Source organism: Homalodisca vitripennis, chromosome 3, assembly GCF_021130785.1.
Source record: "Homalodisca vitripennis isolate AUS2020 chromosome 3, UT_GWSS_2.1, whole genome shotgun sequence".
In the NCBI taxonomy this organism is placed as follows: Eukaryota; Metazoa; Arthropoda; class Insecta; order Hemiptera; family Cicadellidae; genus Homalodisca; species Homalodisca vitripennis.
Window position 1 is genome coordinate 139,710,119 of NC_060209.1, and position 144,179 is coordinate 139,854,297.

The 144,179-nt window shown below is 31.9% G+C and overlaps 7 protein-coding genes across 7 annotated transcripts; 3 read left to right on the plus strand and 4 right to left on the minus strand.

Annotated features, from left to right (window-relative positions):
* Nucleotides 1-7,195: 7,195 nt before the first annotated feature.
* Nucleotides 7,196-13,588, minus strand: LOC124357568 (endocuticle structural glycoprotein SgAbd-3-like). Its single transcript, XM_046809484.1, has 3 exons — nt 13,497-13,588; nt 12,230-12,357; nt 7,196-7,807 (listed from the first exon to the last, which is right to left on the minus strand). Exons 1-3 carry the CDS (start codon nt 13,503-13,505, stop codon nt 7,540-7,542), a joined length of 405 nt encoding a protein of 134 aa, XP_046665440.1. The 5' UTR covers nt 13,506-13,588; the 3' UTR covers nt 7,196-7,539.
* Nucleotides 13,589-37,717: 24,129 nt separating this feature from the next.
* On the minus strand, nt 37,718-46,813 carry LOC124357569 (endocuticle structural glycoprotein SgAbd-4-like). Its single transcript, XM_046809485.1, is given in 4 exon segments — nt 37,718-38,089; nt 38,091-38,124; nt 41,726-41,844; nt 46,735-46,813. Coding segments are annotated over 4 exon segments (411 nt in total). The 5' UTR covers nt 46,744-46,813; the 3' UTR covers nt 37,718-37,840.
* Nucleotides 46,814-69,175: 22,362 nt separating this feature from the next.
* Nucleotides 69,176-75,283, minus strand: LOC124357570 (endocuticle structural glycoprotein SgAbd-3-like). The gene is made up of 3 exons (XM_046809486.1): nt 75,197-75,283; nt 72,613-72,803; nt 69,176-69,726 (listed from the first exon to the last, which is right to left on the minus strand). Exons 1-3 carry the CDS (start codon nt 75,206-75,208, stop codon nt 69,456-69,458), a joined length of 474 nt encoding a protein of 157 aa, XP_046665442.1. The 5' UTR covers nt 75,209-75,283; the 3' UTR covers nt 69,176-69,455.
* An 11,521-nt stretch (nt 75,284-86,804) lies between these two features.
* LOC124358740 (endocuticle structural glycoprotein SgAbd-2-like) lies at nt 86,805-90,571 on the plus strand. Its single transcript, XM_046811039.1, has 3 exons — nt 86,805-86,951; nt 88,030-88,166; nt 90,198-90,571. Exons 1-3 carry the CDS (start codon nt 86,940-86,942, stop codon nt 90,478-90,480), a joined length of 432 nt encoding a protein of 143 aa, XP_046666995.1. The 5' UTR covers nt 86,805-86,939; the 3' UTR covers nt 90,481-90,571.
* Nucleotides 90,572-95,557: 4,986 nt separating this feature from the next.
* Nucleotides 95,558-100,185, minus strand: LOC124357571 (endocuticle structural glycoprotein SgAbd-2-like). Its single transcript, XM_046809488.1, has 3 exons — nt 100,022-100,185; nt 98,427-98,563; nt 95,558-95,946 (listed from the first exon to the last, which is right to left on the minus strand). The coding sequence occupies exons 1-3, from the start codon at nt 100,031-100,033 to the stop codon at nt 95,664-95,666; spliced, it is 432 nt and encodes a 143-aa protein (XP_046665444.1). The 5' UTR covers nt 100,034-100,185; the 3' UTR covers nt 95,558-95,663.
* A 22,894-nt stretch (nt 100,186-123,079) lies between these two features.
* LOC124357572 (endocuticle structural glycoprotein SgAbd-2-like) lies at nt 123,080-127,134 on the plus strand. Its single transcript, XM_046809489.1, has 3 exons — nt 123,080-123,192; nt 124,763-125,118; nt 126,825-127,134. The coding sequence occupies exons 1-3, from the start codon at nt 123,181-123,183 to the stop codon at nt 127,036-127,038; spliced, it is 582 nt and encodes a 193-aa protein (XP_046665445.1). The 5' UTR covers nt 123,080-123,180; the 3' UTR covers nt 127,039-127,134.
* A 7,447-nt stretch (nt 127,135-134,581) lies between these two features.
* Nucleotides 134,582-143,118, plus strand: LOC124358376. Its single transcript, XM_046810677.1, has 3 exons — nt 134,582-134,701; nt 140,928-141,235; nt 142,840-143,118. The coding sequence occupies exons 1-3, from the start codon at nt 134,582-134,584 to the stop codon at nt 143,039-143,041; spliced, it is 630 nt and encodes a 209-aa protein (XP_046666633.1). The 3' UTR covers nt 143,042-143,118.
* The last annotated feature ends 1,061 nt before the right edge of the window (nt 143,119-144,179 follow it).

Genomic DNA, 144,179 nt, shown 5'->3' on the forward strand with positions numbered 1-144,179 from the left:
TACGCAAGATAAGATAATAATACGCAAGAACATATTAGCGAATATTTTAGAAGAAAATGTAACAATTTTTTTTTTAATTTCGTAGATACAACGAAAACGAAAACCACCTCACCTTTTTACTTATAAGACAAACTTCTAGGAATTTGACAGGAATAGATGTTATTCATACCAAACAACCTATTTCGATAACAGAGAATAATTTGTTACAAAATATTATAATTATTTTATATTACAAAAAAATACAATTTGGGTTCTTCCAAGAATGCCAAAAATTCTTGAGAAATACCATGAGATATTCTTAAAATAAAGTTAAATACTAAATATAATGTTTGTCTATGTATATTTGTGAAATACTGTAAGGAAAGAAATTTTTATATTAAAATATGTTTTCTTACAGAGATAATGGCGTTGTTGGAAATGTTTCATTGTAGATATGTTCAGTGTAGATTCTGAAACCTCACAATATATCTTTAATATTTCTATACCTTTTTTATTTCTTGAATATTTACTAATATTATATTATTATTTATTTATATATATATATATATATATATATATTGTATACGTCATGCAAAATTGCCATATAATGCCATATAAAGTCATATAAAAACAAAAATCCAATTCCAGTGGATTTATTTTAGTTCTATTTTAGTTGGGTATGTTATGAGTTTCGGTAAAGATCTGTATTGCTTTCGATAATTGTGAAACTGGGACATATATATTGCTGCAAAAAGTTCTTAATATACTGGGATTGACATACCGTTTTTCGACTCGAGATCTAGCATGATGAAATCTAGAAGCGTTGCCTCAACAAAAATTTCTCAACGATGTCTACATTTCCGAAATGTTGACCCTGCCAAAGTCCACTACAGGACCAGTCAGAGTCCGGACAGATGGTGAGTGGTTAATATCTACCAAACACGAATGATGCAATCTAGCGGGAGTGTGGCTCTGCCAGTTTACGCGTGAAACCCACGCAATAGGCGACCTATTCATCACCTTTCTCACCAAAATAGAAAATTAGATATAGATTTTATACAAAATGTGATTTCTATCCAATTCCAAAATGTGCTGGTAGCTCTACAAACACCTGGCACTACATGATTTAAATTTCAAATTACTTTTCATTTTTTTAGTTTTTGACAGTAAATCAACAACGTTTTACTCATGAGTGCTTGCTTGACATTAATTTATATCGTAAGATTATTTTTCATTACGTTATTTATCCTGTTTCGCTACGTATCTAAAATGTTGCACTTGCAAATGTGTCAATGTAAAAATAATAAAAATGTATGCTATAATTTTTTTCTACTAGTTGACAATTAGTTATCTATATGTTTCAGTGTGTATAGTAGAAATTGAAACGGTGTGAATAAATGTATAATTATTAATTTAATTATGTAACATATTTTACTATTTATTTTATAATGTAGTTATATTGTTATTACTTATAAACCAAAATTACATTAGACTAGAGAAAAGATAGACATATATTGGAAAAAATCTTTAACCTAAAAAATTTTAGTTTGTAATTATATTTATTTGCACAATAAATTTAAAGGTCTTGTAAAGACCCCATTTCTCCCTAAATAGATCAAAATAATGAAAAATTTCCAAAAAAGAGGAATTCTTTACCATAATTGTACATACCAATTACTGCATGCTTTAAATTATTACAACAACTGAAAATTTGATATTCATGCATTAACATATATTATTTGAAACTTTCGTTAATCGTATGTAAACTTGAGTAAAATTTTACCCCACCAAAGTGTGATTTTAATTTACCAACAACTCATTCATTAGCCCAAATACAATACAGGTTACCATCCACAGTTCCTGTTTTTAATACAACTCAATTTATCAATTACTACATCAAAGAGTAAATAGGATTATTTAGATTATCCTATTTAGATTAAAGTAAAAAGTGATAACAATAAGTAAAATAAACAAAATCGCCTATTATTACATACCTAGCCTAATGTTTCCATGAAATAAATCCTAGGATAAACATAGGAAAACAATTTGACTTCTCATCAATACAATATCTCTACAATTGCTTCAATAGATAAAACCTGTAGATAAAAAAAGAGGCTCCAATGAGCATATTACAGGTTTCATTAATAAAAAAATGTAACAAAAGAAAATTATTCTTCTTCAGGTATGAAATAATAATATTATTCTTCTGTTTTGGTTCCTCCCCTTAAACAAACTAAACTCTTTCATTCATTAAATTTGTCCTTTACCTTCTGTGCTACAACAGTTAGATTTATTGAACGCGTAGAGTTGACCTACTGGAGATCTAGGTAGCTGCGGCGGAACTGTGTCTGCACGTGTTGATGGCCTGGCCCCCAGCCTCCTGCGTCGTTAGCTCATGATCCTGCGCTTCATCTGGTCCAGTTGATCTTGATGCTGGATACGGAAGGTAGCACCTCCTGGGGTTGACTTAGCCAGCACCCTCCCGTCGTTGGTCCACACCACTGACAGCATCCTCCGCCTCACGAGCTCCCTGGCGCCGTTGAACAGCTGTCTGGTTTGTGTCGTCAAATGTTCATTTGATAAACACCTTCGAGTCCGATGGAAAAGAGGAATGGATGTCACTGGCAAACAGTCCCTTCCTCTCGCGTGCGGCACTCATCCACATCGCCTTAGTTGACCGCGAAACGAAAGATACAACAATAGATGGCGGCCGGGTGTCACTACTCCTGCCTTGAAGTCTATGTGCTACAGATATATCCGATCGCAGGAACTCCACCTTAATGACATCTGCAAGTCTGTGGAGTATGGAATATATATGTGATGTGCTCTCTTTTTGTGCGACAGGAATACCAGAAATTAAAATATTATTTTTCTTGTATGTTGCTGAAGATCCGCCAACTCAGCCCGCAATACATTCACCTCCCCCTTCAGGGACCGATTCTCTCCCTTCAATGCCACAATATCTCCACATGCTTCATCACATCTATTTTCCACGACATGTAACTTACTATTTAAGTTACCGATTTCTGTTGTAACCTTCATGATATCGCTCTGGAGTTGAGTAAGTTTCTCCCACGACTGATCCCATTTCTCGCTCGATTCCTTCCTAAAATCTGACACCTCGGCCCGGAAGGCAGCGATGGCTTGTAACACAGTTGACTGTCCGCCCTCGCCTGCTCTGCTGCTGGTAGACGACGTCTCAGACGCGCAAACTTCACACTTCCAATTTTTTGCGGGTTGCCTTCTTTCCTTGTTCGACGGTTAAACACTTCAGATGGTAAAGTTCTCCACACTCTGTACATTTTAAACCTTCTCTGCTAATTACAAAGTCCAGCTTACATTTTGAACATTTATCCGACATCGCACACATATATAAAAAACGCACTTAATTTATAATCCAATTAATGTTAATTATTATTTTTAATACAGTAAATAAATTTTTAAATGAGTTGTTTATGAATTAATACACGCTAAAACTTGGCACGACATGAGCACGAAAACGGCACGCTGGGGAAACGGCCAAAAACACGTTAATCGATAACGGCTCGGAGCTCTGATAAGCAGTCCGCTCCCATCGGCTGTCTGATAAGAACTGATAGTTATATAGACAATATAAAAATATATTTTAATAAATATTTAGTTGATGATTTTACTCAAAAAGGTACCATTGGCTTATATTATAAGATTTATTTTTTTGGACTAAAATGATATGCAAAATATTAAATAATATTGTTGTTTGAACTATTGTGAGGAAATTTACTGATGCTTAGCATTCTATAACTTAAGAATTACTTCAACTAAACAATTACTTTTTTCCTTAGGAAAAGAAGCTGGGTAAACCTCTCATTACACTTATTTCTAAAAGGGTCTTTGCGTTTGCATCCAAGGTGTTTCAAGGTTGGTAGCAGGAACCGAATTCTATCGAGATCCCATGAGGAGGAATAGTGGATCTGTTCCATTTACGCCACCTTGAAAGGCGGAGATACAATTTCTGTTCCGGCCTCTTCCAGTCAATGCAGTTTGCGGCAGGTTTTATGTCATCTTTAGGTTAGTAACACTAATGAAGTTCTGCCCACTGCAACAGTGATCTTTTCGCAGTAGATAAGACTTATCGAGTTACCCCTTTATTTTTACATTTGCGGTTTGTGATATGTCACCCCTGGTAATTCATAGAGTTGTCTAGATGTAAGTGACAATTAAGTTTTTACTTTACCATATAAACGTTCAAGGGAAATATATAAGCCAGCTAAAAGTGAAGCTTTTTTCGAGAAAATCAAGTTAATTAGGTACTACTGTTATAATTAAACAAGGTTACGTTTTCATAGAAGAGTGAGAGAAAAATATGTTCAATAATTTGATTATTATTAGAATTCTCTGTATTAACAGGCCATTAAAAAGTCTATATCTTACCTCATACCTTCCGTAAAAGATTGGTATGTAAAACTCTTACCTGGAAAATTAATATATATGTTTACTATCAAATATCACCCAGTGACGCAGTTTCATGTTTGAAAGTTTACATTCCCCAACTTCACCTCACGCACTATCTATATCCAGTAAGCACAACAAAAAATAATGCAACTCTGGATAATGCATTCTTGGAATAAGATACACATCAATAATTAATTGTCAACTCTTAGCATTTGTGCTTATTTTTATTTCACAGCAGAACACCCTTTACTTGAGGAACACTTGTATGCAGAAGCTAATAAATGTATATCCCCTTTGTATAACATTTATCTGTGGAAATTTAAGCCTTAATACATATTTTCTCCAAATCGCACCGAAGATCTTCAATAAGATCAATAATCTCTGAAATAATAAATTCTTTATAAGACGCTATCTATCTCACGACGTGTGATATACAACAGTTAGGGTTGTTGGAAGACAATTAGTTTGACGGAATCATGATCTCGTATATCTGATCAATCAAAATCATTAAGAAAAATCAACATTTCCTAATAAACTTCAGTTTATTTCTCATCTTTTCTTCTCCTTCCTGAATAGGAAACATACCCTCTAACCCTGACGGTCATATAACGTTAGATTAGTAGTCATATTATAATCACTGAGGTAATACTTTCCTCATACACATTTTTTACTACTCGAATCTGTAAGGTTCACGACAATTTGATTTTATTTTAGTATCGGGTGTTTTTGTGATTATTACAGTAGTATTGGACAAAAAAATGAATTAGAGAAACCACAGCCATTTAGGTAAGCACGTAAAATTATATTGATTGTTTAAAGAGACATTTACTGAGCTACTCTGTTCAGTCAATTTTAAACTTTAATCGTTATTGTTTGCAAGAAATCTGGTCTAGTCGTTCCCATCCGTCTTCCTATAGATTGTTGCTTTACCCTTTAAACTTATTTCTATCGTGTCAGGTTAAGTTTAAGAAATTATTTCACAGTTCTAACTTCTCCTGGGAAAATAATGAGAGTTTGTATTTATAGCTGTCTACTTTGCCTGAGAAAACGTGGCATCGTGATATCTAACAACCTGAATCTCTTTAGATTATATGCGCCATATAATTATTTACAAAGGTACTTCTCCATTTGATTGTGCAGTAAGCCGAAGATGCAGTCATTTTCTTTGTTATTGGGACCTAAACAGTGTAATTTTGTCGATTGTAATTTTGTGTAATTTTGTTTATTAATCCCACAGTTGTAATTTATTTCAAATTCCTACGCTTCTTTTCACATTAACCTTAACCTTTTTAAAAAATATTCTACTAAATATTACATTTTCGCACAGTATATTATTGTGATTTAATAAATAACTACACTTTTCACTGTTACAGTCTATTATTGCTATTTTACTGTTACCCATTTATCGTAATTTTTATTCTAGTGCAGTCAGTTGTTAAAAATACGTAATTATTTCCAATAAAGTGTGAGATCAGGGTTGAAACCACGGTGGCAGAGCAATTATGTTTGTTCATCGTTCGCTTTCATTAGTATAATATTAGATATTAATGCTAACAAAATTTATGATTATTAAAAGTTGTATGTGTCTGGTCTTCCGATCATATATTATTCTGGTTCTTTAGACACGTGTGACAGAAACAGTGAAGCACAAAGTAAATATGTACACATTAAATAAAGGTTCTGTGGTAGTATTCTTGTCAGACAAATCTAAGAGATATGGTGTCGATGTCTGGCGTTTTGTGCCATTTCCCTTTAGTATTAAAGTTAATTGATATTATTTCTGTATACTTACTAGCTGTACTTTCCTTTTAACTCTAGACTAATTGCAGTTACCAAGCCTTGTTTGAAGATAGTTGTTAAGTAAAAGCTCTCTTGTATTGATTAGTGCAAAAATGTGTTATTCTTGTTCAGAATACTCAGATAAGCATGCGGCACGTCCATGCATATTTATTTACAAAACATGTATTTGGTAGAATACTAAGCAATTAAAATCGTTTAGTTATGATCTTGCATTTTGGAAATATATAATTTTATATTTTCATATCTTACATGGGTTTTACAAAAGGAAAGATAAAGACCATATGACGTGTCATATATGTCAGTATTACTTATTTTCTTACATTCGTATTGAGTTTTGAGAAAACTTGTTGTCAACTTGTTCGAATTTGCAATCATGACCATGACAAAATCGAGGTCCTAAACATCACTTGACATGTTGCCAGTTTAATCCACTGGACTCAGCTCTCGTTTTGCTTATTTTAGTGAATATACAGCATCCTTATATCAGCTACCTCATTACACAACCTTTAGGGCACTATTACACTAGCCAGATTTGATTAATAAGTTTTTACATATATCAGTACTGTTTCCTTCACTTTTCCCATAATTTTCCTTAATTATGCTTAACGTTAAGTATTATAATTGTAAACATTAACTGCTTCAGCATTAGTTATTGTGCACATTTATAAAGATTTCAGAATGTAGATTACATTTAGAACGTTTCGCTAAATGAGCTTTTAGAAATTAATAATGTCATTGAATCTGTATTCACTACAAAACGATCAGTCAATAAAAAATTCAAATTTATATCAAAGCCAGTTTGTATCATTAATTATAAATTTGCCTCAGTGAATTTAACTTAGAAAACTATAAAACTATTTACTTATTACAGAAATAAGTATCATTGTAATATGAGTATAATTACAGCGTCACAACATAATATAGAAATCGTGCTTAAATAAAGAATTGTGAGTAAGTGGTAGTTTGGATGAAATAAAACCATGGATTCAAGTTAATATTATACAACTTTATATCTAAGGAAGCGCACATATAAATAACACTTTGGATACAATAAATATTGGTCAAAGACAAGCAATTTGTTGATATGTACCACTTACAGTATTATTATTATTATTTTAACCGTCACAAGTGTTAACAACCCTGAATTTGTTCACATTTTTCAATATAATTTAACGTAATGCATAATTTAATACACTTGATAGAAACCTTAAGAATATGAAGAGATCACAGCTTTTATGTTGATTGCAGGAATCACTCGAGCTCAGAAGAACTTGACGTTGTTCTTCTTCAGTTTATCACACGTTCTTCTCGAAACTCGACAGTTTCCTCTTAGTTGTATTTTTCCTCTTCCGGGTTTGGTGGCTTGGTGGCGAGGTAGGCCAGACTCCTGGCAATGGCATCAGGGATAGGAGGAGGGACAGGAAGGTGTTCGCCTGAGGGTTGGAAACCATTCTCGTCTGCGACGTAGGAAACGGAATAGCTTTTACCATCGTCACCCGTGTAAGAGTACGATCCCTGCGACACTTCCCCGGCGTCCGGACCTACTTGTTTCAGGGCTCCCTCTTGGATAGCGCGGGTTCCATCTCCACCTTCGAAGCTGAAACAGATATTCATTGAAATGGCATATTATATTAGAGATGTAATAAAACTGTAATTCAGAAATAATTGAAAATCATAAACTAGTGTGAAAAGTTTGATCAGTAATGAATTAAAATGTATAGGACAAATTATAACCTTATTTGTAGTATTATCAGGACCTTTTAAAAATATAAAAAAATTCAGAAAATAGATATACTCCGAAAAATAATTGAAGATAAGGAAATAACTTAAATTAAAAAATACACGTATTAAAAGATGTACAATAGTCAAGTACAAGTATATTTATGTAAATGTAGTGCATCCACAAAATATTTGAAAAGGGCAATAACGGAGTAGTAAAAGTAGTTTGTATTATTCAATTAATCTCCATGTGAAAATAAACTAAAAAAGTCCTATAAGCACTTATAATCAAAACATGTCATGTAGGACAAACAAAATTTAAATATTGTAGATAAAATTATAATTTTGCCATAAACTAAACAATTATCCCTATAATAAATGTGTTGAAAGGGGAATACAACGCGAAACAAGTCTATTGTAACTAGTGGGTAGTATCTTAGTCATTGTTTTAAAAATAACTTATTGGTTAATTTGTATTTCTAAATTAGGAAAATGTTCTTATTTCGTCGTTATATTTGTTCCAAAGAATGTTAACGGAGCTTTTATTTATAACTATAATTAGACGTAAATGAAAGGAATATTCATAAACCGAAGGTAATTACAAGGATTGTTGTTTCAAAAAACTGTTACTTTATATGCAAGAATTGTTTTCGTTGCCACTGTCAGAATATAGATTCTTAGCTCTAACTTGCCTCCATGATGCTAAGGGAATTAATTTCTGTACTTTTATTAAGTATATTCTTTATTATAATCAAGCAATACAATCTTTTTTCATGAAATATAATATAAAGAGGAGGAAGGATGCAAGCACATCAAACAAGCTCTCTGAGGTTTGGCCTCGACAGATATGTGGTTGTTTGTGAGCACATCTATGATTACATCCTATTGAGCAGTATAATAACCCAAATTATCTCTCAGGTAATGAAACCCAATGTCTAGTTCACTCACTATGATTACAAGTATATGGAAATTGTAAACAAGAATCAAGAGCTCACGCTGGAAACCCTCTGAAGTGCTCAAACTTCCTTATACTTAAGATTGGGTAGGTAAGTAATAGAAATGTCAGTGTTAAACTACTATAAAATTATTTGAAATAATAAACCCATATAACGGGAAATACAAATATCAGACCAAACGTAACTACAAAGTTCCCTCACTGTCAGAAAGACATCAAAACCATAAGACTTCCTCCATAAGCTGAAAAGATCCTGTGTAGTTGTTATTTTACAGTTTTCATATTTTCTTCACGAAACTTAACAGTTTCCTCTTTTCGTTGTTTTTTTTTCCTTTGTATCAGCCCCTCCCATCAACTGCCTCATTACACAACCTGTAGGATGTTAGTACACTAACTTTGCGGATCAGTACAGTGTTCTCCGATATTCTTTTCATTTATTAAGTGTGCATTAAGAAGGATCTGTAGCGTACATAAATATAAATAGGTCATCATCAAAACCTTAAACATAACTTAATTGTTCTATGAATTATCACCGTCAAAAGCTATTCTAGCACTAAAAGTTCTACAATTATAAATACAAAATGAACATTTGTGTTATTACATTGCTTGCAATGGTTTTATCAACAAGTTTTGTAAAATCTAAACTACTTGAGTTTTCTAATTAGCTATCAAAATCTATTGTCTGCAAAATCTTTCTTTAAGTTACTTAAACCCTGAGCTGCATCTTCAATCATTAGCTTAGGTAAAAACCATTTTGAAATAAAATCTCTAACCCTATAATTGTCATTCTTAAAACAACAACAAGGAAGCATTTCGCAAAAATTAAACATAATATATTTATTCAATTTAAAGTAGTGATTTTTGATAAAAGTCATTAAACAGCCAGACAGGCGGTAAACTAAGCAAGGAACAACTATACTTTCATTGAAACTTCCTGCTTTAATTTGACCAGACAAATCAAATGGTGACGTTTGACAGAGAAATCTGATACCACCCTTTATAAAACTGCATACTTTAAAAAGTAGAATATGCGTAACAATTATAATTTGTAGTTATTCATTTACGATTAATACAGTTTAGAGAAAAGTAGCCTAATGTGTTATACTATACTCAAAGTAGAGTTTTTATCTTGTATTCATTATTTATTACATGTTTCATACCTGAACCTCACCCAAAAAATATAACTATGCTTGCAATCCAACACGGCTAGTTTTAGAAAATGGCGAAATAAATCGAAAGCAGTAATTAGGATTTTAAAATACATAAGTACTGTTTATTACATGGCATTAATTATTTATATCATAGGCTTTCTTTTTTGGTGCATTCATGCACATCCCAACTGTTGTCGTCTGCTTTACACACGATTTTCACCACCAATTTATTTACTTTACTAACAGACTAGTGGCGAATTCGCATCCTAAACATTACTGCACTATAAATTATTGTTACGTATGAATAAATAAAAACACTTACAAACATTACAAAATATTAAAGCTGTATCATTTAAAAAAAATATTAAACTTCCTACGAGAACAAATACTAACATGACACTAAGTTGGTTTATCAACATTTATTATAATCTAACTATGATAGATGGTAGAAAAATTGCTTAGACTTTTATATAAATTTGGCAGTCGTCCTTCCGTCAATAAAGGGTTTTCAAATAACCCACCGTTCTCACGCTAGTCACACGTTGAGAGATATAATAAATGTAATTCCGGCCTGTACGCACTTCAAGAAAATTACCTACGATATAACACAATTTAAACATCTTGAAGAGTACAAACAGCAACAAAATAATTTAGTGAAATTATAGTTTATATGGTAAAGTATTCTTTTAATGTTATACAATTCTTAGCATGAATATCAGCTGATCTACGCTAATAATCGTCGTATAATATATTGATAACAGTTATTACAGGAATTTTGAATGTGAAAACTCACTCTTGTAAAACAATAAGAAAGCAGATAAGAATACCAGGTGAAGGTAGGTCTAAGAAGCCCTCTCTAACACAACCTGGCTACTAACGTCTTAAAGGTGACTTCCGAACCACTACCATTGGCCGGCAGGCGCACGGCTTGCTAGGACATGGTCGCTCAACTGTCACCCATACACGCAGGATTGAGGTTGAGTGGTAGAGAGGGCTTGATAGCCCTAACTCCGCCTCTTTAATAAAGGCATTTTTCATTTTCATTTCATTTTCAAGCAGCAGTCACGCTCGACGTTGCTGAATTTGGTTAGTAGCAAGCATTCATTAGTTAGATTTACTGAATGGTTAAGGATTATTGTTAATGTAATAAAATATTATGTTGTGTATAAGATTATTAATTGACTAATTTATTCGCTTATGCCTCTATGGGATAACAAACTAATATGATAAAAACAAAATCTGGGCGAATATGAGAAATATGCAGCACTACCTAGCCTTGAGTAAGCTAGGGATGTTGGACACCAGAAAAAAAAATATTTTAGAGCATTTTAATTTGTATGTTACATAAGACAAAGGTTATAATGAGACATAAATAGTACTTAAAAAGTTACATTCTGTGTAACACTATTAAACATAATAGTAATGTATAACTCTTACCAAACCAAGCTATAATGGATATTGATTTCAATATATTCAAAAAAGACAACTGTTAGTCTGTTAAGGTGAGGATGAAATGTACCACTAGGTTTATGTTACAGGTTTGTTCGAAATATGTTGTTTGTATGAATGTTGGAAAAACTCAAAATAATGGAAGAGAGTGGATATATTTAAAGGTCTACCTCTAAGTTAGTTACCCTCCGGAGTAATTTTTTGTTACTTTCAATTTTAATATAGATTAAATATAATAAACTAAAATCTATACCTCAATACATTACAATGCATGTGCCTCTTTGTAAAATGTTAAAATGTCATATAATTGTTCTGAAATTGAATACAAACTTATTTATTCTGCAATTTTCTTTTTGAAGCCATTGTTAAACTAATGTAAAGTTACTACCGCTCAGCCATATCCAATGGGGTGTACACGATGTTGTTCAAATATAAATGAATCTTCAAGGAAGTCTTATAGTTTAGTTCGTTCTCGTAATATCGTGCTGAAAGACTTGCAAACTGCCAGACAGACGGAAGTAAAATTTTCCAGCCCGTTAAAAGATGGGCTTCCCTAACACTCAGGCAATTATCAGTTATTAACTTCAGTAAATCTAAGCTAAATAAATGGCTTTTTGTAATTATTATTTATTTATAAATTTACAAGTGGTAAATAGAAGAATAACAAAACATTCTATTAAAGTAGTATTTCTTCTAACTAAACTAGAAATCACAACTCCACTCTAGACAGTTAAGCTGTACAAACCTATATTTGTACGAGCCATCAAAGCTGACATTGTTTTCCAGGGCGACAATGGGAATCTGCTGGTTCTTGGAGGGTGGGAGTTCTGCAGGGGCCGCGAGGGCGGTGGCGAACAGACAGGCGAGGATTACCTGTGGCAAACAAACTCAGACTTATATATGTATTTACTATCTCTGAATATAATTAAAATCTGTTTACATTTAGTATACTTTACAATAACATCAACGTGTGTAACTTTAAGACAACGCTTGTGTGAGTTACAGTAGAGAAATTTTGGGGCATTAGTCAACTCTTTATTATTTGGTAATTTTATTTTTAAATGATAATTTCCAATCAGGTGTAAGAATACAATGGTACTCTGTATTTGTTTTAGGAAAATGTACCTAAATAAATTATAACTGTATTGCAATATATAATTTTTTTAGTTTTAAGTAAAAATAAGACCAATCTAAATCGTTATATTTAAATTTAGGGTAGTAAATAAGTAGGCCTATATGTTAAATCTAGATTTCTAAAGAGTAATCTAGTCACATCCATAGTTTTTTTAGGTAATATGCAATGGAAAATTAAATTACATTAGTCTTAAGAACTAACTATAATAAGACGTCACATACACCCTGTTTAAAAGATAATAAATCTTAATTTATACCACACGATGAGAGGATTTGTTACTAAAATGGAATCCAAAGGGTCCAAAAGAATCATTATACTATAAACATTTAATCACTGAAAATATAATATATAAAGGTTGAAGACGGCATTCCAGTACCAATGAGGCAAATATATAGTTTACTGTCGTACAATTAAGCAAAATAGATATTTATTCACAAAATACAAGTACGTGAGTGTACTTTCACTAAATAGTGAGATATTGCTATTTTCTGTTTAAAATAGTAATAACATCATGATAAAAATAGAAAATAATGGGTAACTAGTTTATAATAATACAATATATGTACATGTTTAAAGGTAATTTATGATTGTAGAAACATTATATAAAGTATTGAAACTACTAAGCGGTAGTGTGTGTCTTCATAAGTGTATAGAAAGCTATATTCATTTAAAATATACGATTATTTTTATATATCTAATTTGTTATATACCATTTAACCAGTAGTACCTGAGAAACAGTTTAAGGTACCTGAGAAATACATTTATAAAATTAATGAGTTTTATAATTAAAAGCGATTATACTCTTATAGCGTGCTAACAGGTGTCTAGGCTAACGAAATGGCGGTTGACCTTTGGCCAAACCGGTCCAGGTACTCACGTGTCTCATGATGGCAGATGATCGGATGAATGGCGCCAATTTGAAGGTGACGGGTCTATATAGAGACCGCGCCCCCCACCCCGACACGCCCGCCGTGCTTTACTTTTAACCGCCCGGAGCAATCGGAGGATATCGGCCGACCGGGACGGGACGCCACGGGAGGGGTTACGTAAAGATCGGGTGTGGGAGTCACATGAGGTCTGGATCTGCAAATGTCATTCACTGTAGACCACTCGAAAGTCACGACTCTCTTTGTCATTCTTACATCAGCGAGGGAAACAGATCTTGAGGTGGCAACTTGGAGCATAATTTGATAAAACTACAAAGAAAATCCATTCTTTACATGTATTGATAATATTGAAAAGTAATGCCAACAATTATTAAAACGATATATTAATTATCTTACAGGGTAACTTGTTCTATAATATTAATTTTATATAAACTTTTAAACCTTTCTTACCAATTTTAAGTAACCCCATATTAATTTCTCTCTGAGAACTGAAAAATACGTTTTTAGTTTAAATAGTTTCAAATTCAATTTTTTATTAAATAATGGGCGAGTTTGTCTACGCTTACACATTTCTATCACCCAAATAAATTGGTGAATTCTATTGATTTTTCATGACACAATATTGAATTTATTAATTTACCATCTTTTTTGCTTCAAGCAGTAGTTAAAAAGTTGTGTGTTCCGTTTTATAATAAGTAGCTGTTTTTAAAAAAACGAACCAGGAGGCTCTAATCTCATCTGAATCCAATAACACATGATATTAACGGCAAGGTAAATAGACATTCATTTGGTTATAGAATATTGATGAATTATTATCCTAACAAAAACTAATTCAATACTGATTATAAATTGGTGATAATAAGAAATGAAAGCTTTATGGTCTATGTACATAAAATATTACTTAAAGTTGTTTGTTTACTAACTTATATACTAAAACTTAGATTTATCACATAAAAATGAACAAGCACAGATGACTATAACTCTTAGTTTACTTAAACCTATAATTAATGCTTGTGTACGCTTCTTGAAGAATAGCACAAACAAAAATTGCATTTGCACAGATATTTAAAAACTTTAAATAATTTTCAATATAAAAAACTCCATTTTAATCAAGAAATAACATAATGATAGTGGTGGAATCCTCATTGCGCTATAGACTGTTCTGGCCATTGGAGAAAATCGCATCGCCGGATCACTTTCCATCTCATTGCATCAATAATCCGAACTTCGTGACCTCTAAATAGGGCATCATCGTGCATCTTTAACTGGTCGGAAAGATGTCTCCGACCATTGCTAAGTCAGTGATGAGCAATAGAAACAAATAGCTAGCACTATAACTGTTTTTAACAGGCATGATCCTTAGGTTAACAAATTTAAAATCAAATATTGAGAGATTTCAAGCCGATAAAAATAACGTAATAAGATAATTAACACAAATAGTTTTATGCAATCCATGTGAAAATTACGAAAAATAACCTCATTGCTGCTTACTGAATCTAAGCTCGTTTGGTAGTCTCCACCCTCTGAAATCACCGTTTTCCATGTGCCCCACTCTAGTACTTTTGAACCAGGAACCCTTCAGCAGATTAAGCAATCCAACCTCTTGGGATTTCCAGCTCTTATACCAACTAGACAGTGACGCCATCTTAACTTCTGCGAACATCTCACCTCTCGAAGCTTTCAACCTGTAGTCTTATTTAATCTTTCACAGCCACGAAAACCTAGTCTCTGATCTAACCATTTCTAAATTAGGACCTCCTACCCTACTTTACCAACCAACTGAGCTCTAAGAGAAGTATTTAAATGAACTGGCTTCTGACATTTCTGTCTTCTAGGAGCTTTGAATTCAAGTCACTCTTAGCTACTTAAAGCACTTGGATTTATTAAATTCTAAAAATGTAGGAATCTCTATTGGAGGTTTATATAAAATCCCTCCTTATGGGAGGTACTGATCTACGTGAATATGAACAGGGGCTATGGAAGCTGTTATTCTCTGCAAACTCCTGTTCTATAGTTTATGGGCATATCCTTATGGGAGTTATCAGCCTCTCCCTAATAGTCTCTGGAGCCCTAATGGTATCATGAAACTTCTAGTCCATGTTTGAAGACCCATCAAATGTTTGCCTATACTACCAACCAATAAGATATTTATATTCGGTGCATAGTAATAAAAGAATTTTTAATTAGAAAATTTCATTCACTTTATGAAAGACATTACCTTTTTGTTTCGTGAAAACTTGGAAATAAATTGCTTACTACCAAAAGAAAAAGATTTGCGGCAAATTTCGGAAGTATTCAATACAATTCAATATGTATTTAATATGTTTTATGTTAAAAATATTATACACCATCTTGAAAAAATAATCCTTCCTCCTTTTACATACATTTGGTTCTTAATTGATCAAATGTAAATTAATAAAGTCATCGTAAATGCAAGAACAATTTTGAAATGTGGAAACAAATTATTTCTTTCAATTATCTAAGATTACTTGTTGCGTATGCTGAAAGATGCATAAAAAATTGTTTCAGTAAAACTTACACCTCTAGAACTTGACAAAGGAATATTTTCGAGCAAAGGTGCATCCAATTTTTATATTTGGAAGGCTCAAAGCAATTTTCTTCTTATTACATTCCGCGTGAGAGAGGTAAATTAACCTCTGCTTATGTGTTAAAAGTATTTGAAATGTGTTAAAATAAAAAATAAAAAAATATTTATAGCATTATACTTCCTATTTTTTCGTTCACTTAGGATAAGAGGACGAGGAAACGAAAATGGACCTTTGCACTGTTTTTAATGTGACCTGAGGATATTCAGGATGGGTAAGGATGGGGTAGATGCCGCCACCTATCAAGATTGCATAAGGAAGGATAGCAGGCTCTATATCATAGTCATGTCACCTTGAAAAATGGGGAGCTAGTTCCAACTAGCTTTGTTCCAGCTTCTTCCAGTCTAAGAAGATAGGGTCGACTGGGGAAGACAATACTCCCTTATAACTACCATTAACGTCAAGTATCTTCTTGAAATATTTCGACGCATCAGTTATGAGACTGGCCGCGTTAGCGTAAGAATTAAGAATACTTCCGCATTATTAGGGTTGACAAATATAAAACATTATGGGAGCCACACTAAATCCAATAGTGATCTTCCACAGCAGGCCTAATATAAACTTGTCGCCCACCCAATATCTTTAAATTTGGCCGTTAGTGATGTGAGCCGCCCTAGATATCATTATCCGGATTTTAGCGGAACATTGGTTTTAACCTTTTCCGATATAGGTTATATTGGCAGGTATATTTCAACCTAAATGGAATTCTCTTCTTATAATTTACTCATAACAGTGATTAATGTATATTACTATCTACTGAATTGCAATTACACAAAAGAACTACCTGACAAATATGCTTTCCACATGATCAACGGTCCTGCCTGGGCTATCGAAATCCACTACAAAGATTACACATATTGTTCAGTATGTATTGTACAACATTTAGTCTTATAGATAAAGACGTTGTAATTGTTTATATAAAGGCTTTAGAATTTTGTAATTTTAGAATCGATTATTTTAAAACATTATTTTTCCTATTTAAAAAGTGTTATAGAATTTCACAATTTTAACTTTTGTTCTCACATATAGGAGAAGGATGAAAAATAATATGAGACCAAAATTAGACTTCAAATGCCAGTGCAACACTTTTTATTTAAAATAAAAATCACGCTGTTAAAGATAATGTTTTGATTGAGAAACTTTAAAAATTTCGTTTGATACCATGCGCTATTAAATTGTGTAGCAATACGTTTGTTCTTAAAATGTAATCTGGTGTTATCAATAAAGCAGCCCCGAATTAAATATTGAAACAAACTATATTTCGCACTTATTTTCGCACAAATTACTTCAGCACTTTTCATATTTTTACGTTAAACCTTTCAGAAATATTGTTTAAAGTCACAGTTAGTTGGACGTTCAAAACGTAGCCTCATGTCAGCTTAACAATGTACATTAAGGAACTGGCAATAGATTATGTCATACGAAGTTAACATAGTTTTCATGAAATGAGTACACATGCACTTCAAAATCATTTCTCATTGTCTCTATGACATTTATAATGTAGATAATGAGTTGCAATTATTTAAGAAAATGTATAGCCTACGGCTGAAATAAAAATAATTTTATAATTAATGGACGTCACGCTCACATGATAAATGGATATGAAACCTGCCCCTCATACTTCTTTAGTATTCATCATAATCAGTAAAATACGAGTAGAAGTGATAATGAATTTTCGTGACTTTATTTACGGTTGGGCTTTAATAAAACGTCAACCTTGAGCTTTTTCTTTCAAAGTATCTTTATATTTAGCCCTTCTTATTTTATAAATTACAGGTGGCCTTCCTCGCCACAGACGTTAAATTAACATGTTCAGGTCATAACAGAGGGAGACGCGTGAGCAAGAACACGTTGTAAAGCGAGGTAATAGCAGACAGAGCTGTTGCTTTTTACCTGAGACGATCCTGTCTGACAGGTTAAAGAGGATGATATAGCCTGGAGCTTCTGCCCGTCCATCCTGTGCCAAGGCCATGGCCAGACCGCTCCTGGAGATGGGAAATATATGACAAAAAACGCAATTGCTTCAATCGTATTTTCATTGTACACTCCAAGGCCACCTCTATAACATTTCATCATATATTGCATCTCCAGTGGAGTTTTTATAAATTTACTACTATACTTTTAGTTTGTGGAAAATGTGAGAAAACTTATTTTATGTAGTACTCTACCCCTTTCTATTATTTTGCTTATTCTATATGTTTTTTTTATATTCTGTACTTTATTCTACCTCTCTTTATCTAGAAATATTAAAATAAGAGATGTTAATTGTGGGATATCTTATCTATTGTTTTAAAATATCCCAAATCTTCAGTTATCGTTATTCTTCTTTAAGTAATTAAGTATTCTTAAAATGCATTATTAAATATTATTCACATTCACCCAGTTTCCAATTTAGCAACTTTCTTAAATTATTGCTACAAGAGAGCATTTATGAAAAAAATAATACTTTGCACTGTTATTTATAATTTAAACGCGGTTGTATCAATCATAATTCTCTCTCCAGCAGTTTGAGAATGAGTTTTTTATTATTGAGTAAAAATCATTTTCTTATTTAACAAAAATGCATTATATTAACTTGTTTTGTTTGATTGTACTTCAGATTATTTTAGCCGGAAATTAGAGTTTTCTTTTTAAATGTATTTTAGTTACCGGTGGTAAAGTGATAACAATAATAAGATTATAAATAAAACTAATAAGTGACAAAACTATTATTTTGGTGTATAGCACATACGACTCTCCAAATATCCATTATGTACTAAAACCTCTTCCAAGATCTAACTAATTGGATATTTTGTGAGTAAAATAAAAATTGCAATTGAAATTATTTATTTATTTGCAAGTTTTTAAATTTTACTAAACAACATATTATCCATATAATACCGTAATTTAACTCAAAACATGTTTAAAATGGCTATGTGTTTCAATATGAATTTGTTTATATAAAGTACGACTCTAATACTTGTATCCCTTCCAATACTATCCGCAATCGGAGAGTCCTTAAAGCCATTCTTGTGAAAGTGATGTATTATTCATAGAGTTGGTCTAATCTACAGCAACATTACGGTAATTACTCAGTAACAAACAATTGCCGTATCCCTCGCAATCGGCTTCATCACACATTCACAGACTGTCGACCACAGAATGCCAGACTAAGGATAGACAGAAAGGATTGCATCACGTCCTTGTATCGGAGGTGGAGTTCAATGCCTAAGTCCTTTCACTACTAACATAAACACAGGCGTCTAACCTTTGGAACCTGTGTTTAGTCCGACTTATCTACAGAAGGGTTACTACCACAGCTTGGCAGACGCCGACAAGGTTATTCTGTTATTTCTAGAAACTAATTTAACTTTTGATTGATATTTACCAGGAAGACATTCTACATTCAATGTGCCTCCATGTCTGTTGTCATTGTCTATAATCCTCTTGTGACCTCGTAGAAAGTCGTCCTAGCGGCTCTTAATGATGACACAAATGATATAACTTAATGAAAGGAAAATACTATATTTCCAATGTTTCGCTTCATGTTATGTACTCTTTTCGTCAGGCAGCCAAAAAAACTAATCATGAATGCATAAAGATGCCTCGCCATTCACGATAGCATGCTTGCCGATGCCCCTGATGTATATCACAATATTCTGGGCTTGTCTCAAAAGACCGTAATAATGTTTCAGAGATACGGATTCCAAGAGGGTAACCGAACCCTTCGAGTTACGGATCCCAAAAGTGTCAAAGTAACATGTAAACAATAACATTATCTTTCTGGGCATAGTTTATCAAGATGATTTGAAATTCAGAAATCAATATTAATTATTAATTACCGTAAACAGTTCATTGGAAATTTTTGTTAAATGAAACGTCGGCGGATACAAACTTATACAAACTTACAAGGGTAGTTACGGAGGTGTGTTTAAGAGTTATTTCCAATGTCCGTATATTAACTCAAAGATTAATGGCTAGCCCATACTATTTTATGAATAAAAATTAGGATGTTCCACGTTTGATGTTTCGTATTGGAATTGGGAATGATCTTTATTATTCTATTATCTTCAGGATGACCTAAGAACAATATATATCCTCATCATGATCTGCGCCACAAGTAAAATAGTTTTTGGATCATATGCAGTGATAATGCGTTAAAGCAATGTGGAGATTTTTGTAATGATAAACGCGAGATTTTTTAGAGTTAATCTAACCTATGAATTTAATTATACATATTGTCACATAAAATCATCGTTGCTAATTGCTTTTATGTAAGTTTCATTGTTGCTGTGACAACTAAATTAATTTTGTGTCTCTTCAATGTTTTATTTCGGTTTTTTTTAATTTTTATCATATTGGTAAAAAATATGTAAAATACCAAAATTGAGTCTGTCTTGATCCTGTAAAACACCAAGTAATTGTTTGACTTTTTCGGATTTTTGGTATTTTTATTAGGCACAAACAACACAGGTTTGTTCTTGAGCTTTTTCAACAAAGGTATAAATAAATACTGAATAACATTTCATCAAGTTGTAAACAGTTATTTATGTTTTATTACAGGTATCCTATAACAAAATGGATAACAGTATTTACTAGATTAAGAGTCGACCACACGATCCATTTATTTGTAAGAACGGAAATATAAGCTACGAAACATTAAATGACGCGCACATGTTTGGCTATTTTTTATGGTAACTTGTAAAGTCAGATAAATTTTGAAGAATACTAGGTGTACTAGGATTTTTAATTTCTACTGATTAATGTTTACAGATCCTATTTTATTTCCGATGCTGATTATGTAATACATTTTTATCGTTTTTACGAAATGTCTAAGTGACGGTTCTTGGGGAAGCTTCCGCTGCCTTTTTGAACCAAGCGCAGTGAGGTGGAATAGGGTGTTGAAATAGAAATTATCTTCCTCAGGGATTTTTTAAAACTTTCGTCATCGAGTTAGAGATGGCAGATAATGCCTTTGCAAATTAATTAGTCACCTGAGGCTTAGTATGTGTATATACTCAGTTAAGTAGGTATTTTCCAGAGCAGAGATTGTTCCTCGCAAATCATGTAAACTGCATTATTTTAATGACTATGGATATAGTTTTTAATGAAACATGCACAGGTTTCTGACTGAAGTGTAGCTATCAAGTACTAACTTGCACGGTTACCATTGTGTTCCATGCAAACAGGTGGGGCCGTAACTGGGTCAGTCACATGAACATGAGCCTTTAGTCTCGACCGACTGGTTCACTTAATAACTCAGAGTCAGTTTAATGACTCATTGACTCACCATGCTAATCACTCTCACTCTCAACAGTAAGTGTAACACATCATCTGGCTTGAGCAACTCGCCACTCATTGTCATTCGCCTGGCAAAAATCTTTGGGAGGGGACTTCGACTATCCATTGTACTGGGAGTTAAAACTCGGTCAGGGTCTGACTAGCCTCCCTTCTTCATCATTGCAGGAGATTTAATGTTCATGGGTCTGAAGATTAACGATTATTAAGGCAAAGGTATGTAGGTCCGACTAATTTTATGAGTACTTCTCAAACCCTATTGTTTCGTCAAAACACCTGTTCTCAGATACATATAGTAAATTGTGAATGAAAACCACAGTTCAAGAGTTTGATACGATGCTCCATTTGTTTTAAGTTGCCATTTTTAATTCATACTAGTTTTAGGTCTAGCAAAAATCTATATATGGTTGCAAATTTTGAATTAAAACTAACATTTACCTCTGTTAAGTGCTACTCGTATATACCTTGTTATATTATTATATACTCTACCTTGTTATACCTACTCATAAAAATAATCAATTTAGTACATTAATGAAACAAAACTACACTTACTTTTAATTATATTAACAGGAGGGCGTGCGGTTTAATAATAAGATTGGCTAGCAAAGCCAACAATATTTTTGTAGAATTAAACACTCAACCTTTATTGGCTACAACCTTTAAAATCGACCTCTGTAGTCAAGTTCTATTACTATTAAAATTGACAATAAATAAACTTTGAAATATATCATGTGCGTTTTTTAAGGTTTTAAAGGTCTCAAAAGACATAATACGAATGAGACCTTAACTTAGAGTAAAAACATAAATAACAGAAAACACATTTCTTGTGCTTTCCCACCCCAAAATCGATGCATTAACCTGTCGCGTCATTGTTATTTTGCAGGGTTTATAAAAAAGTAATGGAATTCACATAAAAAAGCGTTTAGTAGTTTATAGGCCTAATATCTTTTCAGGCGTTAACCTACATATACCTACATATTAGGGGTTTAAGACAGCTTCATGTGATACTTGTTTATTTTATTATATCCAGAATGTGCTTAAACATAGAGGGTTTAAGTGGCTTAGTCACAAAAATTAAGCATTAACCAAAGAAGTGATTTATGGTCTTTTTACAGAACTATCCCGCATTTCTCAAAAACATTTGTGCAATGTAGACTGCAACATCTTTATAAATAAGTATGTTTGCTGTGGGTGAGTAATGTGTGCTGTGCTCAGTAGAACTGAATGCAGTGCGCCATTTGATGTCTAGTCGTTACTTGTACAAGAGTCGGGAGTCTTCTTTTAATGTTTATTACCACTTTCCCTTGCGCTACTAGTTTCTTATCGGTCTCGTGGTCATGCTTAGCCTTAGATGGAGTTTACCACCCACCTAGGGCTTTACTCTCGAGCAATGTGACTCTAAAGAAAGATCCACCCGACGCGTTAAAGAATAAACTAATGTTTATGTGGATAATTCATGTTATAGATTTGAACTCGAGTTATAACATGAGGAAACATGGCAGAAAAGACGCGTGCTTTAATTGAGAACTTCTTCCACAAAATAATCGAATATATTCAAATAATTGGCAGAGCATTAGCGAAGCCTACCAATCGAGGGGGTGGAACAATTCCATTTCTGTGTGTCAATCTGTCCGCACCATATCTGAAAAACGAACTGACTATTGCCCTAATTTGTGTATGAAGCTTTATTTTCATAAATACAAAACTGAAATTGATGCTTATCACTGTATGGTATTTCGCTGAGCTTTAGCGAATATTTTAAAATTGATCTTATAGTGACTTCAGCTTAATCTTGTGTTTTGCTATCCTCCTCAGCTCAACGCAACTTTTATAATTTGATCACTGTTTTGAAACCTGAACTAATGTACAAAAATGTAGTAAGATATTTTGAGGAATATCTGTACATTTTAAATGATGTATAAAATTGCATTTCTTCAAGGACATGAGATTTGGCTGAGCGTAATGGTACGCTCCACCACTCAGTTTGCTGACATTATTTCTCTTTCCATGCCGGTGGGATGTAAACATTTCTTTTCTATGTGATACTAAATCTCAGGGAAGGCTGTTATACGATAGGCGGTGTGGCCTGTCAAAATTTAAAGATATTGAGAAATGTATATATTTCGGTGAAAAAAGGTCAACATGATATGAAATGAAATATTTAATTATTTTAATAACATAAATGTGAAAGCTTATCAAGACTGATTTTTGAATATGTGTATTACTTAGATCAATACTTACTTAGATTTGTGTGTGTTTGTGTGTCTGTGTATGTGTGATTTGTGAGTGTGTATATGTGTGATTTGTGAGTGTGTATATGTGTTTTATGTGTGTATTTATTGGGGGATATTTATGCTCAGTTACACAAAATCCTGAGACCTTTAATAAATTACATACGAAAATAGCATAACTTTATTTTAAAATATAATTTATTATTAAATTATTATTCCAGAACTTTGAATTGCATGAGCAAAATACTAAATGTCGTAGTATACTGCAAATAGTTATGGCAGTAATACTGAATCCATTCAGTTTATTATGGATTCTTAATATTAGTTTTCGTTTGATACTTTTGGACGACATATTTTCAGTAGGTGAAGAAAAAAACGAATGGCAGGTTGAACACTAATATGATAACGAACCATTCGTTATGTTACTATAATTTGAGGATACAAACGAGTGACCCCATAACCATTGCACAGTTAAATTACAAAGCAACGCACCAGACTCATCTTACATTTTTATGGCAGCATACTACGAAGGGGCAGTGTGTTAATTTTAAACGACTGTACATACGATTCTGGTTAAGTATATACACATTTAAATAACTCTTAGAAAGAATTAAGGAAGAGGTTGATATAGCTAATAGAGATTGGATAGCAAGGGTATACAGTGCAGTATATCAGGTTTAGAGACACCCATGACGAAGTAATACTGAGGTTACAACAAAGTCAGTGAGCTGGATATCTGGAAAAAAAGGGAATCCATTTTCATCTGCAGGCAAGTCGCTCAACTGTAGCGAAGTTAAATTAATTTCCAGACGTAATCCTAATGCATAAAACCGGAAATAAGAGGCAGTCACTACTTTCTTATCCTCTGACCTCTTAAACAGTGAAAATGGAATAATATTTCTTTGAAATAACGGCGTTGTTTCTATTGATAAAAAGTATTTAAGGTAAGTAATTTAAAATTTTAAATTTGTTAAATTTGTTTAAATGTGTAATTTCTAATCATTTTTAAATCTGAAAATTCGGTCAAAAATTTCCCCTAGGACCTGTACTAAATTTAATTCTATTCACTGAAGGCTCCACTTCGGCAGCTCCGAGGACAAGTGGCAGTGAATTGTCTTTAAAAAGTCACTTCAGAAGAATAACGAGTCATGAGCGTATTCCTTTTATGATGATTATAGTAACACTTGAAGTGCGGTGCACCTAGGCAGTTGCTGAAGTGTATTCGTTGTGTTGCAGGAGTACGTTGGGCGTCGATTGGATGTACTGTTGTGCTGTCGTTGACAAGCTATTGCACGCAGTACGTGTTACTTGGAACCATCTTTTCATTTCTTAAGTCACTAAATCCACTCAGAATGAAATCCTTTGAAACGATTCAAGATTACTCTTTCACATATTTGTAAAAGAGCGTTTCGATCTTATTAGATATCTTCAGGTAAGTGTGGATCAAAGATACAGTGATCTATCATACGACACGGGTTTAAGATTGTAAAACGCAAAATAGTAGGGGAGTGTGAAGGCCAAGAAAATTTAAATATCTCGTATCTCTTTGATATATGCCTATTCCCATTTAAAACCATCGTGGGATCCATCTTATTACATGATTACTAAAAAGAATATCTTTATTGGAATTCATCTTTATTTTTCCTCCACACTGGCCTAAAATGAGTCAAGTGTTTACTGAAATTATAAGAGCTATTCTGTTATACATCACAGGGGTTTTCAGTAAAATTAAATTAATTTTATTATATCGTATAAAATTTATCACTCCCAACTTCAGGACCTTAAGTACTGATCCAACTTAAAAACTATTATTTTTTTTTTGCCAACTTAAGGCCATCTATTTGAATATGGATCAGGAGGTTGGGATATTTTATCACAAGAGTGTTTGTTATATCATTTAAAAAATGACATTGCGTATGAAGCCGCGAGTACATGCTAGTAGGGCTATATGACAAAATGCAAACATCGGCTTTGAAAACTGTCGTGAAGTAGTTAATGAGAAAATTTAAGAAAATATTTCGTCCACACTTTAACTTTAAGTAACACTTTGATAACTAAGTCAACTTAAAAACAACCTAGTTAGAAATTTTGATTTTTAACAAACTGATCTATGGTTTACTGTCTAATAATACTTCTTAAATTTTGAGATATGTTTTCATTACTTTAACTCAATACTTATCTTTGAAACCTTAGTTGCTATTCAGACTATAGTGCTACCTTTGGTTTATTTTAATGTCGCTATGCATATCCGAACTCAGTCATTCGTGGTCTCAATGAATTTACTACAAATCCAATATAGGTTTTAGGATAAATGTTGTTCTATTTGTTATACAATGGTTTAAAATGACAACATTTTGTATAACTTTTGAGTAGCACTAATTGTTATTGATTTTCAGTAGAGCACATACGGCATACAAAACATCACGGCTTCTTGCAAAGTTGCAGGACAGATGTATATTATAGAAACATTGTAAACGTAATTCTTTCGTCAATTTATTTATTCTTTCATCAATCTAAAATGAACGACACAATTATGAAAATTGGTTTTATTTCTTAGTTAAACAACGTAATATAAGCTCATTTGCGTATTTAAATGGCAATCCAATTTCTCCGGGATGTAAATATTCTACATATATGTCCTGATACATTTTCTTTGATTTCAAGTCTTCTTATTAAACTTAACGTTTACGTACTGTTGTTAAAAGTCACAAACATGCGTTTATTATAATTTATATTATGCGTAATTTTGTGTAGCTATTAAAAAAATAACTTTAAAAAATTCATACTATATATAATATTACATTACTTATTGCTTAACCAGGAGTGTATTATAAGAACAAGTAACTTACTAAAATGATTATGGTCTGATTTAACTTTCATTCAAATGGTGCTTGTGACAAAATTGTTTAATGCATTCTAATAAAATTCAATGTACATTTGTTTGTCTGTTTTGTTTTAAACAATATTGTCAAATTTTTATATTTATAAAGTGAAAACATAACAAAAGTAACAACACCTATTATTTCATCATTGTGGAAACAAGGAAAACAAATTTATTTATTCAGGATCACAAAGCTATTCACGAAACACTAAATGCAAATTTTATGACAACAAATTTTCGAGGTGTCATCGCATCCATTTCTCATAGATGATGTATACGATACTGATTAGGTATATAAATACTGATCATTCTAACTGGATCTAGGAAATATGATGACATAGCGAACATGAATTTGGAAGTAAGACCTTTACTGCATCACGTATTATCTTTACATATGGATGGCAACTGTCATAATGTAAGTACTGAAATGTGTTAATATTATTGATGTTCATTTAAGTTCTTAGTTTTCAATATCAATATCTATTGTTATATTGTTCCTTGGGGCAAAGCAGCAAACTTCAATTTTGCGTTGGAAATATAATTAATTTGAACTAGAATTCCAAAAGCGAAATTATATTTCAGTTTCATAGGTGTAATTAAGTTCAAAAATTATAATAATGCTTCAATATACTTCATAATATTACGTAATAAGTGCTTAATAAGACAGGATTATATATTTTTATATGGACATATCCCCACTGGCTTTAAATAGCGCAAACCTGTCCATTAACATCAGGAGGAGTTCAACAAAATATAATGGAAAGAAGATTGTACGTCATTGATGTTAATAAGACTATTTCACTCTCCTGCTTAAGGATTTATACAGACTTATTTTAATATAATTGTGCGTATAGCTCAAAAGCTTATTTAAAATACGTTAAAATTAAAACAAATATAACAAATAAATTTTTTTTATAATAAAAATTAGCGAACGAAGTAATAAATAATTAAATATATACTATAATATAAGATTAAATATATAATATAAGAGCAGTTGCCCGCGGCTTCACATGCAATTTCATGTTGAAAAACAGTACACTACATTCATGTATTCTTTTTCTATCACATTCTAAATACGCCTGAGATAATTGCTAGTCATTCCTTCGTGAACCTCTTGGGCGCATTATGAAGGTGTGTACCATATTACCTGCATATATCTTTCGTGGCTTTCATAGGTATTGATAAATTATGCAGTACAATTAATTTATATGGATGAATCTCGATAAACTGATTAGGTTATAAAGAATCAAATTCGGTCTGTTAAATTTAATTTTCTGTCTAAGATATTTCCAGTAATATTGTGGAGTTTTCCTTGTGCTCCGATGAAGAAAATGTATCAACGAAAATCAATTTCGATCATAAAGCGTCTTCTTTCGGCTCTTTTCATTAACCTTCGATCTAACCAAATCCGATTACCTTATATGCAAACATTCACGGCTTTGTACAATGAGGTGGTTCTTATAACAGCGTTTAATAGTATTTTCGTTCCATTAGATAGTTTATTGATCAATGATGCAATCTAAATTTAAAATTAGGTAATAACTTCTTCTATACAATCTGCATTACACTACTGATCAAGCTCTTTACATTATTAATTTTCTAAATTTTAATGTAAACAAATGTTTCTGCCTCTTTGATGAACTTCAACTGCAAGTATTGACCGCTGTTAAGTATCAGTTCAATTTGTATTACGTGTCGTAGCGCAGTCTGCAGGATATAGTGTTAAACATTCCAAAATCAACAACACTACTGAGAAATAAAAAATTAATTTAAACAAATTTTTCAGTGGACCAAATTGTAAATGTAAACCTTTCTCAAATCCCCTTCAACACACACAAAAAGTTTCGTCAAAATCGGCCCAGTCGTTTAGGAGGGGTTCAGTGACATACACACGCACACAAGAAATAAAGATATGATATACTGCATGTAATTTGTTTATTACACCATTTTGAATATTTTATTAATACTTTATCATATGTACTAATGGCGGGATTTCTTGTCCGAGTATAATTTAATTTATTTTTAAAATATGAGTGTAATGAATTTAAGTAAAATGATTTGGTGTGTTTTCGAATTCTAATTGACTTCTTATATATTTTTGAAAGATATGAATGGTTCAAACCTGTTCAAGTAACCATTACTGTCATGCAAAGTGCATGCAAATGGACGCAACAGTAAAAAGAAAATTCTATGTGATTTAGACATATTGTTTAGTTTTGGTAAAATACAGACTGTTTTACTCACATGTAATAGTAAATTGTTTGTAATGAAATAGGGAGGTATGCTTTTTATGTATAACAGTACAGACAGTTTATACGAAAAGCTAACGACTCAACTGTTGGCAAACTAGCAGATTCGCCGAGGGGTATGAGGTTGCCAGTGAAACACGCCCTCACCTCAGGCACTTGGGCCGTAAAGACGGTTATGATGGGCTTTGTTCAGACAATGTATGGTTCTCAAAAACCATAATCTACTGTTGCAGCAAGTGAAATAGGCTTGAGGTTAACGAGCACCCGTTACATCTGTCAGGTTACGAGAACTTGTTTTAATTTATAATTTATATAATGAAATGGCAATATGCGTCCTTTCAAGGATAACAAATCTGTGATAATCATTAAAAAATCTGTTATAATTGTAATATTCGTTAGGTAGGGGAATAAATGGAAAATATATAAGTTTACTTTCATTTACAGTTAAGTGGCAATCCACACCATTATGTAACGTAACAGGATTCGTTAAGTTTGCAAGCAAAATTTCAGACCTATACTTCATTTCACTCTCAAAATTTCCGGTCAAATAGATAGACAAAAACCATACAGAAAAATGATTTTAAATACCCCGGCAGACAACATAAAAATATGTTAGCTTTCTAAGTGTAGGATTCAGTGACGCTCAGCCAAAGTCAACGGTAGGACATGTAATATCAAAAAGGAATATTTATCTACTTAGACATCAAGTTTCATGCAAAATTTAAACTTAACAGATCATTTTTATCGAGATAAACTGCCACATGACACATTCACAGTTTGTTCTTTGAATTAGGTTCTATGGCACTGTTTAAATTATGAAATATCCGGTGAGGAAGGGAGAGTGCTGTCACGCAAGATTTCGCTGACATAAAATCTTATCACCAAATTTTAACAAGGACTTTCAATCTATTATTTTGTCTTTTTAATCTATGAATAATCGTACAAGTGATATTATGTCATCGTATATAAAAAATCTCATATGATTGTACTCAGCTTGCTTACAGATTAATTTATTCTGTTATTCTACCGTTCCCATTATGGTTAACCATAAGACTAATGTAGCAGTGAAGCTTCATGTAACATTTCAACCCTATGTGTCAGTTTGTTTTCTAGATATTATACGTACAGACAGCCAATACGCACGCAAACAGGAATGTAATTTTTCCATTCTCACGAGAGATAGAATCAATGATTTATATTGGCCAAGATCTGAAACATATTGAAGAAGCAACTATAAAATGCTATCACAGCGCGCGTGATTTATGCTCCATGAACTGGTTTCTTCGTTAATGATTATTGTTTCCCGTTGCTGATCTGGTGAGTCAACACATCGTACATCGTACAGACTTGAGGCTTTCAAGTTGCAGTAGAATTGCGTGGATTTTATAAAAAAAAGGCTGGAGCTCTCCCCTTCCACTCTAACCCCTGAAGAGACTCTACATTTTCCATTTTCCGCTTATATCTGTTAATCCTTCATATTTAAGTTCTCATTAACCTTAATGTTATCCAAACCTACTAACTTATTCTCTATTTTCAGTAAATATTTACAGTCTAAGACCCAAGGGCCATGTCACCAAGCACGCAAACTTGGTTTTCTTGAAATAGACAAAGGAATTTTCACTAAGAAGATAATAAATTGTCAGCTGCGATAATTCTGATGCAGATCTAAATGATATCGAAAGGGTTAAAAATATGAAACAATATTTTTCTCAGATTATATTTCTCATAGGTTGTTACACCGAACGTCAGGCACACAAATAATAGTTGTATCTTCATAAATTAGATGTAGAGACTGTAAGTTACCAATTTAAGAATTCTTATATACTGGGTGTCCCAAAATTACAGGACCAAACTTCACCAAATTGGTCAGGAAGTCAAACTGAACGAAAAATGTGAGATAATGTATAGTCCTATCTTGCTTCGTTTATCATAGATCGACCATTTTGTTTTTTACATACAATTAATTTTATTTTTAATACGGGTTTACCGATTTAGTTGAAACTTGGCGCAAATATTATAAACATGAACATAAGTTGTAAAAAAAATATTTTTTTTAAATCTTATGTGTATTTTCAAAATGGCGGCCATTAAAAACCGGTTGGGTTTCAAGTTATTTAGGTTTTAATATTTTAAATGTATAATTATCTGATGTTAGTTATAATATATTTGCATTGTCTGACAGTTTATTTTAAGAGGATCCAGTTAAGTAACATATCATCTGAAAATATCTATCATTTAATTTTTTTAACCATTTTGATACCATTTAAATTTGACCTCCACCAAAAATATCTCGACTTACTATCGATTTCTTTCTTAGGAGAAATTATTCTATAAGGAGTACAAATATGTGTTCCAAGTAGTGAAATTGAGAAATCGAGTTTATTCCTTATTGTCTGTATTTTAGTTCAGTGCACGTAAGATTGAAATTAGATTTAATTAATGTAACTCTGTTATTACTGAGAATAAGTTTGACTTTTTTTGGTCTAAAACCTTTATTAATTTTAAGTATAAAAATCAAAATAAAAAATGGCAGAATAAATAGAGTATGTCAATAAAATAGTTTAAAATCCAAATAATTCAATATTTACTGTATTTTTCAACAAGAGGGTGTGCTAAAAACCCCCCTCGCGGTCTCGCTTCCCTAAAAAAATCTAACCTTTCTAAAAAAATTCCATATAATGCATTTATTGTAGTCACTCATGAGCCACGGAACACGTTATAGGTTAAGCTTTGTGTGAAAAATCTAAATTCTATACCAACTTTAATTACTTTAATCAAAACTAATGCTTATTAAGTAAGCAACGTAATTCTCCATAGAGCCAATAATCTACAACTACACTATTTTTATTCTTAGTTTTGATCCCAAAGCCATTGTGTTCAGTGGTTCTTTCAATTGGTTCAGAAACTTTAGCTATTTAACAATCTACATCGGAAAAAGTTTCAAAGAAAAGTGTTGTCACAAACGTAATTAATCAGTAAAATTTTACGCCTTAAAGCAAACATTATAATATTGCCTTGATGTGTAAAAAACTTCAGGACTATCTATTAATTCAGAATAATTTTGTTCTTAGAAATTTGTAACACAAATTATTATATTGATATAATTGACACTCTATAACTTATATATTGCTATTGAAGTAAGAATGAATATATTCCAAAACTTGCGCCTTCGGTTTGTTGAAGCTGCTTACGTGCTAACATGCAGGAAACAGAAGACAAGGATTTGGTAGGCGTTTGCAAATGAGTAGAGCTTCATTGTAAGAAAAGAGCTATTTATTACACAAGTCAAACAAATAAAATCATTGTAGTTTATTTATTCTTATAATATGTTTGTTTATCAATGAACTATACGAATAGCTTTAATCTTTATCGGGAGCTATTTTTCGGATAACATTAACGTACTTATGGATATCGATTTTTAATACATTTATAAATATTTGGTATTGAGAAATCAATAGTAAATATGTAAAATTATAATAAATGCTACTTAGGAAATCTATATAACGTAGTAGAACGTTTTCTTAGTCCAATGCATGTTTAAGTTTTGTGCCAGGAAATCACAATAACATGTTTCATCACCAGTGTAGATGAGTACTTAAAACAATTAATGTGGTTAAACGATTGTATTTTTTAAAACCGCTTTATAATACCGTATTATTTCATGTATTGCATCTCCAGAATTGTATTATGAATAGTGAGTTACGAATAAATAGAACTAAGATGTTACTCGAAACAATCTGAACTGCCTTGAAAACAACGTTTTATGTTCAGATCTTCTCTCATATAAATTGCAAAAACATTCTATGTTGGGTAACCATCGTTCGTGGCATATACTATTTTGCATTTCTATGGAATCAATTACTGTTTTAATTACACACACACACACACACACACACACACACACACACACACACACACACACACACACACACACACACACACACATACACAAACACTCACACAGTAGCATTAATTAACTGTTTAGTTTAGTTTACAACGTTACAAATTATTCAATGCATCCATTTATTCTGGGTAGTACAATCTTAAGTTTCCTTCATTTTTTTCACTAAGAGAACGATAAAAATGGACTTCATGCTCCGGAAGCTATTTGTAAAAGTCTCTGAATATTCCAACCATAATAATATTATATGGTTCAGAATTTATTGCAATAAATTTATATTTGATTCCGCTCCTACACCACAGTATAAAAATAAAGCTAATAGGTTTCATTGCTATAACGGATTTCATTTGGTACATTTAACCTGCAACGAAATATTTATTGTTTTGGGTGATTTATTTGCAATAATATCATCAGGATCATCAATGGCAATCCCGGACTGAACTGAAATTTCTTTGTTGAGATAAATAGAAATGTTAGCAGCTAACCTATTGTAGGTGACATAATTGGCATATAAAAAACCCGTCGAGATATATATGTACTAATGACACACTTGACATTGTGACGCCATACCATTGTTTTCCAAGCCTTGATCATGGAACCTGATAATGATGTGTCATGTTGCTCTTATTGAAACTGACACTTGGCTAATTTTTAATTACTGGGAATCCTTTAATTGTGTAGAACAACGTGCTCTGCGTTCCTGTCCGATGTTACAATTCTCATTTGTCATGATTTTTTCTATCGATGACACAATATTGTTGATGGAGTAAAAACGTTTTAAGCAATAGTACTAGCTGGAAACAAGTTTATTACTGGAGTATTGTTTACTGTATTTCACAATTTATCAAACCAGACATACCAGATATTGTTATGATCCGGTATTTCGATAGGGGAATCTCTTTTTCATTCTACACAAGAAGTTGGCTGATCTAATAAAGTAGTTAAGAAAAATGTTGCAGGATAAATCCGGACAAGGATGTTGAAAGCACTTCAACGATATGGAAACTCAAATGAAAATGTATATAATAAGATACATATTACCTGTAAGCTTACCCGTTTGTCTTTATTATTTATTAATAATGTAAAGAGATCTCAATTAATCATTTCAATACCAGTTATTTTGCAAGTAACTGTTCTCTTATTCTCATAAACAATACATCAGGTCTAAATGCATATATATATATATATATATATATATATATATATATATATATATAATTTCAATTAACATTGAATCGCAAAAAGTACTTGCTCCGGGGTATAATATTGTGAATATTGGCACTGATTAAGTGAAGTGATTTCGTGTCACTATACGAAAACTATCGGGGTTAGATCTCATCTCAATGACTATCACTAAATCAAGTTTTTAATATCCGTTCGAAGATTTTAAAACACCTAAATATGTCCTTTTCTAAAGCAAAACGTTTTCTAGATGCAGGGAAACGGAGTGGAATAAGAACGTTTTCAGACAATGATCACTGACCTCATAAGCACACATGTAATGATTCTGACGACATCTTGGTTTGTATCAAGGGAAGACTCCATTTGAAGTTGGTGAATTTCGTTCAATGATCATCACTGACTTCTTGGTTGATTAGATACATCATTCCATCAATATTGTTTTAATATAATACATGAATTCTTAATTGTGCTATGGATCAGCGTGTTATCGATTTTTTTTGTAATTAATAATCCTCTCTGAACACTTGTGTTCTCAAAGAGAGTAAAGCCACAACTAACACCAAGTATCTAATAGCGTACTGAATTTAAAGAAATAAAACCTTTAATTGTTTTAAAATTATTTTGTATATCTAGTTATAGGACTCTGACGTATCTGAGAAATATATTTTATAATTTTTGAGGTATTATATTGCATTTAAAAATGCCTAATAACGTAATATAGTATTAAACTGCAGTAAGTTGTACTATATTTGAATGATACTATAATGAGACATAATGTGATACTTAAAAAAATAAATTTACAATAATGTATCTATGAATGGTTTCATTCCATCTGTATAAAACAATGAAATACGCGTTAGAAAAGTTTCATTGCGGCTATTGACTGGAACTCAATGCTCTTTTGCTAGATACTTGCATATCTGCAGTTACTTGCACAATGATAAGCCATGTTTATTTTCAGCAGACCTAAAAATATCTGTCCTGTGACTAGATATTTATTTACATTTCTATGAGAGTGTACACATTATTGGCCTTCTTTATGATGAGCTAAATGTTTTGGGATTACAAATCGAAAATTTTTTGTTATCCGAAGTTCTCACTCCTCAAGTAAAACTCATATAATTTATTTGTGTAATTAATAAGTTATAATTTATAACAATTAATATACAATTAATTATCCTATTTCAAAACCTATATTCAACTGATATCTATACATGTCAGTAATTAACATTAATAATACATGAGATATTGTGGTCATTATTTTGAACTGATCAGCGAAAATGTATTATATCCATGACAAATCCTATTAATAGGTTGCAGAATTGTCAGAAAATGAATTTAGAATGAGAAATTAGGATTTGATATAAGATTCTAATGTTACGTCTATCACTTTTAAGCAATAGAATTTGTCAATTCAATTTTTTATAATGGCAAGTAGTTTCTTTAAGTTTCTCATACTAAGGAATTAAAAGGTATAGCATAAATTTGAACACACACTCAATTATTGATCCTTTCAATTTCAACACTATTTTCTATTTATACTGTAAAACACCGTACTTATTCTTATATTGACTAGAGAAGAATTTGTCAATAACATTTTAATATATCAAATACAATAAACTGTATAGTAAACGCACGTTGACATCTTCCATAGAGCGAAATCCGTTAGGAAGAAAGAAACAATTTCATAACTTTCGGAACAGCTATTATTTGTGATATATAAGTAGAAATAGTCAGCATCTTCTTGAATGAAATATTGATTTTATTATGATCATATTGTTATTTAGGCCAGTCATTGTTGCTTTATGATCAGATTGTAAGTATAGATATAATCTATATGTTTACCCACTCACCACGCATTCTAAAGCTTTTGATCGTTTCACATGTTTTTACATTTCTGGGTTAGGTATTGCTGCGATAGTGGTTTCATTATCTTTTTTTCTTTGATATAAACAACGAGCACTATTGTAATACATAAACAATGCCGCCGTGTTAAAATTAAAGTACGGTTTTAAATTTATGGTAAAAAGCAAGACACGACATTATCAATCATACATATTTGTATTAGAAAGCGCTTCTACGTTCATATTATCTAACGGTGGCTGGAATAACTAATACATTTACATGAAAGCTTCGCACCAAAGAACTTTACAAGGTAACTCTAAAAACGTTCTTGTTTTCAACATCTTTGTGCGCTCCTTCAGTTCTTTTAATTACGCAGATTTAATATTGTTCCACAACGTTTTAAAATACCTTATAACATGTTATATTATGAATAAGAATAAACATTTGGTTTTAAAATTTGTGTAAGCAAATCTGATGTTTTCCACAAAGTATGGCTTGAAATAAACAATTAATATTACTTTTCAATGGTTTTTGCATGTTGAGGATAAAAAGGATGACTTTTAATATTTTAGAGAATTGGTCTCCAAGATGATGGATGTAATATACAGGGTGGCACAACAAGAACGCATGGACTTGAGTAGCACAGTATCAACGAAGTGGAGCTCTCAGTGCACATCGAGCATCAACTTTAGTTTGAAGTTTATTTTTGACGATGAAAGGATTGTGAAGGAAACAGGATTTTTCCGGACATTTGCCATAGTTCAGTGAAACAAAAAATCAGTAACACTACGTTTCGAGATCTGAAATCTGATCTCTTCTTCAGGTAAATAACTTAGGTTAGTCATCATCAATTTTAGATTAGATCGTCCAATTTTAATGTAAATGGTACTATATACCGTGCAACATCGTCTGTTTGCATGAGAACAATATTTAAAATCATATAAATAATATGAATCATATAAAAGCATTCTTAGAGTGTTAATGTCGAGCGTAATGGTTATGTATCTGATCGCAACACATGGGTAACACTCGTTTCCTGCAACAGGATCAGATACAGAAAGAATAAATCGACTGGTCGTCATCGAACAGCTCAAACACCACAAACTTTTAGTGTAAGAGTCTCAGTTCTTAACCGCTCAACTGGGCGGCGGGCTCCAACCTTACGGATATCACGTCAATCGCTACGTGAACTGTCATTTGAGTTGGAATAAAAGATGTAGCTTCAACCCACATGAGTAATGCATCTATGGAAGTCGTAGGAAAATGTTTCCTGATCACCAGATTTCACGTTAGCGATGTCCATTGACCTGCACGCACGCCAGGTCTTTAGCCGTGCTATTTCTCCTAATTGTATAGTTAGAAATTCAAAGATTACTTTCGTAAACCTCGTTCACTCGATGATTTGAAGGCTGCAATAGGCAAATAAACTGATATTGTATTACTGAACACTTTGAAAACAGTTAAGGAGAACTTTGAGGAGACGCTTTAAATCTGTATTAACGCTGAAGGACGCGATATTTCCTGTATTATTAAAACAATTTTAATTCTGAATGTTCACTTCTGAATTTTTTAAATTTTCTTATTGTCTAATTGTTTCTTATTGTCTTCAATTCTTATTTTCTAATTGTTTCGGTGTTTATAAAATATTTCTGTGATTAAAATCTTACTTATACAGTTTTAAAATACATGCTTTATTTTTGCTCCACCTTGTACATACTTGTACATTTATTGTAAACGTTAGATAGAAAAATTTGACTTTGATATCTGCATTAAAGCACTGACCAAGCACCGCATTCTTAATATTTGAAAAAAAGCAAATATTTTAATAAAAAGTATAGTTTTACTAAAACTGTTAATATTCTTCTCTGGATATTTCCCTGCTCTGTGTTCAAAAATGTTTCGCATAAAAGGTTGAAATAAGAAATGTTGTTACTATCACACTTACTCTGTGCTTTAAAGACTAAAATATATGTATAAGTATAAGTAGGGCCAGGTAAGATTTGTGAATTATCTCAATGATGGAACCAAAAGTAACAAAATATGATCATATAAAACTCTTTATTCTATAAAATGCGTTACAAAACATAAACCACACGTTTTAATTTTATTTGTACAAAAATAGGTTTATTTACAAACTATGGCAATATTTAGAAAGGACGAGATCAGCCGCTGGGTTGTGGGGTCGAGGGCTGTTTTGCGATGTATTCCAGGGCCTTCTGAATGGCCTCAGGGATTGGTGGTGGTGTTGGTAGATGGGCTCCCACTGGTACGAAACCTTTCTCATCGTCAGCCGTGTACACGAGCTCAATGAGGGTGCCGTCGTCAGCCTTGTACGAGTATTTGCCAGAAACCGCTATGACGTTCTGCTCCTCTGGCGAGGCGGGGTTGGCTGCCTGTTTGATCGTGCCCTCCTTCCGACACATTAATCTCGTTGCCGGTCTGATAGCTGTAAAATAAAATTTGTCAACGTAAACCCCAATAATTCATTTGTAATATTTACTGTGAAGTAGTTACAGTTTCCTTACAGTTCGATGGGCTTTTTTCTGGAGACATTATATAATTTTGTGAAATGAACCTAAGGAATGGAGGTAAATATTTTATTATTTTAAGTACTAAATTGTTTATTGTGATTGTTATATGTAAAGAAAATGAATGTGTAATGCTTCAAGATTTTAAATTACCATTCCTATATTTCAGTCTAGAACATTTGCCAAAACACCATAGCAGAAAATATTACGAGTTGTAACACAAAATTTGTTTGCTTTTGTACTTAAATTGTTAATATTGAATATATAACGACGTGAATAGTTGTTTCTGCAGTTACAATTATCTCATTTGATGATAGATTAAGAAGAATATGCCAAAAGAGAACACATGGAAAACATTAGTAATGATAAAAATGTTTGTTTTGTTATATCTTTTTTATAAAACGAATAATATATTTTTTTAAGCACGGACTCTTGTCTTTTAAAAATGATCTTTTCATATTAGTTGGAGTGAACAATATGTTGCAAACAAAATGTGACGAACAATTTTATTTCTGTAACTAAGCTGATGACGCTAAAAACGTAACGAACGAGGTTGAGAATGAAGTTTGTAAGATATATATATATATATATATATATATATATATATATATATATATATATATATATATATATTTATTTATTTATTTTGTATCTCTTTGTATAAAAGGCAAAGTTCTCACTCACCATTAATTCTCCAACTTTCCTATACTACAGAAAGTAGAAATTTTTCACAAGTATGACTCTAATATAAAAACTAAAGTATTTTAATAAAGGTCAAATAATTTTTGGGTATAATAAGGATTCCAGCCATTAAAAGAACTGTAGCTTGTTTTTTTCTTCTCTGTGTCCTAGGAAGATACAATTTAACACACAAACATATACACATGTCGTGTACTCACATCAGGCAAATAAAAGAACTGTTATGGCCATCAACCACGCATAGGGATTTAAATAGGGTCCAACCCTAGAAGAACTATAGTTTTTCAAACTTAACAGTGCAGTAAATGATGAAACTTGAGGCATATATAACATGTGATTCGTTAAAAATAAAAATCTAAAGCATTTTCATTAAGATCAAATACCCATAGGGGTTGAAATAGATTTACAATCCTATAAGAACTATAATTAATTTTTAAGTTCCCAAAATCCTACAACTATGAAAATCGACAGATATGTGCTGAAGCAGAAAAGAAAAGATTTATCATGCATATCTCCCATTCATATGGATTGAAATATGTTTTGCAAAACCTATCATAAATGTATTTTTTTTGTCTTTCCATTTTAATAGAAAAAAGCAGTATAAAAAGCTGTCCTTCATTATTTCAATAGACAACGAAAGAATGTTCATGAATACCAACCAACCATAATTGTTGAAATAGTGCAAGCCAAGGGTAAGTGCTAGTTATAAATAAATGTTTGCATTTAGCCTATTTACGAAACGTTTTTTGTTGGTACTGACACAAAAACTGCAAACTTTAGAAGTTAGGGTTTTAGTGAAGTTTCTTAGAGGGATATTTATTTAGAAAAGACAACTCCCTAATTCAAGTAGTAAACAGTACCGTTTGACATAACAGAGTATAAATTATACAACACCCAATAACGTGATGATGTAAGGACATTCACACGGAGCTTAATTGCTGTGGAAGAAGGATACGTAAATATTATACGCAACTTTAAATGAGGTTGGGAGACAAGGAGGCTCCGGATTTCAAATTATGCTTCTTCAAAAATATAAACTATACAAAGGATACATATCTGTTTAGTTTTTTAGCAAAGCCTTATAGAACAGTTGAAGTTTCAAAATATTTAAAGTAAAGTTCCATACAGTTTAAGTTACTTAAAGATTTTCCAACTTCTATAATAAACCTTCGGTAAACTATACTTAATTCTGTGTAAATAAACCTGTATATGTTCTTAATCATTATTGCTAAACCAACTAACGAAACTTAAGGGACTTATGTAAAACGTTTTATTAAACATTTATAAAAAATAGATCTAATTAAAATTTTTAATAAATCCTAGAAGACATAAATTCATTCATCTTTATTTGGTATAAAAACATGGACTATTAAAATAAAACTCGTCTTTTAACGGTAATTTCAATTCAACCAAGCGTTGAAATACGCTGAATGTATGTGTTTTAATTGTGAAAAATAATCTGGTCATGAAAAAATTACCAGTTTCCCAAAAATAGTTTAACGATGGGAAAACTTCAATTCTTTTTTAAGTCTTTGTAATATTACCTGAGATTATGATACGTTTGAAAGTAATAAGAAATGGTTTTTAAAGTTAACCTACCTTAAAATAAAATAGCTTCAATTCCAAAACCATGTGTTTTGTTTTAAGGTTCTTTCTTAGCTAACAGTACTTGTCTGGTTCCATGGATTATGCAATAAATAATGTATGAGTTAATTAAATATTATTATTATGAGTTATTAAATATATTAGTTTATTATACATTTTCAGTCTAACTTGAAAACCAACTTGTATAACTCCTGCAACACGTTTTGGAAGTTGAGGACCTTAAATTTAACCTCATAATAAGAGAAAAACCTTAAGATAAAACACATATTTCATAACTGCACATTAAGGATTCATCAGTGTTATATATAAATAAATAAATATATATATATATATATATATATATATATATATATATATATATAGCTGTGAATATTTACGTGAATATTTATATAGCTTAAGGTGAGTCATTCGTTATCAAAAATATCATAAATTGAGAATTTAGTTATCAAAATAACTTCTGTACTGTGGTACAGTTATTAAATTTTAACGATATAATGTAACCAATGTGCAGCGAAGTCGGCAGATAGCAAGCCGAACAAGGAACGCTTGTAAATACGTCGGGAAACGCATTAACAATTCAACGTAAATCGTGTTTGTTCGTAACCTTGAAACACAATGGCAATGCAACGCGTCTGCGTTGTGTATTCCTTCATTGGTTCAGACTTTACACACCAGAAGTTGCGCTATAGCCTGGACAGTACTATGGCTAAAGTTGGATAGTAATAGCAAATTCTCCATTTATCCAACTAAAATTAAAAAGAATATAATTTAAACATAAATTATAGATATAATAATATATCTTATTGCACTTCTGTATAAGATCACATTTCAAAATCCATCAGTTTATGTTTGTATTCTAAAATATTCCTTTCAATTTTAAATGTATTAAAATGCATGCAAAAGATTAAGTTGTGTGTTTTCTGTAGCGCTATTCTTATTTAAAAACATAATTCATTCAGGTTAAATTAAATTTTTAGACATTAAAAATACGAATATTTCATCTATACGAGTATTCACACAATATTTTTATAAATATTACAATATTGAATTTCCCAAAAATATAAGTATTATATTTCTTTCTTTACATAGTATTATTAACTGCTAGATTTTGTAATGTAAGTATTGTTTAAATACTTACGTTTAGCCAGTATTTTTTTTTTTTTTTTTTTTAAATAAGTCCATTAATGAATATAATGAAGGGAGAAATTTACTCACCTGTAGACGTAGCTTCCATCAGCCCTGAGCTCAGAGTTAGAGGAGATGATAGGGATGGGAGGGTTAGCCTGCTGGGGGGCACACTGGACTGCCACCAACCCACATATCAGGAGAATTGCCTGTAATAAAGTGATATGCCTTCACATAAGTTATAAATGTATTGACCGTATTTATATTACGTATTATCTAGGGCGTTTGTTAGATCCAAGCAATGCAATAGTACGAATTGTCCTATCCTAGGATGCATTTATGAAGTTATTAACTCTCATTTCCAAAACTGATAGTGAAATTAACGTCAGTTTTGGTTTTAAGCATGTCATTCATAAAGGGTTTTCATTAGTAAGCCTACGTTTTGATCTTAGATAGTCAACTATCTGTATCATCACACTATTTGGTGTTCTTTTAATTTAAGAAGACATGTACAACGATTGCTTTTAAGGAATAATGCAGCTTAAAATATTCAAACAATTAAAAATTTAGATGAAAGGAACTATGACAAGAAACGAGATTAGTGGAAATTTTTTTTTATATTTAAATATCTAAGATATACATATTATCATTTCCACGTAATCGGAATAAAGGTAGTGTCTTTAAAGGAGAGTTATATTAATGTTTTTAAGTTTATTATATATTCGTAACACATTCACAAATTTAAACCACCTTGAAACTATATAACATTTAAATTGTAAATGTTTAAATTATTTACTGAAAATTAGGTTTGAACTAATTGCGATCTATATGAACTATACGCTTATAATTGTGCATGAAGTTTCATTTCTTTATAGACTGAGCTCTATGCTAGTGCAAGTTCATACACGGGATTAGGTTGAGCGTCATTGATACTAATCACTCGGTAGACTGGCACAGCTTCTCTGTTGTCTGGCGGGCTTGTAACATATTCTATTTTGTACGGTTTTATGTCTGTCCACTAGATATTTTATGAATCAAACGAGCTATACACTTTAAACTTTACATGGAAGTATAGTGTGCGAGACGTGATTTGGCGTACTTGTAACTTGTAAATCGATTTACACTACGAAACATGTTATAATATATAGGTAATAGATATATTTAAAAATAATGCTATAGTTTTAGATAGAAGGAAACCAGTAAAGGCTCAACTTCATTATAAGTTTAGTGTTTACACCTGAAAAATTTTAATAATCGATAAGAAATCGTTGTAAAAACAACAATAAATTACATAAATATTATGTCCTTATTAGTCGTACTTATATATAAGCATACATTTAATTGCAGAACATAAAGTTTGCTCGTGCTGTTAAAATTACTCAACAAGTAAAAGTAATTTAATGTTGTATACTGCTTATTATTGCAGAAACTGTTGAATCATAAAGTAATAACCATATAGTGAAACCACTATCTTCCAGGAATTGCATATTTTAATAGTCTCCACTAGTTCAGATGGAATGTAGCTGACCAATAAAATGATGAAGTATCTCCGAAGTAAAGTTATGTGAGTATTGGTCAATAGAAAGTGCATTGATGACACCTACACTTAGCGTGTGTTTCCCAATACTCACAGATCTTGTGGGTGTAACTCTGTTTGGCCATATTGCAGCTTTACAACACCTTTAATGTAAGAGTTAAATTTTTCTTTTAATTACATTAAAACAAATTATGAAATTTAATCATTTATTGGCTTGCATATAAATTATGAGACAAATTAAGAAAGAAATGAGTTTTAAAAATGCCAAAGATAACATTAAAATGGTTTAATTAAAAAAAAAGACTTTTGTGAACATTTTACTTTAGCGTCAGAGTAAAGTTCTTCAACTGAAATGCCACACATTCAATTCCCGGGTATATAATAATATATAGATGGGTTAGGTGAGATTTGTTTAAAACACTCAATTAAATGATTTATAAATGCCTTGCAGGTATTAAAAAGAACAATATAATACAGTTTGTATCTATTAACTCCACAAAAATAGAGCTAATTTTAATTAAGATTAGGTTTAGGAATACTCAAGCAAACGTTTATGGTTCCTTTGACACAAGGAATCAATAGTCTCAAGATCAAATTTCACTGAATGCCTTTTTTTTAAACATCGCCATTAGTATCACTTATAAAAATTGACAGATTTTAGTTAAATTGTGTAAAAAATCCGTATTGCTGTATACAACTTTATATTTATATAATTTTTTATTCATATTTTGAAGAAAGTGAAATAATGAGAACCAATTAAATTTATTATATATCTACATGTAGCATGGTAAATAAGGACTGCAAAACTTGTAATCAGTGTGAAATTCAAAAATAATTTTAAAACGCCCAAAAATTGAATTTATATTTTAGTAATCTTTGCTATATCAGGATTATTATGGGTATGTGGAGTGATGTGTATATACAAGGATTAATGCAGAAAGTGGATGGGCATAAATACAGTGTTCTCTTAATAATTTTTACAGTATAACCATTATACGCAAAGAATGGTCAAATGTATGGTCAATACTAGCATGTCGGAGCATGTCCTTCATCTGTATCAAGAGCTATGAAGGATACCCATGTTGTATCTGTAATAATTCTACAGCCGTTCGTTAACTGAAGAGTTTTAAAACTAGATATGTTGGATTGAGTTTATGATTTTTATAATTGCTAATATTTGCATACATTTTATTGTAGATGAAGTATCTACACAATATAACACAAATGTTACGTGTATTTTCCTATAGAACATGAAACAAAATAACTGAGATGTAAAGTTTCATAAAAAGATGACCGTTCTATTCAAATCTTGTTACTGACAAATTGTAATTGTGTTTTATCTCTTGCAAGCACTTATCATCTCGTATACCTAACAAAATACAGTCTTGTATGATTGATAGTTAATAAGTAAAATTCTATTAACGGCCTTATAGGCTCAGTATTTTTGTTATAGTTTATTTTGAAAAAATAAAAATATTTGATATTTAATATTAGTGTTTTTATAAATCATTATGCTTTACAGCACGTATGATTGCCTATTTCCGAATAATCTTTAACTAGAAACAACATTACATATAGTTTAACATATTGTAAACAATTTAAACAATTGGTGTATCAAACAATTTTTGTTCCCAGAATTAATCATAAGTCAAATTTATAAAATAAAAAGCATTATTATTTGATTCTAATAAACCTCAATTGTTTACTAATTACATAATATTTATTATATGTTTTATTGTACATAAGTTTGTATCAACTAATGTAAGCTGTCGCTAAACATCAGTTCATATTGCTAATATGTTACTCAGAAATATAATTTTCGCTTTATAATCTATAGTTTAAGTAAACTTTTATTTTAATTATAATGTTTAAACAAATCTTTATCTGCCAAGTTTTTATATTAAATTTAAACTATTAACTTAGATTTTGTTTATTTTACATGAAATATGTATTGCTTGTAAATACAGAGACTACATAATGTAAGTCTCTAATATTTTAATCAGTTCATTATAATTAATAGTGATATTTTAATCGATTTTTAAATTTTAATTCAACCCTATTCTTTAATATATTATATTTGATTACAATAAATTATGTAGTACATGTACATCAAGTCATTATATTTATAATTCGTAAATATAAATATATTTACGAATTATTATAGTTTGAGGTCACACCTTGATCAGTAGATTATTAAGGACAATGAACCGATTGAACAGCCTTGAGATATGAATGGTAACAGAGGTATACCTTGGCATTATGGGAGGTCAAACTGAGATGTTATCAGCTGTTTGATTTAGTATTGACTAGTACCATTTCCGTCCACAAATCACTTTAATTGACAAAGATCATTGACGATAAATCTTTAAATTTTTAATTAAAAAAGGTTTTTTAAACCTTTGCACGGTTTATCTACAATTAATTCTAAACAGTTATTTAGTTAAAAATATTATGATTGTTTAGTTACATAGTATCAACAGATGAAAATAAACTGTAATGATAATTTTTTATAAACTTTTTTACAAGTTTGCAAAATCTCACCTATGTCATTGGTCAATTATAATATATGACATACGTTCGGGCTAAAAAAAATTAATTATTTTACTTATGAAATCATAATTTTATGTATAAATCAAGATGTAGCTTACGGTTTTAAAAGTATCATGAAAATATATTTCAATATACTAAAGTGCCGAAAATGTTATGCATGATCCCAATTAAACACCTAGGACAAAAATATTTGTATTATTTAAACTATTCTAATATTTTTGAAGTTATAACTTAAATACTTATGATGGAAAGATATTTAATTACAAATGACATTGGAAAACAAATTATTTCATATTCTAAAAGAATTTTAATCCATGGTAAAGTTCTATCGTTTTAATATATTAATGGTATGGATCAAATATGTATAAATAATTATTCACCTTTCCTCAAAGAAAGAATGTAATACAAAATGTTAAAACGTGTAGCAAGCTATTCCTATTTAAGTAGTAAAGGTTGAATTTATTTACTTCCACAGAAGAAAAGTTTTAATTTGACAAAAGTATAATTTCAATAAAGCTTAACTTTTAATTAATTTTTATATTCGGTATGTATTTGCAAAATTATTAGTATATTTTTAATTGAAGTCCTTTAAGTCAGAGAATTAGTTAAAAATAGACATTTCATCAACATTATGAAAGCAGAATCCACGAAATTGTTGAATGTTCATAAAAAATGTCCTACTCAAAAAATTCATCCAAATTCATGTTTGTCCTAGTTAGCAGTCAAAATTCGTTAAAAGCATCTGGTAAGAATGTACGTAATCGCACTTGTAAATAAAATATACACTTGTAAAAAAACTATGCATATACTTTTTTGACGTCATAGAGACATTAAAAATGTTTTGTCACAACCAGAAAGATTTTTTGGAATATTTTATACCCAAATAAAACAAAATCGGTTAAGTAATACAATAAAACTACAATGCCCTCATCACTAATAAACCGTTGCCACTTGAATACTAGATCCTATCGTAGCCTAGACAGCCACTGCACAACACTAGCACAACACTCACAAGCTGCATCGTATAGGCACAGAAGTCCTGAAGGCACTGTCTCTAAGCCTGCCGGCGTCGTTGTCTATTTATACACCACCATTAGTGTATTCACCTATTATAGGTGCTATAGATGCGCGTTGACAGAAAAATTTCCCCTTCTAGCTCCCCCCCTCCCCCAGAGGAGGCCGGCAATGTCACCGGGATGGGGTAACGCGGGTGTGAGGGAGGGAGTCGTCAGGAAGCCAACCTTTAGATGACGCCAGCTACCTTTGGTGAGAAGTCAATAATTATATTTTGTAATTAAACAGTATATTGGTATGCAAAAATGTAATTTTAATTTGATACATTATCAATAAAATTTCATTTTACATGTAGTTTGATTTTTAATAGTTCAATTTATACTCATATGTTAATACACTCATTACAATAGCATAAACCACGAATTTAAACTTTAATTTGAATTCAAATAGAATAAAATGCTGATATGTTAACCTAGACATTTCATTAAAAGTATATTTATTTATGTTGTGTAACGACATTCTGTACAACATTTAGTATAAGCATAGTGAAAAAACTATGATGAGAATAAAAACATAAAATGATATTTACTGTTTGAAAATAAATTTCAATTAAACTTATATTAGATATTTTACGATAGCCAGAGAGCTAATATTTCCAATTCATATTGGCTATCTCGATAGTCAAAAGATGTGTAACACATAATTGGGTTGTAATAATGTTGTATATAGGCCTACTAAATTGCTAGTAGTTTGGCTGTTATATGTCTTGAGTCATTAAACATGATATTTTCAACCAGTGTTACTAGAATCAACTGTTTAAAAAAAAATACAAATTGGGGTTTTAACATGATTATTCCAATAACATGAAAATAAATCAATTATAATTTATACCTTCCACCAAAATGTTACATTGAATAGATTTTTGATTTCCTAAATAATCCTAAAATTTAAAATATTTTGTTTTTTTCTTTTGGAACCAGACAGCAGACTAAACAATCTGCTTACCGGAAGTGTGGTAACTGCACGGTTTTGGTTACGTTTCAGAGATGTATTACGTTTATTCTAGTGGTCAGAAACGTCAGATATAACGTAATTTACAATGTATAAAACTTAATGAATTATTAGTTTCGAATTACATTAGGGCTTAGTATCAACATCCCTACTGCTCTAAAGTCAGGTCTAGGAATTCACACTTTCACGGTCAAACAGACTGGAGTAGCGGTTGTAGCTGTGGTCATAACCACGGTTATAAATAAATGTACTAAGATCGACCGCGTAATTGTTACCACAAATTATCCTTGGAACTGCTAAATTTGATCTTTCGTTAATGGTTAGTAAGATAATATGTTCATGGGCTTTTCCTATTTATTGCGGTGCGTTTTTATAACAGATAAATGATCGTTTAATCTCTAACTTTTACTTAGTATTTTCTACTAAGTATGATATTTTGGAAAGCCAAACATATACTTTTGGGACTAAACATGAGAACTTCTATAACAGAAGGTTGACATCTCACATATCTGTTTTACGACAGTCCCGTAGTTTGCCGTCCTCGAGAGTGCATACTTGCATAAGAGATGCACGCGTGCGGAGTTGTGCAAGTCCCACAACAAAGGGCATAACTCTTGTCACTGTATGGTGCACCTTTCTTGGCATTTACTGAGATTGGTTTCCGCAATGGTTTGTTGTCATTTACATCACGTACATACTATACTGAGCCATACAATGAGATGAAAGAGTCACAAGTATTGAGGTTTAAATATTATGGTATCATTATTGCAACTTTAAACATATAGCCTATTATGTGCTTAGTACTTTACAATGTGCAAGTGTGGTTGAAAATACGTAATCTGAGTTATCACTGAGCTTGGTGTTTATGTTTCTATATAGGATGCTTACCGGACATTTCAATTTCCTCCAGTTGAACGGTTCCTTTGATGTTTCCGAACGTAATAACCTCACGCAATTTAATTTCTTATAGAATAAAAAACTACCTCTCTCTCCCTCAAAATTTATGGAGGAGGTTAACTTTAAAATCTTAACCAAGCGATATGCCAAACCACAGATCATGATAATAAAATCAAATACACCAAGAATTGTATTTTATGGCACAAACTATCTGCCTATCTTGCGTTTTTTTTTATAGAATGGGTTCTTCAACTACACATTTTTTTGTCATCTTGTGCTTCTTTAATCAATTCCTCTCTTTTATTGATGGTAATTAAAATAAAAACACTATATATTGTAATATTTAATTTTCAATTTCGAAGTTTTGAAAATTTATAGTAAAATAGTAATGTTGGCAACCTTAAGAGTTCTTTTACATAACAAATTTCATAAGTTTAACTTGACACTTAAACACTATGCAGTTTAATAGTATAATTAATTTAATAACATTAGAAACCTCCTAACAGTATTAAATATTACGGTAAATAAAGTATCAGTGTGCTACATGTGAGTTTAAATGTATTAATGGTGACCTATTAAAGCAGGTCAAAGGTCAACTGCGTTTGAAGACTGACTTTGTTGAAACTGGTAAATTTACATATTTACAAACTATAATTAATATCCATTAGTGACATACGAGATTAGTAATTATAATGTTTCTTTATACAAACATACCAGTCATTCGCGGCCTCGCACACAACTTATTAGGTTTTGCTCGTATATGAGCACTTGCGGTTGGAGTGTATTTGATTTTTATGACACTGTTGATTTTGAATGTTTGCCATGATAAAACAATTAGGCAAAAATGAATATTCATAACTAATGTAATTTAATAGGTTTTAGTATTTAGTCTTTGAATTTATAGTAAACTGACCAAGCACCGCACACTTAATGTTTGAAAAAAGCAAATATTTTAGTAAAAAGTATAGTTTTACTAAAACGGTTAATTTTCTTCTCTGGATATTTCCCTATTCTGTGTTCAAAAACATTTGCATAAAAGGTTGAAATAAGAAATTTTGTTACTATCACACTTACTCTATGCTTTGAAGACTAAAATATATACAAACTGAAAATAGTGGATACATCAACTAAACTTATGACTATGCTGTCATTAAACTATTTTTGTACGGTTAATTGCATATTGCTTGCTCTTTAAATCGATAATAGTTGTTACCTGTGATGCAATTTTAGAGGCCAAAATTTTGTGTTTTGCAAAGGTAGAGAGACCAGTGGGGTGTATTCCTGAGATATTTTAGAAATAGGACTACATTAACGAGGGACTCGGTAAAAATTTTCAGTACAATCGGTCAAGTAGTTTGAAGTGATTGAGTTAAACACACACACACATTGTTAGATTTTTATGCAATAATATATAGTAAATATAACTAGCCCTATAGTTTAAATTCAACGCGATAATAGACTAGCACCAAGTAGAAAATACTAAACAATATAAGTATATTCGCTTCTAGGTTTGGTTCCGTCAACAACGTAATATACTCGTATACGTGATATTTTAGACTTACGTAACATATCCAAAATATAAATATTTTTGTAAGCTTTGAAAACCAAGGGACCAGAAAGTGTAGATTGTACTGATCAGGGTATGAGCGTAAGTGAAGCTTATACCTTAGATAATCGAGTCCAATACTGCCATATTTTTAAAATCATGTTACTAAGGAATATTGAGCTTATTCATTGGCGTTCGGGAGTAAGTAAAACTATTGTTTATTTAAGAACAATCCTGCAATTCTGGATATAATAAGTCTTGAGAATTGTCAGATATAGGAAACATGTGCGTCTTTACTATACTTTCAAAGTACTGTTCAACGCCCGCACATATTACCACTGTAGTCTGGAAACCAAAAACCCATTTCCATTTTATAAGCACCAAACGTTCTGATGGTATCGGTAGAGAAACATTTTTTTTATAACAAAATCAGTCGTTAGTCGCTTTAGTTTTTGTGGAGATTGAAATGAGAAGTTATTTAAAGGGTTGGAAATATAAATACATAAGTTTTAGCTTTTCATCAACAACAATTGATCATAAATAATAGTGATATCATTGTCAGGAAACAAGATAGAGTATTTCAAGGTCATCATTCTCATTAAAATGGTTGGTCGTTATCACATTGATTAATACAACTATTAAACATGGCTCGTTGGGTTTTTCAAGAAAAAAAATATATAATCCGCAAAAAGTTTATTATTTGTTATTTTGAAAACTTCTGACACTGTAAATTTAATTCACAAAAATCAAGCACAACTAACTTTTCGTTAATTATTTTAGTGAAATTAAATGCGAATTGGTTCTAGGCTCGCAGACTTGAGGCACGATTCCGTTTTATTTGCAGCCTTCCTGTTTTCTAAACGAATGTTTTATTTTATAGCCATTCAAATAGATACTAAGAGGAAATATTGACATAAGATATCATATTTTAACACTTATCAAATAAGTTATATTGTTTTAATTTTAAATCTAAAATCTGCATTGAAAAGGTCTATCTACTTGCCCGTATACAGTGTTTATTTATCTAGTACTAAGCCCATAAAAATCAAAGTTAATGGGTTTGTTTTACTGTTCAATATACAACGGAAAATTGGTTGCAAGTAACAGCCATACAGTTTTAAATGGCGGAGGAGTAAAGTAAAACATATAATAGCTTGTATATATTTTAGAGGTAGACAAAAAATATTAGAATATTTTGTTCATTCTACATAAAAAACACACACTTTAACGTTTCCTACTTTATACATTGCTGTTATGTATTATAAATATTATTTGTTATCAATATTCTTCAAATTATAGGCAATTTAGATTCAAATGTCGATCTACGTAAATGATTGGTATACTTTTACCATGTTTACTAGGAATACGTTGCTTCTTTATATGTTTTTTCTTCACTCATGACACGAAGTTAAGGAAACCTTTTATTGCACTTAGTCCTAAAAGAATCTTTTCGCTACTTCCGGAGTGAAATTAGGCTACATTCAGAAGCCAATCGGGGAAAGCATTGCCTTATATTTAATATTCGAACAACCATCAACACCTTTAACTTATAGTAAACCTCCACAGTAATATAGACCATTGTAGTAACACTTATACCCTTTCTCTCATTATTTGCGGTTAGTGATGAGCCGTTTCGAACATCTATGGGTGTGATAATATGTAAAAAACACCTTGGCTTTCACTGTACCCGATGATGGATCAAGTAGAAGGAATATACCAATCAAAAGTAACCACTCATGGGAAAATTCGATGCTTTGTGTAAAGTTATTCTTCGGATTCGATGGAATTCTGGTGACCTGACCAAGGACAAATTTCATAAGAGACTTTTTTTCAGTCAACCATTTAGCTTAGAGAGTGAGTGTGAATATAAATATAAAATTAAACGTACCATAACAAGGATGTACCTACCTACAACAATCAATCCTTAGATTCACAAACTTGACTATAATATTGATGGAACTGAAAGTACCCTCTGGAGATTATATCGCTGTCTCGAAGAACCCGAGTCGTGATTTTCCTAAGCGGATTTCACATTCACGCTCTGGGGTGACCAACTGACGAAACCATTATACCTGATATTGTACTACCATGACAGAACATGAATTTAGGCCAACTATCCTGTTATTTGGCCACATTTGGTATCTTGTTGCAGACTATCACTCCTTTTTATATGTATCTCAAGGTTATCCTACGACATCCTAACACACCTTTAGTTATAAATAAAATACCTCCTTCGTTGGTTCGTTTAGATTAGATTATATTTCCTTTTTTTCGTTTTTCTGGTGCTGCCTTCCACATACATACATGTTCCACAGCCCAACCAGTTTTAAATAAAATAGCCACCGTTTCATATACAACCACTGCAAGGTAGGTGGAATCTCTGTATCGCATAAGTAGTAGAATCTGGAACATCGTTCCAGAACTGCAAAGGGCACCTAAATTACGCTTTACACTTTTCTTTTGTGTTCTTGCCAGGAGGTATTTTATTTCTTAGTAATGAAACTAAATAATCTCGACTTGAAATCAAGGGAATCAAAATCTATCTCCCCAAGTGCATACTCATACATCCAAATGTATTCTCTTTCGTTTACTATAATTTTTTTATGCCTTGTAAATCACTGATCACTGACGCACTAGATAAAAGAATCATGAGCTCCAAAAACTCTCTTCTCAACTAACTTGAAAGGGTACTGAAATGTAACGACTGTATACTTTTAATACAACATAGAGAATAAAAAAGTTATGGTAAAAGCTAGGAAAGAAGTGATAAAGACAAAGCAAGTGGAATAAAACCAAAAGTTTTCAAGCACTGCTGGGTTATGAAAGAACATCACCCAATCCATTAATAGCCAACTTATTTTCACATTTCTTAGCCATCCTAGATGTAGGCAATTCTCAAACGCCAATGTATATGGAATAATCACAATTTCTCGTAGGATCCACAACTACTTCTGTCTTCTTAAACTTGATGCCCAAGACAAGATACGAACACGGCTTATAGACGGATTGAAGGTAACCTCTTGTGTTGACGGAGCGGACTCCTACTTTACTTGTAACAGAATGTTCTGTAGAACCCATATCGTCCCGATAAATGAGATCGTTTGCAAAAGCTAAAAATTTAACAACACTTGGCTCTCAGTCTCAAAGTAAACATCATGAGGGAATTAAAAAACCAACACATTACAAGCTTCTAGTTCAAACACTGATGAACTCCGCTCATGCATGTTTTTAATTTACTCTTTTGAGAGTTTTCCAAGAAAGACTCCCAATTATGTAATATTTAAAGACTCTAGGCAATAAGTAAAGCTTTGCTTGTCGTTTGTTGTTTTTATGAGTGCAGTAATGAGTAATGAATGGTAAAACCGCAATAGACAGAGCTCAATGATAACTAAACTTTTAAAGATTATTTATGTTATAGGTCTATTGAGTATTGAAATGTCTTTGTATGAGCCGAGAATCTACATACGTAATATCTTTGTAAGCTTTCCCCAAAGAGACTGATAATCCCTGCACTTTTTATACCGGATGCCAATTGCCCCTCAATTCATGCCCCTCAATGGGGGGCAATTCATGCAATCCCACGTGCGGCTAATAATTTTTTATTATTAGTAGATAAATAATAAAAAATTAAGCACTAACGAACACATACTTTCTGGTGATACAGTACATAAACTATATTGCAATGTAATAATATGAGAAAATACTTCCCAATGCAACCACCAAAGTCTGTAAATGATGGCTTCACAACTATAACTGGAATTGAACCTAGCTAATTCATAGCATTGTGTTGTTTTATTTACTTATAATTTATATTATATATAATTAGTTGGTAAAATGGCAAGGTAAGTAATACTTTTTTATATTGTGTCAAATATTAAATTAAATCTTATAAGAAAATAAAAATATAGCTAATTTCATTCAAACAATAAACCGTGCTGAGAAATGTCTTAATGTATGCCTTTAAAATTGTATTACAACAATATGGATTATATTAAGTAATAGGATCAGTTCCAAAAGACATTCAGAATGAATTCCAGAGCGAAGAATGAAGATGAATAAAAAAGCTGAATAGACGCCGGTACAGCACTTTACTATAACAATTAAAATTGATTGATCTCTAGCACGTTCTCTCCATGACAGCTAGTAAATATTTTGCAGTGATGGATTGCATGCCAAAAGCCGTACATGAGAGGCTTTCGACAAACTGGGCAGGTGACACTATGAAGTCATCAGCTGATCACGACAAATATTGCACCTGACCTTCAACAGTGCTAACAGCTGTGGTGTAACACTCGGGCATCACGCTTGCCTTGTACTGGGGGAAAACAATAAAGCGGTGTAAACTCAGCAAGAATTAATTAAATGTTAGTGAAAGCAAATGAACAATCCAATAAAGGCCTGTTAATAGCTAGCTTCTTCATGCAAATGAGTACCAGAACTTACTATTAAGTAGAAAGGAATGTAAATGTCGTAATCATTATTTGGAAACTATGATTCGAGAGACAGATAAATTAATTAATATGAACCTCCATGTGGTTTTGTAATGCCTCAGTTGATATATGATCTTTAGATGTAAGTTATTCGTAATTAATTAATCTTTTTGAATTTAAAAGTACTCAAATCTTCCTTCTAGACCCACTTTAGACCTGTTAACAAAAGTAGCCTACGAATATGTCGATTTTCAAACAAATACGGTACTTTAATTTTACGAACTCTTTTAATTGGGCTGAGAAACTAATGTGTTCGGTTCAGATTGTATGAAAATGTATACTTGAATAGTAAAATATGAACAGTATAGGAGAAATATACCTGTTTTCTCGTGTATATGTATGTACACAAAGAATATAAATATACACCTTTCTCGTGTTCTTTCACTGAAGCGCTTGGTAGCTCATAGTAACTAAAACATACACTATTTAGATCATTTTTTATAATGAAAAGCTAAATATTATTGAGATAGGCATTACATGGTGTAGTGACTACACACTGAGGCATTAGTAAAGGACACCAGAAATCGACTTCATGACGATCTCCAGTAAACTTTTTGAGTATATTTATTGGATATAATATGAATGCCAAAGGTCTTATTACTATACATTGACGTACGAAACAGTTGAAAAATTCCTAATATTGCTTATGGATATACGAATAACACCTACGTTTTAAAATTGTTAAAAACAACCACCCACTTTTCTAAAACATTGGGTGTGGAGCAAATACAAGCATTTAAGTAAGATAACCCGTTGAGTTACATTCAAAATTAAAGGAAAACCCAAGGAGCCAACACCAATGACTCCATGAGTACTAATTTCTGGCCAGTCTACTCAATATAGGTAGAGTTTGAAAAAGCGCAAAATAATATTTTAGATGGAGTCAACTTTATTAATCTCTCATTTTTACTTATATTTTTACTCTCAAGACTTTAAAATTCAGATTGGAGCGATAGATACGTTAATATTATCAGTCTTTTGTGTACCATATAGGCTACCCTGTATATTTTGAGAGGGGAGAAACATTCGTAGTATTGTACAATATTATACTACACCACGTTTAGTGGCATTATGGATTTAAAATATTAATTTGGTTTATTTAAGCCACTTTAAAACAAAATAATATTCTTAGTTTTTAGACTTATTTGTGTGTGTGTGTGTATAAAAATTTACATTACAACCACATAGTCTTTGCTCTTTTTAACTATTATATTGAACAATATTCGAATTATTGATATTGATTTCCTGAACAGTATTTTCCTTTTTACTTTAAATCAGTTGGTGGCAAGTCAGGTAAGTAAATCAAGAGGAAAGCATCATATTACATATTAAATACAAACCCTTATTGAAATTATAACATGTCTTTAACCCTATGTAGAATACTTGAGTTAACTTTCATTTACAGAAATGAACATTGCAGTTAAATTTATTGGTAATACCAAATACAGAATGATGTATAACTTTAGTTTGATCTAAATGTTATTTGGTACCTAATACTTTAAGTTGTATAAAATTAAAACTAAAACCATGTGAATAACGTAAAACTTTGAAATAAACACGTTACCTCATATGAAAAGGAAATAGTTTATTTTATAAAAGGAAACATCGTTTCTAAGTATCCAATAGCATAATTAATCATGGCGTTTCCTTTTATGGCTGCGCCATCGACTAGAACCTAGTGAAAGTGTCACGTTTGCTTTTACGAGGTATTAATTTAAATACAATACAATAAATGTGTTACCGGTTTATTGCTGGTGAACCGTTTAGGTTGAAAATATATTTTTAATTCAAAAATATTTTACTTCCCAATTTTTTATTAAAATATGAACATCAATGTAACTTGGTACTAACCACCATTTTAAGACAGTATTTCAATATTTGATATAACATATTTCATTAATATAAGAAATTAAATAGTTGAATATTAGTTGTTTATGAAATATTTTATATTCTCATGTATAAGACAACATTATATTGATTGGAAATAGATTTTTCCAAAAAATATGATGTGTTATATAAATGATTTATAGGAAAATTTAAACAGTGCAAGAAAAATATTTTTATTTCAAAGTATGATAAAAATGGGCACTCATGTAAGCAAAACAATTTTAGTGATAAAAACGTTAAATTAATTATAAAAATACTGCGGTAATATTTAATACACTAATTTTACTGGACAGTGAAAAATGCCTGTAGGTTTTGTAAATTTATTTTTACAGCATATTCCTTTATTTTGCCAATAAATGTTTTACAGATTCGTACTTAAATATCTGTTTGATATTTATGACTACTATTTTTATAATGTTATAACTGTAACTAATTATTTTTATGACCAGCAAATCCTATTTCTTGCTTTATATTGAAAAACTATATAGAAGGAGTATACTTTTTAGTAACAAGTAACCTTTGCAACTTAAGCCAAATAGGTCTACTAGCACGTGGACAATATATGGGCACAAGCTACTACTTCAATCAGCTCAAAGTTTGATGATAGAACTATTTTTATGGTTATAGAATAGACAAAATAAAATAAAATAAATGAATTATATAGAGAAAGAAACTATGCAGCATGTTGGATATTTGACACTGTGAGTGGGCATTATGTACATAATATTACGTCTTATGAGGGAAAGAGAACATTTTAAAACACCTGGTACGAGTGTGAATATCCCTTCACCATGGAAATCGATATCTCAAGAAATTTTGAACACCAGAGCATCAGTTGTGCACGTGAATTCTACGTACGACTATAACAAATATAATACTGTAGGGTTCTAGGAGAGTGCATAGTACCATGGATCACTGGCCGCCTATGGCAGAATAACTGTGGTCATCATGATTGTAAAGACATTGAGTGACAAAACAAGTGACATTATCAGAGTCGTCTTTCACCCAATAATAGTACCAATAACAATGTAAGCGACCACGCCGTGGAGCTACATCCTTGGCCGTATGATCTTTGAAGTCGTGCCTCCTCGCACCTCTCCCTCAGTCGTGAGTTCCTCCCATCGCACTGACAAGGACTCCAAGTGGATGGGGGCAACCACTCCTGCAATTACCATCTACACATAATCGCAATTTCAAAATATAATTCAAAATATAATTTCAAAATATATATAAAGGAGATTTAGGAATGTGTGACCATTACCAGATACGTCGTACGTTTATCTAATTACTAGAAAGTAAAATAAGTATTGAATTAACAAAACTACAATGTACCATAAAAATTAGTTTTTATTAGTTTTAATATGGTGACAAAACAGGTCTGGAAAGATATATAAACAGTTTTCTCGCACACTAAAAATTTTCCATTTATCTCGTTTGCAATAGTAGTTGGAATAATTGACATAGTAACTGGACTGAATGTGTATCACATACTTACTGGTCAAAAAAAGAGATGGCGTAGTAAAACCAGCTATTGCTATTTCCAGAACTTCCTAATGGGCTTCGATCACACAAATAAACCCTAATAAATGCTATGTTAATCAAGGTTGGATTCTTGTAATTGCGTTTTATGATTTTCTGTCCTAGTTCTCAAATAACTAGTGAGTGAATGTTTTATCTGCCTTATAATAACTTTAACTGTAATTTAAACTGTGGGGGTTTTATAAAAATATTATAATTAGTCAGCAAAATTTGATACAGTAACATTAGAGACTTCTAAATTGCGCCATTCGCTTGCTAGAGGTTCCTATTTAAACATTTAGACATAACCCCAAAATACCCCATGGGTGGGGGGGTTAAAAATTTTCTTACGTCGAAAATATCCTCGGTTGGTCATATGAATATCCCCAAAAGCAAATCACTCCATACCTATTCATAAGAAACTTAATAGAGGGGTAGGACTTTTAAGACACCCGGTATAATATACAGTATAAGGTGTACCTTGGTAGAGTAGCGTCTACTTGCCTTTTATACATCACTAGCTGTTTCCCGAGGCTTTGCACGCTTTACGTAAGCCTTGGCCATGTATTTGCACTTCTGGTTCAAGTGCATTATATTTCTAACACCGATGTAGAGTTTTCCTTGTTGTCACGATCAAGAAAATCTGTGTATGCTTATTATATAGCCATTATACACGTACATGTATTTTATTATAAATCGGTCTAACAGTCAAGCTTTGACAAACATATATTCTAATTTAGTGCCTTCAAATAGTCTTTGGAAAATTTAAATACGTAACTGTCTTGTAATTGTAGGTTATAATGTGCGGGCGCTTTATAAACTTTTATATTTTGCAGCGCCACCTCGTGGTGAGTTTTATAAATGGGTATAGCATATAAACCTTCTCCGTCGAAAAGTATATATACATTCAAATTTTCATAATGATCGGTCAAATAGTGTAATATTCCATAAAGGACAAACACACAAACATTCATTTATATAGATATATATAGATAACTGATCCTGAAGAATGTCAACTAAAGTTATTCATTATTCATCTTAAAATGGAATAATAACAAATTATCAATATCATAAGAATTCCTTAGTTTCTTACCAAAATTTAATTTTTGTATGACATTGTAAAACAGAAAAACAAATACATTACATCCCCGTTTTAACCACTATGATTGATTGATCTTTATGAGAAATTGTTAATTTTTCTTGTGAAGCCATAAGATACTCTTGTGTCAAGTTTCATATTTACTGGGCATCCCAGAGTTAAAAACCAAAATACTATTCTTGTACCCATATTCCAATAAGTTGAAAAAATATGTAGTATTTCTAAAGGTTGTATCTCCATTTCAAACGTTATCGATTCTTAATTTTCTTGAAAATATTGTTGTGTTTCTGATTAAATTGTTAGGCCAACGTCTGCTAAATTTCAAATTTCTCAGATATCGGTAATCTGAAGAATTAGTGATGAAATATGAGGGTTTTATATATAGAAATGATATCTAAGTAATATATTTAATGACCTACTAAATATTCACTAAGATCGCTAACGGATTATTCTGTGGTAACGGGACATCCACACCAGCGTTTTATTGAAGTGATAAAAACTAAATATTCATGTTGGGAGTTACGGATTTTGAACGAGCGTCAGCCCTGGCACCAGTGATGAATATATTGAATAAATAGTGCCTCTCATACTTCACGCCTTAAATTAGAATCGCCGAAGGTGAGAAATGTGATCCACGACTGAAGGGACTTGAACACGCCATAAATTCCATTCTCGATTTACGGAGAAACTTCACATCATTAAAATTCTGGCATATTACAATTTATTATATTTATTGTGGCCTCTGTCACAATTATCTCTACAGCTTAAGTACGCTTCATGGATGAAAACACAGAGTTACATAGATGACTCCTAACATTACTTATCTTGAAAGTAATCATTAGTAATTTATCGCAGGTTGATGTTTATAAATCTATCATCATGGTTAATGATTGTTAATACGTATAATATGTTTATGATTACACCAGTTTAAAATTAGGAACTATTGAATAAAGAAATAAAAACCCGATTCTTCAGATAATGTTACATCCTTATTTTGGTAATATAATATTCTACAATTAAGTCAAAATAGCAAAGACATTCTAGTAGCCCAGGCTACTGACACTTCTAGCCATTGCCCATCCTAGGACCCTCTGCGCACCGCCGAGCTACCGTTGGCATACATTGTTGCATCACATGACCTTTCACATTATAACTGCTTCCTGACCTCTAGGTGTACTGACAGTTTTTGTTTTCTATAAAATTGGCATCGAATCCAATTCTAAAATAAATTACATAAAACTTAAACATGAGTGGATTTAATATAAAACTAATAATTATTGTATCCTTCGCCTAAATAAAAACATTACGTTTATATAAATAAAAATTAATTTTTTTACTAAAGAAAAACTTGTTCTAAAAAATAAAAAAATCATGTTTATTATGCAGTCTGATTCCACCAATATTAAGAGTCAAAGCCTAAAAATAAAAGCCGTTTTAATTAATATTATACTCTGAAACTTGTCCCTGCAGCTAAATGAGCAAAACATGATGTATTGGTAAGGGGTCATTGAAATATAATTGTAAGATCTCAATCACATTTGAACATACGGGGGGAGCCGTGAATGGAGGTATTGAATCAAACTATTGTTCCAAGTATTTCTATTGGGTAGACCCTGCCCAAATATAGCTTAAATAATCTACGGCGTATGTGTTAACACTTGAGTGATACTTATCATATGAGGAGCCAAGAGGTTTAACCCTACGGTAATAATAAATTTTACCAACACTATTCTGGGATCATTAATATTAAAGGTATCTTAAAGAAGCATAAAAAATGTATTGTGTTGATTCCTAGGTGATGGTCCAATTTGTGTTAACTATTTACAACCATAGGGGAAACTATAGATATAGGCAGTGAATTAAATATATTAAATATAAGATTTAATATAGGCTTCTATGTACATCTCAATATTACAATCTCCTGAAAATTTACATATTCCTTGGTTTGTACCTTAACTCGTGAGTTTACAGCCTACAAAGTACACTTTCAGGCTGAAATATTTAAAATAAAAATGTTCTTGGACTTTTTTGAGTAAGAATCACTAAACTCTCGCCTTAGTGAAATTGTAAATGAACATTATTTTTGTTTTTTGTAATATTGAATTGATAATTAATGCGTTTAGACCTAATGAGGATTGATTTAGTGTAAGAAAGCATGGAAATTTACCATAAGAGAATACAATTTATCTTAATTTACCACTCAAATGTATTTTTTTTCTTGTTCCAAAATTGTAAGTATAGGATTAATGTCTAGTAACCTTAACATTCAAACACACACACACACACACACACACACACACACACACACACACACACACACACACACACACACACACACACACACACACTTGCTTTTGTAGTCATGAAGACTTTATATACTGAATAAACAATTTAATGTAAACTGAAGCCGTGTACTTTGATGTTGTACCGATTTAAGCACCATCACTGGAACAATCAAAGCTAGTTTTTTTATATCAAAAACTAATATGTATTCTCAAAAAAATTATTGAAATACTAAAATTTAAAGTTTACTTTAAAAAATCATCTATATTATGCATGACGGTTAATCACATCGTTAAAATTGTTTTTAAATAAAATATTAATATATTTAACAAACTCTAATAGCTACATTTTATGAAATAAAATCTGTTATTTCCTCTTAACTGATTAAAAAACTCCGTAAACATATCAAATATTTATTTAATAATATGTTTCTTTATTTTATATTCTAAATACAAAAAAATTATTTATATAACATAAATATTAATCACCTAAAGTTAATTAAAGCTTTAAAGCGCCTGTAATTCGTGCTAAATATATAACTTTTCATGTATGAACTGTTTATTGCAGACAGCTCATTGCAGGCATTAGAGCCATATCAACAAAAGCTACCCGAGGATAGCACAATTATAGAGTTATACTCCTCATTACATAGAAGAAATAAGATAACGCATGAGCACGCTTGGTATTATATAGTCAAATCTAATGATAAAACTGATTATAACATAATGAAAATAGAAACATTCTGTAAGCAATTTAAAAATAATTAACATAACTTAGCTATTATATTTGTATTTTTTATTTGATTTTAATAAAATAAAAATCAAACAAAGGAAATGATAAGAAAACAAATTTAAGTTTTACTGTGGTGTGGACATTGTAAATAAGTTCATTTATAAAAGCATTGGAATACAAAACCTCTGGTTATTGCTATTTTAATTTAATGGTAATGGTAATGTTGGTAAAGCAATATTTTACTAGAAGATATTTCTAAGTTTATAAAAATATTATTTAATTTAGCTTGATATCTTCATACTGACCTCAGTTTGGGAACTGCTGTAACCCCCCGTTTATTTCTTAATGCAATTAGTAGTCCCCTTCAGTATTGCTGGTATTGTAGACAATTTATTACAGGCAGATTTTTAATCAATAACGTAATCTGTACATATTTTATTGTATTTTAAAATTTGCAGTCTATAAATAGAATAATTATACCCAACTTGGTTTAATGAGAAATTCGTATACCCAGGGAAGCTATCTTGCTATCAAAATATTAGATTGCACATATTGTAAATAAATAGCAATATTCCAAAATCTTACTCGTATAATATTTATAAATATAGAATTAAAAACCTAACGAGGGATGTGATAAAAATGTACAGTTTCTTTAACATCTACTAATATACTTTATTGTTTAAAGAAACGAAAAAAAACAATAAACTAACTAACTTGTTATTACAACTAACTTAATTAGTTACTAATTAAAACTAACTTATGTGAGATAGGAATTATTTGTAACAATTTCTTCACATGTAGATCAATAGTTATTTTACTCAATTCTATGTTTTCCTGGAAAAACCTTTAAAATATATAAATTATTAGGATTTAAGAGGGGTGTATAATAATTTTCCTTCATAAAACATTATATTATTCCTTGAATAACATTTACTGCTCTTTGGTCATCTGATAATTAATTAAAGATCCTAGTATTGCGGATATTATTTTCAATACTATATTTTAGCATAGTGTACAATGTTTATATAAAATAAGGGAAGGGACTGTTCAAGGTTTTGAACACACTTTATTATACCTTATTGTATTAGAAATGTAGCCTCGAAATGTTTTTTATATAAATATACAATAATAATAATAACACTTTTTATATATCTTATTGTACAATAAAACGTATACAAAGTGTTAAAACGATTATTATTGTATACCTTATTATACTCCAATATGTCATTATTTAATATTTTTGCAGTATAAATTCTCGTAATTACTTGCAAATATTATAGTTCAGCTACAAACCACCCATAAACTTAAAATACCCAATCTTATTAGCTCTCATGAAGATACTAAAAGGAAGGAAATTTTTATCTGCATTATAAAATAAGCTTGTTTAATTCCTTACAGCATCTAAACCACTTAAGTCTATTATCACTAAAAGTCTCCGTCAAAAATCCTATCTGTGCACTCTGTGGTATTTTAAGGAGTTTACTTAAAAAGGAGGAGTACGGACGTCCCCCTCATAGAAAAGTGCATACTCTAGGGTAGTTCATCACGAGGTAATAGTTCACCACTAAAAATTTCTTTGTCAGCATATTTTTGTAATTAAGCATCAATCATATTTTTGAATTCCTTTAAACTTAAGCTCCTTAATGGGGATTACTCTTTATTTGACGTAAAAATAGCAATATGAGACTTTCTGTTAGTAATTTGTTCTGCCCGTATCAGGATACTGTCTATCAGGAGCAGGACAACGACCGTTGACGGAAGAGAGGCCATCAAGGGACTGGTCAGAATTGGAGGAAGTAAAAGTGAGTTCTTCTACTAGAATTATCTAATAGAATAGAATAGAATAGAATAGAAATATATTTATTTCCTCAAAATAAAATAAACATTTACAAGTTATTCATTTTTTACATAGAAAAATTCAAAACTAAAACTCAAATGTCTTGTTGCCAGGTTTTTTTAGGCTACATAAGTCCTACTTAAAAATAAACTTAAATTCAATTAAACGCCAGTTTAATTTATAGTTTTTAAAACAAAATAAAAATATGATATTAATATATATGAGGAAATAATAGGGCCTCCAAGGCTAAGCCCTGTTTGGAGGTTCCATCAATGTATTTTTTTACAAATGGTTTATCCAGCTTCAGAATTACAAAAACATAAAAATTCAACTTCTCACTCATAAACAATCAAAACAAAACACGCATCTATTTAATATGGTTTAAATTGTGCCATATAATGTAAAATAAAATAACTCCTTGTAAAATATACATTCACACACACATATCCATATAAACATACATACACACATACATACATATATACATATAACAATAAAATAATATTAATACAGCTACTACGAATATTGAAATATAAGAAATCGAACAATTAAATAACAATACCCTGCTTGCAATTTTTGCTACTACAACTTTAATTTACTCATCCAGGAATCTCTAGCAGTGTTTTAATCTCTTTTATACTAAATAGCCAATTTTTAAGTCTTTTTACGAATATATATTTACATTTTTAGAAGTTTTAATACTCTCCGGTAATTTATTATAAATCCTAGGGGCAACGAAAATATAGGATTTCGTAAAAAAGGTTGTACAAGGTTTTGGGACAAAAAATGCATTCCTATTCCTAAGTCTATGCTTGTATGTATTATTATCTCGAGGCATGCTACCATTCTTTTTATAGAAAAGTTTCATTACATTGTAGACAAACAAGTACTGTAATGGAAGTATTTTTAAATGTTCAAAAAAGAGGACGTGAAAACTCAGTTCTATTTTTAAAGGATATTAATCTTATGAAATGTTTTTGCAGAATGTATAATGGCTTAATGTTTGAAAAATATGTCCCTCCCCAAAAAACTATTCCATATTCTAATCTACTTTGGACCAAAGCAAAATATAACATTCGTAACAATGTTTTCATTACACATTTCTCGTAAAAAAATAAAAGTATCTCAAAATATTGTTTAAATTGTTTTTTAATTTATTGATATAATTTTCCAGTTTATTCTTTCGTCAAGATTAATTCCTAAATACTTAATGTATTCCGCTCTTTCCACAACAGCACATTTACCCGTCCCACAAACTCCCTGGTAAATAAGACAGTTTAGCACACTTATATTCCAGATTAATATCAAAAAATAATGTTCTTCTTTACATTAAAATTTACGTACTTGGTTTTCTCTGCACTTAATAGCATATTATTATTGGTAAACCACCATTGAATTGCCTTAAGATCGTTTTGCATTGACGATTGAACCAGATCCCAACTTCTACCAACATAGCAAAGGCAGTGTCATCGGCAAATGATGTAACTTTTCCTTGAAATCTGGCATTACATAGATCATTTATATAAATTATGAAAAGGGTTGCTCCCAGAACAGAGCCCTGAGGAACCCCTTGCTTTATTATAACCCATTTCACTGATGTACGAATTTATTTTAACACACTGTTTTTCTTTCTAGTAAATAACTCCTAAACCATTTAAGACTAACACCCCTTATTCCACTTTTATACAATTTGTCTAACAGAATACCATGATCAACAGTGTCGAAAGCCTTTCTTATATCTAAAAACAACCCACTGACACATTTGTTTTCATTGATTCCATTATAGATATCAGTTATAAAAATTTGACACAGCACTTTCAGTATTCATCCCTTCCCTGAAAAACCAAATTGATTCATGCTAAAGAAATTGTTGTTTTTCTAAAAACTTAACCAATCTTTGCTTCATAATCTTTTCGTATACTTTAGAAAAACATGAAAGCAAAGATATAGGCCTGAAGTTACTGCATTTTTTATTCGAGCCTGTTTTGTATATGGGTATGACTACTGCAGTTTTCAGACGCTCAGGAAAAACCCCAGTCTGAAAACTTAAATTAATTAAATAAGTTAGAATTTGTAATATATTACAAAAACCTGTTTTAATAAAAAAAGAACTAATTCCATCCATTCCTGGAGCTGTATTATTTTTTAGAGATTTTATTACACTTTCAACATTCTGTGGTAAGACGGGATAGATAAATATTGAACTCAGTTGGTTGGTTACCGGAAAATAGTCTTTCAATATCAGCGAAGAGAACCCAATAGGCGGAGTATTGCCTAAATCGAGATTGTCTACTATATTGAGAAAATATGAATTAAATTCGTTTGCCACTATTCTACAGTCTTGTTCAATCCTATCGCCCACCTCTAAACACACTATCCTATTATTTTCTTTCTTTTGTCCAGTCACTTCATTAACAATTATCCAAGTAGCTCTAGAATTACCCTTACATTTATCAAATTTATTAAAATAATATTCGTTTTTTACTTTTCTAATTTCCTTTTGCAAATCATTCCTAAATCTTAAGTAATATTTATTTAATTTTTCGTTACTCGGGTGTCTTTTTAAAATTTTAAAAAGTAAATTCCTTCTCTTTATTTTGAAGCAGAGTGAGCTTCAAAATAAAGTAATCTTCAGTAACTATACACTCCTACATTCAAAACGAAATAACGTTATTCTCAAGAACAAATGTCTTAGAACCATATTCATATCCTCATTCTTAGCATTATTCTGAAAGCTAATATCTTCTTCTATGGACCTTTATGTTCATATTATCATTTTCAACTTCAACACAACTCTGACTAAAGGAGAGATATCACATTATACAGAGATATCTACCGGACGTATCTATCTCAATGTATTACGCCAGGATACTCACTATTTCGTGATGGTGAACAGTTGATTTAACTGGACAAAAGAACTATCTGAGTTTCAAAACTATAAAGTACCGTTACGGCATACCTCATTAGTGTTGATTAAATAAAACAACTGATCCTGTATTGCATATAACACCATAATAAATAACATAGTAAAAGTTCCATTCTCTCATATATACACGTCATTCGACTACTACTCGCTCGTTTGTTTCATATACTTTCCATACAACCTTCGTGCTTGTGCGAATCATCATTAACTCCTCATATTTATTCAAAAGCTATGCAAGTTTAAACAACGCACATTCAGTCGAACACACTTCAGACCGAACCGTAGAATACAGCCGTTGAATACAGTATTTCTCACCAAACTTTAATACATGCAAACCTTAATCGCCTTCAAAAATAAATATACTTTAAAGCCACGACTACCTTTACTGCTAGTAAAATACCTTATTAGAAACAAATTTATACCGATTACTATTTGTTTGAGTTTTCGATAGAAAAGTGGATGTAGCCGCAGGAAAATAATGTTTTCGCAGAAATGTGTCCTTTTCAAATATGGCCAGAAATATGTCTGTGTTTCAAAATATATATGTACGTTTTATCACACATAGGATGTCCGGACTTTCAATCAATTTAATTTAAAATTTTGAGAGATAAGAGGTGATCATACTCATTTTAAGATTATTATGAGCTAGGAATACCTATGGTCAATGCACTTTTCATGCAATCAACTGGCTTCATAATGTAGCACCGATATTAATAGTTAAAAACTTTCACTTCTATTAAATTTAAGGAACAATACATAAACAAATATATCTTCCACCTCAGATTCTTTCTTTTCATACTTTCATACTTTTAAAATTCTTGAGACATAAAAACTAAGGAAAACTTATGTCAATTGAAACTGTTTAATAATTTTGAATCATGTTGTGAAATTCTGAGCACAGGATTTCTTAAAAATTTAAAGGCAACTAAATTGAATAGTTTGATTGAAGAATACTTTGTTTATGAAATGTAATGTTACATCGAAGAAGAGGTTAGATTTTAATCCTTGAAAAGAAGTGCTTTACATTTTAACGTATAACGAAGGCATATTTCCAAAATCTTATCATCCAATTAAGTATATATAACTAAATCAACCAATGTATTTGAAATCTACATACAATTATTGTTATACATATTAGGTGAAGCGGGAAAATCTTCGTAAGACAACTAGATGAAGGGACTCACCACTTTAAGAGTCCGTATATTAACTGACTCTGAATTGAGAGTGTCACCTTTGAAAATTTAATTTGAGAGAACATTATCATTCCAAATTTTTAAATATTTAAATAACATCCCATCACAACCTGCACCAACATTAGTGCAGCTAACAAACGATGCTATCTCAGGAAACATTAATCTATTGATATAAAAACCACGTTGTGCATTTATACGCTATGGGATCATGGACCATTCTGGACATGGAGGTTCCAGACCAAATTTATTTTTCCTAAATGCAAGAATTTTACTGTACTAGGGTGTTCGATGTAGATTTTTGGGAAGAAATGTTAGCTGAAGATATGCTTCAGAATAAGACTTTTGGAGTTTACAGAAGAATATTCAGAGGTTAGACATGTTAAAATCACAGGGTTTCGAGTATATGGATTGACAAAAGGCCAATAAACCTCATAGGACAATGCCAGTTAGTCGTAGACGACTTCAAAATATGTAAGCAACTAGAATCCAGGCATCTTGTAAGGATATTCTGTCTTGTAAGAGAGTCCAACGTAATATATCAACATATGTAAGGCATTCAGAAGTTTGAGTCTTTCATTGATTCAGGTTATTTAGTCTCAAAGATGGAAGCAACAATAGTCCAGGTCATAGAGATTTAAAATTTGCATTAATATTCAGGAATACTACAGACTTTTAAGAGTAATTCACTCGCTTCAACACCCTTAGATAGTGAAAACAATTTCAAGAGTGAGAGTGCTCAAGTATTTACTCAGTGGCAGTATAAAGTTTGAAAACCATTTGGTTGCGGCGACCCCTTGGAGTCAACAGCAAACCGGGAATAAATGTGCTCAAATCCATTTCAATATTGAACACATTTACTAAAAGAGGTTACGCTTCCAATTTGAAAATATTAGCTATTAAACTAAGCCGGTAAAAATTTACTGCTAAATTGCAAGTTAAATATTTACAATGCAATTGCTCTTGTATTACATTACATATACTGTATGATGAATAAGAGTATGGAACAGTTAATTAAGAAGTTAGTTTGTGATTTTTGATAAGGTTTTATTATTTTTATTAGTATTTTTTACACTGTACACTAGGAAATATTTGCAGAATGGAATCTGCGGACTATCAGTTAGGTTTAAATATATTGCATATAATTGATAGCAAAACCTGATCGATAAATATTCTTTTAACAGATCTTCTCATTTTCATTTACGTTATTGTATCATGAAAAATATTTGGATTCGCGATAAAACAAAAGCAATTATTTTATTAAGATGAAATGTAAATTTGAACACTAAATCTTCTTTGCCAGTTTTCATTGCCTTTTTCGATCCTCCTCGGAGGGTGGAAGCGATCGGAGGTAATCAAGAGCTTTCTGGATGGCCACAGGTACCGGTGGAGGGGTTGGAATAAGATCGCTCTGCGGCTGGTAACCATTCTCGTCGGCGGTGTACGTGAAGACTACAGGATTACCATCCTCCCCTAGGTAGGAATAGGATCCAGTGATAACCAGTGCTTCGTTATCTGTTCCAACGTCCTTCAGGTATCCGTTGGCCTGGGAGGCGATCCCGTTCTCTGTCTCGAAACTGAAAAAATCAAAACATGTTGTAAATGAAAAAGGAAACATTTATGGGGCGTTGAGAATGATCATAGATGTATTATAACCGATAAATAGTGGGAAGGAGTCCTAGTTAAAGGAAAACTTTCATATTAATGTTCATTTTTATCGAAAATTTAAATATCATTAACACAAAAGCTTATTTAATCTAAAATGTGAAATGTAGAAGTCATAAATATACCTATTTCCGACTAAGTGAAGGGTTCATTTATTGATAAATTTTTATTTTAGGAATATTTTCATTTTTGGTTAATTATGGTCTCAACATGCAGAATTAATATTATTTTAATTTTTATGTTGTATATACAATATTATAAAAATGATGATGTATTACATGTTGTATAGGGTAGTGAACTCACTCACCGCAGTAGGCTTTATCTTATTTCCACCAAACCCGACATGGTTTATGTATTTTACAAGTTGTATTGATCCCAACCCTATTGTTTGCTGGTCACAAATGTCTTAAAGCTATTGTTACCCAAACTTATTAAATTTACGAATATAAATCTTTTAATTTATTGCAATTTTATTTTACTTAACGGATATGCTCAATACATATTACTAGGCAAATTTAAATAATTTTAAATAATATTATTAAGGTATTTAATATTTCCGGAAATTTCATAGAGACAGTTATTGAATTATGTTTAATGTTACTGGTGTAGAGGTATCTCTTTTTAAAAGATTTAAAATACTAAAATACTATATGAAAAGCAGCGCATTTTACGCAATCCTTCCCGATTAAATTATTTTGGATTAATCGATAGAGGAAGACAAACAGACCCAAATTATGAAGCAATATTAATATATAAATCGCAATCGTTTGAGATAAATGAGTGAAGATAAAATGAGTTTCCGCAACTTTATGATCATAAACACCAATTTTGTTGGCACACAATAACGTCTGACCAAAATCATCTAGGAAGGTCAGGTTGGAATTTACGAGTTGTTTGCAACAATCATCTAAGGATCTATGGCATAGATGGGTCAACAGGCCGGGTCACGGGTTAACTATTCACCGCATAAGGTGACCATCTGTGTGAACATCACACCCTGAGTTGTCCGCACCTGCTTGCAACAGTGAACAGGTGGAGGCCCGAGGCAGGCATTTCTCACTTATTCAATCATGGTTAGTCTGACTAATATACGTTCCATGGATTTACACTGGTACTTGTTTGAGTAAGAATGAGTTGATGATTTACACGCTAACAGTAATTACTTTGTGAAATACTACAGTGATAACTCTCATGTGGATAGGTAGGAGGCCTAATATTTAATCTCCTGACCACATGATGATGGCCAAATATATTATTGTGTTATAAGCTCAAAAAGACATGAAATTAAACTAAAACGTAGATATCTCACTACAGTTAAACTAGAACCTATTATCAAAATACCTTGTATATTAGTGTAACATATAATATACTTTCGGTCATAACACTAGACCTAGACGCAAAATTGCGTTATCAACAATACTTCCAGTGAATATATTGCCCCAGCACATTAACTTTGGCCTTATCGTGTTACCGTATTTAGATTGCTTAGATATGATGAGTAGTAATACTAAATTTCTCCTTATATCATTATTACTATTGAACTTTAAAAAAATTGAAATACTTTAAAAAAATCAAGATTTTTTTATAGTTTATTAAAACCTTAATTTAATTATCTATTTATAATACACTAAGAGCGCAACTACCACAATTTGATGCGGCGAAGCCTATTTTGAATAATCTAAATTTCTGATAAGGCGGACCGAAATGAAACACTTTGTTGGTTTTAATATGTAAAAACACATCAGCGGCATTGCGTAAACACGTACACGCCTACAGTAGGGTATTCTAAATTATCTTTACAAAAACTAGTCATTTATGTGTATAAATCTAAATAACCATTAATATTAAATGTATATTCTTCCTTATAACAAATATAACAGTTCATTATTTCCGACAAACACTATGAGTTACAATGTTTTACTTCTACATTCACCACTTATTCATATTGTTATACCAACCAACTTATTAGTGTGTTCCTTGCTCCACAGGCTTTAATGTCAAATTATATATTATTATATGGATATTATGGAACCTTTAACTACTAGGCAATGTATGTTTTAAAGTTATTTCCATACAATATTGACAATTTAAGATTGTTTTACGTTCAAAATTAAAGAGTTCAGTCGTTCTGTATTCAGTCATATTTTAACAGTCATAAATAATAAATCTCCAAAGAAACCAGAAGCTATCTGTCTAACGAACGTTATAGCGCCGAGTAAGTCGTAAAGTCCTCTTATACATTAAAATAGGCTTTAGTTTTTATGTTTTTTTTTTTTTTTTTTTTTTTTTTTTTTTTTTATATAAGATGAAGAAATCCGTAATTACACTTAATCCTAAAATGATCTTTGCGCTACTTCCACGGTGGCAGGATATTGAGAAAAATGATCGTTTGGGGGTAGGGCCCACCTTCTGTCGAGATTATATGATGAAGGTTATCGGGTATATCTGTCATTCCACCTGGAATTGGAGGCTAGATCTGCTCCAGCCTCCTCCAGTCCAAGCGGAGAAAGAAAAGTAATTCCTCAGTCCTTTTTGCCCCAATATCTTGACATACGCGGTTAGTGGTTGCCACTGCTGGACATCCATTGGGGTGCGCAGATTTATGCGACATCTTTCCTGTACTAAATATAAGTTATAGTGACTGGTTTAAACTAGCCATAAGTAACTCCTCTGGTGATACAGATTTAGTTAAATTGACTTCTATAGCTTGGAAACAAAGCCGGTACCTACTAGTGAAAGTGATTCACCTATGAGTAGATTTTTCTAACTCAATAATCATGGCTACTATATAAACTTACCCATAGTTGAAATTTCCATCGTAATTCAGTTCTTGTGCCTGTTTGAGTATGAGGATTTGCTTAGGGGCTGCAGAACCCTGTTGGACAGGTGCGGCAGACTGGGGGCGGCTATACTGAGGAGCGGCAGCCTGGGGACGGCCACCAAACTGAGGTGCGGCCAGAGAGCAGCCGACCACCGCCAACAAAATAGTCTGGGAATATTTTCACAACATAAATACAGGCCTGGTTCATATCCTATACCTCAACTACAGCAAAGTAATACACTTTAGAAATGGTTGTTTGATGTATCGTTAATATTGACAGTGTGTGCCATATTAGTTTATTATCATAATCCAATTATTGATCTTCAATTGGTTTTATTGAAATCTTTTAAAAATCGAAAGGTCTCCATTAAGACGAGTATGAATAAATAATTATTGGCATAATAATGTTTCCATTAGTTGTATAGTACAATTATATAATGTTCAATTTATTTATATTATCGTATCTGTCAACCAAGTTCATGCTTTTAATAGATCATATCTTGAGTCAACTTGTGGTTTCGTGAACATGATATGCAAGTACTCGTAAGTACACTAACAAAAAGAATAATATATCATGCAAGCCTGTATACAATACATATGGATGTAAAAAGTGTCGACATTTAAACCCGTAATTACTGATATAAATGTAATGGATAAAAGAATAAGTCTTTTCTATGTATACCTATTGTAAACAATTTATAGCTTTTTATATCCTCAATCTTAATGATATAAAAGTTATAAAACGTTAGAAATGTGTGCATTTAATTGATTATCTATCTAATTTTGTTTTTATATATATATATATATATATATTTGGACTATTAAAACATTGAAATCGTTTTGTGATGAGTATTATTGCCAAGAACATAGAATGCTGTTTATGAAAATAACAATACAATTATATGCTACACAAAGAACATAGTATGAAAGAAAATAAAACAATGCACATTCGTATATTTCTTTATGCTGTGTCACGTCAGAGTTATCTTGGCAACTGCTAAATCTGGGAGTAGTCTATCCGCCTACCTACATGTTCCGAACACACTTTTACCGATGGGCTTGTCGGTCACGTAGACAAATATACGTCAGCGAAGGTCGCTGTCCAAACATAGGCCAAGCAGTCTATTAATTTTGGGTCTTGAGCAAGACTGTTTCTAAGCCTTTACTATTTGAAGTTAGAGCAAGCTAGTCTTACGTTAATAAGTTGTTGATTTACATTTGCTTTGGTAAATAATAGCTATATCACACCTCATACTAGACAGTCTTGTATTTTACATGAACTGATGTAGGTCAGTACGTTAAGATTATTAATAAATACTCAGCATAGCGTTTTATGTAACGAAAAAACGAAAATGTCCAATAACAAAAATTGTTTTTACTATCATTGACTTTATAAATATTAAACCAAAAACTCCTTGATGTAGCAAGCAAACAACAATTTTTATTTACATACATGATAATCATATAAAAGTTAAATATATGGGTAACGTTTTCAACTTCAGTTAGGAGCTTTCTATTTTTTGTAAATGAAGGAAGAAAGATACATAACTTGAAGTTATTATAAACATACGAGTATGTTAACCCTATTTCAAAATGAATCAAATATGACCATGAATGAGCTAAATTACAACAGTAACAATAAAGATTTCTTAATATGTTTTTTACTTGAATGCCTATTGAGTTTACATTTTATGTTTATGAATGATATTTATTTGGAATCTATATACTCATCTATAAATACAAATTCATTTAATAATAAGTTTTATATTTTATTTGGATAATCAATCACAATTTATACAAAACATATTTAGGTAACATGTATAATAATTGTACTTTTACTCCTTAGAACATACGCAGAAAATAGTGACAGAAAAGATAGATTTAAGATTAAGTACACACTTTTTATGATAATACTGTAAAGGGAAGTCTTTAAATCTAGAAACGATAACACCATTCTCGGAACACCAAAAATATATTTTGTTTGAATAAAAAAGCCAATCAGATTTAAAAATTCGGTAGTTCCAAAACAAGATCAAAATATTGGCGATAATTATATTTGTATAATTCTTCTGGTTTTGGTGACTCTACAGGACATTTCGTATTATATGGAAAACTCTTTTTGCCAAATGCTTCTCCTTATATAAAATATTCATTATGCCAAGTAAAGTATTTAAAAGAATTGCTTTAACTAAATTTTACAGCGATACTAAACTAATAGGACAAAGTCTTAAAATCTTTGTCTGAGATTTGTATTACCTATAACACAATTTTTACACATATTTACATTTTATAATTTCAATCAATATTAATTATTTTTCTTTTATTTTCAGTTCAATTAAATAACAACAAATCAGTTAATTTTTAAACAATTCTATGATTGTTATGATTAGGCATTGCATAAAAGCAAGGACGTTCATTGAATGTGAGTTCATATTGAGTTACAATCATAATATTAATAATTAAAAGTTACTAAGTTTTAAATAATTTTCTGTTTATTGCCTAATTAGTTAGCATTATTTTATTGTTACCATAGTAGTTAACAAACAATATAAGGTACTTACTAAGGTACTCATTATATCCGACAAGACAATCCCAATGCGAGTGATTAGCGGACACAAATGACTGTATTTATAAGAGCGTTGTCTGCCCCCCTCTTGGGCCAATATTTTCAAACTTTAGGGCTCTCAGCCCGGGCCAGGCTACCCCCTCCACCGCCAGAGGTCGCGTCGCACCTCATCATGCTTTGATAGCAATATTTCGACAGAGGTTTTAATCTTGATTTACCACCCGAGGCTCCTTTTCGTATTTCACGTGAGTCTCTGGATACTGTATAATTAAATTATAAATTACGTGACCACGAAACTCCGAAGTGATTCAAAATGGTTTATTATTGGAACGTTTATTCACTATTAGGTACGGTATGCTCCGATGTCAAGTTTTACTGAGGAATAATGCATGGTTAATATATAATATCAGTTGTCGGTGAATTATTCATAAGGTGGTGCTCAGATATTCAGATTGAACAAAAATGTTAAAAGTTATTGAAACTATACAAATTAAAACGTAAAATAGTTCCCAACGATATGTCTTTTACATTTGATAACATCCAAGGAATTTTGTCTTTAGTATATACGAGTAAATTAATCAATATGAATTTTAAATTTAATAGTTGTTATATATATTGCAAAATATAAAAAATAGATTGTTACATGTTATAAATAACAACATAGAACATACTCCATCAAGACCAAATTGCAGTCCTCCCATTTTATAACACCGAACTTATATCTTAGTAAGACACAGAATGAGACAAAATGAATAATTACGGAGAATATATTGATACTAGAGTGGATTTATACGTAATTTAGTGCAGGAGAAAGTTAAGTTTTGCAGTTAAAGTGCATTTACGTACATTTTCCTTTGTATTAAGGCTATTTTTTTAGAGTATTTTGCAGTTGGTAGCTTTAGAAACATCCCATCATTTAAAACCGACAGGGAAATCATTAAATTTATGTAATTCCGACACATTTGGTAGTAAGAGCCTTCACTGCATTAACAATATTTCATACAACAACAAAAATATAACCGGATCACATTACTGAATAATTTGCAAAGCTCACATATATAGTAACAGATAATTACGGTAGTTAATGTGCATAACACTTGAATATGTTTTCAATTCTCCAAGTTGTCCATTAAAACATATTCGTCTATATGATTCTCAAATATAAAACCATTTTGATACTACACACACACACACACACACACACACACACACACACACACACACACACACACACACACACACACACACACACACACGCACGCACACACACACACACACACACACACACACACACACACACACACACACACACACACACACACACACACTAATATTTCTCACAAATTAAAATACTTTTTCAAATAATGTTCAATAGCGAAACACAAGACATCTTAATAGGATTCAACTGAAAAATGTTTTTCATAAAATTTAATATAAACACTATTAATTCTGCATACATTAACACGAATAGGATATGAGTTATGGTTCTTTATATTTTATTTCATAAAATGTTACTAAATTTAAGAAAATATGCATGGAAAATGTGCATTATTAAAGATAGTAACACTTTAATTTATTTCCCAGTTTGGCCTCACGTTATGTTATCGAATACGCCCATATAAGTCAAAATTTAACAAGAATTAGGTCTTGACATGCTCATATCAAATTTATGAAAATAATATTCAATATAGATATTAACATTTATCAGTAAATATCATCTCAATACTGAACCGTAAGATAATTCGCTAATTGTGACTATCATAAATACAAGCTTGTATTAATGATATTGAACCTTAACATCTGATACGGATATTATCAGGTGACATTTCATGTTTTTTTTCGTAAGAATAAACTGCATAACACCGTATTATGTGCTGGTCGTGAATTTATATATCTATGGTTAGTTATGAATCTCAATAATTTGCAATCATATTTTGTATATGAATCTGTTTAGTGATTACGCTGAAAGAAACATACATTATATTTGTTCCCATTTAAATTTGTTAGATAAATAAATAAAGTTTATTATCATTCGGGGACCTGCAATAATGTATTTTCTGTATGTCTGTATTAAGTATTGTCTCTCCGCCCGATATCTCGAGAGTTAAATTATTTTTGGCCTGTATAAAGAATATATTGCATTGCATCAATTGTATATTGAGAGCATTAGATGAAGATGCAGGTCACTCCATGGATGTCTTAGCGTAATTTTTAATTTAGTGTTATGAGAAATAATGCTGCGAAACTAACTATCAAATTGTAAACAAACCGAGTACAGTTATATGAAAATTGAGCAAGCAACATGAGTGAAGTTACTCGGTACATTGTTTATTATTGTACCTGATTCCCATTTTTAGTTGGATCTATTTTATTTGTTTCATATTCATTGATTCAGTATTTTTCACAGGAAGTTTCATTTACTATTTGTAAGAAAAGGGATTTTATAAGCATATTTCTTCAAGTTTACTAAGGAATTGCTTAGTGTATTATAAAATATGCGGATTCAATAAAATATAGTTTGCCAATAGTTACCTAAAAAGTATATATTTGGAAATTGACTAATCTTAAATATCCTTAGTTTAAATTTTTCTCAATAATTCGTATAAATGATAAGAGGTATACAGAGAATGGTGTAAGAATGACGTGAAACTTGTCACACTGTTTTCGCGGTTATAATAAAACTGTAATTTCATGCAATTAGGACGCTTTGTATTCGTATTATAGTCATAGTATATTATAATCTTGAGAAATATTATTACAAGTAAGTCCATATCATAAATGACAATCTGGAAAGCCTATTTGTGAACAATTTATTAAATGAAATATATCATTACCGTTTATCTACTTTTATTCATCAGCACTGAAAGTGGTGATGACGAATCTTCATTGCTCGTAATCTGTGTGATTAATTTTCCAATAATTCAAATGAAATGTAAACATCGATTGATGTTGATATTAAAGGCATTCCTTGTATAATTGGCCCCCCGTGGTTGACCTGTCAAGACGGATTGGCCAATCTTCCGACCTGTCTGAACATGAGAATGTCAAACACCCGCATTGGCAAACATCAACCACTCTTCTATTGTGGACTCGTCTCGTCCCGCCAGTTGGGCAAGCCGATCTCGAGTGCATTTACATTTATATAATGAGATCTGACTCAGACCGAAGGTGATGATAATTACAGCTGTGTCACACAAAAGTGTGGGAATTTATTGACTGTACGTGTTTGCACTTTTAAAGGACAACCACAAGAAGAGGAAACAGGCCTTCGCGATTGAAGTAGTGTAGATAATAGAGACCCGTTATTGTATTTTGTAATATTAATTTTATTTTACTGAAACTTTTTCACCACCATTAAGTTGATAATCATAAAGGTGGAATAGTTTCTAAAAATAAAACATTAACTGTCCGAGATTTCAAAATCTCAGTGAAAGAGGTGTCGTGCCTAAGTATTTCATTTCAACATTGTATAGAATGATTACAATAACATTTTCACGTAGCAAATCTTGTAATTTCACAACAAACAATATTTAACAAGAATGGTTGTTTCATTTTTTATCAACGTGAATCATATTCGCTTTGAATATTCTCGAGCAGTGCATTATTTTATAAACCTTAGCTGTTAGATTTGTGGTCTTTTTTATTCCCGGGAGGTACACAGATATACAGGGTGATTCAAAACTAAACGGCAATCTCTCGAGAGCTTATTCTATAGCTAAAAACAAGTAAAAAAGTTCATATAACCATATGCCCGGAAACGCTTCGTTAGCGAGTTACGCCTAGCGAAAGATTTCGCCCGGATTTCAGAACCCTTGGTGAAGTCAGACCGTATAAAAATGGTAAAGGTAGTTACAAAGATACAAATACGATTGTTTTTTATGTTTTTATATCTGACAAATTTATTAAAATTCGTCCCAGAGCTGTAAATGCAATACTTTTAGAGATATCTTACGTAAAACACAAGAATTGGTGCAAAGAAATAACACATTTTTGTGTTTAACGTAAGATTACTTCCATAAATGTTAAATAAAGGTCATTTTTTCTTAAACAGATTTGTAGAACATTTAATTCTGAAAAGATTCATGTGAATTACTTAGGAAACAAATTAATAATAGGTATTGAAATTTAGCTTTATTTCAAAATAAAACAGACGCACAAAAAATGCATATTCTTATCTGCATAAAATATTAACTAATGTTTAGGTTGTGAGTAACAGCTGATCATTTATTCAACACTTTTTATCGTCATATTTTCTTTGCAAAGGTTGGCAATATCAGCTGATCAACAATTAAGTTCATGAAGTAATATTTGAATAACCTTTATGGAGGTTTTTGTATTGTGGCGTGTGAAGATTGTATTTTGTGAGATCCTGTGATTATTTGGAAATATATTATACAAGTGTATAAAATATTTTATTAAATATTTATTTTTAAAATATTTTATTAAATATTTTTATAAAAGTGTATGTAATTATCTTAGTAAATAATGGCAGATAATGTTAATGGTATGTATTCGTTTGAAGAGTATACGGACATGATACTGATTTACGGCAAAGTTAACAAGAATGGTTTAGCTGCAGTTCAGGAATATCGTGATGCTTTTCCACATCGAAGAACACCTGATCGCAAAACATTTGAAGCTGTGGAGAGACGACTTAGAGAAACTGGTAGCTTTAAACCGAAGCGAATAGATACTGGTCGTCAACATAGCGCAAGGAACTATAATAATGAACAAGCAATAATAAATGCTGTAGAATTATCACCAACCACAAGCACCAGACGATTATCACGTCAGTTAAATATTTGCCAGTCAAGCGTATGGCGGACACTTCATGAAGCACAGTTGTACCCATTCCATATAACACGTGTTCAAGACTTATTACCGCAAGATCTTAATAAACGGAAGATGTTCTGCCGCTGGTTAAGAAGAAATTGTTTACGACATCAGTATTTTCTTCGGCGTATTCTCGTTACTGATGAATCCTGTTTTACTAGAAATGGAATTGTAAATTTTCGTAATACCCATACTTGGGCGTACGACAACCCACATGAAACTGCGACGAGGCATTTTCAACATACATTTTCAGTCAATGTATGGCTTGTTGTTCTGGGTGATAATTTGATTGGTCCATTTTTCCTCCCTAATCGACTTAATGGAGTAGCGTACTTAAATTTTTTAAGAACAAACCTGCCTACCCTCTTGGAAGATATTCCTGTTCAAAACAGAATAAATGCATGGTTTATGCACGACGGAGCACCTCCACATTTTTCTAATGATGTGAAAAACTATTTAAATGATACATACGGTAGACAATGGATTGGTCGAAATGGACCAGTAAAATGGCCACCACGTTCTCCTGACCTCACGCCAGCAGACTTTTTCTTATGGGGTTGGATGAAGTCAATTGTTTATTCAAAACGGATTAACACCATAGAGGAGTTACGTAATCGCATTACAGAGGCGGCAGAAACTATCAAGAATGCTCCAAACGTTATGAAACGCGCTAGAAAAGAGTGGATTCGTCGTGCGAAAACGTGCATTGCTAACAACGGAGGACACTTTGAGCAACTATTATAGGTGATTATTACATTTTTATAAAGGTAAATACATTTTATGTTAATGTTCAGTCTAGAATAAATGATCAGCTGTTACTCACAACCTAAACCACATCCTTTATGACGTTTTAAAAGTTCGTACGGTTAATACACTTTTGCATATGTATGCCACGTAACCAGCAGATATAAGCCAGTTATCTATATGTAATACAAAAATCTAACTGGATTTTCTTATTTTGTTCTATCCATTTTCCTTTTTAAGTCTATCTCTGAAGATTAGTCAAGTTTTTGTTAGCCCAATAAAACCGAGTAAATTTAGATTTGCTGATGATAAATTTATTGAAAGTTAACAGTTTGTTTAGAGTTTGCAGTTGGGTGAATACAGTTATAGTTTAGAATCTATTACATACATCAATCAGTCATCAGTAAACATTATAACGTAGATCTATCTATTAGATCATTCACATATACTGTATAAAACAATATTATACTGAGAATTCAAACTTAGAAAACACCCAAATTAAGGATATTTAACGAAATTATGATCACTACTATGTATCTGGGCATTTCCCTTTTTTCATGTAAATAGGATTCCGTAAATCAAATAGCATACAAAAAAATCCATATTAATCACTAAAAGAGTAATATAGCCAATATAAGCAAACTGTTTTATTAGATTACTATAAAACCTGTATTAAAAATTTTATATCAAATTACATATCTCATTGTTATATCCATATTATTGTTTTTCAATTAAAATCCAACACTGATAGTAATCTGCTGCTAGAACGGAGCTTAACAGAAAAGACAATAACCGTCTATACACGATTAATGTAGAATAATGTAGAAATCTTGATTGCGATTAATTCCTGAAACAATCGGAATACGTACAATTTAATGTTGTTTTTTAAGTACTAAGTATTGTCATTAGAGAATTTATTTATTATCAGTTCTATTCCTATAAGGAAATATAGTCATTGCTTGAAGAAAAGTATTTCCTTGAGCTTGTTTAGTATTCAAAGTAATAAGCAAATAGTATAACAATGAGTTATAACAGTTTTATATATTTTGACTGGTTTTTACTGTGTTTAAGAATGTTTGTATAATGTTAAAGAGGATATTCAACTACATATTAGTTAGTTAGTTATAGCATTAAATTGTTTTTGATTAATATCAGGCAATAAACCTGTACAACTCAGAATATAGATAATCTCAGAATGATGTACCTCAAACTTTAATAAGTCTATATTGACTTGAACTGTAAATAAATTCAATTACTTGAATTTTTGTATTTAAACCATTTGATATAGTTTCATCAAAAACATTAAAATAAAACTTTATTGGTTTTGCATTTTCGGGGTTTTTGAATAAAACTTAGGAAGAGGTAATTTATTATCATTTTAATGGAAAAAGGGTATATAAAAATGAGTTTTAACTGATGTACTAAATTCATTACTACAAATTTCATAACTCATTATATTTCTCGACTACAATATTCAAATATAATGTGATTGCTTTTAGTTCTTTCCATTAGAACCTTGGACCGTGGATGTAATTGCAGCTACCTCAGACGCGCTTGAAGCGGAAAGTATGGTGACCATGGACGACCATACCGTTCCAGGTAACTGTTATATCACCACATAAAACAAATGAAATCAATCACACAGAGAGGTGTAACGGTTATTTTGATTATTCCATATGCTAAATGATGCGACGTGCCGCCGCCAAGGTCAACCGTGACCGCGTTTAATCCCCTTAGTCACGCTTCCATCCTCCTTGAACTTTACATAATTTACTTTGTAATAATTATACAGGTGAAGATGAGTGTAGCGAAAAAACTTAGTGTACTGTGACCCGTTAGGAGCATCCTTGGCTGGAGTCCAAAGAGGACTGACCCTCGAGGGACAAATTTGGTGACAGTTCAAAAGTAAAAAAACGTGTTGAGTCGCGGATGAGGTATGGGCGACCAGTGCTTCATTGTCTCGTCTGAGTCATCTTGATGTGGTCGTTACTCAACGCTGGACATCTGCACGACCTTTTGTCTACACATTTTACAATGCTTGTTTTAGATAGCACTTTTTTACAAGGTATGTTTCCAGGTGTAAAAGTCAACAGAATAAAATATCTCATGAATATAAATGGTGTTTGGAGGAGCTTAAAATTTCTGCAGCAATAACACATGTGGCTATAAACAGCTTTTTAAGTCTCATACTTCTTAATCCTAAATACACTGAACTGACGTAAAACATATTATTAATATATAGAGTACTTATACATTAAATATTAGTAGTTTGTGTAATAAATGGAGGGAAACCAATAACATGTAAGTACGAGATTAATACAATTTTTAACTCTCCGGCTTATACATTCTTAGATAAATTTAGATTCACTCACTTACGTAGCTTCTAGAGTTACATTGGTGAGCACATATTATTTGTTAGACATACATTCTAAGATACATTGTTTGAGTGTTTGTATTATTATTTCGATGGTTTGTTGACAGACAGTTTTCTTCCGGCACCAAAAACGCATTCCAGAACTCTTCCTTATTAATTTATACATTTTCCTGTTGTAGGCGTTGTAGCTATAACGCCCATAGGTGTTATATTATGTATTCTTGCCACCTTATCACTTCACATTGGCATATATCCTTCATGAGAGGTCATTGATCTCTGCAACCTTATCGCGTTAGTAACTTGAGAGCAGTTGAGGAAATAGGTCAGGTTGATTCTGTCTACCTTACCTAGAAAAAGGCATCTGACAAGCTCTCACTTCTTCTATTGCTAAAGAATCTTCTGGCTTTTGGATTTCCCCTCAATCTTATCAGCTTGATCAAATACCAGTACCTTTTTGGAAATAATGTTATAATACGACATGGTGAAATGTATTCTGAGGGTTTCATGTACATTAAGGGATATCTCAAGGATCAAGTTTTTGACCATTTTTTATTTTTTAAGTAATAAAATAATATATTTTATGAACTCAGGCGTTCAGCTTCAACCTGATGAAATTAGTACAAGCAAAGAATGATTGAAGTACGTGCAAAGAATTATTGAAATAAGAGACCATTAACGTTTAAAATTAGCCATCAATTCTACTATATAATGGCTTAAATCAATAATTGGCTTCAAAAATTAACAATGCGAATTATTTTTTATTATAAAAACTAATACTTCCTTTTTAATAACTAATACTCCTTTAAATTGTGATGGTTTCACAAAACCAGACGATTTTTGTACAATTAAAACTCTCGCGTAATATATTATACCTTGAATAATATATGACAGATCCTTACCCGAAATCATCATGAGTGTGGAAAGTTAAGCATTGTTTGGAAGGAGTGGCTTTTGTGATTTTGGAAATGTTCTATATAGCTATAACTTCCTACCGTTTAATAATATCGCACTGCATTAAAATTTTAAATCCAAGGAGCTTGAGCTGTACACTAAGAAGCTTACCCCGTTGTATTGTTTGCATATCTGTGGTGGCAGGCATACCTGGGCAGAATACCTGGTGCATGCATTCATATATTTCGTAAGACCATCAAATCAGAACGAAATTAAATTATGTTGCTTTAATCAATGGACTAAAGCTATGGCTTAAAAGAATTATTATTTTGTATAGTACAGAGTCCATTCCTAAGAACACGATACCCTAAGATAAGATCTGGGGTATTTTATGTTCCTTCAAATTTATATATTAATTATATTCGATTAGACATATTTTTATTTTAATACTGATGTATTTCCAAAACCCTGATCGGGACGGTTAGATATTTATAGACACTATTTTGATCAATGCATATCCTTTGCTATTATCCCGTAGACTATTTGCTGTACTAGATTTTAATTATCTCGTCGAGGAATCATAATGTTTCTATTACTTTATCCTTGAAGTTAGTTAATTAAAGGATATATATTTAAATATGTTTCCTTGTTTTCCCCAATGATAAATTGTTAATAATATCACATCTGGATTAGACCTTGCTAAAATTATGTTACAAAGTTCGTAAACAAACGTTAGGTGATTCTAGTTGCAGTTCTTTAAAACAAAGAAACACTTATGTGTTGAAGGTAACCTTTTATGACAGTTTCATTGCCGACCTTTCGTATTCACTGACAAAAATACAGTATTTAGCCAACGCGGTTTGTGTCGAGAAGGTTATCTCAGTGTGTTTATGACCCTTTGATGGTCCAATTACCTCATTTTTACGACTATCTGTTGAGTTGTTATATCTGTTACGAAGATGTTATGGCCTGGACTGAGAGCACTTTACTGCTCCAAATTATCACCAGGCGTGTGGCGGTCTGATTGGTTCGAGCGAGTCTATTATCACTTTGTCCCTCTGACCATCACGAAGTCCAGCTTAACCTTTCCCATAGACTCCAGGGCCAGTCAAGGTTGTAGAGCACGGGACCTTGCCCACTGCAGCAGCCTGAGACGACACCTCTCATTATCAATTTATATTTATGTTCCGCCAGGGGAGCTGTGGGAGGATGTGCTCGCGGTATTGTGAAATCGTCTCGAGGTCAGACCACACAATAGAGATGTAGCTATATATATTTATTACTTGTTACTTGCCCAGACATGCTTTTGTCTGTATTGAGTGATTTATTAACATGCAAAAATATCTCCTCTAGCAGCCCTTGATGCTCAAAATAGAGTAATTTCTCACACACGTACATTGAAGCCATCGTAAAATCTCTTTTACAAGTCGAATACATTTTAGCAACACTTGAAAGATTGTCTATAATACAAATAATAATCAATTATAGCTCCTAGCTGGCTTTAGAGCTAAAAAAATTAAACTCCAAAGATCAAAACTATTGTATACAAGAAATATATACGTCTTGCTGTTGTATATATTTTAACCAAAGTAGGAAATTGTTTTAAATTATAACTGTTTTTAGCGTCTTCTGAAACAGTTGGGTGGAGCACTATAAACAAACATACCTATCATATGCACATTTATTCCAAAACCTTGCAGTCGATTATATTTTTCCAAATGTACCTTCTATATGACAAAATATTAACGGAGCATGGTTATCACAGCTTTTAAGAAAAGTTTAAAGAGCCCTATTTAGTCTTCACACTTTACTATCGGATATTTTAATCGCAATTAGTATGAATGTTCTATGGAATTAATCATCTAACAAAACGTATATTCTAAAAAGTAAGTAGAATAGAGCTGGTGATAAACTGGCTGGAGCTACCAGACACCTGGGACTGCGAGTGGCAACAGGTTTTGGAGACAGATTAAACAGGAACGTATATTATAGGCCATTTTAAATTGCATAATATAATCTCCAGAGCTAACTAATGGTTAGCAGTAGAAATATCAATCTCCTGAACCGGGCTTTAAGCTCTAATGATATTGATATCAGGCTGTAAAGTCATAGAGTGAAACATTTGGGAGTGCCGATTGGCGGGTTTTGTAAAACGTTGGACTTTACATCTGTTAACGCTAGTTAAAACCTTGTACTGTATCGCCTCTCCTCTTATTCTATTTGATAGGATACTCGCACAGGACAGGGACCCACAAGGTCGGACAGAATGATGCTTAAGGGATATAGGGATATTCTTAAAAACAAGTTGATAATATAAGTGGCAATGAAATTATTTAAATTTCACTGCAACAATCGATAATATTTTATGTGAATAGCTCAACAATTTTATTAACTACTTTAGTCCAATGTAGAGGAATTCTAAACTCGAATTCCGCAGGAAAAACAAACTTCGAATTGTTTTGGGGTGAAGGCGAAAACACTTATGGTGGGGCAGTATGAAGACCTTGAGTGCATCTTGAGTATGCATATTTAAGGTATATAGTCAATATTCAAGGTCATGCGGTTCAAAAGATATAAAACATTGCGTCCTGCCGTTATCTCTGGAGTACGAGACGACACTCGCGTACTAAAACGTGTAATCACGATGACAGGTTTATTCTCCCTAGTTCTTCCTAAAGCGCCAAATGCACCAATATAAAAACAGTTACCTGTAAATTTCCTCACCTCTGACTGGAGCTATTAATTTCGTCTGTCAACTAACGAAGGTCACCCTTTTGGGCAAGCATTTAATGCAAAACTAGATCTGACCAATCATGAAGCCCTCTCCCTCCAGCTTTACATATATATACATCCTCTGAGCTTGTTGCCCATCATCTGTCTGTTGCCAGTTGTTATCATGTACTCTCTGGTAAGTCACATATCTTGACATTATTATTATTATTGTATCATAATAGAGCAAAGTCCACGCAAACACTTTTAATATTTATTAGATAATTTTTAAATGATTCCCAAATACTCATTCTTTTATATAAATTGTCAACGATAGTTGAACATTTTTTACTCAAAATACAAATTAGGCATTTTATGTATAAAATAATTTTGAGCAGAAAACATTCATTCATTCATAAATTTTAAATCAATATTTCCAAAACCACAATCAAATATGCAATGTAGAAAATAACCTTGTTTTTAGTTAAGTTTTGATTTTTTCTGAGTTTAAAAGATGGTTTATATAAAATCTAAAAATGAAAGGACTTCAGTGACATAATGTTTTATTAAATTAAAATTTTTAACATTTGTATAGTAAATACTAGCTTGCATTCAGTCGATTATAAGCTTAAAAAAAGGAAATCTTTCATATTAGTATATCATACAGTCAAAATAAAAACTGCTTAGTAGCGTACAGTTTGTAAAGTCTTGTATAGTAACACCCAAAAATAGTTTTATTTTGCATGTCCGAAAATATTTTCTAGTGAGAGTTCACTTATTTCCTGTCGTATCAGTAAGCGGAGTTTAAATTATTTAATAAGTATAAAACAACACAGTTTGGAACTAGCAGCATGAAACTGTATCAGATAAATGTAAGTTGGTGGAAACTTGAAGTTTTGAAGTAAAAATCCAATCATTTCAAATCCATATGTCAAATTGATAATGCCAAAATCTGTATAAGAAATTCCTTCTGGCATAAATAATTTCAATTTTTGAAAACTAATGAAACAATGTGTACCTTGTACCCTTCTGTTTAGAACTCCTGTGTGTATTAAATAAACAGGATTATGTATTGATAGAGTCAATCTAAAATAGATCCTACCAAATTAAAACAAATTACATATAAATAAAAAAAACTAAATTACTCCAAAATATCTTTATATGTGAAGATTATCTATACAGTAAACAATTATACAGTTCGTATACGAATAATGTATTGTGGAATAATGTGTATGTATGAGTTAGTCATTAACAAGCAAAAATTCTGCCCTACACAGGGTCTTCTTTTGATGCTGGCAGGTACAGCCCTGGCGGTTGCCCAGGGCCCTGCACCTCAGTATAACCGCCCTCCTGTCCTGATAAGGATTCTCAAGCAGAGTCAGGACAACAATTTTGACGGCACGTTCACCTATGAGTAAGTTTGACTTCGTTGCTTACTTTACAAACTATTGTGTTATGAGACTACAGTTCTTTGTCTATTACTGATGTTTTATGTAGAGAAGTGCGCTTAGTGTAATCGAGAACTTATAGAACTTATAGCACCTGTTCGTGCGTGCGTGAGTAGGTAGTGCCTACTTTATTTACTTAGGAAAATTGTAAGATACGCACAAACACATACACAGGAATATAATATGTTTAGTTTTTCTTTATTATTTTCTGTACGCAAAAAAATTAAATTGAATTAGTAACTATAGTATATTATTAGTAGATATATTAGATATAGAAGTATACATATTATTCAATAGTTACTCAATGTTCCAAGCGGTATTAACATAACAACTTAAAAATAATTAGAAGTCTTTAAAACCAAATTCAATGCTACGTTCTGTAGGGAATTAATGATAATGGGAAAATGCAGAGCTTATTACGAATATCATATAAGATAATCACCGTTATTGTAATTCACAATATGATTAAAATATTGAAATAAACGTCTAAAATGCAATTTAATAATGATTCGTTTATAATGTTGCGATACGACAAAAGGAAAGATAGGCATAACGTGTAAACATGTAATACATAAACAAAAGGTGTCCCTCTGGCTGTAAAACTGCTCTAGGGCATAAAATATGTGATTAATCTTTATCCAAGCATAATATTGCGAACATAGTTATTGTTGAATTATTTTACTTATATTTAATATATATTATATTTTAGTAGCTTTACTTTGATTGTATAACTTGTGTATATTTAAGAATCTCCCATATTTCAGTTTTTACACTGCCTCTTTAAAAAAAGCATTTTTCATTCTGTCATATTTTCATAAGTAATACAATAATTCACTCTATAACTTACGAATGCCTACGTATAATTGTCTACTCATGCTTTCACAATAGACAATTCAAAATTCTGTTACGTAAATTATACAAAAGAAACGAATATTTGGTTAACGAATGAAAGAGTAGTATACTAAAGAACTAAAGAAAATGTGTGTACAATTCGTGTTGCATTTATTAATTTTTATAATTTAACTGACTCCAGTTTTCTGAAATTCGAATTTTTAATCCGAAAATATGAATTAATCCGTAATACCCTATTTCACGCATACGGATACAGGGATATGTTCATTCTCATTATATTTATCTCAATATATTAAATATAGACTGATATAGGTAACTGGCAAAAATTTGTAATTCACTACAAATATTGATTGTAGTTTTTACTCTTGACTTGTCCATTCATTACTTACGAAAGGAAATAAATGACTATGAAATAATCACCCTACAAATCTATCACAATAATCTAAAAAATTAACTTATTTATTACAGTAACGTTCTGTATCAGTTATTAATAAAAAATACAATTCCTTTACAGTTGAAAGTCAATTCCAAGTCATCAACGTGAGTTGTTATTGCCTGCAAGTAATTCTCTCATTAATATCGTATCTGCGCTATTCGCTTACAATGAATACAGATTTTTTTTGCACTATACGAATAGTTACGTATTTTTTGGTTACGGTTTTGGTTGTTAAGGAAAGCTATACATTGGAATAATACGTTATTAAATAGGAATCTATTAATTAACTATTAAAATATATACTTCCATATCTTTATACCCTAACGGCTTATTCCATATTCATTGGATTCATGATTTGAATACACAATACAAATCTTCAAAAAAGAACCTGTTACACATAATGATACACATTTATATACAAATTTATATATAGAGTAGCATTAATATTTAGCTAATAAATAAAATTGAATCTGTTCATATCGTTAAATTTATCGTGGTTAATGCTGAATTTCATGATGGGTACAAGATATTTTAGCCTTAATGATTACTAAATCTATACAATTAATAGCCTTTATCTCTATTTTATAACTTTACTCTTTAGAACACCAAATATGTAATATTGCATGCGAAAACTACCTGAAAAGTCTAATAATTAATTATTACAGAGTTTATATTAATAAATTACTAAAAAATGTTATCTCGATCTTAGATTTGAATCCGAAAATGGAATCACCAATCAAGCCAGTGGGTATGTGAAGGCGATCAGCCCCAAGGAGCAGGCGCAGGTGATCCAGGGACAGTACTCATACACCGCCCCTGACGGCACCCCAATCATTACCCGCTGGTTCGCCGACGAGTCAGGGTTCCATGCTGAGGGAGCCCATCTACCCGTGGCACCCCCAGTCCCTGAAGCCATCGCCAAGTCTCTGGCCTACCAGGCGTCTCTGCCTCCTGCTGCTGTTGCTCCTTCTGCAGTGTACAGAAGGCGGTGAACAGTGGCGAAGAAATTGTAACGGAACATTTGAAATGTATACATTGTACTAATCGGTGTGTAAATATTGAAATAAATACATTACAAATTAATCTTTGTAACTGTTTTCGTACTTAAATTTGGCTGTTTCGTTTTATAATATACTCCGTTTTAGTGATGAACTACTTTCAATCCATACATATACTCTGATTTTGTATATTTTGTTCGAGAACACTCCAAGAATGAATTCATTAAAAGTAAATGAAAGTGAGCTTACTTGGATATTGCCCAGATATAACAAACAATCTTCATATAATAAAATGAATATTTCATAAGTGTTTTACATTAAGCTTTAAAGAAGCATATTACTCGGTGGGGCTTCTGCTCCACGTGTCAAAACTAATTGAGCTGCACACTTTCTTGACAGGCAATTTTGAGTTCAAATCAGAGTTAAGAGGCTATTTATTACTCAGAGGAACATCTCGAAATCTATATGATATACAGGATTTAAATTTTGATGAGATGTAATTTCTACATAGGCAACATTGAGGCTACAGATACCTGATTACTATTAGATATTATTTAGGCTACAGTAACCTAAATAATATAAAATATATAATATTATAGATGCATAGTATAGATGAAAAGTAAATCTTTTTTAAAGATTATCATACCTTCATTAAATCTATATAAAATAGCCAAAACCTCACTCACTCGCTCATCACTAAATCTAGAATTTTCCAATATGATGAAATTTGGCACACATGTTCCTCAATAATATTAAATAGAAAACAATTATTTCATAAAGATAACCAGTTATAGGGGTTTGAAAAGAATTACAAATCTTAGAAACTATATTTTGTTTTTCAACTTTACAATTTTCTATAACGATGAAATTTTTATAAATATGTGGCTCATGTTCTCAACACAAAAATAAGAGATTTTCAGATAGGTTAACCACCCTTAGCGTCTTAAATAGAGTTGGGACCTCTAAAAGAACTTATTTCCAACTTCCCAAATTTCATAGAAGAATTAATTTAACAGACACATGCCTAATAACTTAAAGGGAAAAACAAAAGCATTTTCATGAGCATCAAACACCCATTTAAAAAAGGTTGCAGCCCCTAGGCCAGACTTGGTCGCTTTTTGACTATTGAAGACATTTTAGACTAGCATATGTATATAATTTATTAATGTGGACAACATAGTAAACGATACTACGGAGCCGGAAACTACTTAGATCGGAAGGAGATGATAGTGGCCGAAAGTATATGATAACCTTATTCCTTTTCAAGGTATTTCCGGTTCTATAGCTGCGTTTTTCATGTTGTCCTGGTCTGGAAAGTAAATACATACGTTATTCTGAAAGTCTACTTAAATTATAGAGTGATTATTTCCGGCCATTGAACTATACTTCCGGTTTGAGGATATCCGGTGCTATAATATGACAGGAAGTATATAATATTTCACAAAAACGACGTTCCATATCCTCTCAGCTATATATTTTTGATCAGGTCCATAATGCAAACGTTACTATAGCACCGGATATACCTTAAAATATACATTGGATAGAAATAAGATGGTTATGAATAGAAGTGGACACTTTCTGGCAGAAGAAGAGTTTTTATATCTAGCATGAGTATATATTTTGATGATTGAAAACGCTAATGAAATACATTTAAAATACTATAGAACAGAAGTATACAGGTATTGAATTGGCAGATGGAAAACGATTCTTATTGTTCTAAACTTTTCATTGGGGCAAAAATTCAATCGCTACTGGGGTACCGGGAATAGCTTATGAGTTATCACTAAAGAAGATTACCAGGGCCCAAAGTACAATTTTTTCCACTAATATAGAATTCTCAGACAAGGTATGTATGTATTTTTATCGTAGCAACAAAGAGAACTCAAAATGGCATTAAACATAACTTATTCAGACCAGAACAGCTTCTTCACGTGACAAACGAAGCAGTTTTGTTGTACATTTTAACCTCTTGAACACTCAAATAGTATGCACCTTAATACTTCTACTTCCAATTTAAAATTAACATAGGGCTTTACCACGTTACATCATTAGTACTTCCAATAAGATTACTACGGGCTTAGTACTCCTGCCTGCCTAGTCAAACCCTTTTACAACTCGTACATAAAGCCCAATATTATTCTGGAATGTATCAGAAGTTTGTAATATCTTCCAATAAATATAACGTATTTTTATTCATTGAAAAAGTATATACCCATCACGGACTTGTTTCAAATAAAATATCGTGAAAGCCGTGGGTAATTGCTAATTATATTATAAAGAGTAATATTGACAAGCATACGCAATTTTGAGATTTGAGTAATGTTATAAATGTGACCACTGTTAGCTTAGAGCATTTTGTATGAACAAGTAACATAAACGATATAAAACAATATTTTTTCATATTTATTTATCGTGAAATAAAGTATAATGATTACAAGAAATGTTAAACGTTTCAATCATTGTTCAGGAGTAGGTTAGACAGGTATTATTGCGCTGTTAGCGTTAGTTTGGCGTAGAATTTGATGAACGACCTAAACAAGTTTCAAATATGTTGTAAGATCAATACCTCCTTAATAATAAGTGGCTATCCAGGTAAGTGAATTTTAAATATCACATAACTATAATGGCTTTTTACTGTTTAAATAATTTTAAATTAACTGTTATTAAGAGTTTTGGCTCTTTCAAGATACAGCACAAAGACTGTTAAAACAAAAGGGATAAAGTGTTTAGTTTTAGTATTTTGGCACTCCCAGACAACGAAACGTCTTCAGAAAATATGCTAGATTACTCATTGACAAGGGAAAAGTCACCAGTAATTTTGATACAAGGGTAATCAGCGTTAACGTACTGAAAATATATTCCAAAAAACTGGATGTTCCAATTTATTGCTGGAAATTTATAGCGAATAAATTGAGTGTTATCCCGCCCTAAAAGTGCAGTACTTTCATTCAGTTGAACTAACTCAAAAACCTACAACGTAAAACTGGATAGAGGCTTTCTTTACTAACTTGTTTAAGATTTTCTTATGAAAAAAGATCAAGGTCCTCTTTGTAAAAATAGTTCAACGATTACAAGTACGAAAGAAAATAAAAAAACACGAGTCTCAAAACTACTGTTTGCAGCGCGATTATACGTCGAGGCCTAATACTACTGTATCAGTGTGGAACTTGGAGTAATAATAGCGAATTATGTACTCTAATCGTAGTAACTACCATCCATAAGATATTTGTTTGTCTTTGATTGAGGGACTTGCATACTTGGAAGGATTAAAATACAAAAATTATTCGCTTATAGCAGTATCTTGAGACTATTACGACAGTATGCCGTTTATAAGCCGATGCCATAAAATGCAGGGAGCGGCAGCGCTCATTGGTGACGTGGGGACCATTGTGCAACGATGAGTGCATCCTGTCCCGTTAAGATGGTTGGTAAAGCGTTAATAACAGGTTGTCTGTCAGTGATTACATGTATACAGATAACACAGCTCCGGTGATGGGCCGGTGGTGTAACATCTCCAAATTCCCAACAGGTTGACCTTAACTGTTCATCCTGGTTTATACGTCAATGCCAAATATAATCACGTGATTGGTTTCTGTCCGATCAGTATAATTCTTGTTTGACATCCAATAACCACCGCATTGAACTTGCTGATATAATAATACGTAATAGTTATCACATATTTTAATTAAAAAGTATTTATAAGAGCTCTTATGTATATTACACACTCGTATTCGTAAACTAGACTTATGAAATAAAGTAGGATGGTAAAATTTATATAAAAAAGGAATGAATTTCGACTATAATATTATCCTTATCAAAGAAATGGAGTATATAAGACATAGCATTGTTACCTGTAGTACAAGTATTAGAAATTTATTTAATTATTAAATTTTGTCATAGGAAACTTAACATGCCTTCTTAAGTATTCCTAATTTTCAAATGCGATATTCTTCCTGAATTAAAACCCTTAATATAACAATCTAAAATACTTAACTACTAAAATATAATCTAAAATACTAAATATAAACTTAATATAATAGAGTTTATATTAAGACTACATGTATTACAGTGCCACATTTAAAAATACGATATGATTATACTCAGATTGTATTACAAGTTTTCATTATTTGATTTTCTCATTGCCATCAAGATTTCTCATAAGATCACATGTTGCTAACATTCAGCGAAATCGAATGGAGTAACATGTAACATCGGTGACCTCGATGCTTCTTACACATGTAAAATTATGGTTATGTCTGCACGATAACTCGAGAATTAACTCGACATAATTAATTCTCGAGATAATGTGCAGACATACGGACCGACAAATATAGACGAATATTTCAAACCCTACGAGTAATAGGCTTTACATCTGTTCTAATCATTATTTACAAATGAGTTCTAATCTGTCTATATAAAAGTAAAAGTCCTCCCTCACTCACTGAAACATTCATACATCATTAATTCTCCAATTTCCATGTGTAAATCCAAAAGCTTTTTCGATATGATTTTGTATCATGACTAAAATAGATAAACTAACGCGTTTTCAAAACCTTCAAACATTCATTGAGGTTGAAAAGGGGTTGTAACCTTAGAAGAACTATTTTTCTACTTCTCAATGGCCTAGAAATCGACACACATATGTATTATGAACAGACGTCCAGGACTGGAAATAACTTTTTCACCAAAGTCGACTTCTCAGACCTGTATGTGTATATATTTCTTTATTGATCTGTACAACAAGGCAATTGCTAAAACCACAGAAACATATGTACTTTAGATCAGAATTAGAATTCCCATAAAGATATGCTTTTCTACTAAAGACTGTTCATACATATGAGAAGTTAACAATATTGGGTTCCTAGTGAAAATTTGGGGATAGTAAAATATTAACCAAGTTATAGCCTAAAAAATTATATATTCTGAAAATTTTTAATACAATGATAAATTTTTCTTAACTACTAAACAGAAAATCTCAAGACTAAATTATTAAAATTAAAAACAAATATTTGTATTCTTTTCTGACGAAGAGACTTAAACAACAAAACAGGGAACAGCAGATAAGAAAACATTTACAATGATTTATATAATTATGTAATGATATTTTTTACACATTTACACATCGATTGGTATAATGCATACAATCAAATTGCCCATTAGAAATCCTACATCACAGTTCACCGCCTTCTGTACACTGCAGAAGGAGCAACAGCAGCTGGAGGCAGAGACGCCTGGTATGCCAGAGACTTGGCGATGGCCTCGGGGACTGGGGGTGCCACGGGCAGATGGGCCCCCTCAGCATGGAACCCTGACTCGTCGGCGAACCAGCGGGTAATGATTGGGGTGCCGTCAGGGGCGGTGTATGAGTACTGTCCCTGGATCACCTGCGCCTGCTCCTTGGGGCTGATCGCCTTCACATACCCACTGGCTTGATTGGCGATCCCATTTTCAGTTTCGAAACTGAAATTGACATAAAATGTGAGTATTTTATAAATATCTACTACATAATATAGATTAATTATACTTTAGTTAAAACATATTAAGGCTGATAAGTATTTGACATAATTTACTAGTCTTTCCTGTACGTAAAACAATAAGTAATGATAAAGCATATTAAACGTTTAAATTACCAATGTCATAGATCACTTAACGACCCTACCCGCCTTCGGTACTACACACAATTAAATTAAAGAGAAAAGTTTTTATAAATTACTTATTATTTGATTTAGTAGTGCTATCCAACATATAATTCTGCTAATGTGTATCATTATTAAATTTTATAACAGTTTATTTTTATACAGTTTTGCGTATTTAAATCCTGAAACTAATTCACCTAAGAAATATAAGCTATTTTGCTCAAAGATTAGAATGGGTGCATTTATAACGGGATAGTTACAACGGTTTCAAATAATAAATAAATATTTAAATCTATAAATTTGCTTTTAATAATCGCTATAAGTGAATTAATATAGTGGCATAGAAGAGAAGTAGTAAACTAGAACTATATAAATTAATGAATTTCCTAGTATTTCGTAGTATTATTATATTTATTTTTAGGTGTAGAATGCCTCATCGTACGTTTTAAAAGACATCCGAGAACTAGAACAAGCTGTTTAGATTATAAAAATGAGCCTTTTAATCTTTGCAGTTCAATAATCCATAGATATATACCTAATTAATGACAAAGTCATTAATATTGCACATTAAGTGAGAGGAAACATTACTAAATGTGATGAAGTAGTTGTATCTTATATTCTTAGAATGTTTTCCAACTGTACAAAAGATCGTTTTTTAACAGCAGTGTTAATTAACTGACAGGAAGTTGTATAATTTCACTAAAAATATTCTACGATGTATTTACTTACTGATCCCACCAATGCGAGTATTATAATAATAAAATATGAAACTCACCATAAAAATCAATAATGTTTAATTCCATTGGACTATTTCAAAATATAAATGCTTTCAAAATGTAGACTATACTATGAAGGATATGAGAAATATTAATTTACCAGAATAACCGAGGAAAATGTTACAAACATATTTTATTAACGAGCGACGTGTAAATACAAGTATTTAAAAAACCCAATTAAATAGGATTAATTAATTTCTGTCGTCATGTCATTTTTTTAATATACTAAGTAACGTGAGATTCAGCAAGCCAAAATTAAATATTGTTGTAATTGATCTATTTTAGTGTTTTTGCTACAAATAAATTTCCAAACTTTGCTTTAATGTAACTTTGATGTTAATACTCGCATATAAAAGAGGAAATTTTATTTAATTTAGCTAGGTAATAGAAAGAGATTATTCATTACTTCATTAACCAAAAAATATTACTTGTATTCTATAGTGTGTATATTATCCTGAAAGAATGTACTTTATCATAATTTTAGATTTCCCATCCTGAATCGGTAAGTAGGAATTCATAAGTTGAGAGGGCATTTTTGGATTATTTTTAAAGAGTTTTTGCCTAGATTAAAACATAAATATGTTTACAAATAAAGTTAAAATGTGATTGAAAAATATGATCCATTCTCCCACTATTTAAGCTATTTTGGCCTAACTTTTTATCAAGCTTTTGAAAAAATGTCTTGAAATATTATTTCGCTTTTACTTTGAATAAACAATGAAATTTATGCGTTACTACTTCAATTTCAATCACAAGTTCCGAAATTTAAAATTCAACTCCACACCTTGGTCCATGGCAGAACACTTCTTGAGTCCTGAGGGGCACGATTTTCGCTTATTTTTTTTGTTTAATCCTCTCATTCTTAGTAAGGCAGTTTGAAGTTTTAACTTCATAAAGTGGCTTTGAAGTGTTTATTTTGTTTATATAAAATCATAAAGGATATAGTATTTGCTTATTATACGCAATCGCATTCCTAGTAAATTCCTGATTTATTCCTCAATTAATTATTGCTACTCTGCAATGGTTCTGATTCTCAACACAGTTCTTTAACGAATTGGGTATTTTTATTTTCAAATGTGTTTTAAAAACTCATGCCTAAGTTGTAAAAATAGTTATAACTATTGTTTAATCATTGTTTAAAATGTTAATAATATGTCCAATATATCCAATAATCGTTATGTTCCTCTCATATAGACGTTGTGTAATAAAGATTAATTCTATGTATAAAATTCAGTTTCAAAACCGTATTGATAGAGCTATAAAACAGGTCATTCGATCAGTTAACTTATTTTTTAGGCGATAACGTACTTACATTATCAGATATCAAACCAGTCGGTTAAAATAAATATTACAGGACCAATACACACACATTTACTTAAGGTTTTTGCATTCAAGGACTAATAAACTATTGTAATTAAAAAAAACTCTTGTAAGCACCTTGCACAAAATAGCTGATGAATACAAGTTAAAAATAATTGTACTCATTTTAGACTAGAGTTTATGGAGTGAGTAATAATAGTAAACTTACTCATAGGCGAACGTGCCGTCAAAGTTGTTGTCCTGGCTCTGCTTGAGAATCCTTATCAAGACAGGAGGGCGGTTGTACTGAGGTACAGGGCCGAGGACGGCCGCCAGGGTTGTACCTGCTAGCATCAACAGTAGACCCTGTGAAGGACAGAATTTATGATTTTTAATTAATAGCTCACACATACACTTATATTATTTCACACTAAATTTCTGGTTCACGTAGCTTATCATTATTTCACATTAAATAATATTTCGGAGTAATTTTGTTAGTTACTAAGTTTTTTATCTACGTGGAGTAACAAGAAACAAAAACAACATATAATGTAAGTGGGGCGATATCAATTTTAGAATGATTCCACCTTATATATATAAACACACATTTTCTCTTCTTTTAGTTTAAAAAAATTAACTGTGATTAGTGTAAGAAACTGTTTTTAATAAAAATTCCGAATATTATAACTTCCAAATAACATATTCGGAGAACATAAATATATTGTGAATGACATACAGTAAATAAAATCCAGCAACTAGGCCTATATATATATATATATATATATATATATATATATATATATATATATATATATATATATAAACACTCAACACGACATTTACTATTCAGCACTGATTTAACGTGACTTAAGTTTTTAAGAAATATAGATAGAAAATGTTCTTCTTGTTAAAAGTATCACATACAGGAGAGAAATGGCAGTGTTACTTGGTAGACAATTTACTTTAAGTTTTTCCATATCCATATAGGTATTGTCCTACAAAGGTAAGTGTGTATCTGAGTATAGTACGCTTTAATTTAATAAATTTACAATCAGTTAGGGTATCTCACTGCAGTTCAGAGTTTCATTAATATCTTACTTAACTTCTGGTATAGTTTTATTCTGATAGCTTACAATGATTTATTCATATAATACTCTTTTACACGATTCTAAAGTGATTTTTCTTGATATGACAGAAAACAAGTGGAAAATGTTACCAGAATATATCCTAAAACATAAGGTAAAAACAAGCTATTATTAAGTACAGTTTTAGTCAAAATCAAACTACCTTAATCTTTTCCTATGATATTGATTATATTATTTCATATTTAAAAACGCAAGAAAATAGCACAAAGCTGGATGAATTCAAACATTCTTGTAAAAATAATAATTAATTTATTTAATTTATGATAGTAGTGGTTGGGACTGTTAAAATTTCGAAATGCCTCCTAATTTCATTAAAACTATGTTGAGAGACCATTTTATATTTTAGCTGTTACTTAAGTAAATTGTCTTTATCCTTAACATAAAAAAGATGGAAAAAACACCTTTTTTTATCAACATCCGTAGATGTTTCTACTGATTTTAATTTCAATTGTAGCGTTTATAAGTAAATTTTTCAAAATTGATCAAGGCAGTTTTTTACAGAATCAAACTTAAAAAGACTATTTAATTTAGACTAAAATACAGTTTAACTATGGAGAATATATGCTCAAAACAATATTTGATGAAACAGTAATTAAAATTATGTAATTATTTTAACAGTGTCTGGTGTACATAATAATCATAATAATATAGGATAAAAATTTCAAGAGGTGAGACTCACCAGAGAGTACATGATAACAACTGGCAACAGACAGATGATGGGCAGCAAGCTCAGAGGATGTATATATATGTAAAACTGGAGGGAGAGGGCTTCATGATTGGTCAGATCTAGTTTTGCATTGAACGCCCTCCCAAAAGGGTGGCCTTCGTAAGTTGACAGACGAAATTAATAGCTCCAGTCAGAGGTGAGGAGATGTACAGGTGATTGTTTTTTTATCCCGGTACATTTGGCGCTCGACCGAGCCTTGGGTGGAATAAACCTGTCAGCATGATTAGAGCTTTTAGTAGCCGATCGTCTTTCCAATTATGTGTCGCGGCGTTATAATTTACTGACAGTGATTTGTTATGCGTAAGAGGATCAGCTAAGCCTGAACGCCTTGGGCTTATTTTGGTCTGGTCTACCACCATTAACTGAGGGTGTTTTACATTCTGGATAGCGACGTCGCTGAGTATTATCCAAAAAAGGATATAGTCTTTTATTGATTTACGATGGACTTATGTTTGAGCTGGGTTGCTGCTTGTATGGTAATTGTATGATTTACTCAGCAAGGAAGTAAAGTTCTGCTACTCTAATGTCCCGGTAGAAGCATAAATATTTCTTATTGGTATAGTTTCCACATCTTTGTCTACCTGTGATAACTGTGGTATCACCTTATTTTAACAACAGTCTAAATGACATTAAATTTATAATAACATATTAAAATAAGTTATGCAGTATTTACTTACCGTATTTAAATTTAGCAACATTTATAAAGGTATTAATTATAACTCATCATTATTTTGGTTTAATTAAATTTTACCATAATCTTAGTGAGAAATACTTTATATCTCTATAGATATGTATTCATTCCCATGTAAACATTAAATGTGTATTTACATACATAAAACATGTGAATGAATTATAATCTTATTAATTTTAGTATCCGCGGCTTCGCACGCAATCTTTTAGAACCGAAGTCCTTATATTACTTAGTTAAAGCAATTATGACGTAATATGATGGGAGTCACATATTTTAAAACATAAGTAGGCATACATCATGTAGATATTATTTAAGTTCATGGTAAATAGTATCAGAGTTCAACTTAATTATTATATAATAATAGACACGTGTAGGAGCATTTCTGGTTCTAATTAATTATATACATAACGCCACACCTGAATCTGCCTTGTCATCCCGATCAAGAAAAACAAATCTTGGATCACGCATTTCTCGGAAACTTACTTCAGTCAAAAAGCGTATATTTCCAGTGCTTGTTATATATTTCAGGTCTAAGATATTTCCAGTACCATAGTAGAGCTTGCCTTGTAGATCTGACGAAGAAAACAAATATACTTACGTAGGACCTAGATACCTACTTCGGTTAAAAAGTGCCTACTTAAGACCATTTAAATTCACTTATCTACTATTTCACAGTTTAGCTTGCCATATTGCCTCGATCAAAGTACTATATATGTTCGATTATCTAGTTCTCTGAAATCTATTTTGGTAAAAATCGTGTTGATATAGTTGAGTTTGCCTTGTCCTGATGAAGAAAATACACACATAAGTAGGACTGAAAAGCCTATTACGACCTAGGGGGAAGTCCTACCTACTTACTATGTACTTTCGGTATAAGAGGGAAATCCTTATTAAGGTTTTGCAACATTCAAAAAGGTAATTATTCGTTAATAAAGTTTATAATCGTTATTAAAGTTTTGCGTTACACTTGTTTTTTGGACTGTTGCCAGGGAAAGAATGAATTGTTGAGGTATGTTAGTATTCATTTCTCTGTTTTACCATAAGCCATTGTTAAAATGTAATATCATAATGTCAAGGAAGCCCACCAGTTTAAATTAACTTATGTGAAAAAATTCATAACCTTGTTCATCAAGGTTAGTTTTATAACAGTATTTAATGCAATAGATTATTTTAATTAGCCACTGGCGCATTCTGAAGTAAAATTTATATATTAATGTTTTATTTACTATCTGCATACACTACCTATCAAGCACTGTTTACTTATTATTGATAAAATTTAAATGCAAACAGATGTTTCAGAAAGTTTGTCGAACTATAGCTGTCAACAGCTGTTTAGTGCTAGTTTAATTTGAATTATGAAATGTAAAAACTACAATTTTTTCTGAATTAAAAAATATTCCAGGTAACTTTTCTTAACCTTTTCTTCGTAAAAACCTTCCTCGGATTTCAATGGACATTTTACAAAAATAATTAACCGAATCGGCCCAGCCGTTCTCGAGATTAGCGCTTGCTAACACATTTGGAGATTCATTTTTATTTATAAAATTGTAAACAAGTTATATGACTTAAAATTAAATAGAGTGTATTTTTCTTCTTGCTTTCTCTTCTATACATAGAATAAACAAAAGTATTGTACAGGTAGGTTGAAAATAATTCAACTTTACTTTTGGTTAACTTCTTAGGAAACCTCCTGAAACGCTGTAGTTGTTTCAGAAAAACGTTCATAGATATATAACAACTCATTTCAGAATACTATGTTTGTTCGCAAAATATTACAAACAGTGTTATTTTTTACGTTAGAATGATTATTCACTATGAAAACTTTCATTTTCATCAAAACCCTTAGACAAAAAATGCTCTAAGAATTTAAATCGCTGCTTATCATACGACTGATGAACAAAGTAGTTCATTTAGCATATCTAAAAATACGTTTACTGTAAAATTATCATACGGAGTATTGAGGGACTGAAAGAATCACAATGAATACATGCCTACCAATAGCAAATCTTTCACATGAGTATATGAATTTTATAAGTTATTTTAAAAAGATTTACACTACGGTTTTTATTTGTTATATTTTTAACCAGAACACTCATCTAAAAATGTTGGTTTTAGGTTTTATTTGTACTTTAATTGATTTAGACCTTTTAGAAACTATCAATCAACTATCAAAATCAATAGATTGTTTCTTGAACCAAAAGGAACCTGTGTTCTAAGTTTTTAGTGGCATGCCTTAGTTATGCCAGACAGAAGACCACACAACAATTAATAGTAACTACTAAAAGAGATCCTACCTATATGCTTTGTTTTAAGGTTATTTTTGACGATGGAAGGATTGTGAAGGAAATAGGATTTTTCCGGACATTTGCCATCGTTCAGTGAAACAAGAAATCAGTAACACTACGTTTTTTACCTGAAGAAGAGATCGGATTGCAGATCTCGAAACGTAATGTTACTGATTTCTTGTTTCACTGAACGATGGCAAATGTCCGGAAAAATCCTGCTACCTATATGGATTTTAAAAGATTATAATTTTAACAAAAATATCAATCAGTAATGTGCTGTCGTTGAATCAATAATTTTTGCAAAGTTCGGCATAAAATAACAATGTAATAATGCACATGTAGAGTTTAATAGCCAATTTCTTTTGCAATATTTAGCATTTTCAATGGTTCTGATTTTTTAATCAATCTTTTCTTTATTGGTTAAGAATGCATGTTCTCAAAAACTGTTTGCTTTCAAGAGGATACCACTAATCTACTTTATAAATACAATTGAAAAAATAAGATAAAAGCAACGTCCCTACCAGGATATAGCAGAACCGCGAGTAAAATTTCAGATGTGAATGAAGAAATAAACTGACCCATAGTGTTACTCTATTTTGTGAATGTACGCTTAAAAGTAAACACTCAATTTGAAACACAAAAAGCCTCAAGTTTTCAACTTTGTATAATCAGGTCCTTAATAAAAATCTCTAAGTAAAACAAGCCATATCTACTTTATTACAGTTGTATAACTCAGTGGTATGCTTTTAACAAAGGGTAATTGAGGTAGTTATTAGGATATAGTACTAGAAATACAAGGAACCAGGATTTACTTTCTACTCACTCCTGTTGTAATATAGAAATCAACGCGGCGAACAAAGGTAGTTTAAGTAATTAGTACCTGTCAAAACGTGAGGTCGTAATTTCTGTTGGTCATTCTCAGGCCGACAATTTGAATATAAACTAGGCTGCCTAACCAGTAACTATCTCTATTAGCAGCTTCATTCATCGCTAGCAACAAACAAGACGCGCCTTGCCACTTTCTCCGGTCCAAGGTCGGATTTAATAATACGTTTCATATCAATGAATTTGTGCGTTACGTAATGATTTTGTCATACAGCATTCAATCTTTACTATCGCGTTTAACTAAAGCACAAATATAATCGTTTAATACATGTTTAAATAATAATAATAAGTAAATAGTAAGTGGATATATAGTTTATTCTCTAAAAGCTCCACCTGAGTAATTCAGTTCACAATTGATTAAACTAGCTTCAAAGTAGATTGCAGACTTGTGCAAACAATTTAGGATTCTATAAATTAAAAAGGAATTTATCAATATTATCTGAACCCTCAAAATTATTACATATAATAGTTGATAATTGAATGTAAAGCTATGGAAAGTCAATGGGAAGATTAGACGGAAAGATTAAATTAAAACATAATTATATAAAAAAAAATTAAAATCTACCAAAGATTTACTGGATTTACATTGTTGACGTTAATTTGTGAAACAATCTGTCTCTCTTTAGGGTTTTAGAATAATATATAATACTCGATATTTGAATGTAAAAAGATATGGAAAGTCAATGAGAGGATTAGACGGTAAGGTTAAATAAAAACATAATGATATAGAAAATTTAAAAACTAACAAAGATTTACTGTATTTACATTGTTTACGTAAATTGGTAAACAATCTGTCTCTCTTTAGGGTTTTAAAATTATATATTACCTATTTTTGTGATGGAATGTGTTACAATGATGGTCTTTACAGAATTTTAAACTGTAGTAAATAATTTAATTTAAGATTTTGTTATATTTTAAAAAGATATAAATTTGTTTTTTTTAAGTGGATGATTCCTGTGGTTCATTGTTCATTATTGAAAAACCTTGACATACAATCGCAATTTTATACGTAATTTAGCTCTCTAAGCTAGTGCTTCATTTACTTATATTTTTAAATAAAAAAAAACATACTTGTATGTACTGAGGTCAATCGAGTGTGATGTGTTAAGCGAGAGGTCACAGGTGTGTCATGTCAGACATTGGGTGAGTCATTTAGTGAGTCAGTCACCCTGGCTTTCATAGTTCTACGGACTAGTACTGAGAATTGCATGACTTGGGAATACAATAAGCAAAAGCACGGCTGTAGTAACTCTGTTACCAAACGCATTGTTGTGTTGACAGTTAGTTATGTGGTAACTCTCTGTATCGGCAACCCAACATTGAAATAGAAAACACCGCATCTTCTTCATTACTAGTTTCTTGGCAGTACTGAGAATTGCATGACTTGGGAATACAATAGGCAAAAGCACGGCTGTAGTAACTCTGTTACCAAACGCATTGTTGTGTTGACAGTTAGTTATGTGGTAACTCTCTGTATCGGCAACCCAACATTGAAATAAAAAACACCGCATCTTCTTCATTACTAGTTTCTTGGCAGTACTGAGAATTGCATGACTTGGGAATACAATAGGCAAAAGCACAGCTGTAGTAACTCTGTTACCAAACGCATTGTTGTGTTGACAGTTAGTTATGTGGTAACTCTCTGTATCGGCAACCCAACATTAAAATAGAAAACACCGTTACTGCGGTAATCTTCTTCATTACTAGTTTCTTGGCAGTACTGAGAACTGCCTACTTAAGCACTTAACTACTTAAGCACTCACTCTCATCATATCAAATGATATTGTCACCAACCGATGTTGGTAGCAATGATATTATTAACAGCCCATTGTGGGATTTTGAACTGTTGGCATTTCCTATCGTTATCGTAAAATCTTACAAAGGTAATCAGAAATCATGAGTTTTCGTACTGAGTTTTAAGTACGTAACCGTTTCCTCTTGATATATGTGTCGATATACGAATCGCGTTCTATAATAGGGTACACGTTTTTCATCTACTTTCTTTACTTTGTTATTACCAAGAAAAATGTAAGGTGAAGTAAAGGCTGAATCTCGTGTTTGGTTTAGTAACATTTTTCTTCACGTATTTTTAAGCACGATTAAACTTATATTTTAGGATAATGAACAAGAAAGCAGATACTAGTACTAAAAATGTCTCATTTTGTTTTATTAATTATTTATTTGAATATAAAATGAATAATATAGATTATATCTGGAAAATGGCCACCTCTAAACTTCCTACACCGGTTGTCTTTCAAGGTCGTTATCAAAGAATTTTTAATAATTTTTGGGATGATAATTGTTGGTGAATATTTGCTTTCAGTTGCATATTTCTTGTCTTGACACGACTCTTTATAAATCACAACACAAATAATCCACAGGTGTTAAATTACATAACCTAGGCGGCCAATCGGCAGCACCGTGATAAGTATAAATGCAACCTCTTAACTTTTGAGGGAAAACATCGAACTTTGCACGATATACGTGGTGGCGTCTTAGTAATAGCTAATATCTTTAGCATCAACATCTTTATTTGATTTCAAAAGTACCTGGTTCTCATGCGCCTACATCGCTCTTTTCCTTTGGCAGTTACTGTCTGGCCTTCATGGCTTTCAAAACAAGTAAGATTCAATCAGGCCATATGACCTTATTGTTCACAGTAGAGTTACTTATTGGGCATGCATTGGTATAGCGTATGTGACCTGAGGATTTTCCTCCACCTATATGCGGCAATTATACTTATTTACATACACGCTTTTCTTTTAAAACACAGATTCAACTTCCTGCTGCTCCAACACCCAATCTTCAAATACTCTTCGATGTCTACAATCTCTGAGTTTAGGTTCTTGAGTTAACTGAATTTTATAGGGGTTCAAATGCAAATGTTTATGTAAAATGCGCCAAAGAGAGATATATGCAAGCCCTAAAGTCTGCAAACGTCGACGACTTGAGAACAGTGGATTTCCGTAATTCACAGCAGCAATAACCTTGGCTGATCATACTCCATGGCAATACATACGCCTTGGTCTATCTCCAGTTTTATCAGGTTCATTTAATATAACTGAAATTGTTAGCTCAGTAGGACGCTTCTTTCATTGAGATTTTTTCTTGAACTGGGCACTCAGTTCGTATGATACTGATATTTCCATAAAAATTGTATAATTTTAACACGTTGAGCAGTGTTTAAAATATCCATTTCATAATTAAAGAACTGACTGAATTCGCATTAAAGTCTTAAACAGTTGTGTAATATATTCAAACTAAATAAACTGATAGCATTTTAACTGTCAGTGTTGCTATTATAGGAGACTAAAATTGGATAACTCTTTATAAGGTATGTTATATACCTATTTCAGATTTGTTATTCCGAAAGATTTTTCTTTTATATAAAATATATTAGAATTTTTACCATTCAAGTATTATATTTTTCCCCTAACATCGTTTATTTTTATCCTAAACGTTATCATATTTTTCTGAAAACATATTTTTCACTCGAGTGTTTTTATTTAAATAATGATTATATTATATATTGTTATATAAAATAGTTCTTGTTTTCAGGTTTGACATTGTAAAATTAAAAATGCATAGTACATTAAGATTTCATAACCACGGCACTTCCCACATCAAATATTCAACGGTATCCTCGAAAGCTAATTTAATATTCAAAAGAAGCACACATCACTAAGTCAACAATAAATACATTTGAATTGCCAACAACTAAGATTTGGTGGAACCGTATCAAATCAAGCATGAAATAGTGACAGCAAAGTCCTTTTAGGAGTGAAATTTATGTGTCTTGTGGTATTATTAATGAGCTATTGAAATACCGCTTTCCTGATATTTATGTCTGTCCCTTGCATTGCAATATACTATAATATATCTATTTTGTTATCTTACTACTCTCATACATATTTCTCTAATGGAGTCAATTATATTTTGATGTATTTGCGTATTTGATCAAACATAATAAATCACTACAATATTGCTCCACGTTGTATAAGAGGATATATTTAATTTTAAAGTGTAATGTTTCAAATCGTTATAATTATCATCTTAAAATGTCAAATTCTACGATGCATTAACAGTTTTTACGTTAAATATGTACAACAGTATTCGGTTGTGATTCATCCCAGTCTGGCTTGTCTATCTATTATAATTTTTCATTCGGTACTCCATCATATTTTCATATGGAAATCTGTATATGAAAATAAGTGGGCTATTTGAAATGGTGTTATTGTATTTGGGACATGCAGTTTACGTAAATATATTCTCAATGCAAAACCTCAATATATTTAGTAAAGTTTTAATTTCTTATAATATTACCAAAAAAGTGTGTTACTCAAATTTAGAACAGCCACTGTACTTAAATTTTCAACAGTTTCAAAATTAAAATTTTGCCAAATTTTTTTATAGAATTGTTTGTGTTTACTCGTACCTTAACCCTATCTAATTTTCAAATAATTTAAATGCTGCTAGGTAGATGGTTGACCATTTACACTTGCATTTGTTTTTAGTGTATATATATGGCTTTAAATTAAACTAAATCCGAGAATTAATCAACAGTTCAAGAATTACTTATATTTTGTAAATTAACGAGACAGTTTAGATTGGACGAATGGTTAGGAAGGGTTTATTTTAACCTTCAATAATTATTTCATTATCGTATTAGTTTTTATAAAACAACTCGTTTGTGTTTGGCAATTATGTGGTAAGTTTAAAAGATGATCGACGTTTTCTGTAAAAATATAAATACATTTATACAAAACATTTACAATAAATAACGTTTCTTATTCACAACACGAAAGATTGTATAACATATACCATCAACACAAAATGCACACTACAGTCGAAGATCGACGTAGATAAAATGCCCACAACGCTTTGTGGGTAAACATATCTGTTAGATGTCTAATGTATAATTTACATTTAATAAAAAATATACGCAGCACATGGTGAGCAAAACAGTTTGTTCTTAATATGTTTTGAGTAGTTCTGTTTTTATGTATAAACACATGATCCGTGATCAAACCAGTGAGGTTGGAACAAGAGCACACGCGTCTAAAAATAACCCCGAGTATTGTTAGTACCTCTGGCCATTATAAGTTTTTATATGAACATATATTCTTGGAGATATCACACTTACCTACGTTGCAATGTAACTATCGTCCACGTTTGGAATCTATTGAGATTTAGTTAAACACGTCACCAACATCGTATTGTATCTATGACCCATGTTTGAGATCTTGTAAGATTAGTACAAGTGAATACGTTACCGACTGTTCGTTGCACCTATGACCTACGTTTGAGATCTTGTAAGATTAGTACAAGTGAATACGTTACCGACTGTTCGTTGCACCTATGACCTACGTTTGAGATCTTGTAAGATTAGTACAAGTGAATACGTTACCGACTGTTCGTTGCACCTATGACCTACGTTTGAGATCTTGTAAGATTAGTACAAGTGAATACGTTACCGACTGTTCGTTGCACCTATGACCTACGTTTGAGATCTTGTAAGATTAGTACAAGTGAATACGTTACCGACTGTTCGTTGCACCTATGACCTACGTTTGAGATCTTGTAAGATTAGTACAAGTGAATACGTTACCGACTGTTCGTTGCACCTATGACCTACGTTTGAGATCTTGTAAGATTAGTACAAGTGAATACGTTACCGACTGTTCGTTGCACCTATGACCTACGTTTGAGATCTTGTAAGATTAGTACAAGTGAATACGTTACCGACTGTTCGTTGCACCTATGACCTACGTTTGAGATCTTGTAAGATTAGTACAAGTGAATACGTTACCGACTGTTCGTTGCACCTATGACCTACGTTTGAGATCTTGTAAGATTAGTACAAGTGAATACGTTACCGACTGTTCGTTGCACCTATGACCTACGTTTGAGATCTTGTAAGATTAGTACAAGTGAATACGTTACCGACTGTTCGTTGCACCTATGACCTACGTTTGAGATCTTGTAAGATTAGTACAAGTGAATACGTTACCGACTGTTCGTTGCACCTATGACCTACGTTTGAGATCTTGTAAGATTAGTACAAGTGAATACGTTACCGACTGTTCGTTGCACCTATGACCTACGTTTGAGATCTTGTAAGATTAGTACAAGTGAATACGTTACCGACTGTTCGTTGCACCTATGACCTACGTTTGAGATCTTGTAAGATTAGTACAAGTGAATACGTTACCGACTGTTCGTTGCACCTATGACCTACGTTTGAGATCTTGTAAGATTAGTACAAGTGAATACGTTACCGACTGTTCGTTGCACCTATGACCTACGTTTGAGATCTTGTAAGATTAGTACAAGTGAATACGTTACCGACTGTTCGTTGCACCTATGACCTACGTTTGTGATCTTGTAAGATTAGTACAAGTGAATACGTTACCGACTGTTCGTTGCACCTATGACCTACGTTTGAGATCTTGTAAGATTAGTACAAGTGAATACGTTACCGACTGTTCGTTGCACCTATGACCTACGTTTGAGATCTTGTAAGATTAGTACAAGTGAATACGTTACCGACTGTTCGTTGCACCTATGACCTACGTTTGAGATCTTGTAAGATTAGTACAAGTGAATACGTTACCGACTGTTCGTTGCACCTATGACCTACGTTTGAGATCTTGTAAGATTAGTACAAGTGAATACGTTACCGACTGTTCGTTGCACCTATGACCTACGTTTGAGATCTTGTAAGATTAGTACAAGTGAATACGTTACCGACTGTTCGTTGCACCTATGACCCTACGTTTGAGATCTTGTAAGATTAGTACAAGTGAATACGTTACCGACTGTTCGTTGCACCTATGACCTACGTTTGAGATCTTGTAAGATTAGTACAAGTGAATACGTTACCGACTGTTCGTTGCACCTATGACCTACGTTTGTGATCTTGTAAGATTAGTACAAGTGAATACGTTACCGACTGTTCGTTGCACCTATGACCTACGTTTGAGATCTTGTAAGATTAGTACAAGTGAATACGTTACCGACTGTTCGTTGCACCTATGACCTACGTTTGAGATCTTGTAAGATTAGTACAAGTGAATACGTTACCGACTGTTCGTTGCACCTATGACCTACGTTTGAGATCTTGTAAGATTAGTACAAGTGAATACGTTACCGACTGTTCGTTGCACCTATGACCCATGTTTGAGATCTTGTAATATTAGTACAAGTGAATACGTTACCGACTGTTCGTTGCACCTATGACCTACGTTTGAGATCTTGTTAGATTGGGACAAGTGAAGAATATTACCGAATATACATTGTATCTGTGATACGAGTTAAAATATATATTTGTATTATTAGAAGTATGACCCTTTACAGATTGCGTGTTGTACCAATGGGCTACGTTTGATATGTTTTTAGACTGGAAGAAGTAAAAAATGTTAGTCACTGTGCGTTGTACTTACTACCCATGTTTGCGATCTTCTTAGACTAGTACAAGTGAAATATTTTACCGACTGTTCGTTGTACATATGACCAATATATGAGAACTTTTTAGATTGGTACATGTAAAATGTGGTGCCGATTATACTTTGTACTTGTGACATAAGTTTGAGATTGTTACGAATGGGTCTCTTTACCTACTGTGCAATGTACTTGTGATACACGTTGAGATCTATTGATATTAGTATAAGTGGGCCTCTTTATTGACAATACATCGTAACTGTGATTCACGATTGAGATAATGCTTTATGGTGTAGGGGGCTTTGTAACTGTACATTACGTATAATATTCCACGTACCTATGATCGATAATGATTACTATTATTGATGAATATTATAAATATTGAACGAGTCTAGATTATACACGTGCTAAATACATCGTCGTATTTTTGAAGTCCTTGCAACATGCTTCCGAACTTTTTGCTATAATGAGACAATTTCATTTTCGTACTCTCAGTACATTTTAAGAACTCAGGTATTTCTTTTTTGTAGCAATACGATTGCAAAAACAGAAAATAATAGATTTTAACAGAATAATGAATCATTTGCCGTCTCTTTAATACATAAATGTAATTGAAATTTATATACAGTATAAATATCTACCATACTGCATGCTTGATACATTAGTGTTACACAAATTAACTATTTTAATGTGTTAGGTTATTTCAGATATGTTGCTGTTTATTTTAGAAAATAAAATATACTAAGACTTACCCATGTATTCGCCCGAAATTTCTTGCCGAATAATAGTGACGTCATAGACATTAACTTTTTAATTGTTATACAAAAGGCCCTATAGATAAATTAACGGTGACTTAAAACTATTGGAATCTCCGAAAAATAGTTGTACTTTAAGTTTGGAGAGTAGTGATGTGGAAACTGTATTTGAAAGAGCAAAATAAATTGTATTAATAACCTACCAACGAAATTTTAAATAGTTTTCTCACCGTTCCATGTATTTATTGAATAACTCGAACGATTTCAGTAATAATTTAAATGCTTAAATACAATGTTGAAGTCTGAAGCTTTCGTAGTAAAATAATTCATGATGGTACACTTCGACGATGGAGGCCTATGAATTAAAAAAATACAGTATTTATAACAATTTATAAGTAGCGTTCCTTCCAATTTCAACGAAATCTAAATTTATGCCTGACTGATAAAGACAAATTCTACTACCTTATTGTTAGTTATATAACAGAGCAATTCACATCCTATAAATGCATATTTAGAAACTGTACGGGAGAATTTTGTAAACAGAAAAAAACTATTTGAATTATATACATCAGTATTTAATAATTGCCTAATTAACACATTTTTGTAGTGATTTCAAACTACATCAATATATAAAATAAAATGAAGAAGCAAAATATACGTAAGCTTCACGTATTATTTAGTTTTATGGTTTAGCGAAACTGGGTGGCTCTCAAGTCGGGGTTTGCTCTTGTAGGACAACTTCTAGTTGAGGTTTGTTTTTTAATTCAGATAAAAAATACATCAAAGCCTATTTCAATTTTGCAATAAGGTTACATGCAAATCCAATACGTAAAAGAAAAACAGTAAATATACATACATATATATATATATATATATATATATATATATATCGAGATTCCAAAACAAATTTCCCATCAAATGCAAAGTCAAATATTTGAATTTGTGAAAGTATCATGTGGAAATATATTTAAAAAAATATTTCATCCCTAGGATTTAAACTTCTTATGAAACTTCATTTCGATATAGATAAGTATGAGTTCTATGATACTGCATGCCCAACCTTGGAATTTGTCTGAGCGTCGTTAAAACCTATCACACAGTAGGCTGACATAATTTCTGTTTTGTTAGCCGGGGTGTATAATTTATTTCCTGCACGATTGCTTGTTATTCTAATGTAATTAACATTAAATGTAGACTTAAAATTTTGCATCGAACCTCAGAGATGCTTGTTACACAACATGTGGTGCGGTGTACTCCCGGAAAAAAGTCCTTGAGAAATAGCAGTGTTTAAATAATGAACGTTCTTGTCAGGTAGTAAGGGTAATACATCGTAGGAATGCGCTGAAATCAGATCTTGTCACTAAATTTTAAGATTGACTTTCACTCAATAACTTTTTTCATATATGAATAAACTACATTTTTTAAGGAGACAGGAGTTTTTCGGACAGTTACCATCGTTCAGTGAAACAGAAAATCAGCAACACTACGTTTCGAGATCTGCAATCTGACCTCTTGTTCAGGTAAATAACTAACCTAACACATAACTACAAACTAGGTTGAAATAAACAATCATATCAGAGAGTTGTGACACACCTGTCAGGAATCACAACCACCATGTTGTGTGTCAACTTCACTAGCTCTAAAACATGCACTTAATAAAAAGCTAAACACAACACAACACTAATTATTAAAACAGAACTACGAATACAGGTCACAATACGTCTGCATTAGTCGACCAGCCAGCTACGATTGAATCAGCCACTTATATTATTTTTTTAATAGTATTTATTGTAATAAACTATTATTATTTACACTGTATATTTGTTGACTTGCAGCTAAAATTTTACCAAAACGTTTTTTAATAGCATCACTTCTTACGTGGATCCTGGACATTTTTGTGACATTTACGATTACATGATTAATACTTGGATAGATTTAACCTCTATTCAAACCTCTCCTATAATTTACCTAATCACCTTAGTAATTACTTCGTATAGCTGTTTTATAATGTTTGTTTTGCCATCCATAAAACCCAGGTTTTTTTACATTATCATGTAAGGAATCTATTTTCTTTTTCTTCAACCAGAAAGTTTTATGGAAACCTCTAACTCTAGGTGATTTGGTGGTTTCCACGAATCAGGTTTACTGCAGCGTAAATCGGTGCCAGAAGGTGTAAAAGGTTCACTTCTGGCTGGATTATATATTCTAGTTGAACCTACAATGGATAGAGCAAAAACCGATATTTCACTTAAATCTGGGCAACCAATTGGATATCCAGGAGCAGCACATCACTAGACGCAAATGTCGAGGTTTTAAGGTGCACGTGTAGATCAATAGTTATGATCTATTGCGGGAGATATGATCTACCGTTGCAGTTGGTGCGGTTCCCCAAGTGTTAAAGGCTGTTACTAGTCTAGACATAAGGGCACAAGGGCGTGCCGCCCCCTTGCCTGCTTTGACTGGAGAGGCTGGTTCTAAGCTAGCTTCCCCCTCTTCCGAGGATATATTAATTAGAATAATGCTCTAAATCCATGCTCATGAATTTTCAAACGAGGCTGTCAAACCTTAAACATATATAGAATATACTATAACTCCAGAAGATGCGCAAAGGTCCTTTTAGGACTAAGTGCAATTTCTTGCCCTAATAGAACAAAAAAGTTTATGAACATTTTAGTAAATATTCATTAGCAAAAACTAACGGAGAGATCGGAATTGAATTAATAGAAAACCCAGCGGTTTTCTCAAATAATCCATTCAGAACAGTTTAAAAATCTTTAATTTCAGAGTTTCCAAAAATAATTAGGACGGGGTTCCATTTACGTTTTTTCCATTATAATTATTATACACAATTTTAAAGTTCTTTTTCAGCCACCACCTGATGAAACAAAACTGAACTAATTTCTAAAAACTTACTCAAATTTTAAAAAGAGATGTTAGTATATACTACTGTACTCCCACAATACACTCGATGTATTTTGTATGCCACATACAAAATTTCTGAGATGATTCCCCTGGCAGAGCAATCCCAAATCTTAAAATTATTAAATTGTCATATATAAAAAAACTCGCCTTCGGCTCGCTGGGCCCCCAAAGTAAATGCTTAAAATTCGGGGATAAGCGGAATTCAGTAACTGGTTAAGTCCGGACATTAGGTAAATGACAAGGGAGTTAAAAATTGACCTTTTTCATTTATTTTTCCGGATTCGTGCAAACTTTTGACTTTGAGGGCATTTTGCGATTAAACCGTTAGAGATACGACAAAAAGTGACTGGACCTTTCTTGTCGGAAATTTAATTTCGATTCCGTCGTCAGATTTTAGCTGCGAGCTTTGGTTTAGCCAGGACTGAGCTCAGAAGAAAATTCTACACTGGTCAGCTATTGTGAATTGTTTAGTGTAAATATAATAAAAAACCCGACACTAAGTGAGTATTTTAAAGTTGCTTAGGAGGTATAATTTGCTCAGGAGTGTATCTAGTCATGCCAGGAAATTCCCGACGGGGTTAATGTTACCGGGGGTTAAGACATCAGGGGGTTAATTTACTCAAGAGATTATTTGGTCATAGCAGAGAATTCCGGGGGGGGGGGGGTTAATGTTACCGAGGGTCAGGACATCAGAGGGTTTAATTTACTCAGGAAATTTACTGGTCTAACCAGAAAATTCCGAGGGGGGGATAATTTTACCGGGGGTTAAAGACACACGTAGGCCTCTTTTAAAGGGTGCTGTGTCTGTGAACGTAATAAAATTTCACTTTGTCCCCTTCTACTATTGACGCTTAGCTAACGCTCAGCCAATTTCTAATGTGGGGTTGTATTCACTCGTTAACCTAGCAAAGCAAGTGCAATCTGAATCTGGAATGAATTACATAAATATTAGTCATATATAAATTTAAAAACTCCAAAAATTGCCAATTTACGACAAATGTTTTGCTATTTATACAGTTTTTCGGGCTTATTAAAGGACATACAACAAAAAGTTACATGACCTATTTTGTAGATCCCATCAATTTTTAGTCATAAACATTTTTACATTTAAGCTAGAATTAACTGTTTGGCCGCTATCGACTCTAGAAACAAAGTTCTTAAATAAAAATTACGAAATATTTAAATTTATTGGCCGAACCAATGGAGATAAAACAAAAAGTCACTGAACCTTTTTTGTAGATCTCGTGATTTCCTAAATCCCGTTTGAAATTTTGTTTTGACCTACGGCCAACCGTTTAGCCGCTATCAAGCCCGGAATATAAATTTTTAGGTGAAAATGTCCAAATATTTTCACTTAATCGCGTTTTGCGGTCAAACTAATGGAAATAGAGTAAAAAGTCACTTCACCTTTTTTATAGATCACATTATTTCCTAAATCGAATCTTTGTTTTATTTTGACCTCCGTTCAATGGTTTCGCCGCTATCGACCCCATAAACAAAATTTTCACGTAAAAATTACAAAAAAACATTGCACATAATAACGTTTTTCGGCCAAACCAATGGAGATAGGGCAAAAAGTCACTGGACCTTTTCTGTAGATCACACAATTTGATAATTTGATGGGTCAATCAGATTTGAGCTACGATCAACGGTTCGGCCGCTATCGGGCTCAAAACATTATTTTTAGCGAAAAAATCTCTGGAATGTCAAATATTCGAGCGTTTTGTCGCTTAACCATGGAAGATAGAGCAAAAAGTCACTAGACCTTTTTTGTAGTTCACTTCATTCCTGACCAACGATTTTTCATCAGATCCGAGCTAGCTCCAACGTTTCGCCCGCTATCGGGCTTACAAAAAAGGCCTGCATGGGTAAAAAATGCGTGTTTTTTTGCGAATTTTTTTGAGGGGTTTAAAAATAAAAATTCCTGGTTTTCAGACATTTCCTGTTGGTTATACGGCAAAAGGTACCTGCGTGCAAAATTTCAAGTTTCTGTCACTTCTAGAAGTAGGTTAGAATTTGTATACATATATCAGTCAGTCAGTCAATTTCACATGCGGCTGTAACTGATGGTTTATTGGTTTAGTGTAATTTTGTTCGCTATCGTAAACCAAACTAATTTAGTATTTAAACTTTTTTCTAGCTATAACAATATTCAGGTTAGAATACAAAATATTTTTTCACCCTAATTGTAACGAGATCGAAGTTTTAGAATATAATATCCAGGCTATTAAAGTTAACCAAAACTATTCAAACATTAAAAAAAAGTTATTTTAATGAATATAACAGTCTTTTTAAGTAAACTGGACTACTTAAACATTCAATCACTAAATCCAATCTTATCTGTACAAACAAAAAGTTAAATCCGCGGATTCGTGTAAGTTACGTACACCTGCTTAACTAATAGTAAATCCTGTTTCGATAAAAGAAACCCGGTCATTATTCGAAAAACAGTTGTTGAATAATTGACAAGAAATGCAAATTTTTGCGGTTACAGATGTTGGTCCTATTCCCAGGTATACTCTGATTCTGTCGTTTCTCTCCGAGATAAACGTCAGATATACGCCAGATACGCCGTCAGGATACGCTACTAACTGTATCCGCACAGAGAGTGATTTAGAGCCTGTCGCCAACCCGGACATCGTTAAGAAGGCCTCAAGGACGTTCAGGTCGTCTTCTTTGTGAATCCTCGCCCAATTAGCATTCCTGTCCTGCACAAAGATATCACCGTGATCCTGTTACTGTCGCCGAGGGATCAGATCTTGTCGGGGAATGTGCAACTCGTGCAAATGCTAATGTGTACCTAATCAGTATATTGTCGCTGGCATACTTTGCACTAATGAAAGACTGTTTAAGCGTAACTGTATATTAAAACAGTTCCGTAAAAAGATGAAAGTATGTTTCCAAGTTGAGTCTATCTTTTAAATTATTTATGAAATTGCAACTCTTCACTGTTATACATTATATAATATATATACAAAATACAGATTGTATATACAATGTTTCAAGCAAGTATTATTATAAAGCTCCAACATTGGAAAACACCAAATGATGAAGTTAATGCAGTTCAAGGATAGCATTGAACGAAGAATTAGTGTAGTAGAGACATAAATTAAGCTATTCAGGATTGGATATAATAGGAGGGAACTAAAGTTAACTAACGTTCAAATATTTCTACTAACTTACAAGTTGTGCTGTACAGTTCGTTAAAGTTGTGTGATAACGTAGCACTAGTGACTTTAAATTACGATCACATTTCTTTCATACCAGAGTTATTTCACAAGTCGTTAATTCTTAGACTTTACGTTATGTCTACCACACAAATGTTTACTAGCACCTGACGAATGGTGTTCTAGGGAAACCTAGTAGTATTATAGTCATAATACGATTTTCATAATTCGAAAGGAAATTCAGCTGAAATCAGCAGCCCTGCAAACAAATTTTTATCCAATTTTTGTTTAACATTTACTTGAGCTTCCTTTAATATTAAATTATTTCCCTGCCTGATAAATACATCAAATATCCAACAAAATCCAATAAAAACTAATATGAACAAAACTATCAGCTGAGAATAAGAGTCCTTCAGTGCATAGTTCACCGATTAGCCTTATACGAAGCTGGAGTATACTGCTTAGTTCTGAGACTTAATAACAAACTTCCTCCACTTATAAAAAATACCCACAAAACATTAAAAGATTTTCCTAAAAGATAACTTTTTATACCGGGTTTCATAGATGTTGATTCTTGAGAAATGTTTAAATGAGTAAAGAAAATTTTAATTTAACGTTTCACTCAGTCACAGCCGAAAATATTTTAAGATAATGTATGTTAGTATTTTATGTTGTTTAAGTTTATTTAAATTTTGTTTTAATTTGTAAGCAAGATACTTGTTACTACTGATATTAACGATGACTGTGGAGGTTTCATACAACTACTTGAGTATAACTCAATATTGTATACAGAAAATGAAGAAACTTTTTAAAATTTGACTTTGAAACTTAATTCCACTATTGCAGGTTTTTGACTCACTCTTGCCTCCCATATATCAGGCTTAGCTCAATTAACTCTCTACTTCCAATGCCAGTGGCACACTCGATAACTTTTTCGAATACTGTCCCAATATCTACGACAGGTGGACCTGATATACTTGACCGTGTTTCTCACAGCTAAAACTAAGAGTAGCCATTTATTTAATACATCAAGAAACTCTCGAATAACTATCAAGTTCGCCATCCTCAGGCATTAATAAGATACTATTTACACCACTAATAATGACGTATAACCATTATTTTTCTATATAAAAAACACTTTGTTTGTGTATGAACTATAAAATAGATATATAACTGATTTCGCTGTATAGTTTCTATACTAATAGATAATTTTTAATTATTACTACTGATGAAAGACACATCAAGCACATCAAGTTTGCATAGTTTGCTTGAATACAGTTTGTGTTCAATTAATGTTTAAGGATTAACACATAATAAAGCATGACTTAAAAGCGTTATACAAAATACACATTTTTACAACGTTTACTGTTGTGCTGTAAATTAGTAACATAACAGGATTAATAATCTGAATGCTTAATTTTGTACCATTATGAGACAATATATCTACTAGTATCCCAATGTATCATAATACAGCTCACAAACTAAAATATTCCTTACGGCTCAATTAGAAGAAAGGAGGATTTGACGTCATCCCTAATTGTGAAACTGACGATGCTTTATTAGCTTAGAAGTTTAATTTGCACAACACTGGTGGGGAAACCCCCCTGCTTTTTTAGAAAATCTCTAGGCCTGATACCTAAGAAGACAAACGTTATTACAAGCATATAAATTTCTTTTATAAATGTGGCCTTGATTTAATTACAATTTATATGAAATTATATTTATACACATAGTTATAACGATTTAATTGGATAATTTTATTCTATATCTTTAACAATCTTGTAGCCTTAAAAGCTATCGAAATAAAATAAGAATAAGTGTTGGTTAAATTTGTTTGAAGTTGAAATGAAAAGTTTAAATTTTGATTTAAGTTACGAAATACCAGAGATAAACACTTTTCTTAGTTAAAATGACCACCATCTAAAATCGTTTTATTGGTTGAGATTGGCTAGCGAATTCATTCAAGCTATACAGAAATATTGCCTCTGCACCAAGTTTAGTCCAAATCTATTCAAAACTACGTTACATATCGTGTTCACAATTATTCCCACAGTGTTTTATACTATCTAAAACTTTTTTGGTCGGTTATCAGGAATCTTAGAAGATATAAAAATCACGTACAAAATAAACATACCTGAGAATTCTAAGGTCTTTTTTCCTTATATTGCATAATAATAATAACAACATTTCCTAATTTTGAATAACCACCAACTTGATAACTTAAGAGATATCGAAGAAGGTGAAAGAAAATAATTTGTTTATAATTACCTAGTGTATGTAAAAATGTATATTTTTTTGTAAGAAATTATCTGAGTTAAATTTGTTGTTATCAACTAGAAAATATTTCTTTGGTTAAGATTGACTAACGACTCATCCAACCTGTGCAAATACTGTCTTTGTACCAACATTAGTCTGGATATTTTTAAAATATGGCAGTTATCGTGTTGACAAGAACTTGTTCTATAATATTAAAAAAAGTGCTTTTGTTTATCTGTTTTTAACTTGTTAACTACTCAACCGACATTCCTGAAATTTTACAAGGACATTCTAAGGATCCATGGTATGAATATAGTCATAATATTATAATTTCGAAAATCCCTATGGGCTAACCACAATGGTCTTTACAGTTTTAAAATATTTATTGAAAGAGCATGTAAAATGTAATCAACTGCCTTGTTTTAAATTTTTTTTATGATATCACAATCATATTTATAATTAATTTAACCACTATTTTCAATTCATTTAAATGTATAGTCTGTAACTCTTTAAGGAGTAATCATTAGTTCTCACTCCGTTTCACATTTACCTCATAAATGTCCGGAAACATAAGATGGTCAGAGTTTGAGTCCGAAGACTTCTTATGAAACAGTCGGCAATAACCATGATAGATGGATGGTATGTGCTTTTGATCTAACGTAAATAATGTAATTATTAATGTACTATAAACTGTCAATTTTCATAAAATATTAAGTATTAGATATAAAAAACCAAATTATTATCAAATTTGGGCAGTAAATTTAGAGACTGTTATAAACATCATCTTAGTTATCTTTTGACAGAAGCTTTTCTGATCTGTGATACTTTTTTTCTTGATCGGAAAACAAAGCAAAATTAACTACGGGAAAAATACAAAGTAAATTCAATAGCCATAAATATACACTTTTAGACATATTTCCTCGATCATGAGTAAAGTTCAAACTCAACATTGGCTTCGGAAATAAAATTAACTAGAAACAGAAGTACTCATACTGGTTTCAATACAATAGCAAACTGGTTTGGGTGAGTAAAGAGGCCACACTTTAAAGTACGATTCTTGTTTAACAGAATATTACTATTACTCACCAGCTTAACCTATGTTACACAATTTTGAAGAATCCATTCCATAGCTTTTAACCTACTTAGGCATAGGCCACAAGGAAGCAAAGGTCAGTTGAAAAGTATGCAGCAGGATTCCTCTGCAACCAATCTGACTTATCCAAACTGTTATTGCAAAGAAGCTGGACGCTGAGCCGTAAGCTTAGTTTATGTGTGAACAACTGTGTTGTGTTATATTAAGGTCTCTTGGAGCCAATTTAATTCCTGTTGTTACTTTCAAATTACATGGAAAGAATATGGACATAATTCAACTCGAACAGAAATGTGGTTCATAAACATGAATCCTAGATTAAAATTGTGAAATCGGGATTTTCCTTGGAAAGTCTGTTTCAATTGGTTAAGCAAATTTAGGCCAACTCCTTTAAGATTAATTTCTAAAGAAGAGAAAAATATGGAAGTTTTATTTATACCCAGAGAATCCGTAATGATTAAAATCAGAATAAAATCATAACATTATTTTATAATCAGACCCAATGAAAAACAGTTGAAGACAAGTATACGGTTTTTACAGCACATTTATATGAAAGAAGATACATATGACTTGTATTTATATTCATTAAATTTGTATAAATGGCAAAAGTATAATGTAATTACACCACAGAGCCCTTAACTTTTACGATTCAATAATAATGGTAGCACATTCACCCGGCAAGTGAGAGATCCGGGTTCGAGTCCCGGCGGAGCAAGTACTTTTTGTGATTCAATGTTTATAGAAATTATATTTATTCTAATTAATAATAAATAAATAATAATTATAATATAATTATATTATAATTATTGTTATTATATATATATATATATATATATACAGATTGCACTTCTGTAATTGTTATTTCCCAAAACATTATAGAAAATTCCCTCAAGTTAATGTGTATATTTTATAAATTGCCATTTTTATATTAAGCCGCTTTAATTTGAGCTAACAACAGTGCCCTTATTTCCTATTTTATACACGTATATTCATTTTGGAGTGATCCCTCTATTTCTACTGGTTTGCCTCTAGAGAAGTTATATTTAGTGGCTAAAACTTTTAAATACGAATCTCCCAAGCAGATCTGGTACATCAGATTATTTGAAACTTTTATTACGGCTACATACATATCACTGGAATTCAGTTGCATTATTTGAATTATAATTAATGGTACCACGTGCTGTCTTGAATATTAATTACTATTGCATGCATCCTCCCACAATAAGGTCTTCATTAGTATTCTGAGTGAATGCAAATGAATGTGTCTACACAAAAATATTCTCCGATTAAATAGATCTATTAATTTTCAATGTCAAATGCATTTACATATAGTATTTACGTATTTGAGAGTAACAATGACATACCAGTAACATTGTTCGTACAATAGAAGCTGTATATCTCAAGATACTCAAAATTGATGCTATTGCCAAGCGGTTAGGTGTGTAGGTCTGCGTTTGTCCGAGATCTGTAATAAATTCCAAATGTCGCATCTTGACCTTTAGTTAAGCCGTCTGTAAACTAGATCTGGCTGCTGAACTTGATCTTCCCCCGCCCCTATATAAGCAGCAGGTCATAAGGTTGGTTACTTTGAGTTCGGCACTTTGGCGAGTACCTTGCATCATGAGCTGTGTAGTAAGTAGATCCTCTTCTACTTCCACTCTTTAAGTATTTAGAGGTAGATCAGATCATTTTTCCTTACCATTTTAAAATCTTGTCTTTTGGTCGGTGGGAATAATATCTGTAGAAATATCGTTTAATATTACCACGTTTAAATTTGAGCAAAACTTGACAAAACAATATTTCCATACAAAAGTTACTTAATGATCCATAACACCTGAAAATATAATTTTCCTAAATCACAAATCATTTTATACAATGTCTAAATGTCTTTAACTATAAATCTTCAGGGACAGGGAATGTATATAAAATATGCACATTAGTATGTGCACAGTAGTATGTTGTTATATTTAGGAGTTTTTATTTGAGCCTGGTTAGAAAATTGTCCCAATTGTATATTTTATATGTGTATAGTTCATTGAGGAATTATCACACCATTTCTGCAATTTTGTCTCCAGAGATGGTATATTATGTGACTAAAACTTTAACAATATCTACCTTCCAAACAAAGCCCGACCAATCAGATATAGTACTCCTGGGACACTAATATTTTTGAACTTCGGTAATACAACAATTTGATAGCTGAAATTTTACAAATTAATATTAACGTTTAAAAAATTATGGACTTTTAACAACCACTTCAATAAGTATTTACTTCAAAAACAATTTAATTAGTGCATGAATGTAATTAGGCTTATAATAAATAGTAAATACTTATTATATATTTATCACCTTTTGTGGTGAAGTTTGTGGAAATTGAATATAATTTGAAATATATATGAAACAACTAGCTTTCTGCATAGAAGTTAAGGCTCATTATACATGAGTTTTCATTTTCTATGCTATATTTTATGGCGTACTAAGTTAGATTTATCATTCGAAATCTTTGCATGTCCTAACAATCTAGAAATGAAGTTTTTATAATTCTAATTTATATTTAAATATATACTTGTAAAGGTACTGTAATTAATACGTTCTGTTCGAGTAGTATTTATTTATTACACTATACCTGCCTTAAGGTTTAATCTATTTATGATGTAAACTACAATCTAACTATACACTTTTACATGCGTTATAGATCTGTGCTAAATGCTAAGGTACTAAAGTATCTTAAATGGCCACTTGTCAAAGCAAAAATATACACTTTCTTTTAGTTTGATATAATAAGGTATGTATATCCTATAATTATTTGTATTGTTATCATAAACGGTAACTACATGAATGTGATATCTACATTACTCCTTGTGTATTTAGCGAATTTATTATATAACTTAAAAATTTGAGTAAGTTATTTATTTAACTCTTTAAAATATATGAATAATTTAGAAAATACCATATTTTGGATCGTGGATAGTTAAAATCACATTCGTATTACGCTATATATTATAGAGCCACACTGACACTGAATTTTTTCCATACTAACATTATGCGTATTCTCAACACGTTATACTTGTGTTTTAAAGAACTTAAAATTTACTATAGTTTTGGTGTAGTTGTTATAAATGCATAAAGTAATATAATCTATAATAAGTATCTCAATGATATTGTTTATAAAAATATAACTCTATTTAAATGTTTATTCTAGGTTGTATTGGCAGCATTGATTGGCACTGCCTTGGCAGCGCCACAAGTGGCAGTTAAACCTGCTCCCTACCAGGCTTACCAACCCTTGCAGTATTCAAGTCCCTTCAATACCCCGTATTCCCCGGCCTACAAACCAGTGCCCTACGCTGCAGCTATCCCAGCTACCCCGGTCTACAAACAAGTGCAAGGCTACGCCAACCCCGCTTACGTTAAGCCAGCTCAGCCCTACGCGGCCCCAGCGTACAACTACAACCCCCAAGTGGCGTACAACCCTCAGTACTCCTCAGCTTACGGGAGACCTATCGCCATCGTTCGACAGTCTCAGGATGACAACTTTGACGGCTCTTTCACCTACGAGTGAGTACTAAAACTACAAATTCAATTAACATCGCGCATTTGGAATAGCGTTTTGATATTATATCTTATTAACTACGTCCGATAAAAATGACGTATACTATAAGGTACATTTAAAATACAGCACAATAACGTTTTTCAGGTTTCAAACAAAGTTTTCATCTTCAGTATAAATACTACAAAGATCTGCACTCCCTTGTTTAAAGTTTGTTTTTGACGATGGGAGGTTTGAAAGGCTAAGAGAATTTCAACGATGCAAAATATCAAAAGTGTCACTATACTTTGAAATTCCTGTGAATTGATTTCTAAATAAATGCAGTAGAGTAGATAATTAGAGCCATTTTTCAGAGTTCAAGTGATAAAAATATCAAAACCCAAACAGTTATTCTAAAGTATATTAACTAATCGAGAAATTATGTCGCCTCTGGATTTTGTTGCATATCATTCTGTTTATTGAAGCTGCATGAACCAAGCGTCTTTCTCGAATCCTCAACATATTTCGGATGGTTAATAACCATGAAATTTACAAAGGTGTTTACACATCAATGTCTCCTAAAAATAGCTTTAAAACTACAAAACTCTACAATATAAACGAACTTGCATTTTATTTTTAATGTATTATTTTTATTGCATTGGATTATTTTAAACTTTTAAAACGGTATATAATGTTTCAAGCTTTAACTTTAATATTCCCAGGTAATGAAGTGACATATTCACACTTGTTAGAAAATACTTATGTACTGATGTGTACACAGGTACTATGTTGTTACGGCTTAAGTGGGGTTACTCTGTTTTGTAAAATGGGTCCTCTAGTGTCCCATAACTATAGTTTATTTTTTAGGAAGCAAATTGATTACTTTTAATTTTATTAAAGTGGTACGAAACCCTACTTGAATATAAATATTGAATTTTTAATATAATCCAAACATTATAAATAAAATGAAAGCTTAGTTTTGAAATTTGTTATTATTACTTGACGAAATTTTCCAATACTATCTGTTACCAATTTTACTGTCACCGTTATACTATTACTAATTCAATTCTAAAATATTTAAGCTGTATTTTCAAAATACTTACTTTTCAGTTTTATTTGGAAGATGCAATACTTATCCTCCAGATTAAAAATCAAATGTCATGCAAGTGTATCATGTAGGTACTATATCATTAAAACAGTTACTTTTATTAATTTTATTCGTAATACTTTTGTTGTTTTTCTGTATATGTTTTATGATTACAAAAGGCCAAAAGGGCGTTTATACAGGGAATATTAAGAATAGGTCCAGCCTATACTATTGGTAAAGGAGATAATACGACCTTTGCTACAAGTAAAAGTAGACGATTTAATCTGAGATATATACTATTAACTTGCTAAATACCTAATAAAAAATATTATAAGGTTAATGTAATATGATTGATTCTTATTGAAATGCAATAGTGTATATGTTAATGCCAGAAAGAACATGTATATACTATACTATAGTCGTTTCTTTATCTAGAAATAAAGGTGTACTGAATGTCACTGTATATAGGTAATAATAAAATTTTGTTTTAACGAGCCCACACAGCTATATTCTAAATTTTAAAATTACCTCACAACCCTTTAAACTGTAACAAGGCTTCTCTTTGGTATAACCAATGTAACACTTCTCCCTAGTCTCTCAGACGTATTTTATTACCTCTTAAAAAATTAATTCTAATGCCTTTTCCAGTTTTGAGGCTGAAAACGGAATCTCTTCCCAGGCCAGTGGATACCTTAAGAACCCGGGAACAGAGGTTGAGTCTCAGGTGATCCAAGGACAGTTCGCATACACCTCCCCAGATGGCACCCCTATCGTCACCCGGTACTACGCCGATGAGACCGGATTCCACGCTGAGGGTTCTCACATCCCTGCTGCCCCATCGGACCCCTACAGGACTGCTTAGTTCCCCTACTGTCCAGAACTTCCTTCCACTAAATTTCAGTAGTGTAAATACAGGGTAGTTCTCTTTCAAATAAATAGTGTTTCTAGTTCTTTCTAATTGGTCTTTTCATTGCATTTATTGTAGTAATCATTATTTCACCAAATAAACATTTATACTTTCACGAACAATATGCATTTAATATCAGTTATTATTTGCAATTCATCGAATCTTCCGAACGTATGATTCCAAAAGCTACGATTTGTGTAAATAATGAGGGTCTCGTTCACTGTCTGATATTGCTAGGTAAAACCGGTAAAGGTCGACGTACCACTGATGTGAATAAAAAACCCGGCTGAAATATAAGTGATATATTTATCAAAAAAAATATACACATATAATGATGTAATGTTCTAGTTGTAGATAAGACGCAATATCTTGTTTATGTTGAAAACTATTTTTTTTTAATAATATACTGAACGGTAATGTACTTAAACTTAAACTATTTTTACTTTATATTTTACATTGTGAGGAATTTTAACACATGATATAAACTAATTGTGTTTTCCAAATAGTGCAGCCGCAGGCTAAGATAAGTAACCTAATGCTCCACTATCAAACAGAAGTAGTTCAAATCTTCTCTAGGCCTATCCTCAAATTCATTTCTGTTACTGCTTTTTGCAATTTCTTTCAGATAAATGCTTGTGTCAATGTTTTTGTTCCTTCAATGCATTTAACTTATGAACAGGTTAACCTATACTTGTATTTGTTTTATTTGGTCTTGTCAAATACTTACAAACTTTAAACTTTTGACATTTATGTAAAATATTCGTCTGTAAAAGGTTGAAGCGCCACGTTTAGAGGACGTTTTTTCTGTGGGTTTAGTGTTCTGACATTTGACCTTGACAATACGACAATTACTGATATTTTAAAATTATTGTAAACTAATCTCATTAAAATTATAGAATCTAAATAAATTGGCTTAAAATGTAAACGTTTGTAGAATTTACGTATTTTTTACATTTTCTAACAATTTTCGTAGCTAGTACGAGACATATTTTTCAATACAAGTGTTATTTTATGGTAAAAGTATATTGATATTTTAAATTTTTAATAGTTGAGAGAAATTTAAAACTTTATTCCATTTAACGTTGCCCTTCTCTGATTGCGTGAAAGAAACGTCTAAGATCGTAACTTTATATATTAAACAATATAAATAATAGTTGTGTGTAAGTCAGAAACTACGCAATATTCACCTCTGTACAAGTATCTTCAAAACGGCGCTGTTCACTGTTATAGAAAAGTTTCTGATTTATTTGTTGAAAATTATTTCATGTTTAATAATACAAAAGAAAATGTGTTATCCACGGCTTCATACTTGGTATCTGACATAAGGGACGTATTGGTTATATTCTTTTCAAAATAACATAAAAACATTCCTGAGATGAGGTGATGTCATTGGAAGATATCTCTATGTTCTGATTCTCTTTACAAGATATGAACGTGTACGCTACACCATACGTCAAAAGAAGTTTTTGTTTGTTCGCTTGGTTTTCCGTAGTCTGGAGTCTCGGGCTACGAAAGAGTTTTAGAGGATAGTTTTCGGCAAGATAATCGTTTAATCCTCCTCTCTTTATCGATTTATCATTGAATTAGTGTTGGTTTTAATAACGACAATGTGTTTAAAATACCACGCCATAGAGCAATAGAAAGTGAAATCTAACCATTTATAATAATTCACGTCTCTACTTTAGTAATAAATAATTTAAATATGTTTCTTTAAAGAAGTCGCTACCAGTTTACTTGCTGTATATAGTGTTATTAAGGACCAAATTTAAACGTATTCGGTTGGTCTGATATTTACTGTTTGCTTGTGATTATTTGAGTGTAAGCCTAACAAAGCGTTTTTCAATATTACTATTTATTTTTATTACCTAAATACTGTTCTCTTGTGTAAATAAAATAGTTAAAAGAATACAAATCTCAAGTTAGATATGAGACTACCAATGTTTCCTTATTTTGGTGCTACTGGTTGTGCTGAACTCTTCACTCCAAAAGTATGCTGGGCACAAATTTTTGTGTAGTACTGTTTGTTATCTGTTATAGATAATAATAAATTTAGATAACAACAATTCAAAACAAATAAAAACGAAACTGAACTATGAGTATGGTTGACTATGAGTGCAATTTCAGTTTAATACGAGTTAAAATTTACCACGAATACTTTAATGAATGAGGGCGTTACAACGCCCAACCTCCCTCCCCATGGATACTCATATAGCGGTAAGTGCTCCAGAGTTAACGCAGTCATAGTGGTCTTTTCGTTCAACACCTTTACCGCAAAACCTCTACGCCACTGCATTACCACCATACAATTCTGTTAAAATTAATTGGCTAAAAAATTAATATTTATAAACTTGAAAATAAATTGTAATTTTAAAATCTAACAATCAGAAACATTTCTAATTATTTCTATGGTAATCAAAACTAATTGCTCATTCCAAATTCAAAGTTCAAGCGTCAAAATGCTACAAGGCTTAGGCCAAATTTAATTCGATTTATAACTAGCTGGCATCTCCATTTTGGACTTGCTTCCATAACGAATGATAGATTGTTAAAGAGCTTGTTAATAGTGTAACTGAGGTAAGTGTATGGTACCTCGTCAGATAATGCAGTATAAAGTATAGTGGAGAATGATGAATATTACTATGGACACCGGCCGAGTCGAAATTCTCCGTTGGTGAACTACCTAAATTTGACTGCTGAGGCCAAGCAGAGTGGACACCGGCCGAGTCGAAATTTTCGGTTCTTGAATTAGCTACATTTGACTGCTGAGGCCAAGCAGAGTGGACACCGGCCGAGTCGAAATTCTCCGTTTTTGAATTACCTACATTTGACTGCTGAGGCCAAGCAGAGTGGACACCGGCCGAGTCGAAATTCTCCGTTCTTGAATTACCTACATTTGACTGCTGAGGCCAACCAGAGTGGACACCGGCCGAGTTGAAATTCTCCGTTCTTGAATTAACTACATTTGACTGCTGAGACCAAGCAGAGTGGACACCGGCCGAGTCGAAATTCTCCGTTCTTGAATTACCTACATTTGACTGCTGAGGCCAAGCAGAGAGGACACCAGCCGATTCGAAATTCTCCGTTCTTGAATTACCTAAATTTGACTTCTGAGGCCAAGCAGAGTGGTCACCGGCCGAGTTGAAATTCTTCGTTCCTGAATTACCGTACATTATGCCTTGCATTCATTACATATTCTTTTCGGCTGGGCCCTTCAAATGTATGTAGTGGAGTCGTCTTAGTCTTCTAACAAAAGATTGAGGGGTGGTGGAGGATTGATATTATGTAACTATGTTCCATTGTGATTTTAATAAACATTTGAAAAAAAATGTCGAAGTCGAAATTTTTCGTTCCTGAATTACCTACATTTGACTGCTGAGGCCAAGCAGAGTGGACACCGGCCGAGTCGAAATTCTCCGTTCTTGAATTACCTACATTTGACTGCTGAGGCCAAGCAGAGAGGACACCAGCCGATTCGAAATTCTCCGTTCTTGAATTACCTAAATTTGACTTCTGAGGCCAAGCAGAGTGGACACCGGCCGAGTTGAAATTCTTCGTTCCTGAATTACCGTACATTATGCCTTGCATTCATTACATATTCTTTTCGGCTGGGCCCTTCAAATGTATGAAGTGGAGTCGTCTTAGTCTTCTAACAAAAGATTGAGGGGTGGTGGAGGATTGATATTATGTAACTATGTTCCATTGTGATTTTAATAAACATTTGAAAAAAAATGTCCAAGTCGAAATTTTTCGTTCCTGAATTACCTACATTTGACTGCTGAGGCCAAGCAGAGTGGACACCGGCCGAGTCGAAATTCTCCGTTCTTGAATTACCTACATTTGACTGCTGAGGCCAAGCAGAGAGGACACCAGCCGATTCGAAATTCTCCGTTCTTGAATTACCGTACATTATGCCTTGCATTCATTACATATTCTTTTCGGCTGGGCCCTTCAAATGTATGTAGTGGAGTCGTCTTAGTCTTCTAACAAAAGATTGAGGGGTGGTGGAGGATTGATATTATGTAACTATGTTCCATTGTGATTTTAATAAACATTTGAAAAAAAATGTCCAAGTCGAAATTTTTCGTTCCTGAATTACCTACATTTGACTCCTGAGGCCAAGCAGAGTGGACACCTGCCAAGTCGAAATTCTCTGTTCTTGAATTACCTACATTTGACTCCTGAGGCCAAGCAGAGTGGACACCTGCCGAGTTGAAATTCTTCGTTCTTGAATTAACTACATTTGACTGCTGAGGCCAAGCAGAGTGGACACCGGCCGAGTTGAAATTCTTCGTTCCTAAATTACCGTACATACACTCTGTTAATTAATTTAAAGCTTTCTGATAAAATAAATTTTTGGTTTTGTTTAGTGGTCCGTAAATAAACAAAGATGCCGGTTTTACGACGTGCAAAACAGGGAAACTCCAAGTTGATTCCGCAAACTTCCAACGACTGTCCTTGTTATTTATTTATGGTCATCGCAAAGGCCAGATATACAGAAAATTGCAGACGTTTAAAATCGAATGGTAAATCCGATGGAATCATCGATATACCCATCTTCCCCCTGCCAGAAGATCAAACAATATTTTACGAATCATAAGTCCTGTGTGTTTCAGGTACATGTTTCAAATCCTTATTCCGACGATGAAGCGCAATATCTCTAGATTGTAAATTTTCACCGACAATGATAACAGCCACTTCGTTAATGGTGGCCGAATTAAACTTCCTTGTGTGTTCACCGGCAGGGGTTGTGTCAGCTCGAATGACAATATTATGGCAGTCGGATGGCATCAGATCCGATACTATATTGAAAATGTTTACTAAATTATTGTTCTGATGATGAAATATTTTTGTAATTCTTGGACAATGCTTCTCTTCACTTTTGGATTGTAAGCACAACGCCTATTAACTTCCGCGTCTGAATTGCCCATAGATTAAATACGTAAAAATTGACGATCTTCATCTGGTAGTGGTAACAGCGATCTGAGGAAGTGATAAATTTGTCCTTGTATCTGTAGTTTTCAAAGAATTGCAAAATAATTATTTATGATACATATTTCAATAGAAATACGAATATTATAGATAACTATTATGTTAATATACCTTGAAAGTGAGCTTGAAAATGTCCTGTACAATATATGTTGCCCCAAACGATGTTATCTGGAAACAGCTGTTATATTATTGAATTTTGGCCAAGAAGTGTTTAGAATCATTTCCCATCCCAGAAACCAAAGGGCGTGAGGGATCTGGTGGTGGGACCAATTGTGGCAAGTTTACCTTACCCCCAGCACAACATACTCCAGTAGATTCAACACCGTATTTTAACGCCTTACAATATTTACAAATTATTGTAATTTCTCCAATTATTACCGATTTTTCGGCACAAAAAAAACTATTGGCGGATCATAGTGGAATTCAGATCGTTCCAGCATCACAGGAGCACTGCGTCTGCGGGATCGCTCAATTTTATTATGCCGTGCTCGCTGTTGTTGTGTTTGATATTCACGAACTCGTTGCATTCTAAGCCTATCTACTTCATTATCACTCACTAAAGAACGCAATTCTGACATAGCAATACGACTATTTTCTCGATCTGTCTCTCTCTGGTCATCATTGTGGTTAGCACGTGAGGTAGCTCTTCACATTTGATTACGAAAGCCAGGTCGTGTTCTCCTCGGCATTGAAATTGTAATTAATCAAAGTATGAAAAGTTCTCAAGCACATAGCGGTTGTATTGCTACCAAAAACACCAAAAAATGAGCAAGTAACTTTAAATGTCCCTAACACAAAGGATTACCTAAGTAAAGAAAGTTCTCGCAAACGTAGCGGCAACCGTCACTCACAAAGATAGAAGGATGCATTGTTTGTTATAATAAGAATCAATTTTTTTCAGCACCTGCAATAAAAAATAATACATTTTTAATTTTTTTACTTAGATTTATTAAATAAAAAAAAAATTGTTTCGATAGCCGAACATTGATACTCGATATTTATCGAGGTCTAAAAACACTTCCTTACGAGAAGGAATGATTAAATTTCAGAAATTAATGCAAAATCAGATTTAAAACATCGATGTTTTATTTTCCTACCTCAATAATCATCGAAAATCAATGATAATTCATCATCACGGTTTCTAAGGAAAAGATTAATTTGCTAGCATTCTTATCATATGTAATCACCTTTTAAACCTTTCCTGGACTTCAACAAATAATTCAAGAATTCAAGACCAAAATCAGCTAAATCGGTCCAGCCGTTCTCGGGTTTTAGCGAGGAACAGCAATTCTCACACACACACACACACACACACACACACACACACACACACACACACACACACACACACACACACACACACACACACACACACACAGAGAGAGAGAGAGAGTGTTGAGGGGGGGGGGTAATGAAATAAATGTTGTACAATCAAAGATGTAAAAAATTATTGCCATATAATAGAAATTCAAAGAAAAGGTGCTTGTAGAAATACAGTTGTTTGAGCTCTAGCAAAGCTTATCACTCGAGGCACTGAACAATAATTAATGTCTGAGTGTGACTGCCTTTCTATCCATCTGTCTGTGAGTCCTTAGGATATCTCGAAAACGCTCTTATTTATACACTTGCAATTTTACGTCGAACTTCATTTCACGCTTTGTTTGATGATGGTGAATCACTCAATGGAATCTGGCTAGGTATAAGAGAATATTTTTACATTAATGTATAGATTATAATGATGACAAAATTAAGTTATCAAAATATTACTGTTTTTACCAAACTATTACTGTAACGTCATATTAGATTTTAGTATGTAACATATTATGTTTATTATAGCCTATTCACTTCCAAACAAAAAATATAGAGTGACAATGGAGTGGAAAGTTGATGTTATAAGTGAACTACAGCTGATTTTGATTTTCGAGTAGTTTGCGTCATAGTATCCTGCCTAGCTTACCGCAATTTTTATTACTGAAGCACTCCTAGGAAATGTAACGTAATGATCAAAACGTTGAACGTATAATATGACAATATATCTCAAGAAACTTTTTAATTGTAGATCTTGCATAAAGCTTCATTTACACACCGTCAAAAACGAGTAGTATGTGTTGTATATCCAACTTCAGAATTAGGTTGAGGCCATTTAAGCCTATTACTGATTAATGTGAGATAATAACACTTTTCTGGTTGAAACTGATGTAAAAATGTATCTTCTGTATTATTGTCTTCCCGTCTGTCTGTTTATATCTCTCGTAAATGAAATGATCAGGAAACTTAAAACAACTTAAATAAAAACCTACCTGTGACGCACTTTAACTATATTTTCAATAATAAATGAAAAAGTTACTAAAGTAATAATAATTAATAATACTACATTAAGAAGTAAAAATGACATTATTTTGGTACTCTTTGCCATGAGAGTTTCAAACTGATTTTGGTTAGAGGATAGACAAATAGGGACGTAATAATTACAAAAGGATATAAAACCCCGGATGTGTCATCTTACAAAATGAACGACCGTTTGAAGGCCGAGATCCTGAAATCTCCCGCCTACTCCATCGTAAAAAAGCCTTCCAAGCCTTCCAATCTTCTCCCTGTTGTTGTACTAGTAGGTGTCATGTACTCACTGGTAAGTTATTTATATTTATTATGCAGTAATACAGTTATTGCAACGTAAATAATGCTCATGCCTAAGATCAAATCAATAACTGCAACTTTCATAGCCTTTAAATCTTTATTTATTAATTAACACCCAATCGGAATAAGATATAAAATGTGTAGAAGTAAATCTATTACAAAAATTTTAATTTTATATTTTCTTGTATATTTGTGAGATGTTTAATTTTATTTATGTTTGATCGTTTTCGTAAACCATATTTCGAAGTGCACTGATTACAATACACGTTTTGCAACGAAATCGATCTCCTATGGGCTATTATTATCTTGCGTTAGGAAATCTTAACAAAGACCAAATTTTCTAAGGCAAATTTGTATAAAGTATAAGCTATATTCGATGTAACGTGAAATGTCCTGTGATGTTATTTATTGAAATCTAAAATGTAAGCTTAATTACAGTTTATTTTCGAAACGTTTACATGCCAAACGAACAAAAAGACCTCCTTCTTTAGATTAACACTAAACCACATTTTTTATTTGCGTTGATGTTCGTTGTTTTTCGCGTTGTAGTGAATTTACTTCTTTAAGAAAAATATATACAAGTCGTCAAAACTATTTTTATAAGAAGCTTTACCTAGTAGTGTATTAAAGGTTTAATAAAACGAGCTCAAGAGTATATCAACACTATATATATATATATATATATATATATATATATATATATATATATATATATAAAGGTAGCCACGACCTAGTGTTAAATCTTTTGTGGGTAATTTATACAACATAAATATTACAAAAAATGGACACCCAGCGAAAATTTATTTTCGTTTTTAATGAAAAGATAAATATGTTGTAAAAATATTAAATATCTGTGAAATTTCGATACATTTATCGAACTTTATTACTACCACCGTATTCAAAACTAAATTTTAAGTAAGTATGGATACAATTTAATAGGGTTGAATTTCCAGAAATATTAATTCAATCGGCTTAAATTACTCATTTTTTAATTCAAAGAAAACGCTGACCTTCCCAAATCTTAAGCAAAACAGCTAGAGACTATGAGATGTCATAAAAACTACCTAAAAAGTAAGCTTTCAGAAAATATGATACATAGTTTTTTCTATTATTTAAGTGCAGTTATATAAGTGTCAATGGTGTAAAACACGGTACGATCAAAATTTCTCTGGCAATACACAACTGCTTTTATATCCATAAATATTGATAATACAGATAAGTAAGTCAGATAATAAGTTTTTTTTATAAGGATACATACCACTTTAGAGTGTTATTTCAGTTTATTTTCAAATGTCCTACGTTGTATCTTATGTTGACTCTGGCCCTCTTTCGCATTGCTCCAACAGTCACTTTTTGGCTTACCTAATCTTAATGTCCATGTGCTGCAACTTGGATCCTATTCAAAAGTTACTCTTCGTTATATACAAGTGTTGCATACACCTCAGACATAAGAAATTTCCATGCAAAAAAGTCCATTGGGTTGGGATCAGGATATCTTGCAGCTCACGCTATAGGACCTTCTCTGTCTATCCAAGTTGGAAGGTCAGCATTAAGCCAATTTCGGACGTCAATAGTGAAGCGAAGAGGAGTGCCATATTGTTGATAAGTAATATCCTGGCGAGATACATGGTCAAACACATTCAACATTTGAGGCAATCTGTGTTGCAAAAGTCAAGGTGTATAACTCAACTTAAACTTCCTTGAAAAATGTGAGGTCCAAAGATACGATCGCCATTCACATCTGCCCAAACATTAATTTTATATCTTCTCTGAAATGACTACTCACCTGCAGCTGTTGGGTATTCAGTATTCCACAAGTGCATGTTGTGAAAGTTTGATACCCCTTGTCTTTTAAAAAGAGTAAATCTGTCCAAAGCATTGTATTGAAAAAATTATATTGATCAATGGAAAGTATTAAATAAATAGCGACCAACTGACAGCATAATCATTAGGTTCAAGGCCGTATAATTTTTTAAAATTATAAGGATGGAATTTATTCTTCTGTAAAACTTTCAAAATTGTACTTTTACTCGCGCCGATGTCACTTTCAATATCCCTGCTACTAATCTACGGGTCTTGTTTAACTCTGTCCAATATTTGTTCTTCTGTGTTAAAATGCAACGCTGCTGCCTCCAACTCACTCCGCTCCTTTTACACTGAACCACGTTCTACTAAACGTTGATGAAGCCTTATAAATACTTGTGTACTGAGAACTCGCCAAACAGGTTAACGGGTAGTGTACTCCCTATGAGCCGCACTAACAGTGCCGTCAGAGAAACTATACATAAAATGAACTTCTGCATATTCCTCATTTGTAAACGTTCATACTGAAATCACTTCCAACTATTAAATGACCCAAATCCACAACAAATAAAAATTATCCAAACCAAATAATCATTGGGGTCACACCTTATCTTATGACAAGATGCAATCATATATGGTTAAGTAAGGCTAGCTATCCTCGCATGTCGTTTTAAACATAGTAACTACGACCTAGATATGTTTTATTTTAATGAGGATCTAATTGAAAAATATGTCTCAGCGTCAGTGTAAGTCGTGACGTTATAAAACAATTAAGAACCAGTTGTACTTTGCTATTAACATTTTGACAACATCGTGTTTTACACTATTGAAACTCACATAACTGTATCTAAATAATAAAAAGTAAAATGTATAATATTTTCTAAAAACGTAGGATTTGAAGGAATTCTGTTTCATTTGCTAGTCTCTAATATTTTATAAAGATTTTTGAATTTAAATATTTTCTTTAAATTAAAAAAAATGAAAACTTCCAAGTTTAAGTCGATTTAATTAATACTTCTGAAGATTCTAACCTATTAAGAGCCATCCATACCTACTCACAATTGAATTTGGAATACAACGGTAATAATAAAAGTTGAGAAATGTATCAAAATGTTAAATAAATTTAAAATGTATACGAAATTTTAGAGTTTGAATTTAAAAACGAACATAACTTGCTATATGTGTGTGAATGATAAAAACTTTTAATTTCCGTATTTAGGTAATTCTTGTGTTATCTTGTCACCCAAAAAACAATTTCATAGTAGGTCATGTCCATACTGTACATATATATAATAGGATTGCTTTTTAATTTGACACATACTAATAATATTCCACATTTAACAATTTGCATACTTAACGAATTACAATACAAATGGCATTTATTTGCATTTTTGCTAAACGTTTTAAGTAAATATGATGTTTAACAAGTGACATAATTTGTAGCCTAATTTAATTATCTTTTTACTTTAAAATAATCTTGAAGCCGTTTAAACCTAACGTCGGGTACACCTTGTAATTACCTAAACCTGCAGTACATCTAAGTGTGATTTTTAAGTTGAATATTAAAACAATGTACAAATACAGATTTTTTAACTGTGAACTTTGAATGTGCCAAAATGTTGAGATTAATTGGGTTTACAATCCTCGCTGTATAAAAGAGTAATACCAAGTATTATACATTTAGTATTATCCTCATTATAGAGCTTGTAAACTGCACTCAATGATTAAAGCCCATATAGAGCAAAACCATTTATAGAATATGTTCATTCAATTTTTTATTTATTTTTAAGCTTATAATCCTCTATGTATCTGTATATACAGGGTGGAAAAAAAGTATGGAAACGCTTTCACTAATTTTGTATGGCTTCACTTATACAAATTAAATTTTTGTACATCACCACTTGTATTAAGAACCTAGTTTTTGAGACCAGTGGGGACATTTTATCTTTTCAGGGGACGGCCCGTGAGGAGTCGGACGAAAATCTTAAATGTAAGCATAGGCCGGGTTTGGTATCAAATTAAAGGTCTAGTAAAGAGAAACTCATTACCGCAAACCGTACTTAAAAAGGTTGACCCTATCCAGAGTACGGGCCGTTTGAATTTCATAAGTAACGTTTGATTAATTATTATTTCTCCGCAATTTCACAGTCTCAAGTAAACTGTTCTGACTGAAAATGACACTTTATGGAACACAATTATCCAAAAGAATTAAATTAAAAATTATCTATGTATTACAAAAAAATAACCATACCTTTTAAATGAGGTGCTCAAACTGCTCTCCGAACACTTGTTGGCAATGAGCTAGTCTATTATAAAAAAACCTACTGCAGTCACAATTTTGAAGCATCTCGGGTGTAATTCTTCTTGCTTCTTCTAATAAACGATTTGCCAGCTCCTCAATGTTGGCTGGTTTAGTTTTATACACATTATCTTTAAGAAGCCCCACAAAAAGAAATCTAGTGGATTAAGATCCGGTGATCTAGCCGGCCACTCAACGGTACCCCTGCGACCAATCCAACGGTTAGGAAACACTTCATCTAACAGATTGCGCACCCGCAAACAGTAATGGGGCGGTGCTCCATCTTGCTGAAACCATACTGCATTAAAATTTGCCCCGAAGAAGAGCACGCACTGCTGTCAAAATGTTATTTGTCAACATATTGAAATAAATTTCGCCTGTTAGATTTCCAATCTATCACAAACGGTCCTACAATGTTATTGTTTATTATTTCAGCCCACATATTCACTTTCTGAGGCCTTTGTGTGTGGCCTTCTATCATCCAGTGTGGATTATGGTCGGCCCAGTAACGGCAATTATGCCTATTTTAACTTGTCCATTAAACAAAGAATGTAGCTTCATCTGAAAACAATATCGAACTTAAAAATTTTTGAATTTTGTCACACTTTCTCATCATTATTTCGCAAAATTCAGTCCTTCGATCAAAATCATCCTCTGCAAGTTCTTGGGTTAGGGTTACTTTAAAAGGGTTATGCTTGTTTTTGTGTAAAACATTCAACACTGAGGTATGGCTCATATCAAGATCTTCTGAAGCCACTCTGGCCGAGGTGCTGGGATTTTCAACAAATGTTTGGAGTACATCCAAAGGTTTTTGTTCATTTGTAGCCGATTTAGGCCTGCCACTTCTTTCGCGATCTTTGACTGTTCTAGTTTCTTCAAATCTTTTTACTGTCTTAAACACTGTTGACTTACTAATTGGGGGTCTATCAAGAAAAAGCGTCATTAAACAAATGCGCTGTTTCTTCATAGGGGACGAACTAGATATCCATACCCACGCATCATAAGCAGCGTGATTCTCTCAATACTCACTAAGTGACATTGCTTTTAAAACTAGTAGAATAAAAATGTAAACACTTAAGTAAAAAAATGTATAAACTATCGCAGTACCTTCTAGTGAAGACTTTCAAACTTTATTATAACGTAGACTAAAAAACCAAGCTGATATTAAAAATACAAAAACTGTGGAGTTTTGCTGTGACAGTACTGTTTGTATTGCCTAAACCAGTTTATGTTTGCCCGAGATAAAAGGGCTGGAGGGACTGGACCTTGACCTCATGTTGATAAGGAGTTATGGTGGGTATTATTGAATACTCTCAGTTTCTTGAAGACAAGACAGGAAAACCCCTATTTACTGTTATCCAACAAATGTAGAGGTAAAAAAAAAATAATTTTTTGTTGGAAATTGTTTTTCAAAATTTACATAACCGACATAAAACATACTACTGAAAGTAAATTAGTTACTTCACAAGACAAAATTACTAAATTTCTTTGTCATGAAATTCATACGGCCCGTACTCTGGATAGGGTCAACCTTTTTAAGTGCGGTTTGCGGTAATGAGTTTCTCTTTACTAGACCTTTAATTTGATACCAAACCCGGCCTATGCTTACATTTAAGATTTTCGTCCGACTCCTCACGGGCCGTCTCCTGAAAAGATAAAATGTCCCCACTGGTCTCAAAAAACTAGGTTCTTAATACAAGTGGTGATGTACAAAATTTAATTTGGTATAAGTGAAGCCATACAAAATTAGTGAAAGCGTTTCCATACTTTTTTTCCACCCTGTATATATTAATGGTATTATTTATATAAGGTATTTTAAAATCAATCATAATTGTATATAACGTCATAAAAATGAAAATTATATTCATATATGTTTAGTAAATCGGAGGATTATTGTGAGCTTTAATAGTCTAGAACATTGGTAAGGGATAAATTCACACAGCAAATGCTTACGAGTTTTATTGTTTTATTATTTATTTAACGGTTACAAATATATGTTACCTATTTTAAGAAAATAAATAATACCTCTAAATAAATTTAAAATGAAAATATAAGCTGTAAATAGCGTTTGAGTGGGACACCTAGATAAATAGCTCCTTAATATTTTTTGTTTTAGGTAATCTGTATTCTCCTAATCGACTTTCCATCCCAACTCTATGCTTTTCCATCTTCTACGTTACCAAAACTGTCAGATTCAACTGTAGATAAGATCAAGTGGAAATCAGAGAACAAAATTTTAAAGACACTCACAAACCGAATTCTGCGTAAAGTTCCAGAGTCCTCATATTTTCAGGGTCAAGATGATCCTTTATTTAGAATAGACGGGCTTGGAAATAGCTTACCATCGACAATTTCGGAGTCGGCCAATGGAGTCTCTAGCAGCCAAAGCGATACCTATCGTCCTGATGGATCTTTCTCTTACAGGTACATGACAGTTTGATTTATCTATAAGAGAGTTTTAATTAATTATACGCCTATTAATCATTATTTGACCTACATTTCATATGCTTCTTACATACTTCTTACATACTTATTGACATACATCTAAACTAATTTAAGATAAAAATCAAGTCAAGTTTAACGTATAATTTTCCTTATAGTAGCTCATATAAAGATGTAGGATAACCCAGTTTAGAATAATAAATTAACCATAGCAAATTATTTATATATTGCTTTCCATGAATTCGTTTGTTGTTGTTAGCACTGTTTTCTTCTCTGAGATATACTTAAATGCAAATTAATTTCTTATTTTTGTAACTTTTTGGTTAAATAAAATTCTTGATTTGAGGCTTAATCAAAACTTTAGGTTCTATTCCCTCCAGAATTGGTTTCTAAAGTTGCTGGTCAGTACTTTAGTGCAGATGTCAAAGACAAAGGTAGTAACAATTTCATTATCAATTTACTATCAATTTCAAGACTCTTCAAGTAGGTTTCAGACCTTGATTCTCAGACCTGTTTATACATAAATATTTTATTAATCGGGTAAATAAGGCAAATTAATCTATGGCACAAAAATACCGAAGTAAGTTACAAAGACCATATAAATAAATATATAAACAATCTGGGGTAACCAGTATTCGCACGGTATGCCTTTTTCAAGCACATAAACTCCTGACATAGATTTTCTTTAATCCCATAAAGAGTTATCCCAGTTGTTTTCCCGAGTTTACCTGTACTGTTTCTAAATATTCTTATTTGTATAATAAAATTGGCTCGCTAAATATTTTCTAAGAGCTGAGGAATGTATTAATTAAAATAGAAAAGATTTTTGAACATAATTGAATACGTGAAAATAACAATAATACTTAAATAAAATATAATTCAAGTTAAATGAACCTAAACATGTACTAAAACTTTACCTAATCTTTGCGAAAGGGCTGAAAATGTTAAGCAATTTAAATATTAGGTATACTGAGCTTAATCAGCAATGTCATGTAGAAAGGAAAGAAAGAGTTACCTAAATTGTCTAAATTTTAATTTAAATCGCCCCAGTTCAGAATTAAAACTATTTAATGCATTGTAAATACTGTTCCAACACAGTCATATTACCTTCTTTAATAAAATACGCTGTAAAACTTTCACATAAGATATTCGAAACTATTTTACTTCCTTGAAATTATAAAATAGCATTTTTATAACGGAAAACAGTTAACACTAACATGCCTCAACAATCCATTTTCTCCAGACTGCAGTCCAAAAATTTTAAAGCTATATCACCCAAAATCTATTGTAAACAATTATTTCTAAGGAAATTTCATTTCTATATCAACCTTCTAAGTCAAACTCTATAGATTTTTTTGTCAAAAGGTCAGTCAGTGCATCCAATTGTCTGTCCATATGTGTGGTAATGATATTTTGTCAGGCCCTTTGATGCTTCGTTGTATCGCTTTATTCTTGAGTAATAAAAAACCATTTAATATATTTAAGGCTATTAGGACTTGATTGATGTAATGGAACGATAACTTGTATGTTCCATTTAAATTCTTCCAATCTTCAAAAATTTTACCCTTACCTGTTATGTTTTTTAGTTACAGCTTGAATAACGGAATCTCTACCGATGTGGAAGGGTATCAGAAAAACGTCGCGGAGAAACAAGGACAAGCAATGAAGGGACAGTTTTCTTACACGTCACCAGAAGGAACCCCTATCTTCACTCTGTGGTACGCTGACGAGACAGGGTTCCATGCCGAAGGTTCCCATTTGCCCGCAGCCACCTTGCGTAATGGATAATAACTTAATGATCCTTAATTGTAATGGACTTTAATGATTAACAATGATAAATGTAAATTATATCCCACAATGGCTTATATGGTGCTTTATTTAACTATATTCCTAATCAAGACGATACTATAATATTATAAGTAATAGATTGAACAATTATATTATTACTATCATAAATCCAAAAGTTTGTGATGAATTGTGTTTGGGTATTTTTAAATTTAGATGTTTGAATGTTGGATAGTTAATCACACAAAATCTTGTGAACAGATTTCAAAGAAATTTGGCATGTATATTACTTATATTTCCAAATAATATATTGACATATTTTTATTAAAAAAAATACTACTTACTATGAAATATTTATTCCATAATTTTGTGCTGACATAACCTCAGTGCCACTTTCTATATTTTGTTGCAAATAGCTATAACAGTGCGATTATCTGAATTTTACTATAGCTGGCACATGTGACGAATTAAAACCATTTAGTTTATTTTAGATGCTAAAAATTAAGTTTCTGTTAATGTTGTGGGATGGTATGTTTACTGTAGCTAGAGAAAAAACGTAGAGATCGATCACTACAGTGATACGAATAAACCAATCATTTTTTGTGACTACAGTTCTTAAAAACAAATGAACGCAGTGATCTCGTGGCCTTTAACAGTAGGAATCACAAAGCAATTCACCGGCAACAAAATTAAATTGTTGTTATAGCAGAACAATTGATGGTGCAGTGGGTCTGTTTCGCAAGGTAAGTGACATACTATACTGATTTATAAAAATCTTGTATATACAAATTTATATAATTGACTAAAATAAAATACCGTGATTTGGCGAAGAGATATTAAAAAACTAGCGCTTTCATCATAGTACGTAGTTTATAGATATTCATATCTTTGAAGAAGTAATACGGTGAGTACAAGCAAAGACTTGCAGATGGGTTATCCTCAAAGTAGGCAAGTATTTCATTTTATTGAATTAAAATATTTATAGATATTCGTAGCACATCAGAACACATCAAAATTTTTAGTTTTATATACGTGTGCAATCATTTTAATATACGTGGATAGATTTACTACCAATTTTGAAGCAAGGTACAATCGAAAGTTATGTTTTTCACTCTCTTTTACTGAAGCTATACAAGCACTA

Bases quoted from the DNA above. Each gene is read 5' to 3' on its own strand.
- LOC124357568 (XM_046809484.1), bottom strand. The intron at 7,808-12,229 runs GTTTGTACAGCT...TATCTGTTTCAG, and splicing joins GATGGCTCGTACAAATATAG to CTTCGAAGGTGGAGATGGAA.
- LOC124357570 (XM_046809486.1), bottom strand. The intron at 69,727-72,612 runs GTAAGTTTATAT...TGATTTTTTCAG, and splicing joins GATGGAAATTTCAACTATGG to TTTCGAGACAGAGAACGGGA.
- LOC124358740 (XM_046811039.1), top strand. The intron at 88,167-90,197 runs GTAAGTTTGACT...TCTCGATCTTAG, and splicing joins GACGGCACGTTCACCTATGA to ATTTGAATCCGAAAATGGAA.
- LOC124357571 (XM_046809488.1), bottom strand. The intron at 95,947-98,426 runs GTAAGTTTACTA...TGTCAATTTCAG, and splicing joins GACGGCACGTTCGCCTATGA to TTTCGAAACTGAAAATGGGA.
- LOC124357572 (XM_046809489.1), top strand. The intron at 125,119-126,824 runs GTGAGTACTAAA...TGCCTTTTCCAG, and splicing joins GACGGCTCTTTCACCTACGA to TTTTGAGGCTGAAAACGGAA.
- LOC124358376 (XM_046810677.1), top strand. From the start codon at position 134,582: ATGAACGACCGTTTGAAGGCCGAGATCCTGAAATCTCCCGCCTACTCC. The intron at 134,702-140,927 runs GTAAGTTATTTA...TTTTTGTTTTAG, and splicing joins TAGGTGTCATGTACTCACTG to GTAATCTGTATTCTCCTAAT. The intron at 141,236-142,839 runs GTACATGACAGT...TATGTTTTTTAG, and splicing joins GATGGATCTTTCTCTTACAG to TTACAGCTTGAATAACGGAA.